At 47.6% G+C, this 142,723-nt stretch overlaps 3 protein-coding genes and 1 non-coding gene across 15 annotated transcripts in view; all 4 read right to left on the bottom strand.

Moving 5' to 3' along the window:
- The window catches only part of Igdcc3 (immunoglobulin superfamily DCC subclass member 3), a 43,297-nt gene extending 19,473 nt beyond the window's left edge, over nt 1–23,824 (bottom strand). For 2 of the 3 annotated variants that reach the window (XM_052712318.1, XM_052712328.1), the window contains exons 1-2: nt 23,710–23,824; nt 20,460–20,765 (exon numbers count right to left, since the gene is read on the bottom strand). In XM_052712318.1, the coding sequence (XP_052568278.1) occupies nt 20,460–20,765; nt 23,710–23,824 (421 nt within the window). Of the gene's footprint in view, nt 1–2,881; nt 3,025–20,459; nt 20,766–23,709 lie in introns of those variants that run through there. The other variant, XM_052712336.1, reaches the window with a different exon arrangement.
- Nucleotides 23,825–27,569: 3,745 nt separating this feature from the next.
- Igdcc4 (immunoglobulin superfamily DCC subclass member 4) lies at nt 27,570–65,471 on the bottom strand. Of its 6 annotated transcripts, none has more exons than XM_052712298.1 (20): nt 65,335–65,471; nt 52,784–53,137; nt 52,001–52,142; nt 46,098–46,234; nt 44,457–44,597; nt 43,679–43,834; nt 42,621–43,034; nt 42,022–42,186; nt 41,380–41,517; nt 39,756–39,929; nt 37,974–38,210; nt 37,787–37,888; nt 34,858–35,041; nt 34,151–34,278; nt 33,828–33,998; nt 33,571–33,708; nt 32,267–32,372; nt 31,542–31,770; nt 30,841–31,005; nt 27,570–30,386 (listed from the first exon to the last, which is right to left on the bottom strand). In XM_052712298.1, the coding sequence occupies exons 1-20, from the start codon at nt 65,381–65,383 to the stop codon at nt 29,970–29,972; spliced, it is 3,747 nt and encodes a 1,248-aa protein (XP_052568258.1). In that variant the 5' UTR covers nt 65,384–65,471; the 3' UTR covers nt 27,570–29,969. The 6 variants fall into 6 exon arrangements, with proteins under 6 accessions (XP_052568258.1, XP_052568225.1, XP_052568234.1 ...); XM_052712265.1 differs by having other exon boundaries at nt 65,299–65,341; XM_052712274.1 differs by having other exon boundaries at nt 39,756–39,926; nt 65,299–65,341.
- A 15,985-nt stretch (nt 65,472–81,456) lies between these two features.
- Dpp8 (dipeptidyl peptidase 8) lies at nt 81,457–135,263 on the bottom strand. 5 transcript variants are annotated; one of them, XM_052712162.1, is made up of 21 exons: nt 135,092–135,261; nt 132,615–132,748; nt 130,331–130,603; nt 127,037–127,149; nt 125,848–126,021; nt 123,324–123,492; nt 118,087–118,197; nt 115,421–115,549; nt 114,734–114,795; nt 111,742–111,842; nt 110,965–111,142; nt 109,282–109,441; nt 106,117–106,196; nt 102,183–102,335; nt 101,799–101,934; nt 99,232–99,377; nt 94,570–94,716; nt 93,250–93,402; nt 90,791–90,933; nt 89,868–89,979; nt 81,457–85,685 (listed from the first exon to the last, which is right to left on the bottom strand). In XM_052712162.1, exons 2-21 carry the CDS (start codon nt 132,628–132,630, stop codon nt 85,563–85,565), a joined length of 2,679 nt encoding a protein of 892 aa, XP_052568122.1. In that variant the 5' UTR covers nt 132,631–132,748; nt 135,092–135,261; the 3' UTR covers nt 81,457–85,562. The 5 variants fall into 5 exon arrangements, with proteins under 5 accessions (XP_052568122.1, XP_052568149.1, XP_052568130.1 ...); XM_052712189.1 differs by lacking the exon at nt 135,092–135,261 and adding an exon at nt 134,885–135,085; XM_052712170.1 differs by lacking the exon at nt 135,092–135,261 and adding an exon at nt 134,781–134,894.
- Trnaa-agc (transfer RNA alanine (anticodon AGC)) lies at nt 113,588–113,662 on the bottom strand. The gene has a single exon. It is a non-coding gene; the product is annotated as a tRNA-Ala (tRNA).
- Nucleotides 135,264–142,723: the final 7,460 nt, after the last annotated feature.

Here is a 142,723-nt window from a genome sequence, read left to right as displayed (position 1 = left end):
TGAGCATCTGCATTTATGCACACACATACACACAATTAAAAACTTTAAAAGGTTCTAGGACAACACTAGGCAATGTCCCCTCCCCATCCAGCAAAGAGCACTTCTGCATTGTATCTCAAAGCACACTGTTGTTTCCTGGAATCTCTGGTGCCTCAACACCAAACCTAACAGATGGAGACCTGTAGGCCCTCCACCCCAATAACCCTAGAACAAGCCATATCTATTTTCAGGAGGCAAGAGGTCCATAGCCCCGGGAGTTTCTTGGATAGAGTGGAACAGTGGTTGGAGGTCTCCTCACACCTTAGGAACCATTTACGGTGGGTTTCAAAAGTTTTCCCATGAAGTCACAGGAACCATCAGACCTACTCAGGTGGAGAGTCTCTTCTTCCTGTATACTTTATTAGTAGCCTCATCATGTGCCAGAAGGCCAGGTTATAAACAAAGGAGTCACTGACCCACCTCCTTCCCTCCCAAAGCTAACTGATCCCGACTTATCCTCTCTTTTCTTCCCTACTGCCTTGGCTTAGGGTCTCATCACTTGCAGCTGCTGCAGTAACAGCACACCCACCTCCACCCTTCTCTCTTTCGGTCTCCTGTCCCTCTTCCCAAACATCCCAAAGTCACGATGTTCTTCAAGCATGGTTTAGTGTCTCTCTGTTGCTGTTTATCAGGGGACTCTACTTAGATTGGCATTCATGGTCTTCTTTATTAGGGGCTTTCATCTCTCTATGGTCAAAAGACAGCAATTCTGTAATCACGTGATTTTTACTCGGTCATATGAGATAAGTGTCCTCCCCTGAATATATCATGGTTGTTTTGATTTTTTAAAAAGATTTATTAGTTTTATTTTATATGTATGAGTATTCTTTCTACATGAATAGGTGACCTCAGAGGCCAGAAGAGGGCACCAGATCCACTGGAACTGGAATTAAAGATGGTTATAAGATACAGAGAACCCAACCCAGGTCCTCTGTAAAAACAGCAAGTGCTCTTAAGCACTGAGCCATCTCCCTAGCAACCTGTGCCCCCCCACCCCCAGACATAGTCTCACGCCTGGCAGTGGTGGCGCACACCTTTAATCCCAGCACTCAGGAGGCAGAGGCAGGTGGATCTCTGTGAGTTCGAGGCCAGCCTGGTCTACAGAGTGAGATCCAGGACAGGCACCAAAACTACACAGAGAAACGCTGTCTGGAAAAAACAAACAAACAAACAAACAAACAAAAAAGACATGGTCTCTCCATGTAGACATATGTTTGAGGCTGGCCTCAAACTCAGAGATCCATCTGCCTGCCTCTGCCTCCTGAGTGCTGGAATTAAAGGTATAGACCCGAGCACCAGGGTATACCATGGAAGATTATGCTCACTTTTTTTTTCTTTCTGCTTCTCTCTTCATTTGGCCTGGAACTATTTTGTACCTTCCCTTGCAAACCCTTCCATCCTCCACCTCTCCCAAAAGAAACAGCATTGCCTACAGCTCCCACCCAGCCCTTATCAAACTGTATTAGTCAAGTGCCCACATATCTTTCTGCCTAGTCACCTGTGGCCTATGAGTTCCATGAGGAAGGAGAACAGACTAACTTGCCTTCCTATTTGTAGCCCTGAGAACAGACACAAAAAGATAATAAATAGTAAGTCCTCATAAAGTGTAGTCTACTCTGAATGGTCTAGGAAGTCAGTCGCTCCTATCCTCTTATTTTGAGACAGGGCCTCCTCTACGGCAGGCTGGCCTGCACCCTGATGTAGCGGAGATCAATCAACCTTGAATTTCTGATCCTTCTGCCTCCACCTCCCAGGTGCTGGGATTACAGATACGGGCTACGAGATGAGACCCTGTTTAGGAAGGACCGCCTTCATACATGCCAGACAGGCACTCTACCCACCGAGCTAAGTTCCCCATGTCGTCCTCATCTTGTCGTCCACTCAAGTCCACACCTGTGCACAGTGTCCTCTGCCTTACCCTCAGCTTCTTCAGTGAAAATTAAAAAGTTGGACAGACCGCGGTTCTCAAACTGGGTTATGGATTCCAATTCCAACAACCCAGAGTTCTGCCTAACAATGCAGACGGCAGTACCCCACTGTCAGATTCCTTGGTCTGGGGTGGATGAAGGGGACAAGAATCCGCTTCTACTAAAGCTCCAGGAGAGGACTCACATACTTAGCTAGTTGTGGCCACCTCTGGCCCTGTGCAGGTTCTTGAGAACAGCCACAAGGGCAGATTCTCAGCCCAGCCCCCCACCTCTTCCTAGAGGCCGGCTGGTCCTAGTATCCCGACTCCAGCGCCCTAGGCAAGGCAAGGCGCAGAGGGTAGCAGGCGGTGGGGGAGCCTTCAGAGCGCAGCCCCCGCGGGGCCCGGGTGGAGGCATTCGGGGGGCGGGCGGGCGAGGTCAGGGCCCGAGCCGGGGGCCCTGAGAGTCTCGCTCGCTCAGCGGCAGGAGTAAGTGGGACCATCTGCTCCACTCCTCGGAGGTCATTGCTTTGTGTCAAGCTCCCCATCCCCCTCGCTCCCCTCCTTCCTTTCTCCCCCTTTGCCCTTTGACTCCCGAGACTCAAAGGGAGAAAAGCACTTGAGGTCCTGATGAAAGTGGGAGTGTGATGGGGAGCGACACCAGCCGCCGCGGCCCCGCACAGCCGCGGCCCGGAATCTCCGCAGCCCCAGCGCAAGACGCGGCGCAAGGCGCGATGCCGGTGCGCGGTGCGGGCGCGGGCGGCGGGCGCTCCCGCAGGAGGCAGCCCGGGTTCCCACAGCCCGCCCGGCCCGCCGGGCCCCTTTGAAGTGGCCGCAGCTGCACACCCCGCCCCGCGGCTAATCCGGGCCGACGCGGGCGTCCTCGTCCCCCCCGCATAGCAATAGTGTCCGCGCTGAATGGCACTGGCTAATTACCTCGCTCGCACCACCGCGGGTGAATGAGAGAATCCGACATTGTGCGCGGCGAATGGAGAAAATAAGACAGCCATTGTCCTCGCACGCCAAACGAGGGTTTGATGTCGCTGGGGCGAGCAACGCACCATTTCCCGCCACCCCCTCCCTCCCCAGCGCTTCGAATTCCCCAGCTCGGCCTGGCCCCCTGCTCTGGTAAGGGGAAACTGAGGCAGCAGTTCCTGTCCCCCAAAGAGATGGTGGACTAGACGGGAGCAGCCTTCTCTCTCTTCAGCCAGCCTTCTCCATCCGCAGTCACCTCCTCTGCTCTCCCGCTTCCACGCTTGAGTCTGAAAGCCAGGCGAGGCCTGCATTCACCAGGTCCTAATTAGATTTCGTGAGAACACATGAAACCATTGGCAAGAGAGCCGGGGAAACGGTCCACTTTGGTGCCCACCTGTGGGTCACCAACTGTAAGCCACCGAAGAGTTCAGAGAATGGGCAGGATGACTCAGAAAAGCTTATAAGAAATAGAAAAAAAAAAAACGGCAGGGGGAAGTCTGCGAGGCCAGGAGGCAGATTTGAATCACTGAAGCGATGTTCTGAGGCCAACGCTGGGCTTCGATAGCAGGGTGATGGGCTGATAGGTACCAACACGGGCTCCAGCCACAGAAAGGTGAAAACAGACTGCTCATCAGAAACCAGTCAAGTCCGAGGCGTTTCTTCATCTATTAGGACAGTTAGCTCAGCCAGGAAATCAATCCGAACTAAAGGAAACTGATACAGATGGGCAAGGTGATGATGGTCCTGCTGTGTGAGATGCTTCCCGTTGCATCTGGCTGCCGTTTCTTCTTCACCACTACCAAAAAAGACAGGGGTCTTGGGGGTAACACGGACAGCACACCCTTCCATATTAGGAGTGTCTTCTCTCTGCCTTCTGTTCTGCCCAGGGTTAGAGGTGTGTGCCACCATGCCTGGTTTTAGTGAGCATCATCTTTTTGACACATACCAAAAAATTCTCCCTCCATCTGCAGGATTTTTCTAATGTCCGTGTCTCTACGACAAATTTGCAGCAGCCACAGCAACTCCTTACTTGGAGAAACCATCGACTTTGAGAAATAGCATTAAAGGATGGAGGACTAGGGATGGAGCTCAGATATCAGCACGCACACATAAAGCCCCAAGTTCGGTCCCCAGTACTGCATAACCCTAGCACCCAGGAGGCGTTCAAGGTTATCCTCTGCTACACAGTGAGTTACAGGCGAGCCTGGGCTACATGAGACCCTATCTCAGAAGAGAATGGAACAACACTGGAGGGAACGGATGAGCAGCCACCAACCCGTTCCTGGCTGCAGCGAACATGTTTAATGTTACCAAGTACTGGCTGTAATCACATGTGAAAAGCATGCTTTCAAAATGTAGCTCTTTGTTTTCCTTCCCCGATTCCGAAACAAGGTTTAGTGGAAACCCTGGTCCTAGGCCTAGATGGGATCACAATGTTTTCCTTCATAGCTCTAAGTAAATCTTTGTCCTAGACTTATTTCTTCTGCCTAAGGCTGTATTCCCATACACGGCCTTTTAAGCCGGCTTGGCTTCACAACACCTGCCGCTGTGAACTACTTACATCTGAAAGATCTGCCTAGTTAGTCAATTTAGAGAACACCAGAAGAAACAAAGAGATAAAAGCGGAGTTGCTGTGTATGGGGTAGAGGCAGGAGGTCTGGGGACCGCCCCCAGCCCAGAGCGACTCCCACCTCCCTCTTCTTCCGTCTCCGGTTCTTGAGCCCCTTCAGCAGAACCACAAGACTCTAAGAATGGTGTTTAATGTTTGTCCTTCTATAGAGAAAAAGGATTTATCCAAAGGGACGGCTATGAGTAGCAGATCAGAGATCATTTTTAATTTGATAGAGTCCGCTACCTTCACCCTGTGTGTGTACATGCGAATGCATGTGTACATGTGTTCCTGTGTGCACATGCATGTAGAGGCTACCTTCACCCTGTGTGTGTACATGCGAATGCATGTGCGTACATGTGTTCCTGTGTGCACATGCATGTAGAGGCTAGAGCCTGAATGTCCTCAATCATGCTTCATCTTATTTAAAAAAAATTTCTTTTTAGATTTTTATTTATGTGTGTGTGTGGACACACACATGTGCAGGCACACGTGCATGCACATGCTATTGGAGTCCAGAAGAGTGTGCCTGATCCCCTGGAGTTAGAGTTACAGGCTGTTGTGAGCCACCTGGCCACTGGAAGTGGGTGCTAGGACCTGAACTGGGGTCCCCTGGAAGAGCAGCGAGTGCCATCTCTCTAGACCCCACCGCCTTCATGTTTGAGGTAGGCTCCCTGGCTAGACTGAACAATTACCCAGAAAGCCCCAGGGGTCCTCCTGTCTCTGCCTACCCAGCACTGGGACTGCAGGCCTGTGGTGCTGTGTCAGACTTTTTAATATGGGTGCTAGGGATCAGAAGTCAGGTCCTTATGCTGTACAGCAACCACATCACCAAGCCATCCCTAGCCTACTACCTCTGTTTTGTAAGATTTAATGCTCAAACAGAAATGACCTGTGTGTGCACGTGCCTTTGTAGTTTGACTCTACACTTTTTTTTTTCCTTTGGTTTTTTGAGACAGGGTTTCTCTGTGTAGCTTTGCGCCTTTCCTGGAACTCGCTTTGGAGACCAGGCTGGCCTCGAACTCACAAAGATCCGCCTGGCTCTGCCTCCCGAGTGCTGGGATTAAAGGCGTGCGCCACCACCGCCCGGCTCTGACTCTACACTTTTAACCGAAGCCTTTCACCTCTTACTTTCTCAACCCAAATAAGTAACTGCTAAGAAAATACTCCACAGGTAAGAACTCTGAAAGACAATGGGAGTGTGGGCTTTCCTTCCCTTCACATTTCCACAGCAACATCCACCTGTGGGTGCTTCATGCCATTACGGTTGTAATGCTTTCAGGTGACAGGAAGGCAGGCATGTATATGCACAGCTCTTCCAAAGAGAAGGCACAGGGACCGGAGAAAAGGGAGACTTTTAACATAGAGTCTGGCCTGTTACCGCTTTTTGGGGTGAGGTCAGTAGTCTGGCACCCTGAAAGTGCCTCTTGCTTTCCCAGGAGATAGTCCCACCCTGAGGTGACAGTACCTCTCTTGGTGGGGAAGGCTGAGGTCTGAATTCACTAGGCCAAGCCCTTCTCACTGGACACTTGCTAATGATACCTGTGACCTTGGAGGGAAGGCCCTTCAGAGACCTGAACAGAACAGTGGTACGTGAGTGGGTGCTTGTTAAGACTCTCAGTGACTAGAATGAGGACTAAAGGGTGCAGTCAGAGGAAGAGAGTTGGATAGAACTCTTCTATCGTCTTTGAGCTAAAAGCAGCCAGACACAGCCACCATGGACTCTGGATGTAGAGACTGAGAAGGTCACTGAGGGTGGGCTAGGGGAAGCCACTCCTGGAGCCCTTGGAGATAAACTCAGTGTCTTCATTCACCCACCCCATCCTGTCTGTGGGGCTCCAGAGGGCAAGCTCATCACAGCAGGCATGGTTTCTATCTTCTCACACGGGACTCCCAATTCTATCCTCAGGTACCAGCTCCAGGCCATGCTCTGAGGCTGCAAGAAGGAAGGATCCTCTCTTCTGTCCTCTCCTGTGTCTGTTCTACAGACCAGAGGAAGAGCTGAGCCATACACACCTGTCCCAGAAGGACTGAGCCTTCTTAAGGCCCCCGAAGGGCAAAGCTGTTCCCACAACCCAGTGGATCCTCCTCAGAATGATGTGGTAAAAGCAGTAGCTTGGTGGTACGTGCTTGTAATTCAGCAGCTAGAATTGTCTCCAGAGCAACAGGGCTGTGGCTCGGTTGGTAGATCGATTGCCAGCACGCAGGAAGTCCTGGGCTTTATAACCCCAGCACTACATAAACCAGATATGGGGGCACGTGTCTATAACCCCAGCACTCTGGGATCAGAAGTCCATGGTTATCATTGGCTGCATAGTGAGTTCAAGGCCAGCCTGAACTCACTATGAGACCCGCTCTCAAAAAGTTAAAATAAAATAGTACATTCAATTAAAAAAAAAAGCATCATTTTTATCTCATAAAGTCTTGATGCCAGAAACATCACACCAGGTTGCTTGTTGTAGTATTAATTTTGGCACAGTTTGATGGGAAAATGATTGACTTAGGAAGCAAAGTCAGAGGCAAGGGAGGGGACAGGAATATCAAATAGGAACGATGCTGGGCTGTTCCTATATAATGCCATCACTGGTGATCTGAAGCAATAGGAACAGCATGTCCTAACGCAACCTGCAGGTGACACTACATTAGACAGGGCTTCTCCAGGGTGACAGAGGAGTGTGACATAATTATCAGGGATCTCAAGAAAATCAGGGTGAAGAGGATTGTTGCAGAAAGAGTGTGACATTCTATATAAGATGAGATGTAAGAGACATGATTAAAAAAATACCCCAAAAGGAAAGGGAAAAGGAAGCCAGAATTGAAGACGGCAGAAAAAGATCCAGGAGTTGTTGTTTATCACTGGGTTCCAATTCTCTAAGGTCCTATTCAACTCTGGCTCTGAAATTAAAACTCAAATCCCATTTGACCAATCAGCACACGGGAAAGAGCATCTGGTCCCTTGCTGGTCTCTTGCTGTCTTCTGCCACAGCTCTATATTCAGGACTTGGGACAAGGTTCTCAGTTTCCAGGGCAGTGGTATGAGAATCAGACAAGTCAGAGGGGTGGGAAGAGGAGAAGGCAGGGGCAGTGTGAGCCTGCAACGCCAGAGGAGCTGTGTCCTTCCCATTCCAGTCTGGGCAGAAGCCCCCTCCATGTTTAAGTCTGCTATCCTGTAGCCTCTGAGACCTTTGATTCTTCCCTCCCAATTTCAAATTGCAAACAAATTGTCTAGTCCTGCCCTGTGGTCAGAAATCCTTGGCCAAGCCCCTTGGGAAGAGCAGAATGGGGAGGCCAAGGCTTACAGCTCTTCCATTTTTTTTTTTTTTTCTCTGCGGTTCCAGATTCCCAAACTGAGTAGAGGGCAAGTTTTCAGAGTTAGCCAGGTAAAGATGTCCCTGTTCCAAATGACCACAGCGGACTCCAGGAGCAGGGACCCTGAGACACTGGCCCCTGGACATCCAGAGCCAAGAAAGTGAAGAAACACACCATGGCACAGCCTTGCACACTTGCACACTTGTACACAGGTCTGTGGCTGCAGAAGTGATGCGTCAGCAAGGGTCTAATAAACTACAGAGGTGGGAGCGGCATGGAGGGCAGCACGTGACCAGCAGAGTCACAAGTGCTGGGACAATGCAATTACAAGCAACTCTGAGTCCAAGTGACTTCAGGAGTACTGAGCAGAATCAGAAGTAACAGTGGCTGGGGAAGACTGGAGCCTTGAGCACCATGCCTGTCAGCTGAGTCCCAATAGATACAATCTGTTTCGGGGCCTCTCAGCCACATCTACCCCCTCACTAGTAAGGACTCCTGCTCTGTACCCCTCCAACAGATACCTTTCGCTCTTCCCTACTGGGCAGGCTGCTGCATTCTTCAACGAGGCCAAGAGGGCCAGGGGACCTCTGTAGAATAGCAGGAGGAGTTGTTCATCAGGCCTCCAGGAGAGACTATAACCTTGGGCAGAGGTGGGCAGGTAACTCCTGGAAGCATTGGGCCACCAAGCCGGGGGGGGGGGGGGGGGGGGGGGGGGGACACGGACGGGGGGGACGGGGACTGGAGTTACCGCCTTGGCCAGGGGACAACAGTACAAGGACAATCAGCAGCCATAGCTCCTTCCTCCGGGCTGATTATGGCTCCTTCCCTGACACCCTCCTTCCCCTCCCCCTCCTGCCAGGACCCCTGGGGAGAAGGAGCCATCACAAACCAAGCCAGTTCCTCTCCTGTGATTTGTTCTGAATTTTCAAACAAAGAGTAATTATGACAGATGTGGAGCAATCAGCATCATTATGCGTGAGGAACAAGGAAGTGAAAGGGAGCCTAGGGACCCCGTGGGGGGGGGGAGGGGAATTTGTCTTCCCTCCTCAGGAACAGGCAACTCCCACCTCTACCTCCCCGTAGCCCCAGCAAACCCCCCAACTTCCTTCCCTCATGCATTCCTCGCTCTGCCCCAAGCCTTCCTGGGAGTTCCTAGCAGGGGCTCCGGGTAGGGGGAGAGGAACCTCCTAGGCCAGGGTTCAAAGCTGGTCTCTTCCCCACCCCCATGTGGCGTGGGTATCTGTGTGCACTGTAACAGGCTAACCTGGGTTCGAATCTCAGCTTCCCCACTTCCTGGGTCCCTTGCGCAAGTTAATCAATCATTCTGGACCCCCATTTTCTCATCTGCAAAACAGCCCTGGAAATACTAGTGGGACTGCTGTGGGAATTAAGTCAGTGAGCCCAGAGAGAGTTTATCACAGAGCAGCCCCCCATGACCGTGACTACATCTTCTATTATTATTAGCCGGTTCACTCAAGTGCCGCCGACTCATGGCCAGTCCCCTGTGTCCAGTGTGCTTTGGGAACTCATTAAGTCCTCCGCAATCTGCCACGGGTGTGTCAGCAGCCCTCACCAGAACTCCAGCCACGGCAAAAACAAAATAAAGACATACTCGTCCCAGTGTGTCCTGGGGAGGGGCACAAGGGACCATCCCCACCCTCTCTCTGAAGTAGGGGGCAATAAGGTTCTTGGTGAAGGCCAGAATTCAGAGAGGTAACAAGCCAGGTTTCCGAAATATCTGACATGGAAGTGGCTGGGCCAAGGCCTGAAGAATGGGATGGAGCGATGGGGTTGGGGAGACCTAGGTACAGGCTGCTCTGGTTCAGGCAGGGTGAAGAGTTGGAAGACCAGGCAGAAGGACTGAGAGGTCCTTGGGCAGGTCTTGCCCTTGAGACCTCAGTTTTTTGTTTATAAAAGAAACGTTTTTTAAATTTCATGTGTCTGCATGTGCTTCTGTATGAATGTATGCCACACGTGTGCCGGTGGCCCACAGAGGCCGGAAGAGAGTATTGGATCCCCTGGAAGCAGGCTTACAGATGATGTGAGCAGCTGGATGTGGGTACTAGGAACCGAACTCAGGTCCTCTGCAAGAGCAGCAAATGCTCTTAACCTCTGAATCATCTTTCCAACCTTGAAGCCTCAGTTTTTAAGTCTATAAAACCAAGTGTGGTGGCACATGTCTGTAATCCTAGCACCAAGATTGCCTTGAGGTCAAGGTCAGCCTGGGCTACCTAGGAAGATGCTGTCTCAAAAAAAAATGTAGCTAGATTCACTTTCAAGTTTCTTCTGGTTTCTCTTGGAGACTGGGAAGGCCACAGGGGTCCCAGTGGGCTGAGCATTTTAGGGTGCTTTTCTGCAGCATGTGGTTTGGGGAAGAGCTACAACTTGGTTCTCTCTCATGGTGGTCTGCCCCTCATCGGCCCCTCCTCTCCGTTTAGGTGGTCTGGTCTCCATCTGCCCACCCCACGTCCCCAGGGCCTCTTGATAGGCTCCACTCCCTCGCATTCCAGTGGCCTTGGGGGCAGCAGTGAGACCAGAAAGTCCAGTTTCTGCCCATTATCAATGGCTAGCATCTCTTTGCAACCCAACACCAGCATTCCAGAGAGCAGCCCAGGGCTGCCCCAGCTCTCAGTCAGGGTCAGTGTCCAGCTAGGAGGCAGCAAAGAGTGTCTCAGATTCCTCCCAGTAAAGGCCAGCCGCTGGGGAGGCCCTTACTTGTGTGTGTGGGGGAGCCTGTGGAGCCCTTCTTTTGGGGTCCTCTTTGAACCTCCTTCTCGTTGGCTCTCTCCAGAGGCCATCTGCTCCCATAGCAGAGGGTTCCCCGGGAGCACAGCCGGTTAGAGAAGTCACTGTGGAGGAAGGCAGGAGAACCAGCAGACCAGTAAAGGGGGAAAGAAGGAAGGGGTGAGGAGAAGATAAGGAGAACAGAGGGGAAGAAACTGGTCCTGGGGTGGTTAAAGGCACACACACCAAAAGCTGCCTCGGAGGAAGGCAGAGGTGGGTGGAGTTTGGAAGTTCCGAGCAGCAGAAAGGAGACTGAAATGGTGGTGGGGATGGAAGGGTGCAAGTCTCCATATCAAACTCCGTGGCCTGAACCAGGCTGTACTATGCCTAGGTTCAATGCACCTGCCCCTCTATCCCTTCTGGCCTTTTCCCACCTTCTCTGCCTGGGACAGCAGGTCCAAGAGCCCCTCCTTGTGGAGTGCATAGACTTCATTCCCCTTCCTGCTCTTTGAGAGCAGCAAATATCAGCGTTTTAGCAAGTCTTGGGACAGGGCAGCAAGCTCCGAAATGAGGGAGAGGTTTGGGGGGAGGGGGAGTCAGCACATGTCATAGGTTCACTAGGATGGCAGGCAGACTTGGGGAGCCACGGAATGAATGACTGTGGAGCTATGGCCGTGTCCGCTGGCTCACAGTCGAAGACCTCACCCTCCGAGTGATGACGCATGGCTCACCTGCTTCCTTCTCACTTCAGTCCATTAGGACAGGAAACGATCAACCCTTTACGGGGCCTGCACAGGCTCTGTAGCCACAGCCAAGCTATGCTGCTCATACCAAGAGGGTGGAGAGATGAACCTAGACCTTCCCCCCCCCCCCCCCCCCGCACCCCCCGCCACCACACACACACTCACACACATGGCTACAGCTGGAGAAACTGAGGGTGTCATAGGTTAGCTGCACACAGGGCAGACGTTTTTTTTGATGGAATTACTCAGTACAGTGTAAACAAAGACAGGAGGGAGCTGTTTGGTTTGCCATTCTGGGTACCTTTCTGTTCCATTCACTTTTATTAAGGGAGTGTAAAATAACCGTCAAGCTACTGTGCGAAAGTCTCTCTTCAGGACACACACACACACACACACACACACACACACACGCACGCACGCACGCACGCACATGCACACCAGCCTGCAGGGTCTCTAGAGAGGAAAGAGAAAGGCCATACAAGTAAGCCAGGAGTGAAAAAGTCCTTTCTCCCTAGGGGTGGGAAGGGGGCAGAGGGTTAAGGGGGGCTGGGGGGCTGTTTCATTTGCAGGCTGCAAATGCCTCTCCTATTCACGGGCCCACATTCCCAGCCCAGGCGCCTGGCCACTGACAATGCGGGACAGGAACAGAGAAGATTTGCACATTGTGTTTAAGGGGCCAGCTGGCTGCCTGTGACAGTGGAGCCAAGGTGTGGGAACCAGAGGCACTCAACTTCCACACTCGAGTCCTGCGGGTGGGGGGTGAGGGGGGGCAGCCCAGAGCCCTGCTCAGAGCTGGAGGCCTCCCTCCCATCAGGCCAAAGTGCCTGGGGCTGCAGGACCCATCCAGCCAGAGAGGAAGGTTCAAGGCAGGAGATCCAAGACCCTACAGGGAGAATCAGGCAATCGAGTGTGAGTCACACCCCATCTGGTGGGGCAGACAGAGCTTCGGTTCTTCTGGAGAAGAGCAGACACCCATGATCCTGCCCCATGTGAACACAGTGTACTTTCAGGCCCATTCTCCACGCGCATGGGCTCTGTTCTTTGGAACTATGCTATCAGCCTATCAGTTTAAGAAGGGGGGGGTGTGGGGGGGGACGACACGTACTTTGGGCCCAGAAGGCCACATGTTCATTTAGTTTTTACTAAGCTCCTCAGGCAGGGGATGTGAGAAATACAAAAAAAAAAACCGAGAAGCCCTCCAGGAGCTTAAAATCTAGCTGAAGAGACAGATGGAGTGTGCAGCTATAAACCAGTTAGTTAACAATGCAAGCAGCCATCACCCAGGGGAAGGGCTCTAATCAGAATGCCACAGACCACAATCGTTCCCACCATAGAAGAAAAGGAAAGAATTGCAAGTTAGATGACTCGGGAGGAACTGGATATGGTAAGAAGGGCAAGAATGGACTGGGGAAAGTTCCAGCAAAGGCAGGTCTGTCCTGAGGACCTTACAGCAGAGACAGGCCTGGACCACACTCTCTAGTGACTTGTTTGTTCAGGCACACAGGACTCCTGGGTCCCAAAAGGGCCTTTCCACTTCCCTTCCCTTTCTATCAAAGCATCTCAAGAGTACCAAACAATGGTCCACATGTGGGCTTAAGAGACAGCGTGGTCAGTAAAGTGCTTGCCTTCCAAGCATGAGGACCTGAGTTCAGTCCCCAGAAACTGCTTGTAGAAAAACAAACAAACAAACAAACAAAAACCCAAAAAATGAGACATCAGTCCCAGCGCTAGGGAGGTGGATACAGGCAGATCCCTGGAGCTCCCTGGCCAATCAGTCAACCCTACTTTGAGAGCTCCAGGCTACGGAGAGACTCTGTCTTAATAAAACAAGGTGCACTGGGTGTGGTAGGCCATGCCTTTCATCTCAACAGTAGAGAAGCAGAGGCAGGTGGATCTCTATGAGTTCAAGTTCAGTCTGGTTTATACAGTGAGTTCCAGACCAGTCAGGGACACAGTGAGACTCTGTCTTAAAAAAGCAAAAAAAAAAAAAAAAAAAAAAAAAAAAAAAAACCCAAGGTGGATGCTACCTACAGAATGACACCCAAGACTGTCCTTTGGCTTTTACACTCAAATGCACACACACCCACACACCCACCCACACACCCACACACACACACACACACACACACACACACACACACACACACACACACGCACACGCAGGTGAGGCATGATTGGCAGGTTAAAAGGGGCTGACCCTCATCCATCTGTCACATCGTGATAGGGTGAACTTTCAGCAGGAAGTACGTCTATGTGTGGACCCTCACCCACCAGTTGATATTTTAGCTGCAGAGCCTGCTTCCTGCCCTGACAGCAACCAGATACATGTTTGAAAGGCAGCGAGGGACATTTCCTTGGATCTCCTCAGCTAGGTTGCCCTTCAAAGACAGTAGGAAGGCTTTGGTTCCACTAAGCCTGGACAATCAACTATCAGGTGACAGAGGCCCTCACAGTTAGTGGGCACAGTGCCAGGACCCACTTCCCCACCACCCATCACCTTACTCAGGGCCCTGTCCATACACCGAACCTCCCACCAAGTGGAGCCCCGGGAGCTTCTGCCCATACTTACTTCTCTTGGCCCCCACCAAACCTAGTTCCAGATCCACACAACCACCAATCGTGTGGAAAGGGGATCCAGAGCTGCCCCCCACCTGCTCTCTCTCACATACACTGAGAACAATTCAGCTCTCAGAAGCAGAAAACTAGAGCTGGCCTTCTCCCTCTTATGATATCCACTGCTTTACCTAGGAGTCTGATCTCTGACTTGGGGTTTGTTTTTTTGTTTGTTTTTGTTTCCTTTTTAAGACGGGGTCTCACTGTGTGTCCTTCCTAGGAACCACACCACATCTAAGACTGTAGTCACAGGTCGGAATAATAATAGTTCACATTGTTGATTCCTTTTTTTTTGGTTTTTCGAGACAGGGTTTCTCTGTGTAGTTTTGGTGCCTGTCCTGGATCTCGCTCTATAGACCAGGCTGGCCTCGAACTCACAGAGATCCACCTGGCTCTGCCTCCTAAGTGCTAGGATTAAAGGCGTGAGCCACCACCGCCCTGCTGTTGATTCCTTATCAATAGTCAAAAGCACTGCCTATGGCCTGTGCTGAACTGTTCGTGCACATAATCCTAGGAAATCTGGGGCTCCAAGAGGTTAAGTGACTTGCCCAAGGTCCCAGAGCCAGTGAGTAGTGGAGACTAAGGCCACCCAAGGCCACCCTGCTCAGGTCTGCTTGCTGTATCAGCCCACATCTGAACTCACTGTTAGGACCGCCCAGCCTGCTTGAAAAGCATCAGCTGGCATTAGTGGACAATGCCTACCACTACCCAGGATGCTTTTGAGCTTCTCCTAGATGTCAAGCCCTTTATTTCACTACCTCAGAAGTGTTCCCAGGGCTGGAGAGATGGCTCAGAGGTTAAGAGCACTGACTGCTCTTCCAGCGGTCCTGAGTTCAATTCCCAGCATCCACATGGTGGCTCACAACCATCTGTAATGAGATCTGGTGCCCTCTTCTGACCTGTAGTCATACATGCTGTATACAAAATAAATAAATAAATCTTTATGGGGTTTGGGATTTAGCTCAGTGGTACAGCGCTTGCCTAGCAAGTGCAAGGCCCTGGGTTCGGTCCTCAGCTCTGAGAAAAAAAAAAAAAAAGTGTTCCCAAAGCCAGACACACAGAGGGGGTTACAGCCTTTGCCCAGGTGGGGATACAGTAGCTCAAGAAGGTTAAGTAACATTTGCGCAGGGCTTCTGATCCATGTGTGGCAGAGCTGGTTCAAACCAACCCACAGTTTTCTCTGCCCCTGAAGCCTTTGTTCTACTTCAGTAGGCCACCCACAGTTTCCCAAACTATAGATTATGATGTGAGATTACGACGTGAGACTGGGTAGCCCCTCAGAGTCAGCTGTGGGTCACCTGCATTGCTGTTACCTGGATTCTCATTAGATGCAGAAATCAGGGCCTTGTTTAGATATTTAGATTCAAAATCATATCTTATCAAGATCCCCCCACCCTGGGGGGTTGTCAGGATGGGTTCAATTTGGGGAATCCTGCTCTTGACCATAGTGTGTTTCTCTTCCATTCCTCCAGGAGCCTGGGACCAAGAATCAAGAGGCAGGATGGAGAGCTTCTACCGGAGGGCAAAGAGCTAGGAATGGATCCCTTACTAATCTCTACCACCTGAGCATAGGCCATCCCCCCCTTTAAAATTTTTATTTTATGTGTTTGGGTGTTTTGCCTGCACGTATCTCTGTGCACCACCACATCTATGCCTGATGCCCAAGGAAGCCAGGAGAAAGCGTTAACCTCTCTGGGACTGGAGTTCCTGACAGTTGTAAGGTGCCATGTGAGTGCTGGGAACTGAACCTGGGCCCTCTGAAAGAGCTACAGGTGCTCTTAACCAAACCACTGAGCCATCTCTCCAGCCCTGAAATCATCCCTTTTTGAAGTAAACCAGGCACAAAAATCTCAGAACTCAGCAAGAAGGAGTCAATGAATGCATGTGTCCCCCCAGAGGGATAGCAGAGAGTGTCTGTGGTAGTTAGGCCGGGAAGGGTTACAACGGAGCATGGAGCTCCCAGACCCCTGGCCTGGTAGGTTTACATGGAGCTTTCTCTAGATGAATGCCAACAAGTGAGAAATCCCAGGCTGGGAGTGCAATCAGGCAGTTGGCTTCAGCTGGAGATCACCTTGAAAGGTGTTTGTCTGTGAACAAAACATGGGTTCCTGAGTGATTCCTGTTTGTCAGGGAGAGTTTAGGATGCCCTGGTCCTTGTGGACTCTCCTTCAAGGTAGGATGATATATACCTTGTGCCGTGGCCCAGGAGACTCGGCCAAGGGAACAGGATCTCCACATCAGCAAGTCTCGGTTTTCAACCCTCACACTATTGGCCTGGGAGACAGCAAGCCCGAGTCCAAGAATCCTGAGACCATGAATAGATCACAGAACCTGAGCTGCTGTATCCCAAACTCAAGTTCCGAGGATAAGCCAGCCTGCAGCACAGCCTACCTTGGGAAGAATTCGGTTCAAGGACAGCATCTGGAGTGGTCAGAGTGGCCTCTGGCCTAGAACTCTGATGTCCCAGCAGACCTGCCTGTGAGCAGTATGAGCATGCCACCCCCATGGGCTCACAGGAGAAGCAGGGCCCTACGGGCTCCTCACACCTTTTCATGAAGCCACCCTCCCATGTCTCACAACATCCGCAGAGCCTGTGGGCAAGGCCAGGGTGGCTACCCAAGGAGGGACCTGCGGCTGATAATCAGCTCTAAAGCTCCAGGGACATTAACCTGTGAAGTAAAAAGATGGAATCACTTACACAGTTGCTCGGGGCCAAAGCAAGTCCCCACCGGGCACAGCCTTAAGGAGGGGAGGGGAAGACTACCTCAGACTAACACTCAGAGACAACGCCCTTAGCTGTTCCTGGGACCCCAAGAATTAACCAGGCCAGCTCCACCCACAGCTCAATTCCTTACATTGCTAGAGTTGAAAGAAACCCTTCCAGCCTTAAAACACGGGGAGGTGCCTAATCTCACTGCAACTTGATAGGCCATGTTTGGTTGATCCAGCCGCACACCCGTGAGGACCTGGGTTCGAATCTCTAGAACCAATGTAAAAAGCTGGGCCTATAATCCCAGGGCTGGGGAGGTGGAAACAGCAGGAACCCCGGGACTTGCTGGCTAGTTGGTCCAGCTACATCAGTGAGCTCTGAGCTCAATGAGAAACACTATTTAAAAAGTAAGGTCGCCGGGCGGTGGTGGCGCACGCCTTTAATCCCAGCACTCGGGAGGCAGAGCCAGGCGGATCTCTGTGAGTTCGAGGCCAGCCTGGTCTCCAAAGCGAGTTCCAGGAAAGGCGCAAAGCTACACAGAGAAACCCTGTCTCGAAAAACCAAAAAAAAAAAAAAAAAAAAAAAAGTAAGGTCAATCGTGGTTAAGGAGGACACCTGACATCAACTTCTGTCCTCCATACATGTATGTACATCCCCTCATACATGCACACACATGAACATGTGCACACATACAATGAGACTGATAGAATGCTAACTTAGTATGTTCAAGTCCCTAGGTTTGACTCCCAGCATGAAAAAAAGAAAAGAAAAGAAAAATTCATCTACCATTTTTCCCCTTCACAGCTCTTTTCTCTTCTTCTGAAGTTTTACCTCCCAGGATCTTTTGCTGGACCCAACAGGCCTCTATCTCTCCTCACTAAAACTGGCCGTGGCATTGTGGAAGGACTCATGACCATAGCCCTTACCATCACTGCCACACAGAAGGCTGTGGTGGCCCCTCTGGGAAGCTGTGTCATGCTGGCTGTGAGGCTTCCCAGAACATCATCCCTGTACCCACTGGCACTGCCAAGGATGTGGGCAAGGTCACCCCAAGCTGAAGGGGATGCTCACTGGCATGGCCTTCCATGTTCCTACCCCTGGCATGTCTGTCGTGGATCTGACATGCCACATGGAGAAATCTGCAGTAACATCAAGAAGGTGGTGAAGCAGGCTTTGGAGGGCTCACTAAATGGCACCCTGGGCTACACTGAGGACCAGGCTGTCTCTTCAGTCTCTAACAGTAGCTGCCCACCCATCCTCCTCTGATGCTGGGGCTGGCATTGTTCTCAAGAACAACTCTGTAAAGCTCATTTCCTGTCATTCCGATGACAATGAATGCCGCTACAGCAACAGGGTGGTGGATGGCTTACGTGGCCTCCAAGGAATAAGCAGCCTTGGGCCATCTACCTGGAAAGAGCAGAGAGGAAGAGAGAGGCCCTCAGCTGCTGAGGAGTCCCTGTCCCAAGTCAGCCCTGAAACTCTGAGTACCTCCCCTCACAGTCTCCAGTCCAGATCCACAGAAGGGGAGGGGCTTAGGGAGCACTACTCTCTTGAACACCATCAATAAAGTTCACTGCACCTGCCAAAATAAATACAATAACATAAAACGGACCGTGGAGATAGGCAGTGTTGTCCTGGGAAGCTCCTCCCACCCTCATTCCTCCCATTCCCAGACTCCAGGTCTTCCTCCGGCTCCCAACCTCCACTCACACACCCGGCCATCTGCTCAGAGACTGTACCAGTCTCTCTTTGCCTGGTGAAGAGGGTCAGGGCCAGGGGTGGCTGAGCCAGAAGTGATTCCCATCTCAAAGTCCAGGGCTGCTTCCCAGCAAGCTCCATATGGGGGCCTGGATCAGCCTTCCTCAGAACAAAGGGGCATCTTCAGCCCAGCACGACGGCTCCTGCCTGGAACAATTCATCACTCACCAGCCCGCTCACAGGAACAGTGCAAATGTCCTCTGGGCCAGGAAGGAACTTGTCAGCGTTCACAGGGAAGGAGGCAGCATGCCATAGGAGTTAAGTGGGAGGGTACGGAGTTCAGGTTGCCAGGCTGCAGCCTGGCTCTTCTGCCTCCCAGAATGTCACCACTGAATCCCACCCTCCTCCAGGCCCAGATTTCTCATCTCTAAAAGGGGAACGTTAGCAAGTGTCTCCCTCAGGCATCAAGGTTCAATGGAATAAGTCACATAAAGCGTTTTGGGTGCTCAGCATGCAGCACGTACCAAATAAATGCTGGCTAGCACTGTTACCAAAGTCAAAGCAGCCTTTCCAGGGGACAGCTGCTCCCCAGAAGCACAGAGATTTAGGATGGAGAACACTGTTCACTGGCCTCTCAACTCTGCCATTTCTCAAGAGGACTGTCTTTTCTTCCTCCTTCCTTCCTTCCTTTTCTTCCTCTTCCTCCAATAAATCTCTCTTCCTCTCTCTCTGGTTCGAGACAGGATTTCTTTGTGTAACAGCCCTGGATGTCCTGGAACTCGCTCTGTAGACCAGGCTGGCCTTGAACTCAGTGATCCACCTGCCCTTGCCTCCCGAGTGCTGGGATTAAAGGCGTTTGCCACCAATGCCTGGCAATCTCTTCTCTTTTTTTTTTTTTTTTTTTTTTTTGGTTTTTCGAGACAGGGTTTCTCTGTGTAGCTTTGCGCCTTTTCCTGGAACTCGCTTTGGAGACCAGGCTGGCCTCAAACTCACAGAGATCCGCCTGGCTCTGCCTCCCGAGTGCTGGGATTAAAGGCGTGCGCCACCACCACCCGGCTCTCTCTTCTCTTTTTAACATCTATTGATTGAGTGATTTTGTGTGTGTGTGTGTGTGTGTGTGTGTGTGTGTGTGTGTGTGTGTGTGTGTAGGCTGGAGGTCAACCTCAGGTATCTTCCTCAGCAACATTGTCCACCACGTTTTTTTGAGACAAGGTCTCTCACTGGCACCTAGGGCTAGCCAATTCAACTGGGCTGGCTGGACAGTGAGCTTCAAGGATCTCCCTGTCTTCACTTCCCCGGCACTAATTACAGGCTGCTGCTACCACACTCAGCTTTTTACAGCGTTGTGGGGATCAAACTCAGGCCCCCACACTTGTGCAGCAAGTGCTTTTCCGACAATTTCCCCAGCACCACCGACCACAGGTTTTTGCTGTTGTTTTGTTTTTAAAGAGAATTATTGACAGGTTTGAGAACTCTATTACTGGCATAGTGAAGTCTTATCCTACTCAAAATTAACCTATAGTTATAAATTTCATGTTATTAAAATGTTGTTAAACTCTTTGAAAATCTAAGTACCCCCTTAAAATAAGACAAGTTTTTCTTTTCTTTTCTTTTTAAGATTTATTTATTATGTATACAGTGTTCTGTCTGCAGCCCAGAAGAGGGCAACAGATCCCACTAGAGATGGTTGTGAGCCACCATGTGGTTGCTGGGAATTGAACTCAGGACCTCTGGAAGAGCAGCCAGTGCTCTTAACCTCTGAGCCATCTCTCCAGCCCCAGGCAAGTTTTTCTATGTTTAAACACCAGAACATATTCAATGGACCAGGATGCTCACGGTATGACATACAGGTGAAAACCTTGATACCCTGAATGAAGACGTGGATGAGGCCCCACCTCCAGCCTTGAGTCTTTGGCTACAAGCTTGTCAGTTTACATTCCAGTCACTAAAAAGAGCACATGACATAACTGTGCCACACAAAGTCACCACTGTGCCACCTGTCCACTGACCCAAGCTAGAAAATGTGTTCTTCTGAGCTTCACAGAATGGGCCTCCTCCCCGGCTCCCGTGACATAGAGTGACCCTCGTCACCAGTCTGATCTACGCAAAGGGAAAAAAGGGACATCTACTTACTTGCGGCCTGGATACGAGCCTTCCGACTGACCAGCAGCCCAAAGCGGTTCTGCGCCACACATTCGTAGTCACCCTCGTCTGAAGGGCTTCCTCCCTGCTCCAGCCTGAAGTGGTGGATCAGCAAGGACCCATTGGCCAGGAGGGTGGAGTGGGTGCCCTCGGGCAGCTCTGCTCCATTCTTCCTCCAGGAGACCTGCACTGGAGGGGTTCCCTCCACTTTGCAGCCCAGCACTATGGGTTGTCCAGGGACCGCAACAGCATCATTTGGCTCCACAGCAAATGCCAGTTCAGCAGAGTGGCCCAGACCTGCATCGGGGAAGGAGAAATGGAAGGAAAGGAGAAGTTAACATGACATGTACCTACAGCCAGGAAGAACGCCATCCACGGAGATTTCAAGTTCGATGGTTCTCTGTACCCATCACATTCCTGTGCTGTGTCTTCAGCCTTGACAGGAATCCCTACTATACGCAGAACTCTTATGTGTTACAAAGTGCCATCCTGTGCAGTATTTTACTTGACTCCAACCACTGCAGAAAGGTGAATGCCATTTGTACCACTGCTTCTTTCACAGATAAGAAAACTGAGGCCTCAAGAAGTTAGGGGACCTGCCCAGGGCCTCACAGTTGGTCATTGCAAATCTGAGCCTTGGAAGGCTGGAGAGATGGCTCAGTGACTAAAAGCACTGGCTTCTCTTCCAGAGGGCTGAGGTTTGATTTCCTGCCCCCGCACGGGGACACAACAACCATCTGCATCCAGTCCTGGGGGTTTAATGCCCTCTTCTGGCCTCCATGTGAACCAGGCACAGAAGAGACAGACAGACATGCATGCAAGCAAAACACCAGCACACATAAAATACACCAAAATAAAAAAAAAATCAGAGTCTCAGCTAGGCACACGCCTTTAATCCCAGCACTCGGGAGGCAGAGGCAGGTGGGTCTCTGAATTCGAGGCTAGCCTGGTCTACAGAGTGAGTTCCAGGACAGCCAGAGCTACACAGAGAAACTCTGCCCCCCCCCAACCCCCCCATCCACCCAAAAAATCAGAGTCTGAAAAGCAAGACCGGTCGGTGCCAGCTCCCGGCTGCCACCCTTGCCGTCGCTCGGCACAGGCACTGAAACCTCACAGGCTTTCGGGATGTGACCTTAAAATTTTCAATGTATCCTGGCGACCCCTCGTCAACTATTTAAATGTGGTTTGTGACATGATTAACAAGAGAGCGCTGCGGAAAATTAAAATCACTAAAGCGAGGCCAAGGGCTGGGAATGCAGCTCAGCTGGTAGTGTGTTTGCCTAGCATACATAAAGTGTTGGGCCCCAGCACTAAAATCCAACACAGTTGTAATCCCAGCACTGGTGAGGTGGAGGCAGGTGGATCTATGAAGCAGGGACGCATTTTGGCCATCCACATACAAGGGTGACAAAGATGCTCCCTCACTGTGAATAAGAAAAAGAAAAAAAAAAAAAGCCTGGTGTGGTGGCACACACCTTTAGTCCCAACGCTCGGAAGGTAGAGGCCAGTGGATCTCTGCGTTCGAGGCCAGCCCGGTCTATAGAGTGAGTTAGGCGTTCCAGGTCAGTCAGGGCTACACAGAGAAACTCTGTCTTGAAAAACCAAACCAAACCTAAAAAGTAGAGTGAGATAGTAATAAACTGGGTTTCCATTTGCTGGCGAAACTATCAGAGACCTGGTCCAATGCCTGGTTGGGAGAAGCAGGTATGGGCCCAGTACCCAGTACTCAGGGTACAGGTTAGGCTGTGTGTGGCCTGTGCTCTCCCCCTTACCCAGGGCTCTGGGTGTTGGTCCTTTGGCCTTTGTTATAAGGAGAGATCAGAAATAGTAAACATCAATATAGATATCCTAAATTTAGCAGAAAGTATGTGTGTGTATAAAATCTTCACTCCCAGTTAACTTCACTGCTCCAGCAGGAAAAAATGAGTGTGTGTGTGTGTGTGTGTGTGTGTGTGTGTGTGTGTGTGTGTGTGTGTGTGTTGGTGCCCAGGAGTGAATCAGAGCCCGGGCAAAAGGAATATGCACTTATATCCCACGGGTGACAGCTAGTCTTTCAAGCAAGCAATTTACCAGATCGGCTATGACTTCACTCCAAGAGGAATGAGTCCTCCTTGTCTGCCAGCATAGAGCCCCCTGCTCACATTTCTAGGGCCTTGCGATCCTGGACCCGGGTTCTCCCTTACAGACTCAAGCCCTTCCCTAATGAGCGAGACCTAGTCTTGGGGGGAGGGGGGTCTAGGTATTGCCTCCACTCTAGGATAAGAACAGTTTAAGACGTTTGAAGCTCACACTCTTTCAAATCCCTCGCATCCTCCACACACCCTAAGTTTGAGCCGCCTCCGCCTCCAAGCCAGCCCCGCTGAAGCCACAGGGTATAAAGTTTCTCCTGGGTGAAGAGCAGTATTTTGCTTTTTGGTAAGGAAGGAAAGGAAAGAGAATAGTCTAAATGTGTGTCTGCGAAGGACTTGAGAAAGAGGAGGACCTAGATCCACATCCTTCTTGGGTGATGTGAATCTTTTACAGCCACCGAGGAAGTGACGGGTGGCCCCGCAAACCCAGGGCAGGGACTCCTAGAGAGCTCCCTCGGGGAAGGGCGGGGCCCTGGGCAGTGCGGCTGGCAGGCGCTTGCCCTGGGCGACATCATCTCTCCTCCAGCTCTCCGGGCTCTTGGTAGGGTCGCCCTCTCCGCCCACCGGGAATCTTTCTTTCCTCTTCCTCGTATACGTCTGGACCCGGTCCCACCTCCAAACACTGTTGGGTGTTGGGGAGTGGGGGGAATGATGCCTTCTCAGTCCCGTGCAGGCGCGCCCCCATCCCCGGACCCCGATCTGCCGCTTCCGGCTTCGGTTGCCTCTGGTTTCTGAGGGTCCTCCAGCCAGCCCAGCTCTGCGCACCCTAACTCGCTCTCCTCGGTTGGGACTCGTCCGCTCATTTTCCTCTGGCTGGTTTCCTTCAGCCCCCAACGCCAGCCTGTCTCCCCAACTCCCGCTTTGCCGCGCTCTCAGCTCCTCGGTCCAGAATTAGGGTCTAGCCCTGGACTTATCCCGAGTCCCCGAGGCCCAGGGAACCGACCCCCCACCCCTCTCCCGAGGTTCTGCCCCCCCGCAGTCCTTCCAACCACAGGTAGCCTTGCCAGAGTGGCTCTCCCTGTGCCCACAGCGCGCTGTCCCGCCTGGTCTCTCCAGCACGCGCTCCTAGCGCAGGTCCGCCCCTCTCTCCTGGGTTCTGATCCCCGGCTCACCCCGGCTTGGCGCGGGCAGCGGCAACAGTAGCAGCAGCGGCAGCAACGGCGGCAGGAGCCGGGGCCGGCGCAGCTCGGGCGGGCGGCGCGGGGACGCGGTGCGCGGCGCAGCCATGGGGCTCTCGGTCCGCTGGGCTCGGCGACGCGCGGCGCTACCCGGGGTGGGGGCCTCTCGCGGGCTCACAGCGCCCCGCGGGGCCGGCGCCGGGGCCGGGGCCGGGGCTCGGGCCGGGGCCGAGCCCGGGCGGCGGGAGGCTGGGGCCGCATGCTGGCCTTAGCGGGGAGCGGAGATCAGGGAGAGCACCGCTTGCGCCATCTTGCACCCACCGCGGCGATCTGTCAGCCGCGCCCGGGGTGCGCGCTCCGCTCTCCGCCCGCGCCCGCACCGCCCTCCTCCTCTGCCCGCCGCCCCCCTCCTCTCCCCTCCCCCAGCCCCCTCTCCCCGGAGGCCGGGTCTGGGGAACAAAAGAGCCGGCGAGCGCTTTAAGCTGCCGGACATTCCCGGCTGCGCGGCGGACGCGCCCCCTGCGCTTTGAACTGCAGCGGGAGTAGCCGGCGCCGACCCGGGCCGCAGCCTGGTATCCGCTCCTCGTGGCCGGTCCGGACTTTAGGATCTGGGAAAGTGAAGACTGAAGAGAGAGGGTCCGGGCTGCGGAAAAAAACACGCAAAGCTGAGGGGTTTGCTCTCCCCCACTTTCTCTGCGGGGCCCTCTTCCACAATGCTCAACTCTGTTTTAAAGACAATTCTCTTAAAATTGCTCAAAGTTGTTAGAAATTCGGTATTCCCTAGTTCCTGGTCCTTCTGTTCAAGGGATGGGTCGTGTCGCTACAAGACTGACTCTCTAGACTGAGGAATTGGGGCACCCCGGTAGATGACCTGGGAAGAGCAGCCCTAGCACGATAATAAGAGTCCCATAGAAACCCGAGACTCCACCCGGTTCTGCCGGCTGATCAGCCCAATCATTCTCACTGAGTAGGTCTGAAACCTGAAGACAGCAGTATCCCCCCTCAACTTTGTAGATCTTTAAAAGCAAAGGTCCAGCTAATGACCTGGTAACTGAGTAAGCACACTGGAAGTTAGAGTTGCCAGGATCATCTCAGTGCTGTATCTGATGTTTCACAGATGGGAAGGCAACTCTTAAGAGAGACATACGTATGTTACCCCACAGAGATCTTGAATCTTGGCCTTTCCCTGCTCTATACAACCACCCGGTGGGTCCAACTTAATGGGTGAGTTAATGAAAAATAAATCCTGGGGGCTAGAGACTTAAAGGTGGCAGTGTCTGCCTCACAAAGGTGCTCTGACAGGACAGGAATGGTAGAGCGTACCAAGTCTCTCTCACCTCTGATACAGCCCAGCCTGGCCTTGAATGCACTTTGTATCGGATGCCGACCGACCTTGGACTCTTTAATCCTCCTGCCTCCACATCCCAAGTGCTAGGATTATGAGTATGTGCCACAAGCTTTGGTACAGGAAAGTAAAGAAGTTCAGGCTTGGGGCTGATGAGCTGGTTCAGGAGGGAAAGGCACCAGTGGCCAAGCCTGACTGACCAGCCAAGTTCCATCCCCGGGACCTACATGATGGAAGGAGGAAAATGACACCCACAGCAAACTGTCCTCTGACAGCCAGCCACACTTGCTCCGTGGCACATGTACACACACACACACACACACACACACACACACACCACAATAAATAAATTAAATATATTAAAATTTTCTAGAGCCGGGCGGTGGTGGCGCACGCCTTTAATCCCAGCACTCGGGAGGCAGAGCCAGGCGGATCTCTGTGAGTTCGAGGCCAGCCTGGGCTACCAAGTGAGTTCCAGGAAAGGCGCAAAGCTACACAGAGAAACCCTGTCTCGAAAAACCAAAAAAAATAAAAATAAATAAAATTTTCTAATTTAAGAAAACGTTCAGAAGAGCCAGGCATAGTGGTGTAAATCTTTAATCCTAGCACTTGGGGGCCAGAGGCAGGTGGATCTGTATGAGTTTGAGGCCAGCCCCCCATAGCAAGTTCCCAGACAGCCAAAGCTACATAGTGAAAACCTGGCTCAAAAAAAAAAAAAAAAAAAAAAAAGAAAAAGAAAAAAAAAAAGAAAGAAAAGAAAAAACAACTAAACAAACAAACAAAAACCAAAAAACCTCACCGGGCAGTGGTGGTGCACACCTTTAATCCCAGCACTCAGGAGGCAGAGGCAGGTGGATCTCTGTGAGTTTGAGACCAGCCTGGTCTACACAGCGAGATCCAGGACAGGCACCAAAACTACACAGAGAAACTCTGTCTCGAAAAAGAATTAAAAAATTAAAAAACAACCCTCAAAACAGCAATAACAACAACATTAATTAATTAATTAATTATAAATAGATAGATAAATTAAAAACTCCTTCAGGTCTCTAGAAATCAGGTGCCTGTACACACACAGATCCGAATTAATATAAGCCAAAGTCTGGAGTCATGTGAGCAATGGAGAGATTCAAGAGCAGGGACCTGGGTCTGTCATTGCCACAAAAGGATTCATTGAGGAAGGGCCGGAGCGAGGCCTCTGCAGACAACAGGGAAGGTGGTTTTGAAGGAGGGGCCTCTTTGGGGCCTGAAGTCCCGGAATGCCCTCCTGCAGGCCTTGAATCATCAAGCACCCCTTCTTGGCATGTTCGGAACTCCAGAGAGGTCAAATTGCTGTCCTGAATTGCTGTCATTTTAAATTCATCTTGACAAGTGTTTAATTTTTCTTTATCACAACCCTTGGTCTGAGAGTGATATGCAAATAATGGCTATTCTGCTGCATGCAAAATGTGCAGTATCTCTCTGTGTGATCTGTCAATTAACTCTGAGCCTGGCCCACCAGCCACTTTGGGGGTGGTCCTGGGCATGACAGCCTCTGCTGGCTCATGGTTCCTTCCAGTGAAAAAGCACTTTGTAGGCTCCTTAAAGATTTCAGAGAAGGGCAGCTGTCAACTGTGATCCAGCGATGTGTGGAGTACGATCCGTGAGACTGTGTATACATGTGAGTTCGTGGATAGCAAGATATTTGTGAAGATGAGCATGCAGATGTGAGCCGAAGAGTGGACTGACAGCAGGCACATCCTAGGAGAGCAGTAGTGTGGCTCAACACATCTGTGGGCCCCAATGTATGTCAAAATTTCAAAAAGTTGGCAGGCGATCTGATACACTCTGCCAACCTCTCCCTGCAGGCAGGCATGTGGTGCACATGTAGACATGCAGGCAAACACTCATGACACATGCTAGGTGTGCTCATTCTCAACCACACGATGACATTTTCGGCCCCCTTGTCTTAATTTGAAGTTTGAAAAAAAAATAATCAGATTTGTATGTATGTGTCTATGAGAGTGTATGCTTGTGTGTGTGTGTGTGTGTGTGTGTGTGTGTGTGTGTGTGTGCGTGCGCGCGTGTGTTTCCTAAATGCCTACTGAGTGAGAAAAAGGCTCTAGTTTTTTTTCCCCCCTTGGGACCATCTTCCCTCTCAAAATTTACCATTTCCCGTCCTGGCAGGAAATAAACTTCCTAGACCAGCAAGACTGAGGAAACTCCAGTCATTCGGTTCTATAAAGAACATCCTGAGGCTAGGGGATGGCTCAGTGGTTGAGAGTGCTCACTGCTCTTGTAGAGGACCCTTGCTTGGTTCTCAGTACCCATATGGATGGCTCACAACTACTAGAAAGTCCAGTTCCAGAGGATCTGAAGCACTCTGGCCCCTGTGAGCACCTGCATACGTGTGGTCCACATAAAATTAAGCATGTGTATCCTGAGTGTGCATACACACACACACACACACACACACACACACACACACACACACACAATCTTTGAGGAAAAGTTTAGAAAAGAGAACAACATGTCTGGAAAATAGTTTATTAATTCATTATAGGGACAGATACATGATCAATGCCTTAGTGCAACACTAAAGACTATCATATTTGTAAGGAGGAAACAGGATGTTGGAAAATGCAATGAAATAATACAGCATAAACTAAGTATGAGTAAATAAGTGAGCATGTAAGTATTGAGTACACTTGTCATGCGTCAAGAAAAGGAAGATTTTTAAATGAGACTCAAAAGAATTTAAGGCATCCATGGCAAGCGACAAAGGGATTACTACCCTGTAAAAGGCCAATAGACTCCTTTCTAATAAAAGCTGCTGCTATGAAGACACAAACCGAACACTCCCCAGTTCCTCAGAACCCAAATCATACGCACTGCTCGTGAGTAACGGCTACTTTCTTATCAACTGTGAGTTATAGGCAGATACCAGATTTATTACTTATTTGCTTTTGAGAAACAATTTTCCACCCAACCTAATGGGTTATAAATTGTCTCATTTGCAGCTATTGAATTCAAACCAGAACCTCGGTGCCTGTTAAACAAGACCATGAGAAATGACTGTGGTGTGACGCCAAGAGCCGACTGCTGAAACGGCCACTTCATTCACGGCAAGGAAGAGAAAATCTAACCAGCAAAACAAAATGAGGCTTTTGACCTTCAGAGCAATGAAGAAGCAGCACAGTGGGGTTGGCCGTGGCCACTCTGAATGCTATAGAAGTAGTTCAAGTGACAATCCTGTTTTTAACGAGACACGAAACCACCATTAATAATCTTTAGTGTTATCATAGGCTGGCTGAAGAGGGAAGAGGAGGAGATGTAGGTGTCAAACGTGAGTGACACACGAGGGTAATAAACACAGATGCTTTCAGGGGCCGAGGAGGCTGCAACTCTGCTGAATGTATGTCAAAAACATAAAAAAAAAAAAAAAAAAAAAAAAAAAAAAAAAAAAAAAAAAGGGAAAGATACACTGGTTATTTCTAATTTGGCCCAGAAGCCAGAGTTAACACTTGATGTGCCAGCCAGTTAAAATAAAAAGACGCTCCGTGAGAGAGCCAAGATCCCACATTCTCCACTCCTGGAAGATGACTAGTAGATGGCCCGGCTCTCACAACACAGGAAGTACAAGTCGGGCTTGTCCCTGTGTGGTGAGATGACCTCAGGATTCAAACTTTAAGGAAAAAGAAAACAAAACGAACCAGCCACCCTTTTCCTGTGCACAGACCTCCCTTCTAGCATCTTGGAGGAAACTCTTCCCACTCTGCATCCAGTCAGGCTCAAGGGTCAGGGAGCTGAGCCACCGCTGCCCTGTGAACTCAATTCTCCTCACCCCCTCCAGCTTCAGCCAGACCGGGAGACTGCAGGGCAAAAGCGCACACCCGTTTTTCTGTGCACACGGGTGGCCTCTGGGTTTCAGTCCCTACCCCTTCTCGTGGCTTCCCTGGCGCAGCCTGGATTCATCACTTCCACAGAAAACCTACCCATCTCAATCCCACGGAGGAGGAGGAGGAGGAGGAGGCCAGGGCAGCCAGAAGCTCTTTTCCCAAATCTACCGGGAGTGGGTCATTTGCCCAGCAAGGGGGGTGGCAGGGGAGCCGTGGGGACCCAGGGGTCACACGATGGTCTGAAGCAGACATGAGGTAGTCATGTTGTTAGGGAAGGGTGCATAGGTTGAACCCAGGGACAAGACACACACGACACAATGACAAACATGGGCGACAGAGAGATGAGAGGCATCGCAGGGAAGAGAAGGCCCCCGGGAGAGGCGACACGAGGCAGATCACTAGAAGGGGTACAGAAGAGGGGACAGGGAGAGAAAGAAGATTTCCCAAACCAGGCACTTCCCATATTACAAAATTAGGTGCAGAGTTGCTCAGAGGAGAGGGGCGCTGAGCTGGGCTCACCCAGCCTTCTGGGCCGTAGGAGGCCGGCGGGGGGATGACGGCCATGCAGCTTGCAGGCTGCAACGCAGGCCTGCAGCATTGACTGGCACTACTCGGCTCAGCCCAGCTGACAGCAGAGGGGCTGGGGCTGTCTTCGTAGACACGGCATTGGAGACACTCTCAGAGTGTAATAAAAGGCTGGGTGGGCGACAAAGCCGCGATTCAAAGAGCCAGCACGGGTCACTGTTACACCGTCCTGCCACGGAGGATCATCTAGGCCACAGTGACTGCTACATAGGTCGAGGTTTCCCAGCTCAACCAGCACACACAGGTGGCTTCACATATGTCCATCACATGGAGCTCTGTCTCAAGTCCCTCCAGTATCACATATGTGGTGCAGAATATGGGGGAGTGAGTCAGGTTCTCCCCCATCCCAGCCAAAGGATCCTAAGAGGCTCCAAAAGGCTTGTTGGTATCTCCAGCACGCATATGTGTGGCCATGCATGTCATGTTCCTGAGCCATATCAGCCTTTTGCTCAGGGAAGCTGAGCAGAGGAGACAGGGGCCCTGGGGAGGCTTGGGCTGACTGCTAGAGGGCACAGGGCTTTGGCCTGGCAGCTTTTCCCAGGGACCTCCTCTAGAGTAGTGCTGGGCTGGAGCTCTGGGCAGGAGCAGGAGGCACTGGCTGCCTCTGGCAAGCAGGTGAGCCTCTCTGGCCCCGTGGTTGCCTCTTCGCACCCTTCCGGCTCCCTGCCTAGCCAGTCTGCTCCTTGAGACAGATCCACAGCCCCTGAGGTGGAGGGCAGAGCCTCTGTAGGCAGGGGTTCCTCAGGCTCCAGGTCTTGGAGGTGGAAGTCAGGACTTCCTTTGGATGCACCGAAGTCAGAGTGGACGATGACCTCAGCCTCCACCTGATTCCTGCAGGCTGGGGGCGGCTTCTTTCTCCCGTTGCTCTGGCAGAGCAGAGAACAAAAGGCCAGGTGAGCATCACTGAGAATGGTCATCAGAAAAATGGCCAACACATGTGGGGTGGAGAAAGGCTGACCCTCCTCCACTAGATAACACAACAAGGACTGTCCCACCTGAGATGGTCAGGCTCTGGCAAAGGCAGGAAATAGAGAATGTCACCTGTTGGCCTACATTCGGGCTTCCAGAAAGTACTAGATACAGGACCTCCATGAAGTGCAGGAAGGGACTGAATGTATGTGAGGGGTAAGGCTACCCTCGCTTACTCTGTAATTCTACTGTGGGCCACTTAGTTCCAGGTAAGAAGGAACTGTCCCCAAACTGGACTTCCTGTCACCTACTCCCGTTTGGAAACTACAAGGCCTCCTGAATACACTTCGGTCCCTGGGAAGGCACAGGGGGCCCTTCCCTCTTGCCTCCCCTTCCTCTCAGGACACGGACCTTTATGGCATCATACACCAGAGCCTGCAGCAAGAGGGTCTGTCCAGTTCCGGCTGGAGGCAGCAGAGCACGGGTCAGAGCAGGCCTAGGTCCGCTACCCTGAGGCAGCTCACAGCCTGCCCAGGAGCCTGTCCAGCTCAGCCCACCTGGCTGGGCCCAGGAGATCTGCAGAGAAGGAAGACGTCATATGCAGGGTCCAGGCCCGTAGACCCCTGCTATCTCCAGACAGGTTCCATGCTAGACCCCCTCCCCTAGGCAGGGGTGGGGACTGGGGTAGGGCGCATAGGAAGGGCAGTCATAACCCTAACAACACGTGATAGGCAAAGCCCGAGGCTGCCAAGCCTGGTGGACTCTTCCTCATCGCAGAGTAAAGGGGGACTGACTGTCTTCCTGGTCAGGGTGTGCCACCACTGCAGCTCCCAGAGAACCTGGCCTATGAGGTCTTACCTTATCCTGGGCCCCGCCCTACTTGGCCACCACCAAAGTGATCAGGGAAGTGAGGAGAGATCTGGGTGTTCTGAGTAAATACAGCTCTGGTGCCCTCCCAGGTGAGAACAAGGCTGGACATGGACAGAGGCTTCTCTGGCAGGCTCAGGGCCTGGTGTATGTCTCCCGGTCAGAAGTTGTGCTCGGTCGCCCCCTCGTGTTTAGTTTGGGAATGGGTCCATGTAGGCCTCCGTCCTACCGGGACTCGGTCTCACCTTTCTCTTGGAGTGGCCCCGGCAATCTGAAACGCTGCCACCCATAAGGCTGTGCACTTCAGCCTTCTCTTCCATATCCGAGGGTGGTGGGGACCAGTCTTGGGGGCGGGGGTGCACGAGGGACTCCAACTCATGGGCAGAAGGGAGATTGGGGGGCCCAAGCCGCGCTCTGGAGTACAGTGCTGGGTTCCCAGAGGTGGCTGTGGAGGAGAGCCCTGGGAGGGCTTCCCTGCAACAGGACAAAACGGTCAACAAGAGTGGATTGGGTTTCCTGGTATGGCATATGCAACCAGAAAGGTGTGCAGCCAGTGTAGTATTCCTCTACTGTCTGCCCAGCCTGACCCCTCAAACGGCACCCTTCCTGGTTTGGAGAGGTGGGGCGTCTCCATCCACACTTCTGGAAGCCCACAGGGTGGCTCTGCCTGCTTTTGCTGGGGTGGGGAGACTGGGGCTCCCCTAAGTTCACCCCACATTCTCATGAGAACGGTGCCTCAATTCTTCATTTCAGAATGCTAATAAATAAATAAATCATTGAGCCGTTTTTCGGCTGCTGAGGGTGGAACCCAGGGCCTCACACAGGCTGGGCCAATGTAGCACTGAACCCATCCCACTTCCAAAGCCCTCACTTTAATGGGGTTCCACGTGCAGCAGGGAAGTACAGACTCCCTTGTCCACTCTGCAGCCTTCCTGTAAACCCTCTTAGTCCTGATGGGTCCCCGGGTCACCTGTGGGAGCTCCGTCGTAGGCCGGCACACATGCAGGCCAGGAGGCAGAGAAGGCCCAGGCAGACGCCCACGATGATGCCGGTGACAGAGTGCACATCCAAGGAGTCTGGTGGGGAGGACACAGCAGTTCAAGGACAGAAGGACACAGCGCTAGTAAGTCCAGAACCCGGGGAGGGACTTCGGCTGGCCTCAGTCTCACCCTGTGGGATGCTCCCCCTCTTCTCGTTTGTTTTTGTTTTTGTTTTGTTTTGTTTTGTTTGAGATAAGGATTCTCTGTGTAGCCCTGGCTGTCCTGGAATGCCCTCTGTAGACCAGGCTGGCCTCGAACTCAGAGATCCACCTGCCTCTGCTTCCTGAGTGCTGGGATTAAAGCTGTGTGCCGCTGCCCCTGGCTTGGAAGCTCCCTCCCTTCCGACTGGACCTCACTGGGCCTCATACTAACTGAGCCCACCATGGCCTTCCCTGCTATACACCACTTGTGCTCCTCACAAAACGACTCTGCAGAAGCTTCAGTGAAGCCTTCTTCTACCTGCCAACAAGGGCTTTCATGGTGTCTGTGTGTCTAATCCAGAAGGGCTCTAGGTGTGGTGTGTACACATGTATCTGTGGTGTATGTATATCTTCATGTAGGGGAGGTGCACAAGTGTATGTACGTGTCCTGTGGAGGTCAGAGGTCCACATCAAATGATTTCCCCAACCACTCTCTGCCCCAGAGATCATCCAGACTCTGCTTCCTCAGCGTTGGGATGACAGTGTAAGTCGCCACATCCGGCTTTTACCCAGGTCCTGAGGCTTGGGTGGCAGCATTTTACCAACCGAGCGTCTCCTCAGCCCTACGTGTGTTTATTGCTCTGTTGGCCCCATCTTCGTGTCTGTGATAGTTTTCAACGAGGGGTCCTGGGCTCTCATTTTTATCTTAATTGAACCCTGTGAGTGTCTGTCCAGCCTGCCGTCCACTTCCCCTTTACAGAGCTCACGAGCTCACCAAGCCAATCATCTAAGCAAAGCAAGCTCCGCAAGAAGCCATCTCTCTGATGTCCTCTGACCTTCACACCTGTCACAGACAGACAGACAGACAGACACACACACACACACACACACACACACACACACACACTATAAAATAATAAATAAAAGAACCTCTCAAAGCTAAGACAGCCCCTCTACCAAGCTGCCACTGCCCCCCACCCCCACCCCCAAGGGCCCCAAAGTCAAGAGAGTGCAGTTTCCAGAAGGTAGGACCTTGGGAGCCAATCCAGGGTTCTTGGGGCCCCAGGTTGCCCCAAAGGCCTCCTCCCTGGTACCTGAGAATGTCTCCTGGAGAGTGATCACATCCTGCAAACGGGAGAAGGGCCCAGGCCCCACCTCTGTTCGGGCCCCCATCTTGAAGAAGTACCGAGTGTCACTCTCCAGGCCATGTACCTCTGCACTGAAGATGTTTCCTGTGTGGAAAGTGGAGAGCAGAGTGGCAGGTAGAAGGGGTGAGCACCCCACTCCGGAAGCCCCCTGAACATTCTCATGACTAACTTGGTCACCTGAAAGGGTGGAATGGCACCCTTACCCTCTGTGGTGAGCAGCGTCCACTGGTGCTCGGGCTGGGTGTGGTTGTTGCTGTAGAGAATTAGATACTCCACGATCTCACCATTGGGCTCCGTGGGGGGGCACCAGTGTAGCCGAACTGTGGATGGCGTCAGGGGGCTCAGGCGCAGGTCAGAGGGGGGTGTTGAAGGCCCTGCAGTGCAGGTAAGGAGTGAAGGGTCAGAGACACAGCCCCAGCTAAGGGCGGCTGGAAGTTAGGAGATGAGGGCACAGTCTCCCCTTCTTCCTCCTTCACTGGACCCAGCCAATGGTGGCGCATGTCGGGAGAGGGCGGTGGATACTCACGGTCAGGCAGGGTGGAGCGCTCTACTACGGAACCAAAAGGCCCATCCATATCCACACCATGGGACTGTATCGCAAACTCATACTTGGTGAATGGCTTCAGCCCGCCAATGAGGATGTCTTCTCCGGAGCTTCCGGGGGAACGGATAGGGCTAGTGCCCTCAGACAGGCAGGCTTCAAGCCAGGCAGAACCCCAGATGCAAGCCCCTGTCTCCAGCCTGTCCTACCCCTTGGAGGGAGCTGCTCCTTAGGACCTCTAACTTCCCCTCCCCCCTGACACCCAGGTAACCCACAGAGAGACTGGATATATGCTACTCCGGGTCTAACCTCCAAACCAGACCCTCCTGGCCTCCAGGAAGCCTTCCTGAATTAATCTAAGTTATTCTGCACCTGGGGGACCAATCACTTCTGCGGCATCTTGTCTTGTCTTGGTTTATATCTCTGTTGCCTTTCACAGGATATTTTAGCGATTGAACTAGCAGTTCTCCGAGCTATCTTCTGCATGATGGGAGGGCGGCGCCCCAGCAGACTGTCACTCTCACTGAAGGGTGACCACAGGCTCTGCCATTAGGGGATGGGACCAGACAACTCTCCTCCCTTCTCACTGTTACACCCTGGTCCTGTGTGGATCCTGTGTGTGCCCCTGCCACAGCTGAGCCCTGGAGTCTCTCCTACCACTCCTCCTGATGCCTCCCTCCCCTCGCTGATACCTGGTATAGTAGGTGACCAGGGAGGCATTCCTGAGCCCCCAAGGACCAAAGCGCACGGTGTAGTTGACAATCTTGACGGTGGTAAAGTCCGGCTTCTTCCACCGAAGCCAAATGGAGGTGGAGCTGTTTGACTCTGCGTGGACGTGGGCAGGAGGCAGGGGTGGCCCCCTCTGGATAGGCAGGTCTAGAAGGGAAAATCAGAGTGTGGGGAGAGGGGGCGGACTCTCATAGTCCCAATAGGCTTTATTTGGTATTTTTTCCCCCTCTTATTTTTGAGACAGGGTCTCGTTATGTAGTAACCCAGGCTGGCCTCTAACTCCACCCCTCCACCCTCCACACACACACACACACACACACACACACACACACACACACACACACACCCTGCCTTTGCCTCTCTCGTGCAGGCGCTATAGCTGCCTGCTACCATGACTGGTACTGGCCCTCTCTTTTTCGATCCTGCGAGTTGGGTGGCATGATTCCCAAGAACGAAGTGATTTTTGCTAAGGACACACATAGAGCAACTATGACTCATCACTGCAGAGGAGTTGACAAAGAAAGCATGCCATGACTCTGGAGCCAGGCTTGGCTGACATTCCATTTCTGCCACTTTACTAACTGTGTGATGTTAGAGAAGCTGCTTAACCTCTCTGTGCCTCCATAGCCTATGCTTCTAGGGATCTGATGTCAGTACCTATGTCTTGAGGTTCTCTTTTTCTTTAAATTTATTTATTTAAAGTTTTATTTTTATTAGTGTGTATGTGTGTGTGTCACATATGTGTGGGTGCCTGCAGCCAGAAGAGGGTATCAGAGCCCCTGGAGCTGGAGTCACAGGAGGTTGTGAGACATCTGACGTGGGTGCTGGGAACCAAACTCAGGTGCTGTGGAAATGCAGTAAATAGTCCTAACCACTGAGCCATCTCAGTCACACGTGTGTTTGTTATGTGGAAGAGAGGGGCAAGTGTACTGCTATGTGCCTGTGGAGGTCAGAAGACAACTTGGGGGAGCCTGGAGACCAGACTCAGGCCGTCTGGCTCACAGCAAGCCCTTCAACTGCTGAAACACCTCACTGGCCTCTCACGCGGGCTCTTTTGAGGTGAGATTAGTTAATACTTAGAATGCGGCTAGGAAACTGTCTGGTGTAGTGTGTACTATTTGGTGACTAATGTTTATTAGATAAGTAAAAAATAAAATAAACTCCAAGAGAGCAGATACCTTATTCGTATTGTTTAACACTAAATTTCCAGAACAGAGCTGGCATGTGGTAGATACTTAGTAAAATATTCGCCGAATGGAAAAAAAAATGAACTATTTAGAATTAGAACCCAGGTTTCTCTGCTCCTGACTGTCAGGAAGCAGGACCACCGGGCAGCACAACGCAGTGGATACCCTTGCTTGAGAGCCAGGGCTCTGGGTCCTGGTTAGTCAAGGCTTTGTGGCCTCAGATGAGTCCCTTTGCTTCTTGGACCCTGGTGACACCGTAACAGGATGTGTCACCTATGAAGTTCACTCTCAAGAATTGTGGGATTAGCCTGGTGTATGTGTGTGTGTGTGTGGGTGGGTGGGTGGTGGGCATGCGTTTAACCCCAGCACTTGGGAGGCAAACATAGGTGGATCTGAGTTCGAGGCCAGCCTGGTCTACAGAGTAGGTTCCAAGACAATCAGGGTTACACAGAGAAACCCTGTCTCAAAAAACAAAAAACAAAAACCAAACCAAACCAAAACAAAAAAGAACTGTGAAATTGCTGGGCATAGTGGCGCACACCTTTAGTCACAGCACTAGGGAGGCAGAGGCAGGTGGGTTTCTGTGAGTTCAAGGCCAGCTTGGTCTATAGAGTTTCAGGACAGTCAGAGCTACATAGTGTGACCCTGCCTTGAGAAAACAAAACAAACAACAACAACAAGCCCAAACCGGACACCCTCCCAACACTGAGCACGAGATGGTTCAGTGGGTAAAGGCACCTATTATCAAACCTGAGGCCTTGAATTTGACCCCCAGGACCCACATGCTGGAAGAGAATCAGATTCCTCTCACCCCCACAAGCACACCCACAGACAGGCACACAAAATAAATAAAATGTAATAAAAATTTTTAAACATTTAAGATAACATTCAAATAAACCTCAAAATGTTTTTTTTTTTTTTTTTGGTTTTTCGAGACAGGGTTTCTCTGTGTAGCTTTGCGCCTTTCCTGGATCTCGCGCTGTAGACCAGGCTGGCCTCGAACTCACAGAGATCCGCCTGCCTCTACCTCCCGAGTGCTGGGATTAAAGGCGTGCGCCACCACCGCCCGGCCTCAAAATGTTTTTAAGTAAGCTTATGGTTTGTGCTGAGCAGAGTGCTAGACAAAAGTGGTCCACAGGCACACACGCAGGCAAAACACCCACACACGTAAAATTAATTTATTTTTAGGTAAACCATAAAGCTATTCTCCCAGCGTAAGAATTATGAGATAGGGGGCTAGTGAGATGGCTCAGCAGTTACGAGCACTGACTGCTCTTCCAGAGGTCCTGAGTGAGTTCAATTCCCAGGGCATACGGATGCATAACCATCTATAAGGGTATCTAATGCCCTCTTCTGGAACAAAGAGATACATGCAGATAGAGTACTCATCTACATAAAATAAATAAATAAATCTTTAAAAAAAAAGGATTATGGGATAATCTGACAGATCATGTGGTATAGGTGGATGGGTTTGAAAAAATCTAAAGGTTGAAGGTTGGAGCCAGGAATCTCGCATCAAGTACAGGGTTTCCTAAACCCTTTCAAACTCTCCCCGTTTGCTCTGCTTAGCTGAGGAATGAGGGGGCCTGTCTGACAGCATGAGGACCCCTGCCCAGGAGGGTGGGCTGGAGTGGGTGTGGCATGCACACTGCCTGCTGGCTGATCAGGGCAAGAGGCTCTCAGACCCCTCCTGCCGCCCGCTCACCTGGTGTGGGTGCCTTCTCAGTCTTGCCTTTCCATACAGCTGCGTAGCCATCCTCGTGTTTGTTGAAAGCTACGAGCTTCACCTCGTACAGCCTGCCAGGGACTGGGGAAGAAAGACTGCGGGGGTCACTCTCCCTGCACCCGGCTTCCCCGGCTCACACGACCCTCCCAAGCCCAGGCCTACTCACCTAGCTGGGTCAGTTCATACTGCTTTACTTTCTTCTTGAGGCGCACGGGCCCCACGTCCCAAGCCTGGTCTCCACGGCCCCCTGCGGGGCGATCACCCGCTGTCTCTTCCTCTGCCCCCACCTCGCGCCAGTAGAGTTTGTATCCGGAAATCTGGGTGGGGTGAGGGGGCGGCTGCCACGACACCACCAGGGATTCCATCTTTGCCCTCACCTTCAATTCTGCAGGGGCAAAGGGAACTGGGGGAAGAGGAAGATGATGGGGACATGGGGAAGAGAAGGAGTGAGGAGGTCAGGGACCCGAGCGGGTGCAGGGCAGGGGCGGGGCCCAGCATGGAGAGTTGTGCCCGGGCTTTCCCTACTGCTCCACTCTGCCACCTCCCGGTGGTCTTGAGCACTGCATGCTAGCTCTGAGGGCGCGTCTGTCCGACATGCACAAAAGAGACAGCAGGGGGCGCCTCTGCGGAAGGCCCAATGTCGGGGAACAGAGGGGCTTCGGCTAGTCTCTTGAAGGAATAGATACAGACAAGGTAAGGAAGGAGGTCTGGAACCATCAGACGGAGGAGTCCTTCTCGGAGTCCAAGAACAGAAGGCTGGCTATGTGTAAGAACTGTTTCAAACACCTTGTATACGTATTTTTAAATTTTTGGTTTTTTGTTTGTTTGTTTGGTTGGTTGGTTTTTCAAGACAGGGTTTCTCTGTGTAGCTTTGCGCCTTTCCTGGATCTCGCTGGCCTCGAACTCACAAAGATCCACCTGCCTCTCGTATTATAAAACTTTTAAGTATTATTTATTTATGTGTGTGTGCACGCGGAGGTCAGAGGACAAGTTGGGGACTCATTTCGTTCCTTCCACCATATAGGTTCTGTGGAGACAATGGCAGTCTGACTCCCAGAAAAAGGAGCAAGCCGCTTTACTAGCTGGGCCATCTTGGCAACCCTTGTATATTTATTTTTACTTCATTCTTAAAACTCTGTAATCCAGTTTTTTAAAAAGGCTCTTACCTATATCTTACAGATAGAAACTGAGCTCAGAAAGTCAAGTAATTTGCCAGATGTCTGAAAATGGTGGCCGACTTTGTAGACATTTAATCACTCTACCACTGGGCCTCTAGGCAGAACCAGCTACTATTTAATAGGTTCCCTCCTTTCTCTCTCTCTCTCTCTCTCTCTCTCTCTCTCTCTCTCTCTCTCTCTCTCTCTCTCCCTCCCCCTCCCTCCCTCCCTCCCTCCCTCCCTCCCTCCCTCCCTCCCTTCCTTCCTTCCTTCCTTCCTTCCTCCCTTCCTTCCAGAGTTTCATGCATCCCAGGCTGGTCCCAAACTCTCTATGTAGTTGAGGCAGATCTCGAACTTCTGGTCCTTGTGCTGGGATCACAGGCATGTGCCACCATGCTGGGTTTATGCAATGCTGAGCATCGAACCTAGGGCTTTGTGCATGCTAGGCAAGCACTCTACCCAGCGAGCCCTATCCTCAACCCACAGAGTTCCTGTTCTGTGCCAACCACTTTATGTATAAATGTATTACAATCCTGCTGTCACCCCTTATGGTAGTGATGAAGCTTTAGAGATGTGACTTGTTGAAGGTCACAAAGTGAACAGAGATATCTGAACCCAGCCCTTCACTCCTTCACTCCTACACCCAGGCTTCCCTGATGTATCAAGTGTGTGTGCAGGGTGGTGGTGGAGGGGCGGGTGGCAATAACAGGTCTGTGCTGGGCATGGCCTGGGGTTCCGAGGCCACAGACCACGCCATGCCCACTGTGCAGTCTGCCCCTGCAGCTCCATACCATGACTCTGGTTGTGCACACCAGGTGTCCTGTGCTGCATCCACTGGGAAGGAACTCCATAGCCGGCCCCAGTGCCAGCTGAAATCCGGACTCGGTACACCTTGTTCGGCTGAAGTGAGTTTAACGTAAGTTGTGTCTCATTTCCGGGCACCTCAGTGGAGAAAACCTGATCTTCTGGGACAAAAGAGATGGACTGCTGGGTGTCCTTCATCTGGAGACCATGATCTCTAAACTGACTCTTCCACTTCAGGTCCCCAAGGTCCTCTGGGCACTGACCCCTCAGCATGGAGGCAGGCTCCATGCCTCCAGGATGACCCAGGGGCCTCTAGCTCCAGCAGCTGAAGACCATTAGTATTGGTTCAGCATGGGAAGATCAAGGCATGTTCTTCTCCACCCTGTGCACTGTCAAAATAACCAGTCCACACCCCTTGTACAGTCTCGAGGACTAGCTGGGCAGCAGTGGTGCACGCCTTTAATCCCAGCACTCGGGAGGCAGAGCCAGGAGGATCTCTGTGAGTTCGAGGCCAGCCTGGTCTACAGAGTGAGATCCAGGACAGGCACCAAAACTACACAGAGAAACCCTGTCTCAAAAAAAACAAAAACAAAAATAAACAGTCCTGAGGACTAACTAAGGACACTCAACAGCACCTAATGTCAGGAGCCCTGGCTGCTGCCTCAGGTCAGCCTCTCTGTCTCTCTTGCTTTACTCCGACCCTAGCCACTTTCTTTTCTGCACGCTCTGTTCCTTTTAGAACCACACCACCTCCCCTAGACCACCACCATCCCCCCAGCAGGACCATCCCGTGCCCCACGTGCACACCCGTAGCATCCCATCTCTGGTGCTTAAACTTGAAGGGTTCCAAGGATCACCTAGGTGAATTGCTTGCTTCACAGAAAGGAAACTGAGTCAGAGGCTCCATTAACTATACACATGGTACCTCCTTACCTTGCTCGAGCTACTGGCTCTCTTTGCCTTCCCTTTTCCTCCAGTGGCCCCAGAACTCTGTGTGTGTGTGTGTGTGTGTGTGTGTGTGTGTGTGTGTGTGTGTGTATGTGTGTGTGTGTATGTGTGTGTGTGTGTATGTGTGTGTATGTGTGTGTGTGTATGTGTGTGTGTGTATGTGTGTGTGTGTATGTGTGTGTGTGTGTGTGTATGTGTGTGTGTGTGTGTGTATGTGTGTGTGTGTGTGTGTGTGTGTGTGTGTGTGTGTGTCTGTCTGTCTGTCTGTCTGTCTGTCCGTCCAGGAGTGTGAGTGTTCACATGTGTGCAGGTCATGTCAGATGACAACCTCTGCTGTAATGTCTGTGGTATTGTCCACCTTTTGCAGCAGGGTCTCTCAGTGGCCTGGAACTCACCAGTTTAGCCCAGTGAGTACAAGGGATCCTCTGTCTCCATCTCCCCTGCACTGGGATTACAAGCAGGCACCACCACCATGCCAGGCTGGGATTGAACTCAGGTCCTTGGACTTGCAGAAGCACTTTATGCCTCCAGCTGTCTCTCTAGCCTCCCATTGTTCTTTTCCAGAGCTTTCCCACGCCCCTGCTGGGACCCCCACAGACCCCCGCATCTGGTGGAGAACCCCCTTTCCCACTGCCGGCTCCCTGCTGTCCCAGCCCCACTCACCTTCCTTTCCCAAACCGTACTCTATCTTGTACTTCACCACCTGTCCGTTGCTCAGGCCGGAGGGCAGGGGCAGCCATGCCACCCTGATGTCTGAGGGGTTGGGGCTGGACAGGGCGAGCTGGGGCGCTGCGCTGGGGACTGAGACAGAAGAATATTGGCATGAGCTCCGCTCCACCGATGGGGAAGACGAGGTCAGAAGCAATCAGAGACTTGCCCGGGTCACACAGCAAGTCAGAAGCAGGCCCAGGCCCAGGATCTGAGGGAGGGAAGGGAGCCTCTCAGGAGAGCCCCAGCTGGAGGATGAGGAGACACCCTTCCTACCCCAACGCTAGCGGACAGTGTGGGCCAGAGGCTTTTCTATCCAATGGCTGGGTGATACATGGGTGTAAGGAAGGAGGCCTGTATGATATGGGGGCTCACAAGAGATGTGCTCAAGTCCCAGCTGTCCTACTGACCTTGGGCAAGTCACTTTCACCTTCTGATCCTCAGTTTCCCCATTTTACACTGGGATGAAGAAACCCTGCCCACTCCTTTCCAGGGCACACAAGACATCACAAGGCCAGGCAGAGGTCCTTGGGGGTACACTGTCTCTGGGTGGGGATGTCTCTGGGTCCCAGGTCACTGCAGGTTCAGAGGTCCTACCATCATCCAGTGTATGCACCAGGGCTGGGCTGGAGGTGCGGCTGGCCCCTAGCTGGGAATAGGCCACCACGTAGAACTCATAATCCGTGTTGGGTTCCAGGTCCCGAACCTGCAGCTCTGTGGTGTCATTGTTCACTGCAAACTGGTACTCCACGTTGTCCACTCCTGAGATGGTGGCACAGGGGATACAGGGACTGTCACAGCCCACTCCAGGTCTGACCAGCTGGAGTTGGTCTGGGGATCCGACTGGCCTTTGTATAGCTAAATTGTCGAAGACAGTCTAGGCTGATGAGTATAAATGCCCTTGCCAGCTAGTCTACCCATTATATTAATTCTAGAACGGGTCAGGAAGTTCCTCATGCAGTCTAATTGAAGTGGTTACTACTGCAGTTAGTTAGCTGGGGTGGAAGATGGCGCCATTAACCCTGTAAAGACAAGCATCCTCTCAGGGGGAAAAGTGTGTGCACGCTCTGAACTCTACGACTAGACTGAAGGTCCCATCCCTTCACCCCACCCACAGAGGTCCCCACCAGGCAATCCTTCAGTCATCTAACCCGTGGTTGCCCTAAGTGGGGCCACTTGGTCTTGCATAGACATACCCCTTGCCTTTTGGTAGTGAAGGGAGAAGCCGATGATTTGCTCGCTGTGCAGTTGTGGCCGCTCCCAGGCCACCAGCACAGCGGAGCTGCTCAGCGGCGTGGCCGTGACCCGAGTGGGGGCGCTGGGCAGCCCCTCGCGCACCACCACCGCCAGGGGCGCGGCCGCACACGCGGTTCCCGCGCTGTTCTCCGCTACGCACTGGTAGTAGCCGGCGTCCTGCAGGCCGATCTGCGTGATGACCAAGCTGCCGCCACCGCCCTGCACCTTGACGCGCCCGTTGGGTCGCAGCGGCGCCCCGTCGTGCAGCCAGCGTAGCGCGGGTCGTGGCTCGCCCGACGCGCGGCACACGAAACGCGCGGTGCTGGCCCGCGTCCTCGACAGAGCCTCTGGCGCTTGCGAGATAGCAGGAGCCCCTGGGGTCAAGAGGGAGACTCTGACAAGAGGTTGGTTGGTCCCTCCCCAAGTGTCCCAACACCAGACCCCCAGCCTCTCCCTGAGGTTCTCTCCCCTAGTCGCCTGGGCCAAGTTCGGGTCCAGCCGCCTGCCCACTTGCCCTGGCCTCTCCTGGGCTAGCCCTCCTCTCTTCCAGCACCCGGGATCCAGCTCACACTCCTGCTACTTACAGCCTTCCAAGTGATGGGATTACAGGCAAGTGCTACCACGTCCAGATTCTGGCTCCTAGGCTTCATACCATCCAGACCTTTCCACTATCTCCTCCCATAACCTCACCCCACTCCAGCTCGCCCACTCTCTCACTCACCCAAGCCTAGCCTCACACACCCCTCTCTATCCCTGTCTCAACTCTTTCCACTCTATCCTCCAGCTAGGGTCTAGTTTTTTTTGTTTGTTTGTTTGTTTTTTCGAGACAGGGTTTCTCTGTGTAGCTTTGCGCCTTTCCTGGAACTCACTTTGTAGACCAGGCTGGCCTCGAACTCACAGAGATCCGCCTGGCTCTGCCTCCCGAGCGCCAGGATTAAAGGCGTGCGCCACCACCGCCCGGCTCCCTCCTCCCTCTGACACCCACCCGTCCCTAGTGTCCCACAGCTCCAGCCCTCACCCAGCACTCGGAGCTCAGCTGCAGCGGTGGCAAAGTCGCGGGTGTGGGGCTTGTTGGCCCGACAGACATAAACCCCAGAGTGCCGGGGCTGCGCGCTGGCGATGAGTAGATTGGTCCGGCCCATAACGATGACATCCGTGGAGATAGGCTTCCCGTCTGGGGACAGAGAAGGAGCAGGCTGGAGGGGGACGCTGGAGCTGTCCCTCCATGCCCTCTCCAGCTAAGGGGATCCCTCTACACCCCACCCCCACCCCCGCAAAGCAGCATCACAGTGGCTGGGTTGAATTCCAGGTCCTCTGATCCTAGCTGCGTAACTCTGATCCCTAGGTAGATGGGAGATGAGAGACAGGAGCTGGACAGACTATGGTTAGATAGCCTCTGGTGGGTGGGGGCAGACATTTAATACAATCTTTCTTTTTGCTGCTTTTATTTATTTATTTATTTTCAGACAGGGTTTCTCTGTGTAACCCTGGCTATCCTGGAACTCACTCTGTAGACCTGGCTGGCCTTGAACTCAGAGATCTGCCTGCCTCTGTGTTGGGAATTAAAGGCCTGAGCCACCACCGTTAGGCTTTAATACAGCCTCTTTACACTTTATTACTGCATGAATGTGTGTACATGTGGGGCCTGCTCGAATGTGCTTACGGAGGTGGAGGGCAACTTTGTGGAGTCAGTTCTCTCCTTCCATCTTTAAGTAGCTCCTGACTTGGAGCCTGTGAGATACTGTACCATCTTGCCCACACCCCTAGTCTCCTCCTCCTCTTCCCTCCCCACTCACCTTGTCGGACCCAGGACACAAAAGGCGTGGGGTCAGCGGAGGCCATACACTCCATCACTACACTCTGTCCAGACACTACCGTGGTGTTCTCTGGGGCTGCCACAATGACTACATCCTGGCCCCTGGTAGCCTCCAAGGACCCTGGAGAGACAATAGGAGGGCGGGGTCTGTCTGTCACCTGCTGCTCCTGTAATAGCTGAGGCACCAGAGTAGGGGGCATCAGGATTCCTTCTGTCAGAAGAGGAAAGCAGCTACCAAGTTCAACAGAGCTGGCCTGTGCCTCAGGGCTCTTTCTCTTGGAGCCAGAAGAATGCTCTCGACACAAATGGGCCCTCCTTCCAGTGACTGGGCAGATCACACCCATATCACACACCACATTTCCCTCCTAACATCCCACCCGGCCTCTTCCTTGGACCCAGCACTCAGTTCTAGATCTATATAGGCAGATCGATATAACCTATAAGGCGTTGTGTGAGTTAGGCAGATCCCTTTCCCAAAGTGCCTGGGGGTCCTAAGTGCAAAGCAAGGGGTGGGCTCCACTTTTTAGCCAGGAAGCTTTGCGCTGTTTTCTGTCGGATACTCTCTCCGCGCCGCAGAATGGTGAACACCTTGTTTGTCCAGCAGGGGGAGGCAGAGACCCAGTGCAGAAGAGAGCAAAGCTCTCCCTGAGCCATGGCCCAGAGAAGCCCAGGGGCAAGAGGATGGGCCCAGCGAAGCGGAGGAGGGATAGCGCAAGTGAGCGACCTTGGGGGAGGCTTGAAGTGAGATCTGTTGAGCAGCTGCTGAGTGCTCACACTTTGCATTCCCATCTAACCCCTCTGAGCGGGACATTTGATCGCCAGACCAGGGCCACACAGATGGGCCAGGAAACTCAGGATTCAAAACAGGTCTTCGTGACCCCAAAACCAGTGCCCTTGACAGTGGATCTTATCCCGCCAGGAGCTTTTCAAAGAAAGGCAGAAAAAGGACGTACGAAACGGCTCAACAGCTAAAGATGCTTGCTGCCAAGCCTGAAGACACAAGTCGGATCCCAGGGACCCACTTAGTGGAAGGAGACAACTGACTTCCACAAATTGTTTTCTGTTCATGAGTGTCATGGACGTGCGCACAAACACACAAAAATAAATGTAAAAACATGATGATGAAGAAGAAGGAGGAGGAGGAGGAGGAGAAGAGGAAGAAAAAGAAGAAGAAGAAGAAGAAGAAGAAGAAGAAGAAGAAGAAGAAGAAGAAGAAGAAGAAGAAGAAGAAGAAGAAGACGGCAGAAAAGGACCAGCGCACAGGTAGCAAGGGGCCAGACTGGCAGTATATGAAACGGAAAGGTGGGGCATGCCTCCCACCTACCCAGAGCCCTTAGGGCACCCCGAGGGGCAGAAGGGACCAGAGGCTGTGGGGCATTGGCACCCCTCTTTTGATACCTTGCTTGCTCACCAGTTCCTGCCCAATTCTAGGAAACATAGATACCCCATAAGAAGGAAGGACCCTCCACCGGAAGTTGGAATCGTGGGTTCCAAAGCCCAGTTCTATCCTCATGTAGAACTACTACCCAGTCATTTGTCTGAAGATCTGGCCTGGTCCCTTCCATTTTCAAGATGGTTGTTCCCAGAAATCTCCAGGTGTCCTGTCTGCCTGTCCACTTACCTCTGAGGGCCACACTGAGTGAAGCCTCGTGACTGAAGCGTCGGCGGGCTGAATTGGTGGCCACGCAGCGGTAGGAGCCCATGTCACTGTCCTGGACATCCAGGATCTGGAGGACGCCGTTGGGGAGAGTGATGAGCCTTGAGAAGGAGCAGAGGGAGCCTGTGAGGTGGGGAAGGGGATACAGGAGGTGGCCCACAGTGACAGAAATGTGAATTGAGACTATAAAATCTAAACTCATCCAACAGACTGGCAAAGACCAAAAGATCTGGTGACAGCTTAGGCGGGTGAGGAAATTGAGGAAGGTGCCGTTGTCTTGCAGCTGTCACCTAATCCACCCTCTATCCTGGGCAAGCTCACACAGTTCAACATCTGTGTGATTTGAGGTTTGGATCGAGCCCTGGCCCTTCTTGGACTCTCACAGTGAGTCTCAGACATGCGCAGCAAACACATGTCAATGTTTACTGCAGCCTTTCCACAAATCCAGAAGCTGGAAACTGGTGGGTCTGGCCTGAACTCACAGGTTTGGGGACTTCCTGAAATGGAACGCTGCAGGTCCAGGAGCCATCCGCCCAGAGTGCTTTGGTGCCACAGGATAACATGAGTGGAGACTAAAAATGTTTACAAGTTTGTATATGTACTGGATGTCCCTATAAAAGGAGGCTCTCTGGGGAGGGGACCTGGGAGCCTGGAAGCTGGGGGGGGGTATAAGGAACTTGTTTTTTATTATGCACACATACCCCCCCTTCTTTTTAAACATTTATTTATTTATTATGTATACAGTGTTCTGTCTGCATGTATGCCTGCAGGCCAGAAGAGGGCACCAGATCTCATTACAGATGGCTGTGAGCCACCATGTGGTTGCTGGGAATTGAACCCAGGACCTCTGGAAGAACAGCCAGTGCTCTTAACCTCTGAGCCATCTCTCTGGTCGCCTGCACAATACCCTTTTAACAGCTTGTTTTTTTTTTTTTTTTTTTTTTTTTTTTTTTTTTTAAAGATTTAGCTATTTATTATAAGCGCCAGATCTCATTACAGATGGTTGAGAGCCACCCTGTGGTTGCTGGGAGTTGAACTCAGGACCTCTGGAAGAACAGTCAGTGCTCTTAACCACTGAGCCATCTCTCCAGCCCCAGCTTGGATTTTTTTTTTTTTTAAACTTCTTTTTCCTTCTGAGGATTTTTTAAACCATGTATGTGTAGGTATGTGCATGTGTTAGTGCAAGTGTCTGCAGAGACCAGCAGAGGGCTGGAATTACAGATGGAGCTGGAATTACAGCAGGCAGTTTGTGAGCAGCCTGATATGGATGCTGGAAACTAAACCCAGGTCCTCTGGAGGAGCAGTACACACTTGGAACGTCTGAGCCATCTCCCTGCACCTCCCAACACCCACCTCTTACCCATGTTTCCTTTTCCTCTCCCTAAAAAACAAAACAAAACAAAAACAAAACCTTATTCCCTTATCTCATTTGACCCTCAAAAGGATCCCAAGAGACAGAGGAGAATCATAACCTCCTTTTTATGGTAACAAAACTGAATCTCAGAGTAGGGTGTTAACCTAATGCCTTCAAGCTGGAGCAGTTAAAACCTGAAACAAGGGTCGTGGGATGTGGCTCAGTTCGTAGTATTTATCTAGGGTGCACCAGGCCCCAGCTCCCATCTTCAGCATTGTATAAACCAGTAATGCTCCATGCTTGCAATCACAGCCCCAGGGAGGTGGAGGCAGGAGGACCAGATCAAGGTCATCCTGCGCTACATAGTGAGTTTGAGGCCAGCTTAGATGATGTGTCACCATGCTACAAAACATCTCGAACCCAGGTGTCCTGGCCCTCAATGGTATGTTCAGCCCACTGCTCATAGCTAGGGATGCCTGTGGGAGGGAATGGGCGTGGTTTCCAGTAGGTCCCATCCAGCAATCTACACAGCAGTCCAGAGGGCCAGGAGGGATGAGGGCATTGTGACCTGACCTCCTGGGTAGAGGGTTGAGGAGGCCAGGAGACCTCACTTGAGAAATTTGGGGCAGGAAGGTTGGGATGGTGGGCACTGAGTATGCTCAAGCAAGCAGGAGGTGATGAGGTCTTCTCCAGGATCAGCTCCAGGTGGTGAAAATCTTAGGCGTACAGACTGGGTAGAGCTGGAGGGGGTCAGGGCAGTTGTGTGGTAGAGGAAGATTCTTTGCTCCTGGAGAAGCAGGGGCCAAGAAAACCTAAACATCAGAGAGGTGGAGTGGCCCAGGGGCTGAAGAAGGGTCTGGGGAGATGTTCTAGAAACCTTAGGTGCTTAGAAACCTGCAGTGGCAGAATGATGCCTTTCCTCATCCCCCAGGTGAACCTTTGTCCCCCACATAAGCTCCGACCTCAGCCCCAGATCCACTCACACATGTGCTAAGGTAGAGAAGTGGGGGCAGTGAAGCAGGAGGGGATGCTGGGAAACATCTGGGCCAGGACCCAACCCACTGCCACGAGGAGGAATCAGGCCCCTCAGGCCAGACTCTACCTAACATGCTGCCTTCTGAAACTTTTCCTCTCCCTCCTCCTCCAGCCAGACAGGGCCTCAGCTAATTGCCTCCACTCTCTAACCCTAAGGGTCTCTGGTCTTGCCAGGAAAACGGTGCACCAAGTACCAAGTGCAAATCCATTCCTTAACTTAACTTGGCGTGCGTGAGCAGACAGGCTCCTTCCTTGGGCACAGAGCTGGAGCTGCGGCCAGAGGCAAGGTGGGACCCTGCCTGCTCAGGGCTGTCTAAACCTTGTCTGTTTTTGTTACAGTGTGGTTTTGGAAGCTCTGATTTTGGAGAGATGTCCGAGATGTATTGGTTAGTAGGGGAGAAGTCACAAAAATATTGCTTAGGAAGAAATTCTGGTTTTGGAAAAGAGATAAATGATAGGTTGGAATGCATGAAGAAAAAGCCGAGACTGGCCAAGCTTGTGTAGTGCATGGGGCTTCCTCTGTGAGGGGGGGTTATTGGGGACTCTTATTTGTTGACCTCTACACAATAAATAATTATTTGAGATAGGTTATCACAGGCTGCTGTGGAACTCATTCCATACAGCTGAGGGTGAGTCTGAACTTCTGATCCTCCTGCCACAACCTTCCGAACGCTGGGATAGGACATTTTCAAATGTGAAACTTGAAAGGATGTGCCTTTCCGCATTTTGTAATGGCGGGCGGGCTTCAACACAGAAGCATCAGTGCCACAGGGTGACAGAACCAGGTCTAACGTGTGTGACTGTGGCAACTGCCAGGACGTGTCACTTTTCTCATCTGGAAAAGGGGTCCACTGACTCCCGTCCTGCATGCTTCACACCCCTGACCCGACTCTTCCCATGAGCTCACATTCCCTAAGGGACATAAACACTGTAACTTACAAGCTCCAAACACATGTATTCAGATATGAACCTCACATGTATTTCAAAGGACTTGGATGGAATGCTCAAAATGTTAGTAACTGTGTTTAGTGGTAGGTGACTTCCCTTCTCATTCTATAAAGTTGTGTATTTTGGCATGAATCTTAACATAAATTCATTTTTTTAGTCTCATTCATGACTGGCTCCCGTGGAAGAAAAAGTATCCCACCTTATTAGAAATTAGTGTAGGTGGGGTTGGGGTGTAGTTCAGCTGGTAGAGTAGAGTAGTTATGCACAAAACCCTGGATAACACAGTGTTGGTAGCATGCATAAAACCCTGGGTTCTATCCTTGGTACCTCATGAAGAGGCCATGGTGGCTCATGCCTGCAATCCCAGCACTGGGCAAGTAGAAGGAGGGTTAGGAGTTCAAGGCCAGCCTAGGCTACATAAGACTCTGCCTTGAAACACACAAACAAATAGTAAAAACCGGGGAACTGCCTTGGGGTTTAGCCGTTATTATTAGTCAGAAAATAGGTGCCTGTCCCCTGGCGGAACATACCTGTTCTGCAAGGGCTCACAGCCTACCATCTCCTATAGCCACCGGGCTGAGTTTATGACTATCATATTTGTATAGCTGGGCACATGCAAAAGTACACACCTTGGCCACAATCAAGTTACTGTTTTAGACATGTCTTTATTCCCTGACACAATGTGCTGGGGCATGTGAGCCTGGGCTATTTATAGAGCAGGATCAATTTTCAGAGGACTTGGTGGCAAGCGCTGCTGGAGCCCGGAGCTGGCAGCCTCACCTCGTGGGTGAGGCCTGTAGCTTCACCGGATGACGCCTGAATTAGATGCTGGGAGGGGAAATCTGATCCCCACTGTTTTGCTGAGGCCAGCCTGGTCTACATAGCGAGGTCTAGACAAGCCTGGGATACACAGGGAGACCCTGTTTCAAGCAAAACAGAAACCTAACAATGAGAGAAAAACAAAAATTAATAAATGACACCAAATATGGTGGCACAGGCCTGTAACTCCAGGACTGTGGAAACTGAGGCAGGAAGGTCATAAGTCTGAAGCCAGCCTAGGCTACTTAGCAAGACCCTATGTCAGAAAAAAGAAAAAAATAATTGAACAAAAAAAGATTAACAGCAGTTGGGCAATGAGATAATTTTTCTTTCTTTTTTATTTCTATGAACTTTAAAAATGTATCTTTGGGCTGGAGAGATGGCTCAGCCGTTAAAGGCAAGGCTCACAACCAAAAATATAAAAATGTATCTCTGGGCTGGGAATGTAGCTCAATTGCTAAGAATACTTGCTTACCATGACCAAAGTCCTGGGTTCTATCCCCAATATCACATAAACTGTTATTCCAGAACTCAGCAGACAGGAAGATCAGAAGTTCAGGGTCATCTTTGGCTAATGTTGAGTTTGAGGCCAGCCTGAACTACAATGAGACCTTGTCTTAAAAAAAAAAAAAAAACTTTAAAAATTGACATGCTATAAAAACCACATTTTGGGCAATCACAACTTAACTGAATGTCCTTCCCATTTCATTTCACAGATACAGGTAGAATGGAGCTGAATGGGAAGCAGTGTGTTAAGGAGGGTTAGAGGTCAAGCTATATTAGGTCCACAGGGATCTATCTGCTGACTTCATCTGACCACAGGGATCCTGTGATTTTTCTACACCTTCCACTCCCACCACTCGGGCAAAAGTCAGCAAGGCTGAGGGCAGCCCAACATCAAGAAGTGAGTTGGGGATGGTGCTTGGGAGTGATGTGGAAGCCGGTGTTTCTGAGCCTGGGGATCCCACTTCCATACAGCAGAGGAGAAAGATGCAGCTGACGGACAGATGCAGGAGAGGGCTGTGAACGCCTGGGAGAGACGTTTGGAGCCACAAGACTTGAAGGACCGAGACTTGAAACCAACCCAGAGGCCACAGAGACAGCGAGTCTCTGGGTTCTGGCCTGTGTACCTGGACTTGCCAGGAGGCTACAGCAGGGAAAAAGCCCTGCCTGTGCTCTGCTTTGCTTCCAAACTGGAACTTTCCCTGGATTGTTCCACTAAGCCACTATCTTTATAGGAAGAGAGGAGAATGAAACAAGACAGACCCTGTGGCCTGCTGCTCAGATGCCTGCACCTCACAGGGTCCAGTGGGGACAGGAAGGGCACTTAGGAGTCCAGGGAGGGACTGCAGAGGAACCTCGGAAAGGGCGAGCTGAGCAGAAGCCGGTCTTGTGCCAGTGGTTCCCGGTGTGGTCGGAAATAGATCACAGCCGCTCTCTGGCTCTTAGTGCCCTCAATAAAGCAAGTGGTGGACTACGAGGGCTTGGAAGGGCTCTAGACTGTCCTCTGGTTCTGTGCACCTCAGCCTGGTGGGTGGCTTTTCTTCCAGAGAGGAAACCTTCTAACTGGGCTAGAAGTCAGGCTAGCAGTTGGCTCTTGGGTGAGTTTAGGTGAATAGAGACACCTCGGCTCTAAGAATCCTGGTTCTAAACATATTCTTAGAACCCTCTGCCCTGAACACTGGGACAGACTCCCTTTTGGGACACTCACCGGGGCTCCTCAGGCACTGTCACCTGGTCCTTTTCCCAAGTAATGATGGGGGCTGGCAGCCCCTCAGTGTGACATTCAAAGCGTGCTGTGCCATTCTCCTCCACCGTCTGGGACTCTGGGTGCAGAGAGAAGTCTTCGAGTGCTGAGGACGAGCACAGTGAAGAGAGAGAGTGAGAGCATGAAGGAGTGAACACAGTACGCCGTGACACAGAACACGGAGTCATGGAAACACAGAGCCAAGCAAATCCAGAACAAGGGAGACGCAGTTGGGGAGCAGAGAGAGGTGGCCAAGGGATATGAAACGATTACTGGTGCTGAGTGAATTCCAAGGCCCTCCTGCCCAACATCACCATCATGGTCACACTCTAGGACAGGTACATTTCTTGGTAGCCCATGCTCTAGAGAGCCCTAAGGGGTCAATGCCAGGAGGACAGAGGTTGGTTATACTCCTGTGCAGGGTGCTGTGCAGGTAGGGGACATGAAGAGACAGCTTTGGGGCCCTGACCCCTTCTTGGCAGACAAGCCAACCCTGTACACTAGTAACTCAAAGGTCAGGGAAAGGACGGTAAGGGACGGTGAGGGGGTGAAGACACAGTTGAAGGACACAGGACAGGAAGGGCAGATAAGGGACCCACTGAGCAGGACAGGACAGGAGGGAGGGAACCTGGGTTGGGTTCCTGCTTCTGGTACAGGTAAGTAAGTAACTGTAGTTCCTCTCCGCTCCCCCCATCCCTTCCCTTTGGTCTCCAAATCTCAACCCTCACCCCAGATGCAAGCACTTACTGGCAAGCTTGACCACAGCAACCTGGCTGGCCACTACTCCCAGTGGGCCATGGGCCAGACAGGAATAGCTGCCCTCAATGACCTTCCATGTCCTAAAAGCTGTGTCATCAGCACCGTCTTCTGGTTCTAGAGCTGAGGACAGCCACAGGGAGCCGTTGGGTAGCAGGTGCAGGCGGTCATGCTCCAGCACAGTGTCCCCATCCTTGCTCCATGTCACCCTGGTCGGTGGTCCAGCAGCAGTAGTCCCCAAACTACAGTCCAACACTGCAGCCTGCTTGGGACCCAGAACCACTTGCAGTGGCCCCACATCACAGCTCAGCTTGACAGTTGTCTCCTGGGGCAACAGCAGCTCCCCTGTGTGGAGGAAGAGGCACCAGAGCTGTGGGTGTGTGGCCTCCCGTCACTGGCTCACCACCCAGTGCCAATCACTTATGGAAAGACCCTGTAACTATCTGAGCCAGTTCTCCCTTTGCCAGAAGCTCCTTCCTTCTTGGGTCCCATCTACCCACAGTTTGACTTCTGCACCCACCAAAGAATCCAGCTCACAGCAGCCCATCACAACAGCCACAAAGTAAATTCGACCCAAGTGTTTGCTTTCCATCCAATAAGTGACTAATATTTTGTCCAGTCAGCAAAAGAGATGGAGCGCTCTGCATGCTAGTGCATGGAGGAACCCTGGAAACTTCATGCCAAGTGAAAGACCCCAGTCACCAGATGCCACAAACTTTGTGATCTCACTTCCATGAAATGTCCATGGACAGAAAGTAGATTAATGGTTACCAAGAATTTTGAGCAGAGAGGAATGGGGAGTGAGTGCTAAGGAGCATGAGGTTTCTTTTGGATGAAGATGTTCTAGAATTAGACAGTGGTCAAGGAACACAACTTTATTAGTACATTAAAAGCCACAGGGTGTAGGGTGCAGTGCAGGGGATATATATAGCTCAGTCGGTAGACTGCTTGCATAGCATGCACGAGGCCTGGGTTTGACCCCCAGTGCTCTATGTTGGGTGGGTGGTGCACACCTACAATCCCAACATTCTGGGGATGGAGGCAAGAGGATCAATAGTTCAGGACCATCCTCATCTTCAGCTATGTAGCAATTTGGATGCCAGCCTGGGTTATATGAAACTTTGTCTCAAAAAAGCATGCTTGTACGTGGGTGGTAAATTCTACGTAAATTGTATCTTGGTTTAAAAACTACATAGCAATTCTTTCCTTTCAGGGTTGTCATGAACGCCCACGGGGAGGATTTGCAGAAGATGCACCGCTGCCTGGCACTGTGTGGCGGCTCAGTGGTTTTATTCTCTCTGGAATCCAATGGGTCATCTCCACCACTATTACCCAACTGAATACACACCGCAAGCTAGAAAAAATGCTGTAGTGGAAAACTCTGAGAAGCGTACTATGAGTGCAAAGCAAGTAGGAGCGTGTGTGCGTGTGCGTGTGCGTGTGAGTGTGTGTGTATACATGCTGCTGCCTGTAGACCCTAACACTGTCTCTGCCACAAAAGGATGAGAAGGATAATAGAATGCCCACTATCCCAAATCGAGACAAAATGGAGGGAAATATTTCTTATCATAATTAATGCTTCATCAGAACTTGCCCATCATTATCCTAAAGCAATGGTTCCCCATGTGAGTCCTTTATCACAGCTAGACTGCTGTCCCCTGTCCCGTAAAAACTCAGGATCCCAAGGTCTCCTCTTAGTCTCTGGCCTGACTCCCACTGTAAGGCAGAATGGCACATCTGAAAGCAGACCAAGGATGGAGGTGACATCCTCATCCTGAGGCAAGTCTGGCATGACAGAGCCACACAAAGCAGGAAGACTAGGCAATCAGGAAGATGCATGCCTTGAGCAAAGCACTTCTCCCGGGTCTCAGTTTATTTACTGATACAGAGATATCGGTTCCAGAGCAAACACAGCACCATCCACGTACACTCCACACTGTTCCATCTGTGTTCCCCAACATACACGTTCCTCTGTCTGCCACCCTGGTCAACACCTAGACTCCTCTGTGTCCCCATATTCATATTTCCTCCCCACAGCATTCAAAGAGGAATAAGGTAGTCCAGGGGCTGGGCGGTGGTGGAGCACACATTTAATCCCAGCACTCAGGAGGCAGAGGCAGGCGGATCTCTGTGAGTTCGAGGACAGCCTGGTCTACAGAGGGAGTTCCAGGACAGCCAGAGCTGGAAGGATGGCTCAGTGGTTAAGAATACTAGCTATTTGTTCAGAGCACTAGGATTCAGGCTCAGCACCCCATCAGCTCACAACCATCTGTAACTCCAGTTCCAAAGGCTCCAATCCCCTCTTCAGCTCTCTGCAAGCAGCAGGCAAGACACAGGGCATATATGCAGGCAAAATGCCTATACGCACAAAATTAATAATAATAATAACAATAATACAAAGGGGGAAAAGAAAGTCCTAACTGGCTGAGGCAAGGGGATGAGGTAGAAATGTGTAGGATGGAGGGTCAAAGAGAACCGGCCCTCACACTCCGTCAGCCAGGCTCTGACAGGACCACTGCCCTCACACTCCCTCAGCCAGGCTCTGACAGGACCACTGCCCTCACACTCCCTCAGCCAGGCTCTGACAGGACCACTGCCCTCACATTCCCTCAGCCAGGCTCTGACAGGACCACTGCCCTCACACTCCCTCAGCCAGGCTCTGCTGAACAGGTCTGGCTGCAAGGCTGGCCTGAGTGATATAGCAAGTGCCAGGGGAGAAAGCAGTCTCACTCTAGGCAGACAATCGAGGTTCCAGAGGCTGGGGAGATGGCCCAGTTGGGAAAGTGCTTTCCACACAGTTGTGAGGCTCAGAATTTGGATCCCTGGCACTCACATCTGGAATCCCAGTGCTGGGGAGGTGGAGACAGGGGGATCCCTGGAACCAGTTTAGCCAATGAGCTCCAAGTTCATTGAGAGACCCTGTCCCCAAAAGATAACGTGAGGACTGGATAGATGGTTCAGCCATTAAGGCTATTTGTTACTCTTCACAGAGGACCAGGGTTCAATTCCCAGCACCCACATGGTGGCTCACAACCATTTGTAACTCCAGTTCTAAGGGATCTGAGGTCCATGCACCTGAACACACACACACACAAGCAGAACACTCATACACATCAAATGAAAAAAAAATCTAAATTTTTATTTATTTATTTTTCACTATGAAATTGCGTTAATGGTGGTATTTGTACAAGTGATGCCAGGACATGGCTAGCCGACAGGCTGTGAGTGAGTAAAGGGTTCACCTTGCTCCCACACATTAGCTGCTGAGACAGACTCTCCCTCCTCCTCAGATGTAGCATCCCGGTACTGCTGCTATTCAGGACACCTGGTGGTTCACGTTGCTGTTATCCTCAGTGAACCCCATCTCATCCATGCCCTCATTTAAAAAAAAACAACGATGACCTCTGACCTCTGCATGCACACTTACACATGAACGTGTCCATACATCCCTCTCTCTCCCCTCTCTCTCTCTCCCTCTCCCTCTCCCTCTCCCTCTCCCTCTCTCTCTCTCTCTCTCTCTCTCTCTCTCTCTCTCTCTCTCTCTCTCTCTCTCTCTCACACACACACACACACACACACACACACACACACACACACAGATCAAGGTCCCAGTCTTGCTGCTTCCCCTGCCAGCTGTGACAGCCAGCCTGGTGTCCTCTCTTGGACTCAGTTTCCACATATTTTAAATGCAGATGCTACTGAGCCTGTGAGAATCAACCAAGCGCTGCCTGTCAGGGGTTCAGCTCAGAGTGTGACGGACATCGCTCACGAAGTAGCGGGGCTCATTCTCTTTTGGTGGGATGCTGGGGGATAGAACCCACGGCTTTGTGAGGTTAGGCAAAAGCTCACCGCACAGCTGCACCCGAAGGCCCAGAGGCGCATTCTTTAAGACCCTGAGCACACGGCAAGGAGCTACACAAACGCTCTTTGCCGCCCTTAACATCCAGCCCTTTCTCCTCTTCTAAAGCCCCAGATTCCATGATTCAAATTCAGAGTTGTGGAAGGCAAGTGTGGGCTCTCAGCCCAGCGGCTTCAAGTGCTCTAGTCCAGAGGCAGAGCTGTAGGCTTGGGTTTCAGAGGAGAAAAAGCCCCACATAACACGAATCCTCGAGCCCTCTGGCAGCCTCCCCACCCCCTAAAGCATGTCCGGGGCTTGAAAATCCCCTGCCGTGCTGAACAAACAGTGTGAACAGTTGGGCCCGAGCAGCTGCTGGGTATGTCAGCAGCCTGGGCTCTGGCGGGCAGGACAGCCGCCAGAGGGGCTGGTGGCTGGCAGGGGGGCCCCAGGAGCTCCAGCTCCCTTCCTGAATATTCATGGATCAGCAGATGTCTAGCTCCACTACCTCCGAGCAGCCCAGCAAGGCGGAAACAGGGAAACCCACGGGGCTGAAGACACAGAGAGAACAGGGGTCCGCCTCACGGAGCAGCAGGACTGTGCCACAGCCCTAGGGGACCCATGTCAGCGGCGACTTCCACGGATGAGGAAACTAGGGACCAGAGACCGGGGTGCAGTGGGGAGATCCGAGCAAACGGTCCTTCAACTTTCGGGAGATGAACCCCCAACTTGTGGAGACAGATGCTCCTGAAAAAGAGGGTTTCCAGGGAACCCTGCCCAGATGCCAGCCCCCCTCCAGGAGACTTCTCTGCCTTCCTCTAGGGAAGTTTTTCAAATGCCATTTGCAAGTTTCTTAAACATTTTTCGTTTCTATTAGAGGTGAAACAAGCCTTGTGTTTCACCCCCTGGTCTCCTCCTCCAGCACTCCATCTAGGTCCCGTCGTTTCTTGCACAATCTCGGGTTTAGCTCCTTTTCGGTCTCAGTCTCCCAGCCCTAATCAGGGAAATCTCCAAACTCAAACATTTGCATCAGACTTCTTGGCCTAGGGAAGTAGCTCAGGCCTAGCATGCTGGAGGCCCTGGGTTTGATCCCTAGCTCTGGATAATTAGGGCTTAGTGGTACACCTGAAATATCAGCACTGGGGAGGTGGAGGCAGGGGTATCAGAAGTTCAAGAGCAGGCTAGGAATATAGCTCAGCGATAAGAGTGCTTGCCAGCACGTCTGAGCCCCTAAATTAAATTCTTAACACTATACACAAAAAGTTTAAGGTCATCGAAATGGCATAGGGAGTTCAAGTCCAGCCTGGGCTACATAATACCCTGTTTCAAGAAACCAAACCAGAGGCAGGCAGATCTCTGTGAGTGTGAGACCAGCCTGGTCTACAGAGCAAGTTCCAGGACAACCAGGGATACACAAAGAAACCCTGTCTTGAAAAACAAACCAACCAACCAACCAAACAAACAAACAAGACAGAGGTGGCGCACACCTTTGATCCCAGCACTTGGGAGGCAGAGGCAGGCGGATCTGCGTGAGTTCAAGTCCAGCCTGGTCTTCAGAGGGAGTTCTAGGACAGCCAGGGGTATTACACAGAGAAACGCCGTCTTGAAAAACCAAAAGAAAAAAAAAAAAATGTATGCTTCCTCTACCACCAAGCCTGTAATAGTGATGACTGAAAGTGGGTAGATCTTACGTGTCCAAGGGATCTTGCTCCCCCATCCTACTACATGGCCGACTCCCAAAGTCCTTCGTACAAGCACTTCCCTATCTTCTCGAGCACACTGCAGGTAGCAGGAGACCTTGTTCATCACCAGTCTTCTGCCTACAGGGGTTTTCCGTCAATCCTCATCAGTCTTTCTGTGAGGCCCTATCAGAGACACAGAACTTCTGTTTTTGGAATCTCCCAGCCATTTTCAATCTTATTTTTTTCTTTTCTTTTGGAAACAGGGTCTTTCAACATAGCCCTGTCTGTCCTGGAACTCATATGTAAACCATACTGGACTCAAACTCACAGAGATACCCCTACCTCTGCCACCCGAGTGTTAGGACTGAGTCACTGGGCCTGACCCTCAATCTTATTTTTCTTGTTTTAAAATTTTATTTATTTTTATTTCCTGTTTTTGCCTGTATATATGTCTGTATGAGGGTGTCAGATCCCCAGGAACTGGAGTTACAGACAGTTGTGAGCTGCTATGTGGGTGCTGGGGATTGAACCTAGGTCCTCTGGAAGAACAGCCAGTGCTCTTAACCACTGAGCCATCTCCCTAGCCCCTCAATCTTATTTTTCAAACACGTTTTGCTTCTCTCTCTCTCTCTCTCTCTCTCTCTCTCTCTCTCTCTCTCTCTCTCTCTCTCTCTCTCTCTGACATGGTCTCACTCTGTAGCCCAGGCTGGCCTCAGACCCACAGAGATCCCCTGCCTACGCCTCCCTAGTTCTGGGATTAAAGGTGTGCACCACCACCGCCCGGCCCTGCCTCTGCTTCTTATACAAGTTTGTGCCACCATGCTGGGCTCTGAGAAATTTTTTGCCTACTTACGAGGATAAATTAAATTTTATCAGACCAATGAGAACCTAGTCAGAAAGGCAATTTGCTATAGAGTTCCAGGGTCCGATTGGAGCTATTTGGTGAGGTCATCAGGAGCCTGAGTTGGGTTCCATTCTCCAGGGAACATTCAGGAAGGATAGGGCACGTAGGTGGGGGAGGAGGAAAAAAGGCCAATAACTTGCCACAAACATCAGCGCTTCCTCACAGTTCTCCACCGATTTACAGCTTGTTTTCAGTTGAAGGCCGCTCTTCTTTCCCAAGAGACACAAGTCATTTTCTTTCAGAGCCTTGGCCACCTTCCTCACCACATACTAAGTCCCTCCCTCCAACAGCTGGAAGAAGGGTCTGAATGGGTGCCAAGGACACGAGGAAGGCCTCAGCCCTCCCTCTAAGTACAATCCAGAGAGGGAGGCTCAGTGTCATCTAAGGTGACAGCAAAGCCACATTCAACATGGCCCTGCCTCCCTCTGGTCCCCCCGATATCCGGGCCCACCAGGCCATACACAACAAGCCACTGCCAAGCCTCTGGAAGCGTCTTGTGGGTCCCCTTGCTGCTTCTTCCTAGAAAGGCTTTGAACCCTCCACTTCTTCCTGCCTCTAAGAACCTGGGTGCCTGGATTGCTGCAGTTACCACTCCGGACTGTTTTTTTTTTGAGACCCCTGTCACGGGTAGCTCAAGCTGTTCTTGAACTCCATACACAGCTGAGAATGATCCCTTTACCTCTACCTCCCAAGTGCTGGGATTACAGGCTGGGCCATAGGGCCACCTGCATGCTGGGCAGAGCACTCTACCAACTGAGCCACATCCTTGGCCCTGTTCTCGGCTTGTCTTTAACAATCTCTCAGGATTATATCATAGTCGCCCTTCAGGCTTTAGCAGCTAAACAGTGTCCTGTGTAGATACTCAATACATACTCCTCAAATGGCTGTGTAGACAGGCAGACCTTCTCATACAATATCATAGAATCCCTTATGCCTTTCCAAGCCTCGGCTTTGTTTTCTGTGAAAACATAGTAACTCCCTTCAGAGCTAGGGACAACGTGAATAACACGGACAGAAACTGCCTGGCATATTTCGTGGCCTCTACTAGACGCCCAATAAAATGCTTTAAAACCACCTAGACCGGGGGCTGGGGGTGTGCTCAGTTGGTAGAATGCTTACCTAGCATGCATGAAACCCTGGGTTTAGTTCCCAGCACTGTATAAACTGCATGTGGTGGTGAACCCCTGTAATCCCAACACTCAGAGGGTAGAGGCAGAAAAATCAGAAGTTCAAAGCTATATAGTAAGTTCAAGGCCAGCCTGGGCTACATTGGACCTGTCTGAAACAAGCAAACAAAAACCACACAGAAACAGAATGGCAAATTCACAGTAAAACTTGGTCTAAACATCATTAGGGCGGGGAGCCCTTTATCTTGCTGGTTCTACTATACAGCTCATATGCTGTATAAGTATTTCTTCTGAGGCCACCGTGTCTCCACATACGTTCTGCTGATGGGTGCCAGTCCTCAAAACTACATAACAAGGTCATGTAAAGTAAGAGGACCCCTATCAAGTGATCAGGAGTCCTGACCTGCACCTGGGAGAAAGCTTCTTGGCCCCAGGCTTCCTTGACCCCAGTGACCCCATGGTCCCTCTACATTTACTACCAGGAATCCTACAGCTGGCCTGGCCCGGAAGAGAGAATGCCGGACTCTAGGATATCCTTTCTGGTTTTCCTCCCCTGAACCCCACTTTCCATCTCCTTGACTTCTCCATAGAGTCCCTTATTCTCCCCCCGCCCTCCTTGGAGGCCCAGGCCTATCTGGCAGCCACATGTGTTCTGCATCTGGAATTCCAAGTCTGGTTGCGATACCTCAGAGACATTGGAGTGAACAGGAGGTGGGTGAAAGGATTCCATATCCTTGGACCAACCAGAGAGAAGACTCAGGTCTAAAGCTTCTAGATTCTCTATGGAAGGAGTGCAGAGAGGGTGAGCTTGTTATGTATGCGCCAAACCCCGGGGAAGAGTGACCCGGCCTTACAAAGAGGAGCAGGAGACTGGTCTGGCCCCAGATCACTTCCTATTTGAATAACTTCAGGAAGCCACTCAGGTTTCCAATCTGTAAAATGGGCTCACAATAAATCCTTTCTATTACTTTCTCTTTTTCAACGGGAGTAAGTTGAGTCACTATGTAGCCCAGGCTGATATTGAACTCACAGCAATCCTCCTGCCTCGGTCTCTCAAGCACTGGGGTTACAGATAGGCACCACAATGCCTAGCTTCCTGTGTTTCTTTGAGTGCTGACATTACAGGATGCTCTGATCATGAGATTTCCTAGCTTGAAGGAGATACGGTCAGGAAAATAATCACATATAAATACGTGGTTAACGAGGCCATGAAAATACTCAAATGCTCACCTGAAGGTCTAGGTAAATTCCCTGCAAAAGTCAAGCCGGGCGGTGGTGGCGCACGCCTTTAATCCCAGCACTCGGGAGGCAGAGCCAGGCGGATCTCTGTGAGTTCGAGGCCAGCCTGGGCTACCAAGTGAGTCCCAGGAAAGGCGCAAAACTACACAGAGAAACCCTGTCTCGAAAAACAAAAAAACAAAAACAAAAACAAAAAAAATTCCCTGCAAAAGTCACTATCAAAAGAAGCTTCACATCTTAAATCCCAGCACTGAAGAAGCAGAGGCAGGCGGATCTCTGTGAGTTCCAGGCCAACCTGGTCTACAGAGCCAGTTCCAGGACAGCCAGGGCTACAACCCTGTCTCAAAACAAACAACCCAAAAGTTACTAGTGTTGGCCTCTAGGATGGGCCTGAGTCTCAAGGTTGAGGAAGGAATGGCAGGAGGGCTTTCCAGGTGAGGGAAAGGCTGTTATGTTCTCAGAGCTCTCGGGGTTCCCCAAGCCCCAAACTCTAACTTGAGTGGAAGGGGGAGCCCCACTCCTTCATATGATAAAAGAGCTCATCTTCCTACCACTGCCCTCAGATGGAAATCTCATTCCTACGAACTCACAGACTAGGCAGATGATGCCCTGTCCTAACCCAGCCTCTGCCCTTTATTCTGGTCCATGCTGACTTTGCTGGGAAGATATGTCTGACCTTCTTCTCCTCCACTACTAATAGACCATATCTATAGGGGCTGGAGTGAGGGCTCAGTGGTTAAAAGCACTGGCTACTCTTCCAGAGGACCTGGGTTCAGTTCCCAGCACCCACACGGTGACTCACAACAATCTGTAGGTCCAATTCCGAGGGATCTGACACCGTCATCTGGCTTCCACAGGCACTGGGCACACACGTGGTGCACAGACATTTTTGCAGGCAAAACACCATACACATAATAAAACCGAAAACAAAGAAAAAAACCCACTGATCTATGCTCACACCCCTCTGATTCCATTTCCTTGATATCTCTAGAATTCCGTCACTCAGGCCATGCTAGCCACTATTCCACAGCCACCACAGCCAGCGCTCCGTCTCCTGTATCACCACCTCCTCCCCAGGAGCGCTTCTCGCCTAGCCCTGCACCATCCATTCTCCACACCGGCTGCAGTGAGTTGATGCAAAGCTGGTCTGAAAACTTGCCCACAGCGGGGCAGGAGGGTCACGGCTCAGAAGCCTTGGTGGAACTCACTCACTCCTTAGCCTCCTCTCTTAATACACTAGTGGCCTACCCCTCCCCCACCTGCCCAACTCCCACCCCCGTACTCTAACCGCCAGCCAGATTTAGCTTGAAGCAATGATGTGAACTAAGTCGCCTCCCATTATTGGCACCCCCTGCTTCATCTGGAAGACTCCTCCCTCTGCAGGGCTGGCTCTTCCTCTCTCCATCATTCTCTTCAGAACCTTTCCTGGTCTTCCCAGTATGGCTCGGGAGCCTCTCTTCCGCAATACCCTTTCCAGTCCTGGCCTCCGACCCCGACCCTAAGACTGACAGCCTGGGGCTAGGGTCTTATTTGCAACATTCTGGGCATCAGGCACACGTTGAAGAGTGTGCTATAAAGAGTGCTCAACAAATACTGTGAAAGAATGGATGACCTCCACTCTGTAGGGGTGTCTGCAGACTGCAGAGGTTTACACACTCAAAGGAGGTTAAGCCAGGGCAAGAATAGTAGTTGCTGTAAGCCATTCAGGTGGCAGCCAGGAAGAATCCCAATACACGCTCCTCTCTGTCTGTGCACTGGGGAGCAGGGAGAGGCCAGTCTCCCGACTCTCTCCGGTGCCCCGGCCCGAGGCCTCAGAAGTATTTAAAAAAGCTGGAGTGCGGTTGCCAGCCAGGATCCCGCGTTGCGGGAGCTTTGGGAAGAACAGGAGGAGGAGGGGAGGCGCAACTATTCCTTAATCCTCTGGGCTCCACGAAGACAGACACCTCTCTGACATTTCCCCCGCGCCGCATTCACCTGACAACTCCCGGGCCCCCAGCTTCTGCGGCCCAGCCCCACGCACCCAGCGGCCACCGGCTTGCAGCGGGGTCTACAGTCTCGGAGGGAAAGGGGCGTGTCTTGCCGGGCGAGCTAGGGTCCGAGCGGTTCCCAGCACTCTCCCACCCGCTGTTTTCCTGGAGATGGGCCTGGGGTTGGCCCGGCGGAGGCTCCTTCCCCCCCCCCCCCGCCCCACTCCCGCCGCCCTCCCTGCCTCCCTCCCACGTGGCCTGGCCCAGTCTCTCTGGAAAGCCGCAGCAGCTGGAGAAAAATCCCCCTCCCCACCCCCACTGCCAAGTCCCTCCCCGACTCGCCCCGGACACATCCTCAACTCCCCCCTCGGCAGGGAAGGCAAGAAGTAATCGAACAAAGCGGGCAGCCCATCCCCCTCGCGGCCCTACCACCTAACCTCCCCTGGGCCGCCCCGCAAACGCACACCCCACTCAGAGTCCAAGGGCCCGGGGGTGTCAGAAGCAGCCCTGGCACACACACTTGGACACTCCGTTACCCCCTCCCAGCCCTCTCTCCGGTGTGTACAATTGTGACCCTTACCCCTGACCCTAGCCCACACTAGGACCGGGGGACTGGAGGGGGCCTTGCTGACCTCGTCCACGCTTCCCCGGTCCGCCCTTTGGGGTGGGGCAGGAGTGACACGCGTCCCATCCAGAGACCGAGTGTTGGGTCCGTTCACTAAAGCAACTGGTTTCTTGCCCTTCCCCCAACCCCCTCCGAACCCCGGGTTTGGGTCCACAACACCCCCACATTCCCCTACCGCCCCAGCGGGCCCCAGGGGCCACACCCACTGGGCAAAGTTGAGTGTGGTTTTTCTCACCGCCGCCCCCACCACGATCAAGGACACTCCCCAAAAGCCAAGGCCAAATATTAGCTCAGCCCCATCCAGTTACACACGCACCCGACACAAATGGAGGTGTAAGAGCACACTCCCGCCCCGCCTGCTCTCTCAGGCACACTCGCGACCGCGAGACGCGTGCGAGCAGGGCAGAAGCAGCATGCCCCGCTTAGAGCTACCGGCGCCGCAGCCACCCGCGCGCTGGCGATGCCACCCGGCGCCTTAGGCACGCGCTGTGGACACATTCTCCCGCAGGACACCCCCCACCCCGACACACAAACCTGCACACCTCACACGCACAAGGTCCACGCGCAGGGGGACACGCACGGACACAGCAAGGACACACACACCCCCTGCGGGCAAGTCCCCGCAGCCCCCCGGCGGCAAACATCGCGCGCGCCGGGGACGCCCACTCGCGACTGCGGCCACCCGGGCCCTTACCGCGCGCGGACAGCAGGCAGAAGGTCAGCGCCAGGAGCCCGCGGCCCGTGTCCGCCCGCGCCATAGGGCCGGGCTCGGGCCGCCGCCGCCGCCGCCGCCGCGTCCGGGCGCCTGGGCCGCCGCCGGGGGAGGGCGCGCCGGGCGTCAGTGGCTCCGGGAGGCGCGGCGCCGCGGGCGGGGGCGCGGCCTCCGGGGCCCGGGCCCGAGCGGGGGCCGGCGCGGGGGCCGGGGCCGCGGCCAGCTCGCCCGCCCCTCCATCGCCATCTTGGGCGAGCGGCCCACGCGGGGGCGCCCCGCCAGTGTGGCCACCCTACCCTACAGGGGACCCCCCGCGCCTGGGCACCACCGGGCTGCTCCTGCGCCCCACTCTGCACGCGGCGCCTTCTGCTCTCCCTCCTGATCGCCTCCCGCTTCTTTCTGTTCATCTTTTCACCTGAGCCTCTGGATCTTGTCCTTGTCATGACCCTACCTCGGGGTCTCCTCCATCTCTGTTCCAGGCTCAGTGGAGGCCAATTCATTGAGCCCTGTGTTTATCCACCTCACGTCTTGACCTGAATCCTGCTTGGCTTCTCCACAGGCTGTACCAACAGACCCACTGAGGACACCACAGTCCCTTGTCCCCTCTACAGCTCTGACATCCCAAGCTGAGGGATTCTCCTGGCTTCCTTCCTTCCTCCTCAGTTGCCAAGCCGGTCTGTACCGTGTTCGCCTCTGTGAGGGACAATGAAGACTTGCTTGCTCCCATTTTACACACCTGCACACTGGGAATACTGGGACTTGGGAGGGGGGCTTTCTAAGGACAGGAGGCTTAGAGCAGCAGGTGCAGGGCCTGCCCGTGGTGTTGGGTCCGCTGTACCTTTTTATTCCGATTGTGTGGTTCTCATTTTCAGGACTGCCCCCTCTCCATGTCACTTGCCTCAGTGTCTAAAGCTGGGAAATCAATTGCCAGGTTGGGGCTGGGGAGAGTATGGCACACAAAATGGCTATTTGAAGTGCCACATTTGAGACTGGAGAGATGGCTCACTGGCTAGCGTGCTTATTGCATTTGCAGGGGACCTAGGTCTGGGTTCCAGCACCCACTCAGGCAGCTCCCATCAGTCTGTAACTCGCGCTCCCGGCGGCCTCTGTGGTAGCTGCACCTACAAGCAGGCACACAGTTACATACAACTTAAAATAATAAAAACGAGTCCTAAAAAAAACAAGACCGGCCGGGCGGTGGTGGCGCACGCCTTTAATCCCAGCACTCGGGAGGCAGAGCCAGGTGGATCTCTGTGAGTTCGAGGCCAGCCTGGTCTCCAAAGCGAGTTCCAGGAAAGGCGCAAAGCTACACAGAGAAACCCTGTCTCGAAAAACCAAAAAAAAAAAAAAAAAAAAAAAACAAGACCAAAAACCTATGTGTCGTAGTGGCTCATGCCTTTAATCCCAGCACTCCGGAGGCAAAGGCAGGTGAATTTCTTTGGAGGCCAGCTTGGTCTACAAAGTGAGTTCCAGGACAGCCAGGACTGTTATACAGAGAAACCCTGTCTTGAAAAAGCAAAACAACAAACGAACAAACAAAACCCCCACCACATTTGAGGCTGGAGAGATGATAGCTCAGTGGTTAAAGTGCTTACTGCGCTCACAGAGGACCTGGGTTCTGGTCCCAGCACTCACACGGCAGCTCACAACCATCTGTAACTCCAATTCCAATGGATCTGATGCCCTCTTCTGGTCTCTGTGGCAGCTGCCACACACATGGTCATGCAAATACACACACATGCAAATAAATTTTTTTAAAAAGGAAAATACGGCCGGGCAGTGGTGGCGCATGCCTTTAATGCCAGCACTCGGGAGGCAGAGCCAGGCGGATCTCTGTGAGTTCGAGGCCAGCCTGGGCTACCAAGTGAGTCCCAGGAAAGGCGCAAAGCTACACAGAGAAACCCTGTCTCGAAAAAACCAAAAAAAAAAAAAAAAGGAAAATACATTCTTCCATTTCTTTTTTGTTTTGTTTTGTTTTGTTGTTTTTTTTCGAGACAGGGTTTCTCTGTGTTGTTTTGGTGCCTTTCCTGGAACTCACTTGGTAGCCCAGGCTGGCCTCGAACTCACAGAGATCAGCCTGGCTCTGCCTCCCGAGTGCTGGGATTAAAGGCATGCGCCACCACGGCCCGGCACCATTCCTTATATTTGTTGGTGTTCCCGTGACTTAGAACTATTTAGTCTCTGGCTCATGTGTTGTCAGCCCTTACTATGACTGTACTTTTGGGGAGTACTTTTGGATTGTACTTTTAGGGAGAGGTTAAGACTGTACCCTCAAACCCCTTATGTAGTCAAAGATGACCTTGAACCTATGATCCTCTTGCCTCCACCTCTAGAATGCTGGGATAACAGGTATGCTCCACCATGCCCCGTTGATGAGTGCTAGAAACCCAGGGCTTCCCGAATGTTAAGCAAATGCTCAGTCAACTGCTATGTCTGTACTTTACAGACCGAATGGAAGCTGGCCTTGTCCCATTTCCTGCTCAGCCTCATTTTATTCCAGAGTCATCATTAGCGTTTGACTTGGTGGATGCCCCTTCCTTGAAACTGAGTGATCTCTTGGTCCTCAAGGCTTTGATAGGCTCTCATCTTCACACTAGGGATGCTGAGTGGTTGCCTCCAGCCTGAACCATCCCCCTAGATGTGCATGTCCAGCTATCTGTTCAGTAGTTCACATCCTGATCTTCCCTTCCAGGCTTCGCTGTCTCCGTTCCTAGCACCAACATCCTTCCTGTAGCTCAGGTCTCATTATGTGTGGGTGTGTGATTTGTGTGGCGGTCAGGCATGATGGCCACAGCACAACCTAGAGGTCAGAGGACAGCTTTGGGGAATTCCCCTTCATCTTTTACATGGGTTCTAGGAATTGACCTCAGGCTGCCAGACTTGCACACCAGGCACCCTTACCTGCTGAGCCGCCTCCATGGCCTTGCAGCTCAGCAAGTCTAAATGGTATCTCACATCACCTTTGATCCTTCTCCACCTGGTTTTTCATCCTCCTCACCTCTCCCCTGGATTGTTGATGTGACCTCCTCACCACCTCGATGTTGACCTTTCTTTTCAGTGCTGTGGTCCATACAGCAGCCAATGAGCTCCTGTCAAGACAAGATCATGTCACAGCCCTGCTCAAATCTCACCAGTGGCTTCCATCTCGGAGAGAAAGAACAAAGTCCTGTCTCCAACTCTCCTTTGAAACTATTTTGTTTGCTTACCCCCTCCCCAGTGACACTAAATTCCACCTCAAGACCTTTGCCCAGGACTGGGGACAGAACACATACACAAGGCCCTAAATTCAGTCCTCATCATTGAGAAGAAGAAGAGGAGGAAGCAGTGAGGAGAAGACGGAGGGAGAGGAGGGGAGGAGGAGAGGGGAGATGATGACAAACTTTTGTCTAGCCAACACAAGTCGAGGTCTACTTTTCCATACTACATATTGTCAAGAAGTCTTCCAGGAGCCGGTGTTGGGGGTTATTCGATCACACTGTGAAACTCGGGTTTGCATTTGCATTGATTAAATAAAATTAACCTTGAGTCAGGAGGCTGCATTAGCAACTTGTTGACAGAATGTAATCATAGAACATTAGAGGGCATCCGGGAGAGATAGACACAGGAAGTAGTAGGGAGGGTTTGGAGGGGCGCAGCCTTTTCTGGTTTAGCAGAGTAGAAGCAAGGACAGAAGGTCAGCTACTTGCAACCCAGTCTCTCTGAGCTAGCAGGTTTTCACCCCAGCCTTTGAATCTTGAGTCTTAGTTAGAAATAGAATGATAGAGATTTAGTTAAAGCTACCGTTAGCAGCAGTGACAGAGCCAGCGCATGTAGGAACAGAATTCCCGCCAGAATGCAGCCTGAGTGGCCAGGCTGCTGCTAGGGAAGCAGGCTGGTAACTATGGAGTTACAGTTGCTAGCTGATAGCAGTAGATTAAGGCACAGCCATTAAAACAACAAACAGGGGGGTGTAGCTCCATTATTGGAGAGCTTGCCTAGCATGCATGAAAACCTGGGTTCAGTCCCTAGTAGTGCATGTTCAAACATACCTCTAATCCCAGCACTGGAGAAGCAGAGGCAAAAAGATCTGTGCAGCTTTGGAGCCTGTCCTGGAACTTGCTCTGTAGACCAGGCTGGCCTCGAACTCACAGAGATCTGCCTGCCTCTGCCTCTCAAGTGCTGGGATTAAAGGTGTGCTTGGGCTAGTGAGCACACTTATAATGCTCTGTGGTGTCCGTTTAGATTGGAATCGGGAGTTGGCACACCCTGGCAGACTTGGTGAAACAGGGCGGGCTTCCTAGAAAAATCTAGGTGAGTAGAACCCAGGAAGTGTGAACTGGGCAGTGCATCCAGAGCAGGCAATGAGACCAACAGAGAGGCTGGGGCTGGATGGGAGGGAGGCCCTGCATCTTTCCCAAACAGTTGAAGAATTAGCTGTGGAATGAAACAAGCCATCACAGTGTAAAGAGGTAAATTCCAAAAGCCACCAAAAGGTTGTTAACTTTTCTCTATTCCAATCTCAGCATTGGGGGTGCAGCTCAGGCAAGGAGTGTGTGTTTAGAACATGCAGACCACAGCATCCAAAAGTAAAGAGGGAAAATACAAATGCATTCGTCCACAGACTCAACCTAATGCACTTTATACAGTTCCTCATGTTGTGGTGTCCCCAACCATAAAATTGTTTCTACTTCATAACTGTAATTTTGCTACTGCTATGAATTGTAGTGTACATATCTGTGTTTCACTGATGAATGATGCCACCATGCATCATTTTATCTATTCATCTCCATTTTATCTATTTATTCTTTTAAATACTGAAAAAAATTCTCTGGTTACTACAATTCATTTTCTTTAACAGTCTAGGAAGCTTGTAGCCATTGGCTGTTCCTGTGGAATTTCACCTGCGACTGGAAATTCAGGAGCCCTGGGGGAGCTGTCTGCGTGGTGACCTTGTAGATAAAGTCCTTGTGTATTTTAGATGCTAGAGTGAGGGGATCGCTCTAAAATTAGCCTCTTTGCTTTGGTTTCAGTCAACTGGGCCCCTCAGCACAGCCTTTATGGCTCCTGATGTTAGTGCCTGTTTTCTTTTCCAGCAAATTTATGGCCATCAGCGGTTGACACAGCTCAGGGCCTTCACCGCTACACCGGTCTCCTCTTCTCCATCCATTACATTCTTCGAAACTTCTACTTGGATCCCACAGGAATTTGAATGGCTTCCTGGAGTGGGATGCTGACAGCCTGTTAGCTACCTGCATCTGTAGGCAGCAGGTAGTGTTCTCTCCCAGTTTTAGTCTTTAATCAATAAAACAAAACATTCTCTTCTTTTCAAATGGTCTCACAGAAAGCTTCCAAGTATGTGAGGAATGTTCTAGAGGCCAGTGAAGCTCACTACTGTGGAAAGAGGGAGTAAAGGCTCAGAGAAGTTAGCTCATTTGCTTATGGTCGGTCACACAGTAGTTGCTGAATCAGAGGCACAGAAGGTCACCTCTCAAGATCAAAGCTCACCTTCCTCAGTGCTCACTCCTGCTCTGCCTTTTAGGGGCTCACCCAGCATCAGGTTACCTCTCTTTGCACTGGCACTTTTTTTTCCCCCCAAGATATGATTTCTCTGTTTAATTCTGGCTGTCCTGGATCTCACTTCGTAGACCAGGCTGGCCTCGAACTCAGAGATCCACCTGCCTCTGCCTCCCGAGTGCTGGGATAAAGGTGTGCACCACCACGACCTGGCCACACTGGCACTTTTTGTTTACACATCTGTCCCCACTACTAGACTGAGAGCCCTTTGAGAGGAAAAGAAAATCTGATTCTTTTGACAATGTCCAGATCCTTGGATCCATCGGCATGAGTCAATGGGATCAGGATTAGCATTCCAGTTCTGCATTGTGACCTTGGGAAAGGCCTACAACTTCTCTGGGCTTCAGTTTCATTTTCTGGAAAAAAACGAAAACTGGGAGTTTGTGCCTAACCAATATCCTTATCATACAGCAAAGATCCAGTTGAACACGGGGCAATGGCTCCGTGGAGAGAGTGCTTGCCATGAAAGCATGAGAAGCGGAGCCAGAGCCCGCAGGATGGGAAGCCGAGTATCCATGCTGCTGGCCAGCCAGCTAACCTGGCAAGCACTTTGGTGAACAATAAGAGACTGTCTCAAACGAGGTAGACAGTGTGACTGACTCCTGAGTTTGTCCTCTGACCTTCACAGGTCCGCCATGGCACCTTCTGGGAACTCAACATACACACGTCAGCAGTTTGTATCACCTGCATCACCTGCTCGCTGGTGAAATGTGTCATTCCTACCAAAGGCCTTACAGTTAGAGAAGCTTGATTCAGAGCAATGCGCCATACTGGAAGATCAGCTTGTGGGTCAGGAAGGTGAGGAGTAGCTGGGGCTGAGCAGAGTCCTGTCACCAAGATGGAAGCTTCTGGAACGCTGTCTTGCTCATGGCCCAGAACCCGCCACTCTCTCAAGATCCCAGAGGCTGAGTCACAGTCTTTCCCCCACCCAGCATCTGTCATCTCCCAGTGGCTGGCTGTGCCTTGCATCCAGGTCCTGGATAGCAGAAGGCTCCCACTGGCAGCTGTGAAGGGGTGGGGTCAGACCAATGGCAGACAGCCAACTTCAGCTTCACAAATCACCGCCAAGCACCACCTCCTGCACTCCAGTTTGGCCTCACAGCCGCTCAGAGAGTAAGTCTGGAAAACCCATGTTAAGTCCGGAACGCCCCAGTGAGGCAAGAAGAGGGGTCGCTCAGAATCACAGCTGCTGGGCGTGAGCCTAGCACTGCCAGATTCCAAGTTGTCTTCTGTTTCCCATGCTCCCGCTCTCCCCGGGCAAGAAAACTCATCTCCAAGACCTATCCAAAGCCTGCTTTTTGTACTAAGCAGGAACTCAAGCTCAGAAGGAACTCAAATTTCAAGCAAATATTACACTCCGTGATTTTTTTTTGTTTTTGTTTTTTCGAAACAGGGTTTCTCTGTGTAGCTTTGCGCCTTTCCTGGGACTCACTTGGTAGTCCAGGCTGGCCTCGAACTCACAGAGATCCGCCTGGCTCTGCCTCCCGAGTGCTGGGATTAAAGGCGTGCGCCACCACCGCCCAGCCTCACTTCAGTGATTTTAAGATATACCTTCCTCACAAGGTCCTTTCAACGCTGGGGATTGAATCTTGGGCTTTGTACGTCAGGCAAGCTCTCTATCACTGAGGCACATCCATAAACTATGTTCATAGGTTAAAAACAAAACAAAACAAACAAACAAACAAACAAACAAACAAAAAAACCAGCCGGGCAGTGGTGGCACATGCCTTTAATCCCAGCACTTAGGGGCAGAGCCAGGTGGATCTTTGTGAGTTTGAGGCCAGTCTGGTCTACAGAGACAGAGATACAGGACAGACACCAAAACTACACAGAGAAACCTTGTTTCAAAAAACAAAACAAAACAAAAACAATTAAGGACCTGTAATATGGTTTGTTGGGTAAAGGGCCTTCTTCCCAAGCCAGAGGACCTGAGTTTGATCCCATTATACACACGGTAGAAGGAGAAAACTTATTCCTGCAAGTTGTCCTCTGACCCCCCACATGCACGCCATGGAATGTGTGTGCAGATACACATGCTCAAAAAAAATCAATCAATAAATAAATGTAAAAAAGAATAGTTAATATAAATTGGGCATGGTGATGCATGAGATGGCTTAGCAGTTCAGAGACCTGTTGCTCTTCCAGAGAACCTGGGTTCAATTCCCAGCACCCACATAGTGATTTACAACCATCTCTAACTTGGATCCCAGGGGATCCAGTGCTGCCTTCTGACCTCCAAGGGCACAATGAGTACAAATGATGCTGTTGTGGATTATTAGTTCAAGAAATGTTACATTCTTTCATGCTGTAGAATATTTGTTTTATGATGCAAAGATGTGTTGCATTTGTTTAACTCTGTAAAGCTATGTTACTTTGCCTGTTTAAAACACCTGATGGTCTAATAAAGACGTGAACGGCCAATAGCGAGGCAGGAGAGAGAAATAGGCGGGGCTGCCAGGCAGAGAGAATAGATAGGAAGAGAAGAGAGCAGAGGAGGAATGAGAAAAGGAGAAGGAGAGAGGATGCCAGGGGCAGCCACCCAGCCACCCAGCCACCCAACCAGCTACGGAGTAGGAAGTAAAGAAAGGTATATAGAATAGAGAAAGGTAAAATCCCAGAGGCAAAAGGTAGATGGGATAATTTAAGCTAAGAAAAGCTGGTTAGAAATTAGCCAAGTTAAGGTGGGGCATTTATAAGAAAGACTAAGTCTCTGTGCATTTATTTGGGAGCTGGGTGGAGGGCTCTTAAAGAGCAAAGAGTAAAAAAATCCCAATTACACGATGCACAGATATACATACAGGCAAATCACTCATACACATAAAATAAAAAAAAATAAATACATCTAAAAAAAAAAAGCCATTCTGGGCCGGGCGGTGGTGGTGCACGCCTTTAATCCCAGCACTTGGGAGGCAGAGCCAGGCGGATCTCTGTGAGTTCGAGGCCAGCCTGGTCTCCAGAGCGAGTTCCAGGAATAGGCGCAAAGCTACACAGAGAAACCCTGTCTTGAAAAACAAAACAAAACAAAAAAGTAAATAAATAAATAAAAAATAAAAAAAGCCATTCTGGCCGGGCGGCCCACCTTATATTTTGAGACAGGGTCCCTTAGTGAACTGCCTGGCTTCTTATGTGGGTGGTGGGGATTTGAACTCAGGTCTTCATGATCACACAGCAGGTACTTTACCTATCAAGCCATCTCTCCAGCTCAGTTTTTGGCTTTTTCATTTACCATGTTTTCCCCAGTCATCCATGAATGAAAGCCCAGCTACTCGGGATGGAGGAGGGCTGGAGACCCGGAACCCTCATTGTCTGTGGTCCACCCAGATGCCTTCACTTTGGCATTGGATCTGCTGATATGGCTTGGTAGAACACTGGGAGGCAGGTGGAGTTCAAGGCCAGCATGGTCTACAAAGCAAGTTCCAGGACAGCCAGCACTACATAGAGAAACCTTGTCTTGAAAAACAAACACACAAACAAAAACAAAAAAAGAAAAAAGATTTATTTACTTTTATGTTTTATGGGTACGATTTTTGCCTGCATGTATTTCTGTGCAGTATGTACATGCCTAGTGTCTGTGGAGGCCAGAAGAGTGTGTTGGAACCCCTGGAACCCAGTTAGAGACAATTGTGAGCTGCCATGTGGGTGCTTTAACCCAGATCCTCTGGAAGAGCAGCCAGTGCTCTTAACCACTGACCCACATCACCAGCCCTACAGATACACTTTCATGCCTCTCCTTCTCTCTCCCCTTCCCCCCTCCCCCTCTCCTGGCATGGTTAAGGTGAAATCACTTCCCAGCATGTTTCAGCTCCTCCGTGAAGCAGTAGATTGACCTCTTTTGAAGAATGTGCGAACATCTTCAACCGGTCCACCTCAGAGGCTCTTTACTCTGGCTATACTTTAAGATCACTTGGGGAATTTATAGAAATTAAACGATGGCAGGACCCTCCTCTTTGTTTTGATGTAATCGATCCCAGGAAGAACTCAGACATTCATGTTTTTTAAAAGCTCCCCAGGCAACCGTAACATCAAGCAGGCTGAGGAAAGTACTCCTCTTGGCTTAAAGTCTCAGTGGGACATAATGAGAAAGGATTCCAGTGCTCTGTTCTGTTCTGTTGATCTCAGTGTCTGTTCTCCTACTAACCCCATGCTATTCTGGTTACTATAGCTATGCTCTGTTGAGATCAGATACTATAATGCCTTCAGCTTTGTTCTTTTTTTTTCAACTACTTTGTGTGTGTGTGTGTGTGTGTGTGTGTGTGTGTGTGTGTGTGTGTGTGCTTGAGGAGGCCAGAGGTCAACCTCGGGTTGTGTTGTATGCACATACGGGATGTGGGTGTGCATACCTATGTGTATTCACACAGAGGTCAGAGTAAAACTTGGGGTGTCTTTCTCTACCATTCTTTGTCTCATTGATTGCAGAATCTCATTGTTTCAGCTAGGCTGGCCAGCCAGAGAGCTCTCAGGATCTGCCTGTTTCTACTCCTCATTCTGGGATTATAAGTGTGCATTGCCATGCCCAGCTTTTTACGTGGGTCCTAGGGACTTGAACTCAGGTCCTCATGCTCTACAAGTGCTCTTAGCCACTAAGTCATCTCAGTGGTTTTAGAGACAAGATCTTTTGTTGGCTCACCAAGCAGGCTATGCTGGCTTCCATTGAGCCCCAGAAACTCACCTGGTTCTGCCTCCCTGGTGCTGGGGTTACAAGTGTTGTACCACTATGCTGGATTGTTCACATGGGTTCTGGGGAGTTTATGCAGGTCCTCATGCTTGCATAGCAAGGTCTATTGGATTGTATCAATTACTTTTCAGCAGCTTTTTGTTGTTTTGAGGCAGGGTTTCTCTACACAGCCCTGGTTGTCTTGGAGCTCACTCTATAGACCAGGCTGGCCTTGAACTCACAGAGATCCACCTGCCTCTGCCTCCTGAGTGCTGGGATCAAAGGCGTGCGCCACCACCATCCAGATCAACAGCTTTTGAGATGACTGTGTATATTTTTTCCTAGTGCTAGAGACTGAACCTCTTACCACTGAACTGTCTTTCATAGGGAACTGATTTTTTTATTCTTCATCCTGTTAGACAATTTGCATTTGTTGAGTCATCCTTGCAACCCTTGGATAAATTTAGCTTGATCATAGTAAAGGATCTTTCTGTGTGCTATGGGGCTCAAGTTGCTGAATTTTATTGCTTTTGTACATACTTTGCATCTGTCTTCCTTAGGATATTGGTCCAGAGTTTTCTTTTCCTGTTGTTAATAGAGATCCCAGAAATAAATGCATATATCTGCAGCCAGCTGGTGACAGAGACATAAAGAACAACAATAGAGAAAGGACAGCATTTTCAATAAAGAAAGAAAATCAAATGTATCAAATACTCAGTACAAAAACCAACTCAAAATGATCAAAGTTCTAAATGTAAGACCTAAAACTGTGAAACTACTAAAATAAAACACAGGAACCATTGTTCAAGGCTTTGATATAGAGCTGGGCATAGTGACACATGCATGCCTGTAATCCTAGCACTTGGGAGACTGAGACAGGAGGACTATGAGTTGGAAGCCAGTCTGGGCTACACAGTGAGATCCCGTTTCAAAACTAAGCAAAAGAAAACAAACAAACAAACAAAAGCCCCAAAACCCAGGGGCTGAAGAGATGGCTCAGTGGTTAAGAGCACTGGCTGCTCTTCCAGAGGACCTGGGTTCAATTCCCAGCACTCACATGGCAGCTCACAACTGTCTGTAACTCCAGTCCCAGGAGATCCAACACCCTCACACACACAGATGCAAAACACCAATGCACATTAAAAAAAAAAATTCAAAACTCACAACTTCCTTTCTAAAAATAGAAACCAGGGCTAGAGACATGGCTCAGCAGTTAACAGAACTTAGTCCTCTTGCAGAGGACCAGAGTTCAGTTCCCAGCACCCATTCAGTGGCTAACCACCACTGGAATGCCAATGCCAGGAGATCTGACACTCTCTTCTAAACTCCCTGGGCACTAGGCACACACATAGAGCACAGGTGTGTGCACACATCCCATCCGTACGTGTACACACACACACACACACACACACACACACACACACACACACACCCCACAGGCAAAACACTCATATTAGTACTTTTCTATTGCTATGATAAAATACCATGACCAAAGCAACTTATAGATGAGTTTATTTGGGGCTTATAGTTCCAGAGTCCATCACCATCACAGGCAGGAGTATGGCAGCAGGAACGCTGACATGGTGGCTAGAGCAGCAGCTGAGAGCTCGTGTCTCCATCCACAGGCAGGAGGCAGACAGAGTGCACTCAAAGAGCACCTGGGGTTCGAAACCTCAAAGTCCACCCCCGGTGACATATTTCCTCCACAAGGTCACACCTCCTAAACCTACCCAAACAATGTCACCAACTGGGGACAAAGTACTCAGATGCCTAAGAATATGGGGGACATCTCATTCAAACCATTCATATATATTAAAAAAAATTACAAAACCCAAACAAATAAACAAACAAAAAAGAAATGGCTAATAAATTCATGAAAAGCACTCAGTATAATTAGCTACCAGGGAAAGGCAAAACTATACCATCACCTTAGTCTAATAGATATCATCAAAACAAAACAGAACAGTGCTGATGGCTATGTGCAGAAGAAATGCCAGAATGTAGCCTGGGGCTGAACACTACCAACTGAACCCAGCCCCAGCCCTCCCCTTTACTTTTTATTAACTTCACTGTGTGTGTGTGTGTGTGTGTGTGTGTGTGTGTGCGCGCCACGGTTCGTGTATGGCGGTCCGAGGACAACCTTTAGGCGACAGCTCTCTCCTTCCACCACGTTAGTCCCCAGTCTGAACTCAGGCCACCTGGCTTGGAGGCAAGCACCTTTACCTGCTGAACCATCTCGGTGGCCCATGTGTTTATTACCTGGAAAATTCTGGTAGTAAATATCTAGCAAGTGATTCCTACTTGTCTGACTCCACAGGAGCCTGAGAAGGCAGCTAGCGTAGGAGTGCTAGCTCCAGGGTCTGTAATCCAACTAGAGAGAGAAAGGCAGTAGGAAGAGCGTGGCATAAAATGAAGTACTGACTCGAGTTAACATCACTGGATCCTCCAAGGCTGCAGCAGGCACTTTCTGGGCAGGGCCTGTTGAGGAAGGGTTTATCATGGTCATCTCACACCGAGGACGGCAGAGGGTCAGGATATTGTAGAACCATGTCCAAACACCTCAAACCAGCAGGGAGCATAGGTGTACTGGGCTGGAACGCTAATGTGGGTGCCATTTTGCTTCTCCACCTCTCTTGGGCGGCAATCCCAAACCCCATACAGGCAAGAGTTCTGATGGAGACCCATGCTGACTCAAAGTGGAAAGCCTCAAGTGCCTCCACAGGTGCTGAGGAGAGGGGAAATGAAGCTAGGTCAGATGACACAATTCTTCCCGAGCCCCCTCCCACTGCCTGCGACAAAGTCTTGCTATACTGCCCAAGCTTCCTCAAAACCTTGTGCTCCGTCGGCCTCCTACATTGGCCTCCCGAGTGGGACCGTGGTGCATACCGTCATACCCGTCGGATCTTCGTAAACTTGTGTTGTTGCTGATGTGGAGACAGGTCTTGTTGTGTCTGGTCTCCAATTTGTGACCTAACTGCCTCTGTCTCCCCAGTGTTGGGGATAAAGGTATGCACCATCATGCCCTGCTCAGATGTTACATTTACTTATTTATTTATTTATAGACAGGGTTTCTCTGTGTAACCACCTTGGCCGTCTTGGAATTCTCTCCATAGACCAGGCTGGCCTTGAACTCAGAGAGATCTGCCTGCCTCTGCCTCCCAGGGTGCTGGGATCAAAGGTGTGCGCCACCACGCCCATCTGGGTATATTTTTTAATTATGTGTTTATGTGTGGGTTTGTCCATGTGAATGGAGGTACCTGAGGAGTAAAGGAGAGGGTGTTGCATCCCCTGGAGCTGAAGTTACAGCTGAAGTCAGCTGCGTGATGTGGGTTCTGTCAGAGCAGTATATACTCTGTATATACACCACTGAGTCAGCTCTCCAGCCCCACCCCCTCTTTTCTTTTGAAGTGCAAGAGTTTGGGCTTTGGGTATAGCAGACAAGCACTTTATCACTGAATCCCATTCCCAGGCCTCACTGAGAGCCCTGTCCTTTGCTTTGTTTTTGTTAGACAGGGTCTTACTATGTAGTCTGGCTGGCCTTGTGGTAATCCTCCTGCTTCAGCCTGCTGAGTGCTGTGATTACAGGTATACTACAGTCCCCACCCTCACCAACCTGACGAGTCTTGAACATGAAGTGCACCATGGGTTGGCTTGGGAAGTGGGGCAGTGCTGGGGGTTAAGCAAGAGAGTAAATTAGCTTACCTCTCAGAATGGTGGGTCCTATAGGAATGTCTGTGGGTGGGTGGTACAGCTGGTTCTGAGAGCCAGCTCCTTCAGCTTTTTCATGGCCTAACACAGGCCTGCCATGTGACTGCTGAGAAATATTTGCTGAATCAAAGTTCAGACACGCTTCCTTAAAGTTGCCTGAGGTTCTTTTCTTCACCCCCATCAGGCTAATGGGAGAGCTGCTGTAGGTATCCAGCATGAGACAAGACCTACCATGGGGCAGGAGCTGGTGGAAGGGATAAGGAGGAATGGGCTGGACTGAAGAGACAATTAATTCAAAGCAGTTAACTGGCAAGGCCAACATCACAGAGCATTAGACTGAATTGTACACGGTAACAGTCCTATGCAAGTGTAGGGATATTTATGACCATGTGCTCCTTAACTAAGCCGACATAGACAACACACTTCATAGAAGAGCCACGTGGTTTCAAGAAAGGACTGCACCCAACCTGAGTAGATTGTTAAACAAGACCACCTCACCAGGCCACTTCTCCAAGGAGGTGTGTGTGTGTTCCTGGCACTTGCTTGGGTCCGCTAAGTTGGTTGTTTCCCTAACTTCTCTCTCAAGAACTCAAGTCTTGAAGACAGTTTAGAGATGGCATGCTTCAGGAAGAAGCAATCAGCAACCTTGACAATCCCAGTGCCTATGTCATGGCTGAAATCTGTATTTCCCAGGGCAGCTTGTTTTCTGAATGGCAAAGTCAGGACATCAGATCTGTGGATGGCCAGACTGATGAGCACTTAAATCCCAGCAATTCCTGAAACCACAGGAGCCCCCAAATGGAGCCACACTCTGATTAGAAGATTCTCACACTGCTGCTGCTTTAATTATGCCCGCTGTATGCACTGAGTGGGTGGGGTCAGGCCAGACACGAGTGGAAAGGGTTTCCAGGCCAGTTATTTGCTCCAGTGACTGTGGAAGTTGTGGCCACTTGATGCCTGTAATACCTCCACCCCAGCATACAGGCTGGTGGGAAGCTACTTTCTGATCAGAAGTCAGTCTAGGCTGACTTAAGGACTAGGTAGTTTCTGTCATGGCACCACAAATAGAATATGTGCACATTCAGACCCAAATCCTGGTAGTGGGGCCAGGGAGGCAGCTCAGTTAAAAGCACATGTCACGAAGTCTAGTGACTGGAGTCTGATCCCCAGAATCCACATGTTGAAGACTCAGAACATGTCCAGAAGTTGCTCTCTGCACCCACATGCACACCCACACAATAGACAAATAAATGTAATAAGAGTAATAATAAATTTTCTTTAGGGCTGGGCTGGGCCTGGCCGGTGACTTCTGGCTACAATCTCAATAGATAATTCTGGTGTGTCTCAGTTTACTCTAGTGTCATATCTTTTTTTTTTTTTTTCCCCAAAACAGTATAGTCCTAACTGGCCTGGAATTCACTATGTAGATCAGGCTGGCCTCAAATTCACAGAAACTTGCCTGTCTCTGTCTCCCGAGTCTGGGATTAAAAGCGTTAATCCCCACACTCAGCCTATAATTTTGTGTGTGTGAGAGTGACATGGTGAAAAGGTTAGGAACTACTAATTACACAGTTACTTTACTTTTACATTTCAGTTTACGTGCATTATATGTATGAGTGTTTTGCCTGGATTTATGTGAACCATGTATGTGATCTGTGCTAGAGGTGGTACGAAGAGGACTCTAGATGCCCTGGAACTGAAGTTACAAATGGTTATTAACTGCTATGTGAGTGTTAGGATTTGAACCCAGGTCTCCTGGAAGAGCAGCAAGTGCTCTTAACTTCTGAGTCATCTCTCTAACCCCAAACTACCTTATTTAGAGATCATTTTTATCCCTAATTTTCATATACAGAAGACCCTAATATAGTCACGGTTGGTTTATCCTGTTTGTTCATGTGATGTTTTAAACATAACTACAGAGAGCCACAGAATCCAGACAAACTCTGTGTTCTGGAACATCGACAAACTCAACTTGCTGTTAAAAATCAGAATTGTTGGCTTAGGGATATAGCCCAGAGGCTGAATACTTGCCTAGCATGCCAGAGGCCCTGTTTGTACCAAAACTGGGAAAATAAGGATGGTAAAACCTTCAGAATGGTCAAAGATAAAAACCCTGCACAGGGCTGGGAAGACGGCTCAGCAGGTAAAGGTGCTTGCTGCCAAGTCTGAAGACCCGAGTTCAGTCCCTGGCACCCACATGGTGGAAGGAGAGAACTGACTCCTACAAGCCATTCTGACCTCCACACTCATACCATGGCACAAATTAAGTGTAACTTAAAAATGAAAGCACCACACTAAACTCTCTCAGGACGTTCAGAACCTGCAGAAACCCCTATCAATTGCTAGTGATATAAAGAAGCCCCCAGTTGTTCAGGGGGTATCTGTTAGTTCCTGGCTCCGAGCACCCTCTGCCCTGGCATCTGGGCTGAGGGCTTCTGGGAAGCTCGGGCAGGTACTGAGCAGCGCTCTGCACACCTCCCACTCAGTACAGATGGTCAGTGTTTGTACTAGAACTCCCCCACAATCGTGCACCTCCACCCCAGCATCTCCCTTCTGTGCAGCACATGCCCTTGTGTGTCTGCACTCCACAGGTGTGAGTCATCAAAGCGAAGGCTGCAGAGGTGGGGAAGAGGACAGGGGAAGGAACACTGACGTCAGTTCATTGCAGCAGCAACTTTATTGCAACCAAGAACCTGTAATAAAATGCAGCGAGACTAATGCTTCACATCACACGATTAAAAGCCATGGGGCTGAAAATGAGGAGACCCATATGCTTACTGGAGAGAGACATGCAGATCATGTACAGGTCAGCGCTGAAACAGCAGGCACTTTATGCGCTAAAATTAAAGACCCTCCCCATTCCAATTGTGCTGAAAACATAGATTTGTATTAGGATTACTTAAAACCAAACATGCAAACACAGCTTCTGTGTCTGCAAGGGACTTCCAGAACAACTGTCTAGAGCTGAGCACCTTCCTTGCACTAAAGGTAGGAGGGCAGACAGGCGAGGAGGGGTGGGGCTGGGAAGGGAGCAGTTGGGGATGTTTCCAGTTCCCTTCCATCTGCTGGGAGAGGACACTCTCACATTACATAGTTTAGACCAGGCTGAGGCTCTTGTAGCTGTAAGATGGGCTCCTGGGCCTATGCAAGCACTCTGTGTCCCTATCTCCCAAGGCACCAAGGAAGGAATTTAGTGTAATTATTTCAGTTAACTTTGGGATGTCACACATTCATCAGAAGTACTGCTTCATTAATAAGCATGCTTAGCACTGAGTAAGACAGGTAAAATTAACCATTTTTTGTGGTTTCCTTTAAAATGTTTTATAGGAATATATTAATAAACACTTCTTTTAAAAACCTGCCTTTCTTAAATATTACACAACTACCATGAGGCAGGCCACGGATGGAGCCTGGTTCTGAGTACTAACCAACTGTGGGGTCTCAGGTGTGTTTTTCTCTCTAGAACAGTCTTTTCCCCCAGCAAACAAGAACACTGGGTTATGTTAAAGATTTGTTCCAGTTGGAAAACTTATGATTCTGTAACAGTGTTGGCTCTGACTGGAATCATCCCACCTGCAAGAGAACCATGTGGTAAAGGCAGGAAACACCTGAACAAAAACATACACCCCCTCTCCCACCCTCCTCTGTGGCTCATGGCTTTAAAGGGCCAGATGTGCATCACGAAGCATCTTCCTGTGTGAGGCTTTGGGAGAGTCAGGAATGGGAAAAGCCATTATCCCTCCAATAAAGAGTTACTTGCTCCTGCTTCTGCAAGAAGAGGTCAACAGTTATCACAGACGAGCAGTTTTCCTGACTACTGTTTTGGCTTCGTAACAATCATCCAATGTAAAAGTCACACATTCTCTGACTCCAACCCTGTTCTTTACAGACCAGTTTCTTAAAGCAGTCTACAGTGCCCTGACTAGAAGCACCCAGGAAGCTTGCTGCGCTAGAAATGCATGTTCCTGATCTCCACCCAAACTGATGGAGCCCATGCCTCTGCAAGAGGTTCAAGACTTCATTTCTCGAGCTCAGGGTCCTGGATGAACCTGAGTCCTGATGCTCTGGATGCTGAGGAGGAGCTCCACCTGCTGCTCTGGATGCTGAGGAGCTCCACCTGCTGCTCTGGATGCTGAGGAGCTCCACCTGCTGCTCTGGATGCTGAGGAGGAGCTCCACCTGCTGCTCTGGATGCTGAGGAGCTCCACCTGCCACTCTGGATGCCAAGGAGCTCCACCTGCTGCTCTGGATGCTGAGGAGCTCCACCTGCTGCTCGAGCACACTTGTCACCAAGTGAAAACCCACTTAGATGTGTAACAAGTGCTTCCCGGAGCCCATCAAACCCCTAGTTTCACCGACTCTTGCTTCTCATCGACACCCACAGTCAGAAGACAGCGTTAGAGTGACTTCTGATTGCTCCATCTAACCGACGGCTCTCACACCGGTGTAGACAAGCAAACCCAGTCAGTCACGCCACCTTTGTGCAAGGGAGCAAAGCACGTTCCTCCTTAGAGAAGCAGGATGACATTTAAATGACACAGTTATAAATGCATTCCTGTGACAGCAGCAGAGAAGGCAAGAAGAATCTGGGATAAGTGAGGTCTCCTCAGGCTTGTTTGCATAAAATAAGAGATGTCTTGTTACGAAGCAAACTGAAGGGTGAGAGATTTCAAAAGGGTAGCTGAGAGCTACTTTATGTCACTCCTACTTAGAATGTAAGAAGCAGCCCTTGGAGGCTAGCTGGTCCAGCAAATACCACCCTCAACAGTCAAGACAGATACTTAAGTCTTGAGGGAAATACTTTGTAGGGGAAGGAAAGTTACCCAAAGCAGTTTAATTTAACTTTGAAAAATATAAACAAATTTTGGCACGAGAAAATGTCATAAGCAAGAAAATCAAAATAGACAATAAGAAAAAAATGTGGACTCTATCATACAACATAAATACACAGCCAGCAGATACCAGCCCTCCCTTTCCGAGGACAGAAGCCCATGGTCACCTGTCATTCCCAGGCTTCCTGAGCCGCCCACCTCTGATCCGACTGCTATCATCCTCACTAATGCAGATTGCTCTTGGGAAGGGACCTGCTGTGGCAGGCAGAAAGAAACACAGCAAGTTTTCTTGGAGTGATTTTTAAATTATTGTAACTTCCTAAACACTGGAGTTTGTGATTAAAAAGGGTCAAACCCACAGGTGCCTGGCTCCAATGGGACCCATCTAATACTGGAAGGCCCTGAAGGGCAGACACCAATCAGCACTTGAAACTAGTGTGCTCCTAAACCAGGAGAATATTATGGCCGAGTAAAAAATCTGTCAGCTAGGCTTTCAGCACTGAGAGCGCCATGGTTTGTCAGGGGTTAGCTTACAGCAAAGAAGTGGTCTGGAAACTTTTTATTTTAAGCTAGCCATATCTAAATTACATTCAAATAAAAAGGTTAGCTGGGTTGTAGTGGCGCACACCTTTAATCCCAGCACTCAAGAGGCAGAGGCAGGTGGATCTCTGAGCCTGATCTACTGAGTGAATTTCAGGATAGCCATGGCTACACAAAGAAATCCTCTCTTGAAAAACCAAAATACAAACAAACAAAAAAGTTAAAATTTAGATGTGTAAGGTTTCTAAAGTGGAAAGGAAAAATAACAAAAGCTGGAATTGTAAAAGTACCCCTCTGAATGTCACCCCTGTACTACAGCTGTGCCGCAAAGCCTACCTTCCTGGTTGTGGTTCCCAGCCACTCAGGGAGTTGACACTGACCCAGCTCTTCTCAGGAGTATTTCTGCTGAACTATTTCTGCTCAGTTCTTAAGCAGGGATTTGCTGCCTCCTGTCTCTGTCATTCCCTGCACCAGGGTCTCCCCATTCCCACCGTAACCCTTCTACCTCCTGGAAACTCTGGACCACTTTAGTAAAGGAAAGGTCAAATGAAAATGGGCAGCATTACATTTTCAGAATACAAATGAATGTATACACTTTCTGTTCCTAAAAGGAGAAAGAAACTTGCCTGCTAATTTTCAAGCTCTCAAATAATTTGATTGAAAATTTTTTGCCTGTAATTGCCAAGATCGTGAGACTTGTGATTAGACTCACGCTACACAGTCCCTTGTCTTTGTGTGAAAGGAAACCCCACTCCATCATATCAAAGAAAGGGGAGAATTATTTATACTAGATGCTGTTTAAATTGGTTAAAAACTTGTCAGAGCCCAAGTAAGTATCTTTAGGAGGTCACTAAGTTATCCTTGAAAAATCATTAATGACTGGGAAAGTCATAAGCTTAATAGTAATTAGTTCATGACATGCTGGATACACCCCAAGTGACGAAGCATAAGCTACTCGATTAGACGGAAGTGCTATCGAATCCATAACTAGTCAGAGATCCTGGAATTGAACCAAACCAATCACTACTATCATCATATTTTTAACAAACTCAGAAGTATACTATAAAATCCACTAATGAAGTCCAGGAGGCTTAAACTGCTAGTGAAAGTGAAAATAGGCTAGTGTGAATATGTGGCGCTGGTGCCTTGCTTCTTTCAGTATCCTCATGGTACTGCTGAATCTCTTGGAAATACGTCACTCAGTTCTGTGTGCATGGTTAAGGTATTAGATTACTATCCATTAACTGCAGATTTCTGCATGGCACCAAATTTACTTTCAGAAGTAGGTCTTACATGGCAGGTACCAAAGTACGCTCATCCACTCTGGCTTCTGTACTGACTAACCCTCCTTGTTTGGTTAGACAGTGCACACCGCATTCTACACAAGTCAGAGTTAGATCACTTTCAGAGCAGCAATACGAGATCCAAGGTTCTCCTGCAGGTAGTGCAGCAGGTGCAGTTCATAATGTTCTCCGGACTCAGGGACTCTGATGCTGTGCCTCTCCTGAGGGTAGATCTTCACAACAAAGAGCAGAGGCGAGAAGAGAAAGTTTAGTGATGCTCCTCTTTCCAAAACTTTCTGGACATAGTCATTTATTTATATATTGTTTTTTAAGACTGGATTTCATGTAGCCCAGGCTGAACTAAAACTTACCATGTAGCCAAGGATAACCTCAAACTCTGGATCCTCCTGTCTCTGGGGCCCACATGCCAGGACACTTTCCAGAGATTTCTAACTAGATTGTCAATATGGAACATGGTCTCTCTGTGGTATTACATTAACACATATCATCCCAAGGCTCTTCTTATGAGTCTTTATACACCTACCCAATAAGGCTTCAGGAGGATTCTTTAGTGGTTCATTGCATGAGTGTGCCTGAGTCCTTGGAAACCATTTCAAATGCCATACAAGGTCTAAACTATCTTCAACCCAGCATATGGGAGGTGGAGGAAGGAGGATCATGAAATTAAGGCCTACCTGGCCCTACATAATGAAATCTTGTCCCAAAAAACAAATCAAACAACACAAAAAACTATGTTAAAAAAAATCTGTAGACACCATTGGCCTTGATGTGCTCATTCACTGATTTACTGTGCTGCTCTACCAACACAAAATTAATAAATTCAAGTGGTGGTGTCCTAGCAGGGCATGAGGTGAGGCATTATATTATCCTGGGAGCTACAGTAATCTCTATCACACAGATGTAGTTAAAAAGAAACATGCCATTTTCATTTAAGTGGTAGTAAAAAAAAATCAGAATTTTATAAACTAGAACCCTGGTGTAGACATCTTTTTAACCCTTAAACTACATGTTATTATTATTATTATTATTATTATTATTATTTTTTCCGATTTTTCAAGACAGGGTTTCTCTGTGTAGTTTTGGTGCCTGTCCTGGATCTTGCTCTGTAGACAAGGCTGGCCTCGAACTCACAGAGATCCGCCTGCCTCTGCTTCCTGGGTGCTGGGATTAAAGGCATGTGCCACCACTGCCTGGCACTACATGTTTTAACCAGCAGCTCACTCCACTTCAGTTGCATACTATTAAAGCATGGGACTATAAAAATATGGACATGGGGCTCGTGCCTTTAATTCTAGCACTTGGAAGGCAGAAGCTGGTGGATCTCAGCGAGTTCAAAGCCAACTGAGTCTACATAACGAGTTCCAGGTCAGCCAGGGATACAGGGTGAGACCATATCTCAAAAAAACCCAACCAACTAAATAACCAACTCCCCACAAAAACAATGAAAACAAAAATATGATACAATAAAGAGCCAACATCTGAGAGATGCTAACACGGTATTTCCAGGTATCAATTTAAAGGTAAAAAGAACCATATGATGTACTAGGTCAAGAGCCAATGGATTAATTTATATATTTCAGATTTATTTTATGTGTATGAATGTTTTGTCTGGGTGCATGTATGTGCACCATGTGTATGCCTGGTGCTTGAGATCAGAGGGCAGCATAAGACCACCTACCTAGAGCCGTGGTTCTCAATCTTCCTAATGCTGTGACCCTTTGATACAGTTCCTCATGTTGTGGTGACCCCAGTCATAAGATTATTTTTGTTATTACATCATAAACTATAATTTTGCTACTGTTATGAAATGTAATATAAATATCTGATATACAGACTATCTGATATTTGAGCCCCAAAGGGGTCATGATGCACATGTTGAGAACTGTTACCCTAGAACTAGAGTTACAGATGGTGGTGAGCCATCGTGCAGATGCTGAGAATAGCACCCAGGTCCTCTGGAAGAGCAACGAGTGCTCTAAACCCTGAGCCACATCTTTTTTTAAAATTTATTTATTTGTTTATTTTATGTATTTGAGTGATCTCTCTTCACGCACATCAGAAGAGGGCACCAGATCTCATTACAGATGGTTGTGAGCCACCATGTGGTTGCTGGGAATTGAACTCAGGACCTCTGGAAGAGCAGCCAGTGCTCTTAACTACTGAGCCATCTCTCCAGCGCCCCCTGAGCCATATCTTTAGCCCAAAGTGCACTATATTTTAATGTGACAGAGCATGAAAATTTTATAAACATGGCTTTAGCTTTCCACAAAAGCTAGCTTGAGGACTAACTCATTTCTCTCATTTCTTTTTTTGTTTTTTGTTTTTGTGAGACAGGGTTTCTCTGTTTAACAGTCCTGGCTGTCCTGGAACTATCTTGTAGACCCGGCTGGCCTTGAACTTATAGAGATCCACCTGCCTCTGCCTCCCAAGTGCTGGGATAAAGGTGTGCGACACCACCTGGTCTCTCCCACTTCTTAACATATACTTAGTGAGGCCAAATTTTTCTTCATATACTTAAATTTAAAATCTCTCTCTCTCTCTCTCTCTCTCTCTCTCTCTCTCTCTTTCTCTCTCTCTCTGTGTGTCTGTGCCATGTGTATGGAGCCCCATGGAGGCCAGAAGAGGGTGTCAGATCCCTTGCAGTTGGAGTTATAGGCACTCGTGAGCTGTCGCATATGGATTCTAGGAAGTGAACTAAGGTCCTTTCTTTTCAAGAGCAGCGAGAGCTCCTAACCACTGAGCCATCTGTCTAGTCTCTTTTCATATACTTTAGTCAAACAACATAACACATCAGACTGAATGAAGAAATGTGCCTTCTTCAAGGGAGTATTAACAAAAATAAAATACCAGCATTTTTCTCAGTAAGTTGTTTTGGAATTATTTTTCCCTTAAGATAAATGTGATTTGTGTTAACATACAGTAATTTACTATTATTCCTTTAAAATAAATGTTTCTTTAAGTTATAATTCTCTATGAGATCTTTTTTTTTTTTTTTTTTTTTTTTTTTTTAAGTAACGGTCTCACTACGGATCGGCCTCTTTCTGGAACTGCTATCTACCCAGATGAGCTACCAGCTCCTGATTCTCCTGCTTTAGCCTGCATGTGCTACCACGTTCACCCCCACCACACACATAACCTACATAAACAAGGCTTTGTGGTATGTAAAGGACTTCGGAGATCAAAAGGCTTGAAAACTGCTACTATAGACAAATATCTCACAGTTTAACTGGATAGAAATGTCAACTGAAACATCGAAAGAAAAGGAAAGGTTATACTTTCTCATGAACATATAATCTTAAGGAACAAGAAGGACCAAGAGTCGCACGCTCGCGCACACACATTTGTTCTGGGGGGAATGTATTTCATGTAGCCTAGCCTCTAATTTGCTATGTAGCGTTGTGCTCTTGATCCTCTTGCCTCTGCCTCCCAAGTGTTGGGACTAATGGTGTGCGCCACCACCACCCGGCCTCTCAAAAATCTTATTTATTTGTTTATTTATTTCGCATAAGGAAGCTATGAAGGAGGGTAACCCATTAACATTTATTCACATGACACTGTAAAAGAAAAGAACAGTAAATGATCTCATAATCAGGTCTAAAAAAAAGATTTATTTATCTTTTATGTGCGCTTGTGTGTGTGCATGTGTGTGTGTGTGTGTGTGTGTGTGTGTGTCTAAGTGTATGGATATGCACCACTTGCATGTAAGAGTTCACGGAGACCAGTAGAGGGTGGTGGGTCTCCTGGAGCTGCAGTTATAGGCAGTTGCTAGGTGCCCGAGGTAAGTATCACCCGCCTCTGCAGCTCCACAATCAAGTCTTTGAACCCCTCTTTTTTTTTTTTTTTCAGAGCGTTTAATTTATTTATTTAGGTTTTTCAAGACAGAGTTTCTCTTTGAACAGTCTTGGTTGTCCTGGAACTCATTCTATATGGCCTTGAACTCACAGAGATCCACTTGCCTCTGCCTCCTGAGTGTTGGGATTAGTTTTATTATTTTTTTAAATTTCTTTTCTTTCTTTCTTTGGTTTCTCGAGACAGGGTTTCTTTGTGTCTGTACCCCTCTTAAAACAAGGAGATCATGTAGTATTTCCTCACCCATTAAGAGGGAGAACAGAAGCAAAGGAAGACAGTGAGGGGTCCAGCAGCCATTTCCAGGACCACAGGCTGAACAAACATAGACATATAAGCCATGTGATTGGATAGGTCCGTGTTTCAGTCAGCCTTCAGTAGAATCTTAATTTTTATCCACTAAAGATTGGTAACTATACCGATTACTTTGGTGTTCTTGGGCAGAGTGTAGACACAGCTGAAAACAGACTGTCCTCATTTTGTTAGGTTTCAGAGTAATCTTTCACTATCTGCCACCACACTGAATTTAAAAATGTGGAACAACTCACCTGTAAGTCATACGGCTTTCCAGCCCTCACTAAAAAACTCAGCAATATACTGGTGTGTGCAAAATGAACGTTCTCATCCAAGAACCCGTGTAAGAGGAGTAAGCGATTTGGTCTGGAGGAATACAAATATTGAAGGATTAGGCAAGACAGAAGAAGAGCATTAGGGTTGACCACTTAGCTCCTTTAAACTAACGACAGTTAACGTTACTGTACTGTTAGGATGAGGACTCATTAGTTTCAATATTAAATCTGTAATATAGTAACCAGATGCCACGTGTACTGAAGAATGAACAGAAAAGCATGTTCAGCTTCTTATTAATACTTACTGCATGTTCCTAGAACACGTTTGTGAAAACACTGTCGCTGACACAGACTTCCTTCCACTTTGACACAATTACGGACTTAAATTCTTTCAGTGTAAGCAACCGCTTCAAATATTATTTATAAAGATAAATAAATAATCACAAATACATATTAAAACCTAATCCTAATCCCAATCAGTATCTAAACTTTAATTTGCCTCCGAGTGACACCCTTCTGCTCTAGCGGTTTAGCAGCTAGTGGTGGAACACGAAGTGTCTACGCAATGGTTTGGACTCAATCCCCAGTACTGAGGAAGCAGAAAAAGGAACTTTCTAGTATTTATAAAACATTAGCTTTAGTTTTAATTTTCAGTAGTTTTTATCATCCTTCTTAAAGTTTTTAAAACACCATTTAAGCCGGGCGGTGGTGGCGCACGCCTTTAATCCCAGCACTCGGGAGGCAGAGCCAGGTGGATCTCTGTGAGTTCGAGGCCAGCCTGGGCTACCAAGTGAGTCCCAGGAAAGGCACAAAGCTACACAGAGAGAAACCCTGTCTCGAAAAACCAAAAAAAAAAACCACCATTTAAAATTGAGAGGCTTCATTTTCAAGCGTGAACTTACTCTGAGGGGAACTTCTCCGCTTGCATGGCCACAGATCCTAAGTAATAGCCCTGTTCATTCTGGTCAGGGTGACCCATGTAACGTTCTGTGTATCCTGTATCATAGAAGATCCACAGAGTGACTGGGGCCCCAGCAATAGCAACCTGCATATGACAATATGGACAGTCAGCTGTGTCCCAGAAAAGAGTGCTAGCAGAGAGAACTTACAACAGCAAATGTATAAGCTAAAATTATCCTTGCAAGGTTTCAGTCCCTGCTACTGGGCACACATCTCAGGACATGCAGAAACCTGAAATCGGGTGCCAAGGTCATAAATCTGATACTCTGTGAGTCAATCAGCTTCTTGTCTCACAGGCACAACCAGCATCAACCTCTAAACCTGGGACAGCTGAAATACAAACTGTGAGTCTCTTTTATTCAAAGCAGATCTGAAGGAGTGTGTGAAGACCTCTGGGCAAACCACCCCACTGGAAACAGGTGTGACAACTGCCAACGTCACAGAGAAAAAGCACCTACTGCTTCACATTGGTAGCTTTCTTTTTTCTGTCTTTTTCTTTCGCAATACAGAATTTAAACAACAATTGGACTATACTCAAGTAAAACTTGCCACATTTAAGGCTCCTATGTAGTTTTATATTCAGATATTCTAATTAACTTTCTTTGTTTTAAAGATAGTGTTTCCTTATGTAGCCCAGGCTGGCCTCAAGCTGGCAATCCTTCTGTTTCTCTGTCCCAGGTCCCAGGACTACAGGTGTGTATGACTATGCTTGACTATTTTGTTCCTAAAGATTACTTCTCATCATAAACAGGGCACAGTGGTGCACGCCTGTAATCCCAGCACTCAGAAGGGAGAGGCAAGAGGGTCAGAAGTTCAAGATCTTCTTCAGCTACACAAGAAGAGCCAGCTTGTCTCTAAACAATCCCTCAAAACAAAAGATAAACTTCTCATTGTAAAATAAAATCATGTTACGGACATAAAAATCACTGCTCTTTAGCAGAGCATGGTGCACACCTTTAGTCCCAGCACTCGGGAGGCAGAAGAGGGTGGATCTCTGTGAGTTTGAGGCCAGCCTGGTCTACAGAGTTCCAGGACAGTCAGGGTTGTTACACAGAGAAACCTTGTCTTAAAAAAAAAAAACAAAGCAAAAAAAAAAAAAAAAAAGTACTGCTGCTCTTTATTCACATCTTTGCTAACTTTTTTTCCTTGCTTACACTTAGCTGCCTGTGTGTATGGTCACTCATCTGAGGTCAGAGTTTCTTCTTCCGCTGAGTCAGGGCACTGAACTCAGTCCATCAGGCTTGGCGGGTACTTTACCTGAGCCACCTCATGAGACCCTTTCTTCCTTTTTTTTTTTTTTTTTTAAATTTTTATTTTTATTTTATTTTTATTTTATTCTTCTTTTTCTAACATTAAATAACATTTTTCTTTATCTTGTGTGTGCACAAGAATGTGTGAATTTGTGTGGGTGCACATGTGCCATGGCATGGCTGTAGAGGTCAGAGGACAACTTTTAGGAGGTCCTCTCTTTCCACCATTTGAGTCCTGGGATTCAAACTCAGGTTTGGCAGCAGCCTTACCTGCAGACATCTCATCTATCCACTCATCCCTATTTTCTTAGTGACTATCATCTTTATATATTTTCTTTAGTATAATGTTCTAAGAATTTGAAGAATTATAAGCATGTAAATATTCAGTTCACCCAGTGAGCTGGGTCTGTAGCTTGGTGGTAGAGCATGTGCTTCAGCATACAAGAGGTCCTAGGTTCAAACCCCACTATTAAAAAAAAAAAAAAAAGAAAGAAAGAAATTAAAAAAAATTTTCAGTTCATTCAACGTGATTACTTTTAAGTGCTGAAGACCCAGTCCAGGCCCTGTATTGGACACAGATCTATTGAGGTCTTACATGTGTTTAGCACTGCAGCTGTTGAGAATATACCAGGCATAGGGCAAAGGTGTAGTTTAGTAATTAAACAAGTAACTATAATCCAGGAAGTAAGTATATGTGTGGGTTTTATGGGGTTTTTTTGGGGTTTTTTTTTTGTTGTTGTTTTTTGGTTTTTTCTTTTTGGTTTTCCGAGACAGGGTTTCTCTGTGTAGTTTTGGTGCCTGCCCTGGATCTTGCTCTGTAGACCAGGCTGGCCTTGAACTCACAGAGATCCACCTGGCTCTGCCTCCCGAGTGCTGGGATTAAAGGCATGTGCCACCACCGCCCGCTTATGTGTGTTTTACTAATCATAACTATCCATCTGTGGCATATAGAAGTAGTTATAAACTGGTGACCAACCTGACAACGGTTTTAAGAGCTATGTTAAAGCTAGAGATACAGTTCCCATGTGTAAAACATAAACCCAGCATTCTACATATTGACGATACCTGGCCCGTCAGAAAAATCATTTCTATCTTCAATTAACAGAGAATTCTGCCTAATTACAAAAACAAATAGAAGAGTAGCCACATACCCTGAAGATATCCGATCTCTGCATTAATGCCATCAGGGAGAGGTAGCCTCCATAGGACCAGCCGTGGATGCCCACACGATCCAAGTCAATGAAGTCATACTGAGACGCCAGGTACTGGAGGCCCTCCACTTGGTCATCAATTTCTATTTGACCCTGTCAAAAATGGGGGCATAGCTCACTGGTTCTGACCAATACTAGTCTTAAAGAATTCTTTTAAAGCTGCTTCATGTTTTCACTAAGAATTCCTGGAGGGTTTCTTTTTTCAGATTAGAGTTGGTTAACAACCGATATTCTATTTTCCCTCAAGAAATTAAAAAAGAAAAACAAAAATGCCTTTATAGGTTAAGGGCCTGCTGCTTCTGCCGCTACCTTGTCGGGAGTTTAGTTTCAACACAGTCTTCAAGTCCTTTCCTGTCACTGCCCATGCTGTCCCTGGCTGCAGGGTGCCTCCATTTGTTCTGTCGTCTGCTAAGAGGCCAGCAACTTCCTTGTAACAAGCCTTCCTCTACCCAAAGATGGAAATCCAGCCCTTTGAGAGACTGATTAATTTTACCTCTCCTTTTAGCAGTTAATGCAGTAAAGCAAAGGGCATTCACTACCCAAATGGAAGGCCCGAACTTCCTTTCTCCCAGCATGACACTTCTAAAAAAGCTTTGGATGTCCTAATTCCTACCAGTACCACCCGAGGTATCACTGGGCCTGCCAGTGCACACAGTCTCACTTCACTGAGCCAAACCAAAAAATAAACAACAACAAAAACTTACATGAGAAAACAACATAAGGTCAAAGAACTGGCTGTGGGAGACCATCCCATGTCTTACTCAGCATGTCCAACACACTGGCAGCCACAGGGACTGCCTTACTGTGCAAAAGGAACATCGGACTGTCATCATTTCCCAAAGCAGCAGGAAGGACCTGGGGCATCTCTAAAAGGTAGCAATTAAAGCTTCCTGCAGAGAGAAAGAGGCTTGTCACAAGGAAGGAACTACCCAGTCGGTTTCCCTCTTCACAGAGGACAGAACCAATCTTAGTGATTCCTCAGTAGCATGTGGGACTCTGCCAACTAAACGGGGCTGCCTTGTGGCTGGGGAGAGAGTACTAACTGGAAAGGGCATTCTTCTGCAGAAGTGGCTGTGCCTCAGCTCCTGGGAAGTATATACAGGTCGACAGGAGCGAGTCTAATGTAAACCAAACTACGTTTCTTCCCGCTGCTCTGTTCTAACACATTCTCTCTCACTGTCACTCAGAGCCTCCCCCAACTTGAATAAAGTGTAAGAAAATGAAAACACCTGGAAAAGAGAATGTTCTCTGCTCACCCACCATTTTATATTTAAAGGCGCCTTCAAATTTCAGCCCTCGGTGACAAGATCCCCTGTTGTCTATCACCACAACCACGTATCCCAGGGAGGCCAGGGTGTTCAGGCGGAAATACTTGACTCCTTTAAATCGATTGTTCACCAGCTGCACCTGGAAAAGAAACACAGCTTCAGCGACATCACATGGCAGCACACAAACCATGAGATGGAAGGAAAGGCACTGCAAAAGCCAGAAAGCTGAGTGTACTTACTATTATTCTGCCTTTAAACTGTAAGCGTAAAGATACACATTTTAAATTTCCTCAAGTCTTTGCGTGTTTATGCTGCCCCATGCTTAGTTTCTCTCTCAAGCCTTCACAGCAAACACCACACAACTGCAGACTTCATTCTAGCTCAGATAATTAGGATTACCCCACAGAGAAAGCTGCTGCACCACCACTGCCTGGCAAGATGTAGCGTTTTAATGAACACTGTCATCAGCCCAGTTATCTTTTTCCTGTTAGACAAATTAGTGTGAAAGTATCATAATTTTTAAATTACTTTATCACCCTAGACACTACACTTCAAAGTGTCCAAGAACATAAATGCATCTTGGTGGCTGTGGTGATATATTGTGTACCCTAATAAAATTTGCCCGAAGATCAGAGATCAGAAAAAGCCACTAGATTAAACACAGAGGCCAGGCAGTGGTGGCACACACCTTTAATCCTAGCACTCGGGAGGCAGAGATCCGTCTGGATCTCTGTGAGTTCAAAGCCACCCTGGACTACAGGAGATTGATTCAGTCTAGGAGAGAAACAGAGCCAGGCAGTGGTGGCACAGACCTTTAATCCCAGTACTTGGGAAGCACACACACTTTTTTAATGGCTAGGTGGAGAAAGGTATATAAGGCGTGAAGAGACAGGAACTGAAGCCTTTTCAGCTGAGGAGGCTCATTTGGCTAGAGGTCTATCAGCTGAGGCTTTTTCAGGCTGAGAAGTCCTAGAGGTAAGAGGTGGCTTGTTCCTTTGTCTCTCTGATCTTTTAGCATTTACACCAGTATCTGGTACCAGGATTTTTTATTAAATGGCCATTTAACATTCGAAGCTATAGGTGCTTTATTAGAAATGGAGTTGTATCTAGTGAAAAGATGATTCAGTCACACCTGGCATGTTCATGTTGCCGTCAGCTCAGGGCACTCATGAAACGGTGGTCCCATGGGCTCATGATGGAGCTGAGATCCTCCTGTCATCTAATGCCTGCGAGGTCAGGGACACCGTGCATTACTCCTGTGTTTGGGGTAATATTAGTGTAAACAAGCTACTGCCCTGCCAATGTTATGAAAGACAGCACATGTAATTATGGACCAAACAATGGCTGCTAAGAGATAACTAGGTCACTGGAGTATGTGTTTGTGTATGTGAGTATTTGGCCAATGTAGGGACTGAATCTAGGGCCCTGCACATGGTAAGCAATCACCACTGAGCTACATCCTTAGGTCCCTTTTTACTTTTATTTTCAAAGAGAGTATAACTAAGTTGCCACAGCTGGATTTGAACTCACTTAGTAAGTGAGTCAGATTTTGAACTTTCAATCCTCATGACTCTGCCTCCATCTCCCTCAAAGCTGGCATTACAGGTATGAACTACCAGGCCCAGTTTATACTATATTTTAATCATTGTTTGAAGTGTCTTCCTGCAAATGATAATGAAAAGAGTTTAGGGCCAGGTGGTGGTGGTGCATACCTTTAATCCAAGCACTTGGGAAGCAGAGGCAGGTGAATCTCTGTGAGTTCAAAGCCAGCCTTGTCTACCCAGGACAGCCAGGGTGACACAGAGAAACCCTGTCTTGAAAAACAGAACAAAACAAACAAATAAATAAAGATTTTAGGGTTATTTGTGTAGCTCAGTAATGGAATGAATAATTAGTATGCAAAGTCCTGGGCTCAGTGCCCAGGGTCACACACAAAACAAGATTCACATATAAAAACAATGTAGTTCCACTGAAGCAGCCTTACACATCTCCACACTTGCTTCATGTCAGCGCTGCAAGAAGTAGTCCCACCAATGTGCCTGCTAGGTCTGTGTAAGCATGTACTTTATGATGTCTACACAACGATGAAATAGCCTAGAGACATTTCCCAGAAAGTTTCTGGGCTATAAAGCAACATGAGACTGTAATCAACAGTGCTGGACACTAAGATAGATATTGAAAAGAGGTTCTGATAAAAATGAGAGGGAGCCAAGCATGGTGGTGCATGCTTTTAATCCCAGCACTTGGGAAGCAGAGGCAGGCAAAGTCTCTGAGTTTGAGGCCATCCTGATCTATAAATCGAGTTCCAGGCTGGCCAGAACTACACATTGAGACTCTATGTCAAAAAAAGAGAAAAAAAAGGTGTGTTGGGGCGGGGGGGGGGGGGGGGGGGGGGGGGGGGGGGGGGGGGGGACGACTGGAGAAATGGCTCAGTGAGTAAAAAATGTGCTGTGCAAGACTGGTTTGATTTCTGGAACCCATTAAAGGTAAGGGAAAACTGCACCAAGTTGTTCTCCGACCTCCACATGCACTGTGGCAACCCCCTACAGATCATGCATGCACACATATAAATACAAAATAATGAGAGAGGGGTGGGGAGGCCAGGTGCATTGAGGTCTGTAGTCTCAGCTACTGAAGAGGCTGAGGCAAGAAGACTACTTGAGCCAAGGAGTTCTGGCCAGCCTGGGTAATAAAGCGAGACCTCCTCTCACAAACAAACAAACAAACACAAAGTGTATCTCATAAACATACACAATTATTACATGAATTTAAAGACAAACTCTTTACTAAAGCACCTGTGCCATTTCCTTGCCCACCATACTACGTGGAGCATCTGCTCTCACCAAGGTATTGAGCTGGAGCTCCCTGGTAACTGAGGAGTCTGTGTATTCCCTCCTACACACAGTTGCTGCCATGTATCTGCTGTGCAATAATCCTTCTGCACACTGTGAATATGTCTTACTCTCATTGGTTAATAAAAAGCTGACAGACCGGTAGCTGGGCAGGAAGTTAGGCGAGAAAGTCAACCCAGAATGATGGGAAGGAGAAGGGCAGAGACGGGAGATGCTATCCAGCCGCAGAGGAAGCAAGACATGGAGAAAATGAGGTAACAAGCCACAGGTGGCAAAGCACGGATAAGAAATATGGGTTAATTTAAATGTAAGAGCTAGCTAGTAATAAGCCTGAGCCATTGCCACACAATTATAATATAAGCCTCTGAGTGATTATTTGGAAGTGGCTGGGGGATGGGGCTGAACCGAGGAAAGTCTGTTTATATGTTCTGTATTCTGTGAACTGTCCATTCAGTTATTAGCACACATAAGCAGAACTAACTAGACTTGGAGTTATTAATAACAATAGAAAAGAGAACATGAAGTTGTGAAGGAGACAGGGCAGGAGTACTAGCACAGACGGAAAGAAGTGGTTAGCAGTAGCTGGACACGCATAAAATGCATCGCATAAATGTACTGGTTTTTTAAGACAGGGTTTCTCTGTGTAGGCCTGGCTCTCTTGGAACTCACTCTGTAGACCAGGCTGGCCTTGAACTCAGATCTGCCAGCCTCTGTCTCCTGAGTGCTGGGATTAAAGATGTGCACCACCATTGCCTGGCTCTATGTGTGGGGATTTTATTTTTGTTTTTCCCTGAAACAGGGTTTCTCTGTGTAGCTTTAGAGCCTGTCCTGGAACTCACTCTGTAGACCAGGCTGTCTGGAAGCCAGTGTGGCAGCTGTCGAAGTGACGTTAGGCATCGAGAGCACAGACAGGGCAGGGTGGGCTCTTGCTCCCTCCCTTTCTCACACCACTTAACCATGCTCAGCTCTTTCCAGCATTTTAATTGAAAAACTAGCAAATCAGACTTCATAAAAATTAAAACCTTTAGCCAGGCAGATCTCTGTGAGTCTGAGGCCAGCCTGGTCTACAGAGTGAGATCCAGGCACCAAAACTACACAGAGAAACCTTGTCTCGAAAAACCAAAAAAAAAAAAAAAAAAGCCTATACATACAACAACAAAAAGCCGGTGGTGGTGGTGGTGGTGGCTTCCTGCTCTTACTCTTACCTTCAGGCAGAAACAGTGCTATTTCCAAAATGTAAATGAGGTCTGACTGTTGCCTGGCTCCTTCCTACTTCTATCATTATCCTTCACCAAAAAAATTTAAAAGCCACCCCCACTTTGGCACTGGGGGTTGAACCTAACCATGCCAGGCCCGTGTTCTACCACTGAGCTGAGCCCTAGCCTAAGATGGCCTCTGTGGCCTTTCTGACCTTAGATTATGTGGGCCTTGGGAGATCAGAGTCTGCTACTCCCCTGCCACTGTAAGCTAAACCCCATCCTGCACCAACAGTATCAAGGAGTTCTTACTCCAGGACCTTGTTTATTTATTGTTCCTTCTGCCTGAGAAGAAGGCTTACCAGGACTAATTTCTTCTCAATATGTATAACACAGGACCTCTGCAACTACTCTGGGAATGAATAAACACAAATGTAAAGTTCCTGAAGACTTGACACTCCCTTCTGAACGCTTCAGGTATCAGGCATGCACATGATGCACAGATCAATGTGCAGACAAAAATATTCATACATATAAAATAGAAATCACCTAAAACATATATGTATGTACGTATGTGTGTATATTTACATGAATTTATATACTCACCTGGGGACCACCATATATGAAGAGCACAGTGGGGTACTTCTTTCCAGGTTGTAGGTCATGAGGCTTATACAACATCCCATACAGTGTAAATCCAGTGGTACTTTCAAAAGAAAAAATTTCTGGAGGGGTATAGTCGGGAAGAGGACCTGTGGGTAACAACAGAGCCTGTAAAGGAGTTCTCAGAGGCACCCTGCAATCTGAACTCAAAGAAGAAAGCATCAAAACTCAGCTCTCCTCCCCCAACAACTATCCCTCTCTCAGGTTATCAGTTTGTAATAAACAGACATTTTAAAATAAAACCAACGAATATCAAACTGTCTTTTTCAGATTCAGACACACTGAATTTTGAGTAACCTTTGGCACCTAGGAGGTGTTTACATGCAGAGCTAAACAAATATCTAGTGCTAAGTTCAGTCTTCACTTATTGGTGGTTAAGGCACACACCTGATCAGCAATAGGCACATATTTCAATAAGTTGCAGGTAGAGAACAAGAACCTTGTATTTAACTTAGTCAATGTAGCCTACTCATAGCAGGTGTTCAACACACACTTGTTTCTGATCAAGCCAACCAGAACCTAGAAACAAGAAAGTAATCTCCAGACTCTGGCTCACCAAAGCTCTATCAAACGACCCTCAGTGCTATGCACAGTGCTGTTACCATCAAGCAGAGATTATTACCATATGGCCAACTGTGCTCCTCAACTTTAAAATATGCACAAACACTTTGGTCTTTACTAGTTTAAGTTTTTTAAAAAAATTTACTTTTTGTTTGTTCGTTTGTTTTGTTTTGTTTTTAGACAGGGTCTTGCTACATAGCCCTGGCTGTCCAGGAACTTCATTTGTGGATCAGTTTGGCCTTGAACTCAAAGAGATCCGCCTGCTTCAGTCTCCTGAGCGCTAAGATTAAGCTTACTATTATTATTTGTGTGTGTTGTATATGATGTGTGTGTGTGTGGGGGGTGCAGATGCGAGTGTTCAGGTTCCGATGCCTGTGCACTTAGGTGACATCCAAAGAAAGGCATCAGGTGTCCTCCTTCATCCATTTCCACCTTATGGCCTGGAAACACTCCCTGCATCAGAAGCTTGCACTTCCGTGAGGCTGACCGGCTAGCAAGCTCCTGGGATCTACCTATGTCCTCTCCAGTGCTGAGTTGCAGGCACAGTTATACCTGGCTTTTATGGTGCTGATGATCTGAATAGGACTTCACGGTAGGACAGCAAGCACTCTTACCCACTAAGCCATCTCCCCAACCCCACATTAATGCTTTAATCTCTTAGTCAAGAGCAAATGAATGAAAATCAATTTGAAGATAAGTGATTTAAAGACATATAAAAAGGTCTATTCCTGACATTGGAGGGCTGGAAAGGTGGTTCACTAGGTAAAAGCACTTGCTGCTCTTCCAGAGGACCCGAGGTCAGTTCCCAGCACCCACACCAGGCACCACAACTGCCTGGAACTCCAGCTCCAAGGGAGCCAAAGCCCTCTTCTAGCCTCTATGGCACACATACCCACATACTTGTGGCACACTGGCACACACACACACAAATAAAAATTTAAAAAGATGGTGATAGGTGATCTTGTCAGTTGTGAAAATGAACCTCTGGGCATGTCTGTGAGGGATTTTTCAGATTCAGTTAATTGAGGAAGATCCACTCTAAATGGGGATGGTATTTTTTAGGCTGGGGTCCCTAACAGAATAAAAAGGGAAAAGCAAGTTGAATGTGACAGTCACCTTAAGCTCCTGCCACCATGCCTTCATTTTAGACTGTGAGTCAAAATCAACCTTTCCTCAGCTGCTTTTCTCAGGTAGTCAGCCATAGCAACGTATAAAGTAACTAATACAGAAAGTAGGGCGGTGGTGGTGCACGCCTTTAATCCCAGCACTCGGGAGGCAGAGGCAGGCGGATCTCTGTGAGTTCGAGGCCAGCCTGGGCTACAGAGTGAGTTCCAGGACAGGCACCAAAACTACACAGAGAAACCCTGTCTCCAAAAAAAAAAAAAAAAAAAAAATGTGAAAAGAACAGAAAGCGAGGTTTGAAAAGTAAGTCACACGGCATTTCTTGCCTGAAATACCAGCACCCAGAGGCCAAGGCAGGAGGATTGTTGAGTTCAAGGCTAGTCTGGGTTCACAGTCAAGTCAAGCCTGGGCTACAGAATGAGAGCCTGTCTTTCTCCAGCAGTGCTCTTGGCTCTCACAGTGAGCAAGTATGCTGGCTACTATTAAGACGGTTCCTGCAAAGACTTTGAAACCCACAGAAAGCAGCCAACGAGTCATTCCCTAAAGGGTCATTCTCGATGTTCAAAGGGCCTTCCTAAGTTTAGAATACATTATCTTAATCTGCTTTTCCAAAAGGCTTTCTAGACATGCTCCTGCTTGGAGGAAAAGAAACCCAGCTCATTCAGCAGTTTACAGAGTAGGAAGTGAGGTCCACCTGAAGCTCAGCAGCTCAGGGACAGGGAGGGCTGAGCAATGGGAAGACAGCCCAAGAGACATGGTCACAGGACATCAGCACAGTGCACTCTGGTACCAATCTTAGTTAAGCCTAGGTTCAGGGGAAAGAGTACCTGCGGAATCCAAAATGGTGGCCCAAAATTCCTTTGTTTTCCGAACTGGGTCATCTTCAGGACTTGAGAGTTTGTAGAGGGACACGCAGTGCGGATTCTTCTGGTTGCTGTACTTACTTATAAAGAAGTCACAGTGCTAGAGAAAAGAGAGACAACAACAATTTTCCACAGGAAAGCCAAGGAAAGCCACCCATGCTTGTACACGCCAACGCTGGGGCAGGAAGACACTGGGGCTTTTGGCAGCGATGCAGACACACGATGCTCGGCCTAGACAAGGCTTCTATGGGCCAGTGTCCCCAATTGTCACTTTACTCAAAGGGAATGAGTGGTATGCGAACACAGGGCTTTTCTATGACAGGACCCCTCCCAACGGGGACACAGCACCTGGCTGAGGCAGCAGGAGTGTGAGTAGCCTCGGTCCGTCAGCCTCACCGCGTCACCAGGGTTCGCATAGCTGGTCACATACAGGTGATGCTCCAGAGGAGAGTCTTTGGTGCCTTCAAAGTACACCAGCCTTCTGACCTCGTCAACCCAGACCTGCAAAGTCAGGGCACAAGTCAGTACCAGCAGGATGCTGACGAGGCTAGCAAGACACAGACAGCCCCCATTTCACACAGAATCACCCTACTCCTCTGACTTGGGCTTCTTTTGTCTTTACTGTCTTTACTTTGCTCCAGATGGCAATGTGAGTTGGTTTGGCTTATGGCTAAAAATAGATCTTGTCCAGAAGATAAAAGGCTGAATTACACACGATTGGGATAATATTCTGATCAGACTGCATTGTGTACTTCTCTTATAATAACAGAATTATTTCCTTATAGTAATAATGCCTCAGAGGGAAATACCTACATCGTACCTCATTTGCCCACTGGAAAGAGATTTACTTTATTTCTCTCTGTAGCCAGTGCAGTGGTAGCTTAGTTCTTTTTTAGATCTTTCATACAAATTTGCAAAAGTGTTTTATCTATCAGGTTGAGAGAAAACTGGAATCAACCAGCTTCAGCAACAGTGTAGTTTATAAATAAGCAAGGGTAAGATTTATTTTAAGCATTGATACTGGATCCAATCCAGTGTCCCCAGCCCTAGATAAGATCTTTTAAGTTACTATCTAGAACTGAATTCACTCAATATTCTTGTCAAATTATAGTAATCTAAATAAACGGTGTTCTTTCATTGTTACTTTAAAATATTATACAAGCCTACTGAAAATGTATTAGAATTCAAAATGTTTTATAGAGATAAAAGATAGATTGTAAAAGTATTATAAATTTCTCTCTCTCTCTCTCTCTCTCACACACACACACACACACACACACCCCTACACACACACCTTTCATTATTAACTTTTTAAAGTAGATTCATCCATTCCTAAATGAAAACAGTTGCTCTGGGAAACAAACATTCAAGAATCCCCACAGGCATATGTTATCTCTCCAGTCAAGCTGGTTTTACCACAGAAGCAGCAGGAACTCAGGCCTTTCTACACTGTCTTCACCCCCATTGGTAAGGCTCTTTTCTTTGTTTCATGTAAGATGCTGAACAGGGATGCTGAACAGATTGTTGGTTCCTACCACCAGTTTCTGAGGAGGACTGGATAGAATGGAACCTGCATTTCTAGAATGGTCCCAAGTGATTTGCATGTTCCATCCTTGGTCTGGGACCACACTCTGAGTATCACCCTCAAAACTAAGAGTTACATGAGCTTGAGCCTGAAAGCTTTACTCCATTGTTGCTGTAGAAGTCTGAGTGGAACAGAGTGACTTGTAAAAGCCGAGGAGAAAAAGGCAACATAAAGATAAAAAGCAAAGCAAAAATGCAGAAAATAGAGGAAGAATCTGAGAGGAACAAACACATCACAAAAATTAGCATGACTCGAAAAACTAATGCCCACGGGGGTGAACAGGAGAGTCATTTAGGTTGCCCAAGTAAGGGTACTTCTGCTCATGCCATTTTGGGGTTTATGTCAGTATCATCTGGTAGCTCTTAACTCCAACCACTACAATTACAAAAAATTTCTTTTGTTTTGTGTATATGTCTGCCTGCACGTGTGCATGCATGTGTGCCACAGCATGCATGTGGGAAACAGAGGAACACATGAGGAGTCACATCTCTCTTTCTACTGTGTGGGTTCTAGGAATGCAACTCTGGCTGTGGGACTTGGCAGTAAGTGACTTTACCTGCTGAGACATCTCGATGGCTCAGGAAACAACCTGAGCATGATTTTTGTTATTTGAACCTACAATTCCATCATGAGATTTCTTTCCTCAGGTACCAGCAGTAGCATCTCAGACCCAGCCAGAGGTGAAATAGACAGTAACCAGATGGCTATATGAGGCCCTAGTGAACTCAGACTTAAAAGGTTGCCTACAGTAAGACTTTATTTTAATGTGTAATTTCAGAGATTCTAGTCTGCAGTCATTTGGGCCTGTGCTGAGGGAGCACATCGTGGTGGGAGTGTCTTACCAAATAAACAAAAAAATGTGGGACCAGAATCTGTGTGTGTGTGTGCGTGTGTGTGTGTGTGTGTGTGTGTGCGTGCGTGCGTGCGTGCGTGTGTGTGTGCGTGCGTGCGTGCGTGCGTGCGTGCGTGTGTGTGTGTGTGTGTGTGTTCATGTGCATGCTCACATACGTTCAGGTGTGTGTTCACAAGTGTAAGCATGTATGCTCACTGTGTGTGTACATTCAGTTAGAGGTGGGTGTTAGGCAGGCCTGGAGAACCCATCTGAGGGCCTGGGCTTGCACAGCAATCACTTCACTAAACTGAGCCAGCTCCTCAGTTTCTCAGCTCCTTGATCTTTCTTTCATTGCCTTAACCACCACAGAGGCCATCATGATTTCTAAAGATGTCAGGACAGGTACTACTCCCCTAAGTTTGATGAAAGCACACTCAGGCCACCACTAAATCCTATGGCGCCTGTCCTGGAACTCACTTGGTAGCCCAGTCTGGCCTCAAACTCACAGAGATCCGCCTGGCTCTGCCTCCCGAGTGCTGGGATTAATGGCGTGTGCCACCACCGTCTGGCTAAGGCCTGCCTGCTTTACAGAGTAAAAGCTCAAGGCCAACCTAGGCAACATGGCAACAAAGACCCAGTCACAAAATAAAAATACCAAAGTAGCTGGGATGTGGCTTAACACTAGGGCACTCGCCCAGCACTTCAGGCTGAGTTCAATCCATAGCATTGACCAAAACCTCACAATCAAAGGCTCTCAGTGAATTGTTACAGAAAGGCACATGCTTGGAGCAAAGCTCTTCCCCATTAACCTACGCTCAAAATGTTTAAATATGTGAGATAAGATTAAAAACAGGTAAATGAAAGAAATTTCTACCACAAGAATGCTAAATATAATTTCTAATGTAAAAACATGAACAGTCTACCATGCCTAAAAAATAATTTTCAGGTTATATGCTAACTCACAACTTTTTAAAGCCCTAAATATACAAATTATTTCCTTACTAAATGGCAATAATATATTTGAAAATGGTGATCTTGGGGTGGAGTGACGGCCCAGTGGTTAAGGGCATTGGCTACTCTTCCATAAGACTTTGGTTTCAATTCTTAGCAGTCACACGGGCTCACAACTGTCTATAACTCCAGTTCTAGGGGATCTGACACCCTCTTCTAGCTTCCCTGGGCACTAGGCATGCATGTGGTGCATAGACATACATGCAGGCAAAACATTCATACACACACACACACACAAAATACAATAAAATCATTGAAAATGGCAGTCTTTAGTAACTGGAATGTATCTGATCCTACAGTCATAAAATAGGTAGCTTTATAATTTAAAATAAGATTTTCTAAAAATTTATTTTAATTTTTTAAAGACAGGGTATTAAGATATAGCTCTGGCCGGGCGGTGGTGGCGCACGCCTTTAATCCCAGCACTCGGGAGGCAGAGCCAGGCGGATCTCTGTGAGTTCGAGGCCAGCCTGGTCTCCAAAGCGAGTTCCAGGAAAGGCGCAAAGCTACACAGAGAAACCCTGTCTCGAAAAACCAAAAAAAAAAAAAAAAAAAAAAAAAGATATAGCTCTGGCTGGCCTAAAACTTGTTAGGTAGACCAGGCTGGCCTTAACTTCACAGAGATCCACCTCTCTGCCTCCCAAGTGCTGGAAGTAAAGGTATGTATTACCACACCCTGATTAAAGTAAGATTCTTCCTTTGTAACAACTTGTATTCTTCTAGGCCCTAACTTAATACTGTAAAACACTGGAGTCCTACATACTTATATACATACATATATTATATCACTCATTTTTTCCTGCACTGTATACACAAAGCAGAGGCTGACCAAACTTATCAATAAAGAGACATACATTAGATCCATGCCGGCCAAGAACTTCCCATTCACCACTGGTAATTGCTATTTCTTCTTTGATAGGACACTTGAAATCACCTGAAGATGAATACAATCAAAATTCAGTACTTTATTCCAGATAATAAGCAAATGAAACAATGTAGAAAAGTTTTCTAAACCTTTTTTTCCAAAAAGCTGCAATAAAACAAAAACAAAAACATCAATGTTAGGTTTGAAGTGATGAAAATGTTTTGGAACTAGATAAAGACAATGGTTGATAATATTGTATTAAATGGTATTGGGTTATTTTAAATGGTTACTAAAAATTACAGCTAAAATATCCAACTAGGTTTGGTGACTCATGCCTAAAATCCCAGCACTCAGGAGGCAGAGGCAGGTGGATCTCTGTGAGTTTGAGGCCAGCCTGGTCTACAGAGCAAGTTCCAGGACAGCCAGGACTGTTACATAAAGAAACCCTGTCTTGAAAAACAAAACAAAACAAAAAACAAACAAAAAAGAGTTTCACGTTATAGCTCTAAAAGAGAGATAAGGAGAAAGAAAAATAATTACAAAGTAAAAACAAAACAAACAAACAAACTGATATGGAGCAATTTAAAAAAAGAAAAGGGAAGAAATAGGGCCAAGCAGCATCGGCAAACAGGTGCTGACAGGGACAGCCCTCTTCTGAGGCTGATGTGAATGGAGTAATAACAGATCTAAAATCCCTTACTGACTCAAAGTACTGTTTTAGTTCCTTGCTCTCAGCTATGAGTGAACTTACTCCTGAGCAACAAAGGTACTAGTAAGGCAATCTAAAGTTCAGGGCTAAGCTAAGCTGAAGCTCACAGAAAGAAATTCTCTGTTTTGGATATATATGACCTGTCTTTAAAGAAAATGCATAGTCCTAATAGTATTTACTTAATTGGTTTCAAGTTGTAGCTCACTGCTCTCCAAATCCCAGTATTAAAAGACCATTCAGAAAAACCGAAGAATCCAAAGGACTTGAATAGGTATTTCTCTCAACAAGATATACAAATGGCCAATATGTATATGGAAAGTACTTAATATTCCTCATCATTAGGGAACCTGTGTCAAAACATAATGAGATGCTTCTTCAAGCTGGGCTTGGTGGCACACGTGTGATGTCAGCTACTCAGTCATCTCCTCATCCCATTTCAAAATAAAACCCAAAAAGCGCTAGGGATGTAACTCAGTGACAGTCTTAGGTTCAATCTCTAAAACTGTATGTATGAGTTCAACAGAGAAAGAACACAAATGGAAGATACCTCTTTACATCTATTAGGGTCACTATTAAAAAAATAAACCCACAGTTGGGCTCAGTGACACACACCTTTAATCCCAGCACTCGGGAGGCAGAGCCAAGCGGATCTCTGTGAGTTCGAGGCCAGCCTGGGCTACCAAGTGAGTTCCAGGAAAGGCACAAAGCTACACAGAGAAACCCTGTCTCAAAAAACCAAACCAAAACCAAACAAAAACAAACAAACAAAAAACCAACCAGAAAACAATCCAGGGGCTAGAGAGATGGCTCAGCAGTTAAGAACACTTGTTCTTGCAGAGGACCCAGGTTTGGTTTCCAGAACCTACATGGTGGCTCATAACCCTCTGTAACTCCAGTTCTGGATATCTAACCCCCTCTTCTGACTTCTATAGACACCAGGCAGGCATGTGGTACACAAACATACATGCAGGCAAAACATTCATACATATAGGAATAAAATAAATAAACCTACCCCCCAAATACAAATGAACAAACAAACGGAACCAGAGAGAAATGAAAACCCCTGCACATTATTATTAGGAATATAAAAACTGTAGCCCTTCCTACCGGTTTGCAAATGATGAAAAATTAAATAGAATACGTGAGTCATGCATTGCACTTCTGGTAGCTATATACCTAAAAGCCAGGAGAGGAACACACATAGTCACAGCAGTGTCATTCCACCAAAAGAACGGAAGCAACCCAGGTATCCACCAAGAAACACTGTATAGGGGCTGGAGAGATGGCTCAGTGGTTAAGAGAACTGGCTGCTCTTCCAGGGATCCTGAGTTCAAGTCCCAGCAACTACATGGAGGCTCATAACCATCTATAGTGAGATTTGATGCCCTCTTCCGGCATAAATGGAATATAGTCTTAGAAGATTTATTTTTACTGTATGTGTATGTGTGAATGCCTGCTTCTATGTATCCACATGCATGTCTCATGTCCCTGGAAGAAAGAAAGCACTTCTGGAGCTGGAAATTAGGGGTGGTTGTGAGCTGTCATGTGGGTGCTGTAAACAGAAATTGGGCTCTCCACAAGAGCAGCAAGTGCTCTTAACCACTGAGCTATCTCTCTAGCATCCCTATATAAACAATAGTTTGCAAAGTTTTTAAAACCTAGTGTGGTGGTACAAGCTTTCAATCCTACCACTTGGGAGGCAGAGGCAGGCAGATCTCTGTGAGTCTAAGGACAGCTTTGTTTGCATAATGAGTTCTAGGTCAGCCAGAGCCATAGTGAGAAGTCTCCAAAAAAAAAAAAAAGTCAGCAGCAGTGGCGCATGCCTTTAATCCCAGCACTCAGGAGGCAAGAGCCAGGCAGATCTCTGTGAGTTTGAGGCCAGCCTGGTCTACAGAGCGAGATCTGGAACAGGCACCAAAAACTACACAGAGAAACCAAAAAAAAAGTTATTTAAATATAAAAATAATGCTGGCTCATTTTTTTTTGTACATGTGCTGATGAAGCGAGCACATGTGGACTCATTTTAAATAAATTAAAAATTGTAATCAAGGCAAAAGTGTCATAAAAATAGGTATTCCAATCACTCAGAGATTATCCACTTACTTATTATTATACTTATTAATAACTTATGTATTCATTGAGAATCTGCTCTGCTTTGCACATGCATAGACTTGTATTTCAGTTAATATATTCATTAAGTTTACTGAGGCAAGTCCTGATGTTAAAAAGAATATAACAAAGACAATATGGCTGTGAGATGGCTCAGTGGGAAAGGTCCCTGACATCAGGTCTGATGCTGAGTTTGATCCCTGGAACTCACACAGTGGAAGGACAGAAGAGAGTCCCACAAGCTGTCCTCTACTTGCACATGCTTGCTCTGAGATGAATTATGCAAAACAAATAAAATATAAAAAGATTAACTATATAATAGGTAAGACTTCTTACTTGGGGCAGGCAGTCCACCGCTGGATCTTTTATATTTGCTCTCCTTTAAAATGGTTACAATTTTATATAGATGACGGAAACCTGTTTTGCATTCAGAGGCAAAAATAAACTCTATTTCATCTTCATGAGTTTGAGGAAAAACATGAAAGATATCGTGGATCTGCAAAATAAACAGCTTAGTTTATTATAGGCATTAATAAATATACCACGCCGGGCGGTGGTGGCACACGCCTTTAATCCCAGCACTCGGGAGGCAGAGCCAGGCGGATCTCTGTGAGTTCGAGGCCAGCCTGGACTACCAAGTGAGTTCCAGGAAAGGCGCAAAGCTACACAGAGAAACCCTGTCTCGAAAAACCAAAAAAAAAAAAAAAAAAAAAAAAAAAAAAAATATACCACATAGGTAACCAAATGAGAGAAGAAAGGATTACTTGAAACATAGACAGTGGTTAGTGCTCGCAATATGGAACACTTACAATAATAGTTTTGCCTGGGCTTTTTACATTTATTTTACTTTAGACAAAGATTTCACACACTGAGAAGTAAACGTTTCCAAATGGAAGAAAGCAAAAGAACAACTTGGCCAAGGCTGCTGCTTCCCAGCTCTGGAATCTCTGAGGCACATAAAGCTGATGCAATGGTATAAATCTTATACACAAGCCAGGGGGAACAACATGCTGTACTTTGTTTTCCAAAGAGAAGGATTCTAACAGCTGAAGGAAAACAGATGTTCATCTGTTTTGGGTGAATCACGGGAAGCCTACTTTCAACTACAGAGACAGAGAAACATTTTTATTTTATATCTAATTTTTATGCTAAATGGAAAACACAAAACTCAATTAAAAACTAGCATATTTGGTATAGTTTGCTAACTTAAAAGGGAGTTTCTAGACACAACTCTTGAAAGTCCTCTCAGAAGCACAGAGGTTGGAGCTGAGGCTGTGGGCTCTCTATCCGGTGTGTGCACAGCCATACACGGCCAATCTGCAGTTACAGTGAGCTGTCACTTCGATGCTATCTACTTTCTGCTGTAGACTGCTCCATTCTGGAACCACCATTCAACTCGAAATAGTCACAGTTCCTTTGAATTTAAGGATGCATTTTGTTATGCTGCTATAGAACTTCATCTGTGGTGATATACTGTGTATCAAATACAGCCTGCCTGAGGATCAGAGGACAGAGCCAGCCACTAGATTAGACATAGAGGTCAGGCAGTGGTGGCACACACCTTTAATCCTAGCACTCGGGAGGCAGAGATCCGTCTGGATCTCTGTGAGTTCAAAGCCACCCTAGATTACATGAGATTGATTCAGTCTAGGAGAGAAACAGAGCCAGGCAGTGGTGGCACACACCTTTAATCCTAGTATTTGGGAGTCACACGCCTTTAATCCCAGCACTAGGAAGGTTGAGATAGGAAATGATATGGCTGGGTGGAGAAAGGTATGTAAGGCAGGAGGAGACAGGATCTCTGAGGCCTTTTCAGGCTGAGGAGTCCTAGAGGCAAGACGTGGCAGTGGCTTGTTCCTTTGTCTCTCTGATCTTTTAGCATTTACCCCAATATCTGGTACTGGGTTTTGTTTGTTTGTTTGTTTGTTTTTATAAGACCATTTAAAATTCATGTTACATTCATCTGCCTGAGTATCCTGAGAAAATACACAGCCAAGTTTAAGAAAGAGAAATGCATACATTTATCCAGATGTCTGTTGTTTCTTCATAAATGATCAGTGGTGTCACAGAGTCAGGCACTGACTCTATGAGTCTCTGTCTGTCCATGGCATCATCTTCTACTGGGATGAATAACTCAGGAGAGATCAGAACTATCTGTAGGTGAGTCTGGGAACGATCTAGTAGGATGGACCAGGCGCTGTTCAAAGGAATGAGAAGAAATCAGGAATGAAGCAAGCTCTTGGAAAATGAATAACCATTTGTTCTCTCCCTTGGTACCTATCATTTTTATTTTATATGTTTATTTTAGTTTTTCTAGACAGGGTTTCTCTGTGTAGCCTTGGCTGTCCTGGAACTCGCTCTGTAGATCAGGCTGGCCTCAAATTCAGAGATCCACCTGTTTCTGCCTCCCCAGTGCTGGGAATAAAGGTGTGTGCCACCACCACCTGTCTTATTTTTCTTTTTAAAGACAGTGTTTCACTATGTGTCCCTTGGCTGGCCTAGAACTCACCATGGAGATCAGGCTGATTTGAACTCACAGAGATCTATCTGCCTCTGCTTGCTGAGAGCTAGGATTAAAGGTGTGAGACACCACACCCAACAATTATTCCTATAACCGAAATACAATACACGTATGTTTATGGGACTGCAAATCTGCATGTTCAGAGTTCAGAAAAAACGCCTGAATGGAAATAACAGGGTGCTGATTTACTTGGAAAGCCAAGCCTGCAGCACAGACATTCTAAAGCTCTGGGTCCTAAATTTAGTTGGAAGAAGGTGACAATTTAACATACGCACTATTTTCCCTCTGGAGTCCATCCAGCTCTGGCAATATATTCGACTCCTTCAAACAGAATCTCAAAAGGTTGAACCAGCTCTTTATCTATGACATCTATAATCTAGTAAAGAGAAAAGGGAATAGTTATAGAAGACAGAGAAAATAACATGCTCACTAGTTTACATCTTTTCAGACATGGGTACAAGGGTGGAAGTAAAGCCAGCGGTCAGTCAGGGGTTTCCTGTGTTGGTGCTCTCTACACGCACAGGAAATGTAAATCGAACCATAATGCACCACGACTTCTGCATGGATGACTGTGACAACCATGGACAACAGCAAGTGTTAGGACGGTGTGGAGAAACCGGAAACCTCACACACTGCTGGTGGGAATATGATTTTCAAAGCAGTCTGGCAGCTCCACAAAAGATTAAATAGAGCATTGTCCCATGACCCAACCATTGTCCCAGGTGTGCCCCAGAGAAACAAAACCATAAACCCTCGCACACACTCGCGCACACACATGCGTACACATATTCCTAGCAGTCTCTCACCAACCCCTCCTTTTTGCTTTCTCTCAAAAGACACAGCCCCACTATAAAGTCCAAGCTGGCCTCAAACTTGTGATTCTCCTGCCTCAGCCTCCTGCATATAGACAGTGCTGGGACAGCAGGCACGTGTCACTGTCTGGCTTCATGACAGCTTTCCTTTTTGGGGTTTTGTTTTGTTTTAGAAACAGGGTTTCTCTGTGTAACAGCTCTGGCTGTCCTGGAACTTGCTTTGTAGACCAGGCTGGCCTCGAACTCACAGAGATCTGCCTGTGTCTGCCTCCCGAGTGCTGAGAGTAAAGGTATGCCCCACCACACCTGGCTTTGACAGCTTTCCTTTTAAGAGCAAAAAAAAAAAAAAAAAAAAATGGTAACAACCCAAATACCCATCAACGGATGAGTAGGTAAATAAAATATGGTATACCACACAAAGAAATAATACTCAGCAATAAAAAGAAATACAGGAGGCTGGGGAGATGGCTCAGTTGGTGCAGTACTTGCCTGACAAGCATGAAGACCTGAGTTTGGATCTCCAGTACCCACGTAACTGCAGGCACAGCAGCACTGTGCTGTTTCAGCACTGGGGAGGCAGAAACAGGAGGAACCCTGTAGCTTGCTGGCTGGCCAGCCAGTCTAGCCAATCAGTGAGTTCCAGGTGCAGTGAGAGACCATTCAAAAATTAAAATGGAGGCTGGGCAGATGGCTCAGTTAAGAAGAGCACTGGCTGCTCTTCCAGAGGATCCAGGTTCAATCCCCAGCACTCATGTGGCACTCATCATTGAAGCTCCTGGGCATCCAATGCCCTTTTCTAGGCATCAGGCACACATGTGGCATGCAGACAAACATACAAGCAAAATACCCATACACATAAAAGTAAAGTGGAGACTGATGAAGGAAAACACTTGACGCTGACCTTTGGCTCCCATGCATATGCATTTACTGTCCCCACCCCAGTGCATACACAAAAAGAACAAGAAATGAAGCACATAGGCTGGAGATACAGCTCAGTAGTAGAATGATAGCAAGATTGGAGCCCTGAGTTAGACCTCTCTGCAACACACACACACATATGCAAATAGATAGACCTTGAAAACATTAAACGAAGAAGCCAGACAACATATTGTATGATTTCATTCGTACAAATGCCCCAAACAGGCAAGTCTGAAGTGGCTGTTTAGAACTAGGGGATTATAGATAAGGGGTGACGTATTTCTCTTTGAAGTAATGATAATGCTCTAAAATGGACTCAGGTGGCCTGATTCTGTGGTTACATGAAGTCACTGAATTTTAAGCTTTTTTTTATTTTTATTTTTATTTTTTTTTTTGGAGCTGAGGATTGAACTCAGGGCCTCGTGCTTGCTAGGCAAGCGCTCTACCACTGAGCTAAATCCCCAAACCCGAATTTTAAGCTTTAATGAATGAACTGTATTGTATGTAAATGATATCTCAGTAAAGCTATGTTTTTAAAAAAGTCTAAAACTGGGCATAGTGGTATATACCTTTAATCCCAGCTGTCCACTTGGGAGGCAGAGGTAGGCTGATCTCTGTGAGTTCGAGGCCAGCTTGGACTACACAGTGAGTTCCAGGACAGCCAGGGCTACACAGAGAAACCCTGTCTCAAAAAACCAAGCCCCTCCCTTCCTCAAAAAAAAAAAGATTTATTTTTAGGCATGTGTACGTGTGTATCTATATGTGGGTATGTGCACATGAATGCAGGTACCCATAGAAATCAGAAGAGGACATTAGATCCTCTGGAGATGGGGTTATAGATAATAGCAAGCCTCCTGACCTGGGTGCCCGGAATAGAATTTGGGTCTTCCACAAGTACAGTATATGCTCTTAACTGCTGAGCCATCTCTCCAGGCCCTGCCCCCAACATCTGCATTTTAACTAATCTTGTGAGCATGTCCAAATGGAAAGCAGCAGTACAGGAGAAATATGGGTTATTCAATCCACCATAGATGTGGTGTACACCCAACACAGAAGGTAAACCACTGTTTTATATTGATTGAATAATTAATAAAGACAGAGCAAAAACTATTTGCAAGGAGCAAAAATATGTTTGTGTGGTGCATGCATATGTGTAGAGGCCAGATGACTTATGTTTCTCCTCAGAATTTTTTTTTGAGACACAATCTCTCATTGGTCTGGAGTTCAATAAGCAGGCTAAGCTGTCTGGCTGGAGAGCCCCAGGGATCTGTCTGTCTCCATTGCTCGGTGCTGGGATTACAAGTACATACTACAACGGCCAGCTTTTTTTATATGGATTCTGGGAATTTAACACAGGTTCTTATATATCCCTCCCCACAGGCTTAATATGAGTGCTTTCAAGGAAGAAAATTAGGTCAACCTATAAATCATGAACCACAAATGTCTTAGCAAGTTCAACAAGTTAACCAATAAAAATGTGCACCAAAGAGCCTCTGAGACCGGCTAGCCTGAACAGTGTTCAGCGCCTCACACTTACCCCCCCTTCAGCATCAACAAGTATCTCTGACATCTTGAAAGTGACCTTTGGGTTTGCTGTGCCTTTAGAAAGAAACATAAATGAACAATAATGTCTAGAGTTACTCCAACCAACTTCTTCAGATCAGTGTCCTTCAGATTTTAGTTGTTAGGAACATTGTATATAGCCAGGGCTTTACTGTGCAGGTTAGAAGTTATCTCAAATTCCTATGAGCAGCAAACAGGAAAGAGGCTAAAACTAGAAAGAGTCAGTATGAAAACAAAGAGAAGCTGCCTACTATTTCTGCAATTGAAATGTTGTAAACAGCAAAATGGACAAACAAAACAAAACAAAACAAAAAAACCCCCACCTTCTTATTAAGAATAAAACCACTTAAAAGTCTTTGACAGGAAGGGATACCTTCTTGCTGATTTCCTAGTATTGTAGGCAAACCCACCTCCATGTTCAAAAGCTATACTTAATGAACAAACAATCTTTACAAAGGCTGCTCATGATCAAACTGACTATACATCTGAATGACTGCAGATTTTGTTTCTGTTTTTGAGACAAGATCTCATCTTGTACCCCAGCTGGCCTGGAACACCTAACAACCCTCCTACTGCCACAGGCTTCCAAGACTGGGACTACAAGCATGAGCCACCACACCTAGAGGAGGGAATGAATAAATAGAACAGTGGAATACAGTACCTGTTTTAGGATAACGGAAGGAATCTGCCCTTCTGGTTTCCAACATAGGGGATGTAACATGAATAATTTCCACCTCAGATTCATCATTTTCTTCATAGAGAATTCTAAGAATTTTACCACCACTAGGAGCTTAAAAGGAATTTAGGTATTGGAAATTTAGAATAATTATTACAGAATACTCATCATTCACTATTTCCTCTAAAACTAGTTTTTTTTACTAAAGTAAATAATTTATGCATAAGATAGACTACTATTATGAATTAGTGGTGATAGTGACTGAATTTAGGTCCTTGAACACGACAGGCTAGTACTCTCCCACTGGGCTGTACTCTAGGCTATGCTGCCCTCAAAACAAAAACTTTTAACAACATTTATTTACTCACTCTGTGTGTGTGTATGTGTGTATGTGTTTGAGTATGTATATGCAGGGCAGGCCTTATTAGTGGTTTATAGATAAAAGTCTGAAGAATTTTTTTTTTTTTTTTTTTTTTTTTAGTTTTTCAAGACGGAATACTTTTTTAATGGAACATAAAAATATTTATTTAAAAGTCATATTTGAGATTTGGACATAACATCTTCTAGAAAATGTTATAAATTTAATTAAATAGTTCCTTCTTAAGGTGGGATACATGTGGAAGTCAGAGGACACGTTTTGCAGTCAGTTCTCTCTTCCCACCATGTGGGCCCCAGGGAACTGAAGTCAGGTCACTGAGTGGCAGCAGCCTTTACCTGCTGAGCCAACTTGCTGGACCCTGGGCTTCCTCTTCACATGAAAACCTCCCCATCTTTACAACTGCAGGGTGACTTCCAAGTCCTTCTACTAAGACCTAAAGTTTACCCTTTGGGAGGGGAAAAATATGTGCGTGTGTTTAAATATATACATACTTATATTCCTACATACAAGAGAAACATTTTGAAGAATTTTGACATAATAAAACATAATATTTCCTATAAAATGCTAAGAGTTTAGTTGTACTGAATGGTTTATGTCAAAATCATCTTCTGTATAATTATGGGAAAATGTCTACATTTTAAAATAAAAGTCCAAATCTAACACATGGATTAAAATACATATTTTCCATTGTCCTCTAAAGAAATGTTCAGGTGCAGGGTGGTGGTGGCACGTGCCTTTAATCCCAGCACTTGGGAGGCAGAGGCAGGTGGATCTTTGTAAGATCAAGGCCAGCCTGGTCTACAGAGCAAGTTCCAGGACAGCCAGGGCTACACAGAGAAATCATATCTTGAAAAACCAAAAAGAGGCCGGGCGGTGGTGGCGCACGCCTTTAATCCCAGCACTCGGGAGGCAGAGCCAGGCGGATCTCTGTGAGTTCGAGGCCAGCCTGGACTACCAAGTGAGTTCCAGGAAAGGCGCAAAGCTACACAGAGAAACCCTGTCTCGAAAAACCAAAAAAAAAAAAAAAAAAAAAAAAAAAAGAAAAACCAAAAAGAAATGTTCAGCCTGCTAGCTGTATTGTAAACCAATAGTGATGTCATAAGACCTATTGATGGGTCCTAACCAGCACGTAAGAACACTTGCTGCTCTTCTAGAGGTCCTAGCTGGGTCCCCAGCACCCATACAGCAGCTCACAACCAACTGTAACTCCACGTCCTCAGATCTGATACCTTCTGGCCATTGCAGGCCCATGCATACACGTGGGATATACCTGGCACACACACTTATATACCTGCAGGCAAACATTCACACACACAAAATTAAGAGTAAATAAATTTTAAAGAATAAAAAAGGAAAGAAATTATTAAAGTACATAACACCTAAGAAATACTGCTTCATAATTTTTTCCAATTTTGTCTATAAAATATATATATACTTTATATTAGGCCACACGATTGTGAGCAAATTTCTCACTGGACTGTGGTTAGACAAGAGTGTGGGCCACTGCTTTAAGTGTCTCAAGTTACTCATTTGCACATACTCATCTGTTCAGGCAGCTGCTACTCAAGCACATATTTTTTTTTTTTTAAAGATGTATTTATTTATTATGTATACAGTATTCTGCCTTCATGTATGCCTGCACTCCAGAAGAGGGCACCAGATCCCATTACAGATGGTTATGAGCTACCATGTGGTTGTTGGGAATTGAACTCATGACCTCGGGAAGAACAGCCAGTGCTCTTAACCTCTGAGCCATCTCTCCAGCTGCTATCAATCACATATGTTTTGTTTTGTTTGGTTTGGTTTGGTTTTTTTTTTTTTTTTTTTTTTTTTTTGGTTTTTCGAGACAGGGTTTCTCTGTGTAGCTTTGCGCCTCTCCTGGAACTCACTTGGTAGCCCAGGCTGGCCTCGAACTCACAGAGATCCGCCTGGCTCTGCCTCCCGAGTGCTGGGATTAAAGGCGTGCACCACCACACCCGGCCTCAATCACATATGTTTAAAAGCAAGTCATTAGTGTGGATCTTGTCATAATGCTGCTTTCCAGCTGAAAAACTGGCAAGCAGCACCTGAGGTACTGAGGCAGACTGTAATTGTCTCTACTAGAATCAAAGTGGAGGATAAGGCCTATATTTTCTAAATAGCTACAAGTGCAGCCTAATCTTCATCACTTTTCATTTACTGTCCCAGCTTTATGCTCTGTACACTCAGCCAATCGACAGTCAAAACCTTATACTTAAAGTAACCTGTAACACACTACTTTGAACTCGCTTACTTCTTTCAGCTTGTGGACACCACCAGTAGCCAGAATATCTATCAAATTCTTCTTGAAGAACAAAGGTAGCAACTCCAGCTGATCTGGGATCCTCTTCCATGTTGGCTAGCTCTGAACAAACAAAAAAGGCAAAATTATCCCCCAAACTCTTTTTAATTTAATTTTATTTTTTACAATAGGACAAAGCAAAATGATTCTGTCACTCCTAAAGAAAGGTAGTTGATTGTAGTGGTCAACTGTGGAGCCAAACAGATCGAATTCCAATCTGGGCCTCACCAATTACCTATTGCATGACCTTGGGCAATTAGTCGCACTCTACTGTGGCATGTCAATGGTAGAGCTTGGAATATGCTTGGCTTTTGTACCCTTAGCACCAATAACCACCTAAACAAATCACAAAGTCATTATTATGTAAGATTTTTGTATCATGGTAAAATGTTTACAGTGTAATTTGAACGTGGCTTGTTTTTGAGAATCATCAATGCTTTGACACTTGCCAGTACTTAGTCCTGTCTGCTAAGTAATAGTCCATTGATAATATGGATTTTTTGTTTTGGGGGTGTTGTTGTGGGGTGGTTTGAGTAAAAATGGTCCCCACAGGCTCATATGTTTGTTTGAATGCTTGGTCCCCAGTTAGTGGAACTGTCTGGAAGGATGAGGGGGTGTGGTCTTATTGGAGAAGGAGTGTCACTGGGGTTGGGCTTGAAGGTTTCAAAAGCCCATGCCAGGCCCAGTCTCTCTCTGCTTGCCTGCCCCCACACTCCCTGCCATGTTAACCATGGACTAACCCTCTGTAACTATAAGCAAGTTCCTAAATTAAGTGCTTCCTTTTCTAAGTTGCCTTGGTCATGGTGTCTCCTCACCATGTTGTTGTTGTAGAACAGTAACTAAAACAGACAGAGTCTTGCTATGTGACAGGCCGAGGCTGGCCTAGAATTCACTATGCAGACCAAGCTAGCCTTCATCTCAGAGACTGGCCTGCCTCTACCTCCTGAGGTGTAGGCCCATGTGGAGTGATGTTGTGGATTTTTCATCCATTCTGCTGACAAGTGGGCTGACATGTTACTGTGAATACAGATGATGCGAACATTTATTCTTGCACAATAATTTCCATGGACATGTGCTTTCATTTCTTTGGAGTGAATATCTTGGAGTGGAGTGGCTCTTGGAGTAGAGTGGCTGGTTAGTGGAGTGTGTTTTACCTTGTGGGGATGCATTTCTATTATTTTACACTCTTACCAACAGTAGGCATTCTCAATCTTTCTCACTTTTGCTTGTTTACTTGGTGAGCAGTGATATATCATTATGATTTTATTTTCTTTCTTTTTTTTGTTTTTTGAGACAGGGTTTCTCTGTGTGGCTTTGCACCTTTCCTGGATCTCGCTCTGTAGACCAGGCTGGCCTCGAACTCACAGAAATCAACTTGGCTCTGCCTCCCAAGTGCTGGGATAAGGGCATGCGCCACCACTGCCCGGCTTTATTTTCTTTTGTTAGAGACAGGGTCTTGCTATGCTGCTCAGGCTAGTCTTAAACTCCAAGCAATCCTCCTACTTTAGTCTCCTATGTGCTTGGACTATAGGCATACACTACTGTGCCCAGCACAGGTAAGATTTAATTTTATTTTCTTTCTTTTTCTTTATTTTATAATTTTTTTCAAGACTGGGTTTCTCTGTGTAGCCCTGGCTGTCCTTGAACTCACTCTACAGACCAGGCTGGCCTTGATCTGCCTACCTCTGTCTCCCAAGTGCTGGGATTAAAGGTATGTGCCATTATACACGGCTTTAGTTTACCATTTTTGATCATTTGTATTCTACAGTGTGAGACGAATGTACAATAAGAACCTTATCCAAAAACCAAGTCAAGTATTTGGAATTCTGAGACTCTTCACACAGTGCACATCTATGATGTATTATGTATCAGCAGCAGCAGCACAGCCAGGTAAACTGTAATCTAATCCCAGCATCCCAGAAGCAAACTGAAGGCAGGCATGCTGAGCGGGACAAATGTTATAAATACTCTCAAGCCAGTTCAGGTCAGGTTCTGCCACCAAATGAGTTTCAGCACCAAGCTAATGACAACAATGTGTCCAGAGCTTTCTGAAACAAGGAATTAGTACAAGAGTCAAGAGGAGTGCTTGAATCCTTCAATTACTGTAAACTACATCTCCAACTTGCTCTCTCTTCTGTTCTCCTTTAGATGTGAGGACAGGTAGCACTGGTTTGTATCCCTGCTACTTACTACAAGTTACTTATTAACTGGATAACTGGTATTGCCTTGTCTTTCCAGCAGAGGGTAACTGGGGGCAGGAACCAGTACTTCTAAATTCCTCCATCACACTGAGCAGAGATAAACACACACACACCCTGACAGATCACTCCCTTTCTAGGCTTTCATCACAACACACTGGCTGGCATGTCCCTTCCTCCATCCCTTTCTATCTAAACAGACAATTCACAGCCCTTGTGATGTTTCAGTCACAATTCTAAACACTGCATAAAAATTAACTTATTAAGGCCTTCTGAAAATCCTGTGGTTATACCAAGTTGATTCATATTTTTACATATGTAGAAACCAAGTGGTACATTAATTAATTTGATGAGGTCAGAATTAATGAATGGTAGATAACACTCAGATAGCCTGGTTCTGTATTATTCTGTATTCTCTGCCTGGGCTCTTATACTAGAAATAATAAATTTACCACATACCTACATGAATAGTAAAGAGAAGAGTAAAAACTATAACATCCTCTAGAATTCCAGCACATTCTACTTTAAATTCTGCCAATCGTTACAAATTCTCTGTGGGAAACAATTTTACAAAAGAAAGCAAGCCAGGCACAGTGGTACACATCTTTAATACCAGCAAACTTGGGAGGCAGAAGCAGGCAGATCTCTAGAATTCAAGGCCAGCCTGGTCCACACGATGACTTGTGAGACAACTAGGGCTACAAAGAGAAAAAGAGAGTCTGTCTCAAAAAAAGACTTTAAAATGCCTATTTGTGACATTTTTTTTCTTTTTTTTTTTTTTTTTTTTTTGGTTTTTCGAGACAGGGTTTCTCTGTATGGCTTTGGTGCCTGTCCTGGATCTCACTCTGTAGCCCAGGCTGGCCTAGAACTCACAGAGATCCGCCTGGCTCTGCCTCCCGAGTGCTGGGATTAAAGGTGTGCGCCCCCACCGCCGGGCTCTCGTAGCAGTTTTTATGGGAGCTTTGCAGTCCCAGTCTCGAATACACAAGTGGTAGGAAGTGTTCAGGGTTTGCTGACAGGATGAAAAGGGCTTCAATTCTCAACACACCTGTGATTCCAGTGATGGCAGCTGCCAAGCTTTGGTGTCATGCATCCAAATCCTTACGTCCAGTACAGCTATAACCACCAGCTCGACTGCTGAAGACTCCTCCATTCACATACACACACACACACACACACACACACACACACACACACACACACCCCGCCGCCTCCCCAGTACTGGACAACTGAGCACTTCTAGCTCCTCACAAAGGCCACAGCACCTTTCAGAGTAAGACCTTTCTCACACAGTTCCCTTTCTGGAACACTTTGCTAACATAGAGACATCACTGAAGGTCAGTTACGTTGATCTGGGAGGTCTTCCCCAACCACGGCTTCTCTTGGTGCTTGCTCTAGAGCCCTCCACGTCTGATCTCCTCTGTATTGCCGTTATTGTTTATTTAGCTGCTTGATGGCCTGCAGCACCTTATTCAATCCGTACCCTTGCCACAGTTCTCCTTTAGAATCACTTAAAGATTCGTTCCCTTAAGATCCTGTCCAAATACCACAAGCTGCAAATGCTTAAGTCTCTTTCCATAAAACAACACAGTGTTTCCACAGAACGCAAGTGCCCTCAGGTAGACTTTAATGATATTACTTACTTACACTGGAGACAATGTAAACAGTTATTACACTACATTGCTTAGGGAACGACCAATAATAATATCACAAAATGTCTGCATGTGAACATTACAAACACAGCTATCACAGGCCTAACTGCACATAATATATGAATGAGGTGCACAGCAAATGACCCAGCAGTGCCAGAGATGGTGAGGATGGAGACGATGGCAGGGAGCTACAGGAAGGCCTTCATTCCCATACATCACTTCTTCCTTATGAACTCAGTCCAACAATCTATGACAAACTCAAGTCTACCTTTTGAAACTTTTTGGTTTTGTTTTTTTGAGACAGTTTTTCTGTGTAGCCCTGGCTGTCCTGGAACTCACTCTGTAGACCAGGCTGGCCTCAAACTCAGAGACCCACCTGCCTCTGCCTCCTGAGTGCTGGGATTAAAGGCACCACTGTGCCTGGCTGTTGTTTTCTGAGACAGCACTGAACCTGTATTCCTATTGCCTCAGACCCCGTTTGCCACTCAACAAAGCCTACTTAAATACTTCCACAATGCCCATGGTTCTTCTACATTCTGATTTTTCCAATTAGAACAGTAGCTAAATAGACTCTCCAAAATGGGGAGACTGTTTTTCAGGCAGTTTCTGATAATGTGTAACTGGTTTTTCTGTTTGTATCGTCAAGCAAGTCTAATTTTTTTTTTTGGTTTTTTTGAGACAAGGTTTCTCTGTGTAGCTTTGGAATCTTCCCTGGAACTCACTTTGTAGACCAGGCTGGCCTTGAACTCACAGAGATCCACCTGCCTCTGCCTCCTGAGTGCTGGGATTAAAGGCGTGCGCCACCACCGCCCGCCAAGTCTAATTTTCTTAATTAAAATTTCACTTAATGAGAAAGGCTTGGGGAACTGGTAGCAGTCCTAGGCTAAAAGAATAAGCATAGCAGAGATGCACTGTGGTACTTGAAAATGGCTGAGAAGAGAGTGGCATTATCTAAGGGATATGAACCATGTATTCTCTGTCCTTCTCCTTACCTTTCAATTTTTAAATACCTGAACTTAAAAATAAAGATCACGGAGCTAGCAAGATGTCTTGGTGGTTAGGGGCACTGGCTGTTCTTCCAGAGGACCTGAGTTCAATTCCCAGCACTCACATGGCAGCTCACAGCTGTCTATAGCTACAGTTCCAGGGGACCCAACACCCTAACACAGACATGAATGCAGACAAAACACTATGCACATAAAATTTAAAAAAAAATTAAATAAAATCTTAAAAAAAGATAAAGATCACCGAGTTTGCTTTAATTTCAAAATGGAAGTAAAATGAAAATCAGCTTTCCACATATGTATCAGCAAAGCCAGGCTGAAGATCTCTGTCTTACCATTGTGCACATAGGTGATCCTCCGTTCTTCCCTGGTTACGAGGTTTGATATCCAGATATCGTTGCTGTGAATGAAAGCTATCCAGTCTGGATCAGCAGGGCATAATTTGGGATCCATCCGTATATTGGGACAACTAGTTTCCACTAAATTGGGCCGTAAAGGTTGTTGCTAGAAAAGTAAACAACATTTTAAGGTAAGCTAACAGGTTGACAAATAGAAATTTGTTTTTTTGGTTTTTTTTTTGGTTTTTTCGAGACAGGGTTTCTCTGTCTAGCTTTGCGCCTTTCCTGGAACTCGCTTTGGAGACCAGGCTGGCCTCGAACTCACAGAGATCCACCTGGCTCTGCCTCCCAAGTGCTGGGATTAAAGGCGTGCGCCACCACCGCCCGGCGACAAATAGAAATTTGTTTTCCATATTTTTTTCCTGTAAGACAGATGGCATTTCTAACTAAAATGTCCATTACAGCTGCATCCCAGGAAAAATATACTTTCAATTGGCTTCACTTACTAAGAACTCTTTTTTAGATGATGAATGGAAGAGCTAAGGGTGACAGATAATAAACACTGTATTACACACCAAGACAATGTAACAGTATTTCATGAAGTTTGCTGCTCAGCTTCTTTAATGGAGTAATTATTATCTGTTGAACTTTTTAAATTTTTGTTTTTGTTTTTGTTTTGTTTTTCAAGACAGGGTTTCCCTGTGTAGCCTTGGCTGTCCTGAAACTCACTCTGTAGACCAGGCTGGGCTCAAACTCTGAGTTCCGTCTGCCTCCCCGAGTGCTGAAACTAAAAGTGTGCTTTACCACCTCCACCCTGCTTGAACCTTTTTTTTTTTTTTTTTGAGACAGAGTCACTATAGCCCTTGGCTAGTCTGGAACTCACTAAGTAGACCAGGCTGACCTTGAACTCACAGAGATCCACCTGCTTCTGCCTCCTGAGTGCTGGGATTAAGGGGATGTGCCACTATGCCTAGCTTGTTGAATATTTCCTTTCTTTCTTTCTTTTTTCTTTCTTTTTTTTTTTTTTTTTGGTTTCCCGAGATAGGGTTTCTCTGTGTAGTTTTGATGTCTGTCCTGGATCTCACTCTGTAGATCAGGCTGGCCTCAAACTCACAGAGATCCACTTGGCTCTGCCTCCTGAGTGCTGGGATTAAAGGCATGCCCCACCACCGCCCAGCTCTTGTTGAATACAATTTTGAACAAATCATTAAACATTTAAAAATTAATTTTACCAATACAAGTAAGTTTGCTCATTAAAAAAAAAAATGTAATGAGGCATGCGTGGCAAGATGGCTCAGCAGGTAAAGAACTCCTGCTGCTAAGACCAACAACCTGAGTTCAATCCCTGGGTCCTACATGGTGGAAAAAGAGAACAGAGTACTACAAGTTGTCCTCTGACCTATACACATACCCTGTGGCATGCATGCATACACACTAAATAAATAAATAAATGGAAAATTAACTTTTTGAAAAGTTTTATTTTCATTTATGTTTATGGGTGTGTTGTCTGCACACATGTCTGTGTACCAAACATGTGTCTGGTGCTGGAAGAGGCCAGAAATGAGCATTATATCCCCTGAAACTAGGGTTACACACAACTGTGAGCTGTCATGTGGGTTCTGGGAATTGAACTTGGGCCCTCTAAAAGAACATCTGGTGCTCTTAAATCACTAAGCCATCTCTCTAGCCCTTCCCAAAAATTTTAATGTAATGATAGCTAACACCAATATAGTTCTACCAAAAGAATAGCTCCAATAGTTCATAAAGAACTACTTAGAATAAAACCAAATATAAATTCATTTATTAAAATAATTAGCTTAATATTAAAATTTATTAAAATACTTAGAGAAACCAAAAAATAAAACACCTTGTGATAGTATCTTTCAAAATCTCCCTCAGCACTTAAAGAAAATGGTAATTAATGCTATTTTCTGTATCTCCCAACATAGAAAAGATTTTGAGCATTTTAAAACTTGTATCTTGGGGCTGAAGAGCATACACTGAGGACCCTTGTTCAATTCCCAGAATGCACGTCAGACAGCTCACAACTGCCTGCAACTCCAGCCCAGGGAACCTACAACTCTAGCCTCTGAGAGCACCTGCACTCACATACCTCTCCCCCAGACAGTAACCTGAGAAATAAAACAAAAGTTTAAAAAATTGTATCTTTTATGTCATTGGGAAAACTACCAGCCTTTTTAATTTTTTTTTTTTTTTTGCCGGGCGGTGGTGGCGCACGCCTTTAATCCCAGCACTCGGGAGGCAGAGGCAGGCGAATCTCTCTGAGTTCGAGGCCAGCCTGGGCTACAGAGTGAGTTCCAGGTAAGGCGCAAAGCTACACAGAGAAACCCTGTCTCGAAAAACCAAAAAAAAAAAAAAAAAAAAAATTAAAAATTAGTATTAATTTCTTAGCTGGTGATTAAACTGACTCTTTTGGTTTACTTGCTAATTTCCTTTCTGATTTGGGTACAAATTCTCTTTAGGACCCTAAAACAGTTAACACACAGTAACTGCAACTTACCGTAAATCCATGTGGGCCTCCATCTTTGATATGGTAAATTCCACTACCAGCTTGAAACAAGAACGTTCCACTTCCGGGGTGATAATCGTAAGCTGCGATTCCCACGGTTCCAATGCGCTTTCTTTCTCTGAGGAGCTCTTCCTCTCGAGAATACATCCCATAGTCTAGTGTCGCCTAAGACAAAAGGAAAGTCATCCATCCCAGTCCTCTGAGAACTGGTCGTCGCAACTCGCTGGAACTCTAGCATCCCTCCAGTGCTTAAGTCTGTGCCCTGAATGACCCAGAAGTTACCAGCTACTCTAAGCAGATTAATTTCAGAAACTCTCCTGAAATTTTGAGTGAAGAACCATTTAATCACTATTGCATACATTAGAAAACAAGAATAAAATCCATCATCTTAGTAGTCAAGGCCCCCAACAGTCTAAGCATAATTCAGTAGTTTTGCATACAGTTAGTTGTAGAGCAGGGATCTCTCCAGCTACTTTGGTAGGGACTGAACATAGCAGCCAGCATACTCTAGGCAAGCCAAGAGAATAGACTGTTGTGAGTGTGTGTGGTGGGGTACTGGCTAGCCTCAAACTCTTGATCTTCTGACCTTTCTACCTCCATACCTCCCAAGTACTGGGATTACAGGCGTGTACCAAGTTTCAGAAGGCAGAGATGAGAGGATTACCAGAAGTTTGAGGCCAACCTGGTTTATATAGGGAGCTTTAAGGCCAGCCAGGGATATACAGCGAGACCTTGTCTCAAAAAACAAACAAAATAGGGCTGGAGAGATGGCTCAGTGTTTAAGAACTTTTGTTGTTCTTCCAGGACCTGAGTTTGATTCCCAATACCCATATCAGATGGCTCACACTATCTGTAACTCCAGTTCCAAGGGTCCAACGCCATCTTCTGCCACCTATGGTACCAATCATGCACATGGTACAGACATACATACAGGCAAGCATTCATTCCCCAAAACTAAAAGGAATCTAAAATGTTTAAAATAAATGAAACAAAACACCAAAAACTTGAATTGTAATATCCTATGGTTTTAGATACAGAGAACTGGTTAATTTAAAGTTCACACATGTAAAAGTAATGAAATATTTTAATTCTTTTTCATTCAAGGCCTAGAAAAATTTTTGCCCTGAAATAAATGAAGAAATATATACTAAATCATAGAAAGAAGAATATTTGTTCCAACCTGAAAAAGGTCCAAAAGAGGCTTCCAAGAAAGCATTAAGACTGCTGCTCTGTTGATGGTTTTAGGGATTTCAGAATAAAATAGTGTATTTTCTCTGTTCTCACCAGACATGGCTACAAGGGGGGAAAAACAAACCCACAACGTATTACCATTTTGTAATACTGTCCTCATTACAACAACAGTCACAAATACATAACATCTTCTATACATTACAATGTTTTCCATTCCACAGGAACCAAAATAATGTTATTAAGTAGGGTGTGCACATGTTTTATGCCTTGGAAATTTTCTTGAATATAAGCAATGTTTCAAGCTGGGCATGGCAGCAAACATCTGCAGTCCCAGAGCTCAGGAGGTAGAGGCCGGAGAATCTGGAGTTTGAGGCCAGCCTGGGCTAAGTGAAACCTTGTCTCAAAAACACTAAGTAAGGAAAAGAACAACCAGCTCACAAAGGTTCTATGGTGTCAGGGCACACGTCTACAGTCTCAGCTCTCACGAATGCAGGACTGTGAGAGGCCAGTTTGCGCAGATGGACAGTCAAAAAACTAGGCAAGAGGTAAACATAAAAACATACTTCCCGCCGGGCGGTGGTGGCGCATGCCTTTAATCCCAGCACTCGGGAGGCAGAGCCAGGCGGATCTCTGTGAGTTCAAGGCCACACAGAGAAACCCTGTCTCGAAAAACCAAAAAAAAAAAAAAAAAAAAAAAAACCATACTTCCCAAAGTGTCACAAAAAAATGCTTCGCGCTGATATTAAACTTTTTTTAAGATTTTTATATGTGTGTGTATGAGCATGTGGGCACACACTCATGCATGCGTGTATGCATAAATGTGTACCATATGTGTGAAGGTGCTCAACAATCTCTGGAGCTTATAGGAGGGTGTGAGGCACCTGATGATGTGGGTACTATGAACTGAACCTGGGTTCTACAGAAAAGCAGCAAGTACTCCTAACCTTACTTAAGTCAGATAACTGAGTCATTGCTCCAGCCTTGATATTCATATCTTAGTTCATCTAAAGACAAAACTTATCAAAGCATATAAGACAACATAAGAATTATTTTGCTGTTAGTTTTGGTAAATAATAGATGAGATTTCCAGATTAGAAAATTTCTTTCTTAACTTTATTTTCTTAATTATCTAAATTGTACTTAGAAACAAAAAAAAATTCAACTTAATTCCAGTTTTTTTTCCATTATAAAGTGATTGTACAATATCTTTGGAGTATCAAATAAAAGTATAGTAGCTGGGTGGTAGTAGCTCACACCTTTAATCCCAGCACTTGGGAGGCAGAAGCAGGCAGATCTCCGAGTTTGAGGCCAGCCTGGTCTACAGAATGAGTTCCAGGACAGCCAGGGCTACACAGAGAAAGAGAAAAACAAAAAAGATCCACAATTGGGCTGGTGTGGTAGCACATGCCTTTAATCCTCGCACTTGGGAGGAGGAGGAAGAAACAGGCAGATCTCTTCACCTTCAGTTCAAGGCCAGCCAGGTGAGACCTGGCCTGGTCTCACAAGGTCTGCATAGTGAGACCCTGATTTAAAAAAAAAAAAAAAGTATCATAACTGGTATGGTGGTGTTTCACTGTGATTTCAGTATGTGGGAGGTGGAGGCAGGAGGGTCAGGAGTTCAAGGCCAGCATCTGTTACACAGTGAGTTAGAGATCTTATAGAGACAATGTTTATGGAAATATAAACTCTACAGCCTCTTTATAGGAGACATTCAGCAGTATCAATAAAAATTCAGAATATACACTTGGTTCAAGCAATTCCACTTTCAGGAATGACTAATACAATGACAGTTACTGCCTCGACTTTTCGTTAAAAGTAGATGATCAGCCCCGTTCTCTCTCTCTCTCTCTCTCTCTCTCTCTCTCTCTCTCTCTCTCTCTCTCACACACACACACACACACACACACACACACAGTGGGGGATTCATTATGAGGGGCCTGGTGAAGTTCAATGTATCTAGTATATGATTATATACTAGAATATTCTGAAAGTTAAAAAGAACCAATCTTCAATCATGCTGTGGACTCCCTAGAAAATGTCTCACACACACGTAATGCTAATGAATGGCTGAAACTTAATGGGCAGCAACTCGGAAGGAGGGGACTTCTTTTGAGGCAGGGACCTGTTATTTGTAGCCCAGGCTGCCTTTGAACTTGTGAACCTCCTGCGGAAGTCTCTTCTGTGTGCTGACATTAGAGTGTACCACCACATCCAGTGGGAACCTATTTTTAAAATAGAAAAGTAATTTAGGAGAGGTCATCCAGATGACTCAGGAGGGAAAGGCACCTGCTGCCAAGCCAGACGATTTGAGTTCCATTGTTTTGAGAGCCTCATGGTAGAAGGACAGAACTAACTCCCACAGGAGTCCTCAACGTCCACATGAGGGCTGTGGTATGTACATGCACATGTGTGCACGCACACACACAAATAAATTTAATTAAATTTTTTAAAAAGAAAGAGAATTAGGAGCTGGACATAATGACACACATCTGTAATTACAACATACAGGAGGCAAAATGGGGGGAGGGAGTGAATGCTCAAAGAGGCTATTGTGTAACTCAGTGGTGGGATGTGTTCTTAACATGCACAGTGCCTTGAGTTCAATCTCCAGCACAAAAAAAGGAAAACCATTAAAACAGTGGACTACTATATTTAATTTAGACAGATCTTTTTTTTTTTTTTTGGTTTTTCGAGACAGGGTTTCTCTGTGTAGCTTTGTGCCTTTCCTGGGACTCACTTGGTAGTCCAGGCTGGCCTCGAACTCACAGAGATCCGCCTGGCTCTGCCTCCCGAGTGCTGGGATTAAAGGCGTGCGTCACCACCGCCCGGCTTTTTTTTTTTTTTTTTTTTTGTAATTTAGACAGATCTTAAACATGGGATAAATGGACTCGGGAAGAAGAGACCGAGGCTTGGTTTAAAATGATGAAAGCTGCAGCTGCTAAGGATGGAAACATGCTAAAGGGTCGACAGTTTGTCCTCATTTGACCATTCTCAAGGAAAGGCATTTCAAACTAGCTTTAGGAAGAATCAATTCTTGGCTTAAATTTGACTTGGTCAAAAAGATCATGGTCAACTATCTGCTGCCTGTAAGTAAAAATATAGCTAATGAGATGAATCAAAATTAATATATCCACTGAACAGAAGTTCTTCAAATTAAAAGTGATTTTTTTTCCTTTAAAGGAAACGAGCCTCATATTTGCTTACTACTGAAATTGAGTCTGAATTATAGTTAGTCCTGACTTGAGAAAATGCCTCCTCTCTGAAAGTGCAACTTCATACTCACCAAGATAATAGACCCTGTCTGAGTGAGGACCATCTGGATCCGTCCTCTTCACAAACATAAAATCATGAGGTGCCTTAGCCATCATGTAGCCATGATATTTTCTGGTATCAGCAAGCAGCTTTTTTAGTTGACTCCAAGAATATCGTTCGACATAAAACGGCTCCAGTTTAGGTCGATCCTGTGATTCAATAGTTCCCTCCTCACACTCTGCAGTTTCAAATATCTCAACACCCAGCTGTTCTGTTTCCATTGCTGCTGCCATGTTGCATTTTCCTGGGAAAACACAATACAAGAAGCCATTCACAGGGGTGTCTTCTGTTACATTATCACAATGACAGGGCCAAAACCCCAAACAAACAAGTAAGTAAGTAACAAGCCTTTCAACACAGCTGCAATGAAACCTAATAAGAAAAGCAATAGTGGTGTCCCCCACCCCCACCTCTGTGCTCAGTTCCAAAAAGATTTTTTAAAAATTGAGGTCATGTCAATTTCACAGTGACTATAAATCCCTCCAGGAACTTTTTATAAAAGGCTCTCCTTTGAGTATCTCTTGCCAAAATTCCTTTTCCTTTCCCACACTGGAAGGAAACAGGCCATGTGCCAGTTGGCTGCTACATTCCACCCCAGAGCATGTCAATACCGAAGCTATGTGCCAAGGGAGGTAAGTGTTTTTGCATTTTAAAAAGTAACACTTCTAACAAATGCTGATTGCTGTTTCTAAAGTGTAACAAATTAGAATAGTAACAACATTGCTACAAACAATGAACTTATAACTAGGGAAGTAACCTAAGGAAATACAGTGTTTTCTCTTGCAGGGAAGGACTCCAAACAACTAAACACTTACAGACTGATACATTCTGAACCTTTTGCTCTTCTCTAGACAGTATCAAGTATTTAATGTTTTACTGATGATTGCAAGACTAGCCTTCCTGATTATGTAACTTTTATCCTGTTCAAAAAAGAAAAATATACTACCTTTAAGTGGCTTTAATTAGTTGAAGCAGTTAATGAAGAAGACATATGGCGTTCACATCAGCATTTTATAAGTCCGAACCCAATTTACCAGTTCAACACTATAATTATTTAAGAGCTTTGAGAACTGATTGTACTTATTTTACAAACCCAGAAGATAACACTTTCCACCTTGATCTTTTCTGATATTTAAACTAACATGAGCAGAGTATCAGAGAAAACTAACCACAACAAAAAAGCTGTCATAGAACCATGTAGAGATGTAGCTCAGTGGTGAGTTCAATCCCAGTTCCACAAAAGAAAGCAAACTACTTAGGTAACTGCGTTTCACATAATCATTAACTACTTCAACAATCAATACATGGCTGTGTATTTAAGACGATGTCGTTCTTTTAAAGCTCAGCTTTGCAGGTTAACATCAATTCACACTAAGAAGTTACCTTCCCTCTAGCAAGTTACCGGAAGTTGTGGGCTGTGAGTCAGTCCATCTAATTTGTATTACTGGTATGCAAAAGTACTGAACTGTGCACATGGGACATGGTACCGTTTTCCTTGTCACAGTGCATGATACTGTCACTTCTAATAGAACAATGACAAAGCAGAGTAGTCCAAATACTGTTATATCAGATAACTCTCATCATTGGGTAGCCAAGGCTCCACTAATGAAAATCCAGCAGAGAACTGAGCTTTTAGATCCACCGGGACTCAGAGTATCAAGTGGCAGTGGTGGCTGTTGACCAACCTGAAGCTAGTGGAGGCCTATTTTCAATCAAGAGTATGTCAAAGGACCTAGTTTTCTGATGGAGCAAGGAACTAAAATTAAAAGAATCTACACTAATCTGACTCAGTTCTCTCATGTGTGAAATCCCATCTCCACTCCATCCCTTACAAGTACAAGGCCGAGGAACAGAGCAGCTCAGTACAGACTTCCAGAGCCTTATTGCTCAGCTGGAGTCATTACCAACTTTAGAATCTTTCTTTGTAAAAACTTACATCAGCCCCTATTTAAAAACTGGAAATTTCTGAATGGACTGTGCTATTTGTCTCCACATATATACACACTGTATAGTTCAAATGACATTCTGCCACTCTGTTCACAGCAAATATTTATTCTGTCCTTTCTACAATAGACATTGTGCAATTTGCACAAATGTGTAACTAATTTCCAGAATTCCCTGACACTATATACAAATACATTCTCAAAACACGTGGCCTAAATTTTCTCAAACAGGGTCCAATCCATTCCCAGCACAGTGCATGTATTTCACTGCCCCACCAACCTCTTCACCTGTGGGTCTTCCCTGGTGCCTACCTGGTTGTATTTTCATCTGCTCAGATCTCTACTTTCAAAGAGATCATTTTCACCTGGCCCAACTTTAAACACAGATCTCTCCGTTCATCCTGATCTCTTCTCACAGGAATCTTTCCTTTTCTCACCATCCAATCCTGCTTCCAGATAAGAGATTGATCATTAAAATAGACCATATATGGCCAAAAAGTAAGCCCAAAAATCCCCAAATGATATTTAACTGATAATTTCCTTTTAGTGTAATATGTAATGCCTGAATTATTTTGGGTCTCCAATTTATCAAAACCATGTTTGTGTGTATGAATATACAGATATATATATAATACTTTTTTTTTTTGGATAGGTCTTTCAAATCCCAGGCAGGTCTTGAATTCTCAGTCCTCTTGCTTCAGCCTCCTGAGTGCTGAATTTATAGACCTTTGCTAACAAGCCCAGCCCTAAAATTACTTTTTCCAGAAATGCACGGCTCAAATTGAGAAGTTAAGTCCTAACAATAATGTAAATCTTGATGCCCAGACACATTAAAGGGAAAATTATAGGAGGGCTTGAAAAACTGCTTCAGTGGGCTGGAGATGGCTGGAGCCGTCAGGAGCAAGCAATGCTGGTGCAGAGGCCCCAACTTCGGTCCCTGCACCCACTTCCGGCTGTTCACAACCACCTCAGACCAGTTCTAAGGGGGACTCCAACACCTCTGGTTTCTACAGGAACTGCACTCACATGTACATACCCTCACACACACACAATTGGAAATAATGATAAATTGAAAATAGATGTGAGGTGCCAAGTTGTAAAGCCTTGAGAGTGGCAGATATCATTTATTTCTAGGGCCAGGGAATTGCTTAAAAGATAAAAGCACTTGCGGCAGAAGCCTGAGGATCCCCTGAAAGCCAGGAAAGCGTTGGCGAATCTGTAAACCCAGCATCCCTAATGTGGTAAGGAAGGAATAGATAGAATGGGCCCAGGTTGGAGGGTCAGCTAGCCTGGAGTATGCAGCAATTGAGACTCTGTCTGAACAAAGTGTAGTGTGGGAGGACTGACTCCCAAAAGTTATCCTCCGACTTCCACACGATCCCCAAGACGTGTGTGTGTGTGTGTGTGTGTGTGTGTGTGTGTGTGTGTGTGTGTAGAGCCGCAAGCACACACACATACACAAAGATATTTATTTCTATGCGCCTATGTTCCTTTTATATGATGTCATATTGAGTTGGTGACAGAATAAATTCAGTACAGTAAAAAAATGTGCATTATAGGCTTTTTTTTTCGTTTTTCTTTTGCAGAAAGGGAACTTGAATTTAATCATCTAAATTGTGTTCATTTGTCACGGTCTCACTCTGTAGCCAAGACTGGCCTTGAACTCAACATCCTCTTGCCTCACCTTCCCAAATGCTGGGGTTACACCTATGTACCACCATACTCAGCTAGAATTCTTGACAAGGTAGATGCCCTATTCATTTTAAGGGCATCCCATTTTGGCCTTCTTTTTCAAGTGAGATGGGTAGCTTTTCTGGAAAAATAATCACTAAGCTGGTTGATAATCTAGCTTAGAATTGTGTGTGATTACATCTTATTTGTTAATAGTTTGGACTCCAAGCTCCCCATTCCACATAGGTGATGGAAAGGTTTGAAAAGCTATGTGGCAAGAGGAGGGTAAAAAATAATGCCAGATAGCAGCAACAGACTGAGTCAAGAAACCGTCTCAAAGTGCAAAGCCTCTCACTCCAAGATTGGTATGTTGGGTTAAAAGAGCTTTGGGAGTCTTGGGGTGTGGTCCCCTGAAATGGCATCCCATAGTTTTTACGGTAAGGGCCAATCAGTCGCCTAAACTCTGCACACCTCACTGGAGCCGAGCTACTTCACTCTTCGGCGTCTACAACTGAGAAAGTTTATCGGAGGCAAAGAGCTTGAAAGCTATGAATGAGGAAGGAGGAGGGGTGTGGTAGGGAATGTGGCAAGGAAGGACAGCAAGAACACCAAGGCTTAGTATAAAGAGGATGAGCAAGCTGGACAGGAAGGGCAAGGACCCTGCTGCGAATGGATGGGTGGAACAGAATGGCAGCGAGACAGTGAGCGCGGAGGAATGGATCTAGAGTGAAGCAGGAGGGAGGAAGGAACACCGGCTGGGGAAAGGCAGCGGGGTCCGGAGGCGAATCCCATCCGCCACTGGCGGACCTCAGGCGAACCCCTTCGCCTTGGCAGACTTCCGTTTCCTCCTCCGTAAGCCCGGACCGTCCCCGGCATCCCAACCCGAGCCAGGCTCTATCAAGATAACGGACGTGCGAGTCCGAGCGGGCAGCAGCCAGCAGCCAGCGTTCAGGGGCGCCTAGCGAACGTTGGCGGCCTCGCAATCCGAGTCTGCGCTTCCTCTTCCGGCTAGCGGGGCCCAGCCACCCGCTCTGCCCCACGGGAGCGGCCCGAGGGCGGCCGGCCGGAGCACCGCGGCCTCGCGGGCGCAGGGGAGGGAGAGCGGGCGGATACTGCACCTTCCCCCGGGCCCGCCCGAACCGTCCCGACGCGCTATGGAGCGGGCCTACGCCGCTTCATGCCGCGCCGCCTCCGCTCCCGTCTGGGCCACAGCAGCTTCCTCGGCGGCGGCACCGGCGGTACCCAGGCGGCGGACGAAGGGGCTTAAAGGCGGCGGCGACCGAGACGGCGGCAGAGGCCTCGGCACTTCCGGTTCCTGGAGCCCCGCCCTCCGACGGGGGAAGGCTAGCGGCCGGACCAAGAAGGAGGACTCTCGCCACTGCGCGCGACCGGGCCCCACAGCGCCACCGAGCGGCCGGAGGAGGCGCGTCAAGTAGATTGCTCGACCAGAAGAAAAACCCAGAAAAGGTGAAGGCAGGAAGGAATCAGCAAGTATTCACCCCATCATACCGTCAACATATCTACATTGCCAACTCAAAGTAGATAACTCCCTGTTTACAGGCTGGTGAGGTGGCTTAGCAAGTACAGGCACTTGTCACCAAGCCCGGAGACGAGTTCAATCTCTGGGACCCACAAGGTTTCCGAAGGAGAAAACCGGCTCCCTCTGGCTGTCATCCAACCTCTACATAGAGCTCTCTCTCTCTCTCTCTCTCTCTCTCTCTCTCTCTCTCTCTCTCTCTCTCTCTCTCTCTCTCTCTCTCTCTCTCTCTCTCTCTCTCTCTCTCTCTCTCTCTCTCTCTCTCTCTCTCTCTCTCTCTCTCTCTCTCTCTCTCTGTTTCTGTGTCTGCCTCTCTGCCTCTCTGTGTGTCTGTGACTGTCTGTCTGCTGTCTGTCTATCTGACTCTCTCTCTCTCTCTCTCTCTCTCTCTCTCTCTCTCTCTCTCTCTCTCTCTCTCTCTCACACACACACACACACACACACACACACACACACACACACACACACACACACTAAAGCAGAAAGCCAAAAGGTAAAAATTCCTGCCTTTTTGAGATGACAGAGACAGAGAGGCTACGGCTTTGGAGACAACAGCATTTCACAGTTATGATGGGAAAAAAACTGAATTTGGATAGAGAAATTTGTCTTTTAATGTAAAAGATTTCAGTAGGCCATCCAGTCTTTTTTTGGGCCAGGGTCCACTCTGTAAAACAGGTAACAACATGTCACTTAGTTGCAATGAAAGAGAACAATGTCTATGATATTGATACATTAGAAATGGAGAAATAAGCCGGGCGGTGGTGGCGCACGCCTTTAATCCCAGCACTCGGGAGGCAGAGCCAGGCAGATCTCTGTGAGTTCGAGGCCAGCCTGGGCTACCAAGTGAGTTCCAGGAAAGGCGCAAAGCTACACAGAGAAACCCTGTCTCGAAAAACCAAAAAAAAAAAAAAAAAAAAATGGAGAAATAAGGCCCAAGGGTGGCTGTTATAGTCGGAGGCAGGTCCCTTGACCCACAATTTCTTTCCCAATCTACATCATACCTTAGCTAAGGGTAAGGATAGCTGGGAAAGTAGGAGGAGGAGACCAGATCAGTGGAGAAGCTGAGCCCCCCCCCATTCTGTTACTATTGTGTGTGGGAGTTGAGTGTCGTTGGGACTATTGTAATGGCACTAATGACCCAAGGCACCATGTCCCACTGCACAGTGTGTGCTGACCCACCTTAAGGCTGAATGAGTTCTTAGTGTTGAGTTTTTTGATGGTGAGCTCCCTGAAAGGGTGGACAGAGGTTTTCTCTAAGCATCCCTTAGGAAATTTCTGACCTGAGAACAGGTTTGAAGACTTTAAACTCACGCCCAACTCATTATCAGAATACCTGGAGCTGTCTTGTGCTTCCTCCACACTCATGGAGTCTCCGCTATGTGCTGACACTATTCTAAAACCTGGGCCACAAAGAGTGAGGAAAAAAGGACAAATTTCCTGACTTTTGTGCAGTTAGAAGACAGGCCTGGTAGTACAGGCTAGTAATCCCAGTACTCAGAAAGTTGAGGCAGGAGGATTGTAAGTTCAAGACCTGTCTGGGCGACTTAACTCCGAGTTTTCGGTTTATTTTCTCTCTTCTCTACCGCAGTTTAGAGGAACAAACGCTCACTTGGCTACGAAAGGAACTCAGTGGTAGAATGTGTGCTTAGCAGCAGGTGTGGTGGCTTGAACCTGTAGCTCAGCTCCTGGGAAACCAGACAGGAGGACTGCTCTGAGTATGAAGTTACACTGAGAGGGGGCCAGCCTGGTGTATATAGAAAGGCCTGCAGCAGAGTGAGACCCTGTGATCTCAAACAGTGAGAGGGGGCCAGCCTGGTGTATACAGAAAAGCCTGCTGCAGAGAGAGACCCTGTCTCAAGCCTGCCCTCCCACCAAAGGTGCTTAGGCTTGTAGACAACCCTCAGATTCTGATGAGGCCGTAGGGCATTGTCTTCAGTACAGCATCTTGGCACCATCACCCACACCCACACAGCTACAGAGCAAAGGGCCCAGCCAGAGCTTATCTGGGTCTTAGTAGAGAGGGTAGGAGGTTTGTGAGGTGGAGGAGTTCCTGGCAGTTTCCCCTGCTCACAAGATACTTCTCTCCCTGCAGTTTCCTCTGGCCTATGTGGCTTGCTTTCTCCCTTGCCAAGAGCATAACAACTGTTTAGTGCAGTCTAGATCTGGCTGTTCAGGGATGAGGTGTCCCATAGCCCACATCTCCTTTTTGTCCCAGCACTGTCTGTACCAGTGTTCAGGGCAAGAACCCTGAGAGACACCGGGCATGGTGGCCCACACCTTTAGTCCCAGCATTCAGGAGGCAGAAGCGGGTAGATCTAGGTGAGGCCAGCCTGCTCTACAAACTGAGTTCCAGGACAGCCAGGGCCACACAGAGAAACCCTTTCTCAAAAAACCAAAAAAGAAAAGAACAGAATAGAACCCCAAGAAGCTGCCCGAAACCTTTGTGCACCCTTCATCTGAACATGTGAGTGAGAGGCCAAGTCTAAAAGTCTTTCATTGTATATCTACTAGCCAAGCAAGTTAGGCCTTGCCAAGTCTTGTTATGTGTGTTGACAAAGCTTAGCTGGCTTTATGTTATTGTGTGTTGACAAAGCTTAGCTGGCTTTATGCTGCCCTGAAATCTTGGCACTGATCAGGAAAAGACATGTTACCTAGAACATGAAGATCCCACATGAATGAGAGCACAGCAGGGAATGGGGGCTGAAGAGATAGCTCAGCAGTTATGAACACTTGATGCTTTTTCAGGGGAACTGGGTTGGGTTTCTAGCATCCACACAAATGGCTCCTGTAACTCTAGTTCCAGGGGATCTGATGCCCTCTTCCGGCCTCCGTGGGTACCAGGGACTCACATAGTGCATATACATACATGCAGATAAACTCATACACATAAAAATAAAAATAAATAAATCTTCTAAAAAATCTTTAAAGATAGCACAACAGGGCTGGTACAGTCCACCCCTGTGCAGACTGAAGTAAACCATCACCTAGAGGGCAAGTATGAGTGGTCAGATTTGAGAGCTCTTCCTGTGGGATCCGGAGTACATCCTGGAGTCAGTGCCTGTTTGAGGTGTTGGGTCTGTCATTCTGGGCCTCTTCTGGTGACCAAGATTAGGGAACCAGACTCCTGTAGTAAGGCGTGCCTGGCTTTACATCCAGGCTCTTCTCCCTATAACAGTGATGTCAACCCTGTCTCGGTTTTCTCTCCCTCAGATGTAAAATGAGAACAGTAACACCGTTCAGATGGACATCACTGGGTGAAATAATACACTGAGAGGATTAGAAATGCTTATGCACAATGGGCATTCCATGTGTCTTCTGCTTTATTAATGAGAGCGATGTGAGTGATACAGTAAAAGCCTTTCCTCTGAGAAGATGGAAAGCACAAAGCCAGTCCTGGGGCCTGAACCATCCTCCTTAGACAAGACCCTTCTGGACTGCCAGTGGCCATGTCAGAGGAGCAGCAGGTGGCAACTGACTTCAGGGCGTCAGCCCACCAGGAGGAAAATCCCTGATGGGTGAATCTCAGATAGGCAAGGCCCGGAGACCACAGACCCCAGAGTGCCATTTGCTTCTGCTGTGCCTTCACATGTTTGCCCCTGCCATCTTCCTCTGGTATCTGGCATGGTGTGAATGGGTGTGGGGAGATCCACACAGCCTGTGATGCAGTGTGTTTATCTCATGGAAACATCCCGTTCTACTGGGCATTTTTACCTGTGGATTACTATGAAGATGATTTCTTCTTAAGCTGTACCGTCTAATTGATAATAATAATGTTAAATAGAATTTTGATGATTAAAAATCTAAACAAGGAAGTGTCACACTGCTACAACACATGAGTTTCTATTGAGGAGCCTTATAGACTGTGGCTTAGGTTAATGATTAAGAAAAACAATTGAGGGCTGGAGAGATGGCTCAGAGGTTGGGAGCACTGACTGCTCGTCCAAAGGTCCTGAGTTCAATTCCCAGCAACCACATGGTGGTTCACAACCATCTGTAATGAGATCTGATACCCTCTTCTGACCTGCAGTCATACATGCTGTATAAGTAATAAATAAATAAATCTTAAAAATAAACAAAAAAAAAAACAATTGAGTCCCAGTTAGCCCAGCTAGCTTAAATTCTTTTTTTTTTTTTTTTTTTGGTTTTTCGAGACAGGGTTTCTCTGTGTAGCTTTGCGCCTTTCCTGGAACTCGCTTTGGAGACTAGGCTGGCCTCGAACTCACAGAGATCCGCCTGGCTCTGCCTCCCGAGTGCTGGGATTAAAGGCGTGCGCCACCACCGCCCGGCTAGCTTAAATTCTTTTAACCAATGTTGGGAGATGTGTTCACAGGTGTGTTCACAGATTTCGGAGTGCATCACAGCTGAAACAAAGCTCTGAAAATAACTTAGACTAAGATTTTTTTGTCAAATAGCTTTGACGTGAAAAATGCAAGAAGACAATCTAAAGTTTTAGAAAGGCACACAGTTGAGTGAGGAACTCTTTAAGGTCAGGGAACAAGAACAGAGCAGCCCAGTTATCATTGGCTGACTCGCCTTTCTTGCTAGGATTGGTTGATGACCAAAGGTGATGATTAATTCCTTATACCCATTTCTGCCCTCAATCTCCTGATGTAAAAAACTATTGATGGGTGGGTATGCACCCTAAAGATTTAAAGTAAAGCTGACTGATTCTTTTTCATATATAAAAGTTTAGGTTTATAATTCCTTTAAGATTCCTTATAAGATTACCTTTCAAGATAAGTAATAAAGTAATTGGCCTTTTCTTTGTAGCTACAAAATGCAGCCTGCCAGTAAAAGACCTGACTGAGAAGAATATCTTGCTTTCCTACACGGTTAATCTATAATAAATGGCTTGAGTTCGAATGTATGTGGGTTCTTGGGATAGTTTGTTTTTCACCTGTAACACGTAAAATGTTTAATCATTTAAGGGATATGGAAAACATGCTGGGTTTTTTTTTTTTTTTTACTGTTTTGTATCCATTGTAATCATTCACTTAAAAACAGAATGTAACCACATTGTAATTTTTATATTGCCTGAAAGATTTTGCTAGGGTATATAAGCTGAAGGAAAAAGAATAAAGATAGAGTTAAAATGGGCTAGAAGGAAAACATCAAAAATGAGAGAAGGAGGGGCTGGAGAGATGGCTCAGAGGTTAAGAGCACTGACTGCTCTTCCAGAGGTCCTGAGTTCAATTCCCAGCAACCACATGGTGGCTCACAACCACTTGTAATGAGATCTGGTGCCCTCTTCTGGCCTGCAGTCATACATGCTGTATACATAATAAATAAATAAATCTTTTAAAAAAAAAAAAAAAAAAAAAATGAGAGAAGGAAATCACCAGGAAAATAAAGAATAGAGAATGCAAAAGAAGAATAATGAAAGGTCTGAAGGAAACCATCAAGAGTGTGTGAATGTCCTTTTTCCCCAACCCCCTCAGATAAAAAAAAATCTAGTATGCGGCGACTCCGTGGCTTCTGTTTGAGTTCTGCACTGCTGGGGCTGACCTCCCCCCCCTTCCTCCCCCCTTCCTCCCCCACCCCGCCCAGGCAGCCATACTGGATTTTGTACGTGTGTGTGTGTGTGTGTGTGTGTGTGTGTGTGCGCGCACACATTCTATCTCCTATTTTATATATATATATATATATATATATATATATTCTATCTACATCTATCTGCTTATCTTCTATTTCATTCATCTACTACCTGCCTACCTACTGTCTATAATCTACCTATTGAACTATCATCTATTTAAAACCCAAACTCACAGGATCAAGGAATTTGAAATGATTTAAGAGATTCTTTTTTTTTTTTTTTTTTTTTGGTCAAATGCGCAGTTCTTTTTTTTTTTTTTTTTTTTACCCAAAACGGGGGCCAGGGCCCTACAGGTCCCCCTTTTACTAGAAAATGAGCTTCTGACTTAGGTTGCATGGGAAGTCAGCAGGTCACCTTACCCATCATGGAGACGCCTACCCAGGTGAGATTCTTATACTTACTTCTTCTTTTCTGTTTTGCTTTATTTTGGCTCTGAGGATTGAATGAGAGGCTTCACATTGCCTGACAAGCATGCTATCATCAAGCCATATCTCCAGCCCTATACTTCCTTCTTTATTCCCAGAGAAGGAGAGTGATCTCCGCCCAATGTCAGAAAGCTACTTAGTGGCAGGTTTCAGGTAGAACTCCCAAAATTAACCAACAAGGTGCGATGATCTCAGGAGCTGGGGAGTTAAGTTGGTTGGTTAAGTGGTTACCATGCAAGTCTAGTGTGTTGAATTTGATCCCAAGCACCTACATAAAAAAGCCAAGCTTTGGCGGCACATGCGTGTAGTCCCAGCACTGGGAGACAGAGATAGGAGGATCCCTTGGGCTCCCTCTCCAGACAGGCTAGCTGAGTTAGCAAGCTTCAGGTTCACCAGGAGATTCTGTCTCAAAATTAATTAACTAGTTAATTAATTTGGTGGAGAGGAATTGAGGAAGATGCCCAACGTCTACCTCTGGCTTTCACATACACACATATACATGTGCATGCACACTAAGCACACACATGTTGTATACACAGTCACATGAACACACACATACTATACTGATCTCTTCCTAGATGTAGAACTTGACCAAGGCCAATGCAATATAAAACCTCGGGAACTGAGAGGCATGCCATCAGGCCTGCATGCACTCTCTCCAGCAACAAGCATCACTCTCCCAATTTGACGACAGTCTAAACACAACTTCCAGACATAATTAAAAGACATAACAGTAATCCTGCTAATCTGCCTTTTGTTTTGTATTTACATTTTACATGTGGGCAGAGAAACATTTTCAAGCCACATGTATTTAATTTTCTTAGTTTTTTTTTTTTTTTTTTTTTTTGTTTTTTTTTTAGCTCAACTCAACCTGGACTTACATAACTCACTCATGTAGCAACAGAAAGCATATATTTGGTTAATCATAGGTAAATCGTGTGTCGTGTACATTATATTGGTAAATTGTCACCTGCTCTTTGCGCTCCCTGAGCGGCTGGCTCTAGAAGCGGGGTTGCCTCTTTCCCATTTCAGAGCCAAACAGGTTTCTCTTCAAGTGTCCTCCAAAGTTGCTTGTCTGGGGATGGGTCGGCCTCTCTGCCCCCGTTCGCAGTGTGTTGGCTCTTGGGATGTTCTGTCCTTCCAGATATTTTGTCTTACACGTGAAGTTGAACCCACTAAAGGGAGGATTTGGCAT

The sequence above is a fragment of the Peromyscus californicus genome, unplaced genomic scaffold, assembly GCF_007827085.1.
Source record: "Peromyscus californicus insignis strain IS unplaced genomic scaffold, ASM782708v3 Scaffold_11__1_contigs__length_118956290, whole genome shotgun sequence".
NCBI classification, from domain to species: domain Eukaryota; kingdom Metazoa; phylum Chordata; class Mammalia; order Rodentia; family Cricetidae; genus Peromyscus; species Peromyscus californicus.
This window is presented reverse-complemented; position numbering and strand designations above follow the sequence as displayed.

Bases quoted from the DNA above. Each gene is read 5' to 3' on its own strand.
- Igdcc4 (XM_052712282.1), bottom strand. From the start codon at position 64,929: ATGGCGCGGGCGGACACGGGCCGCGGGCTCCTGGCGCTGACCTTCTGC. The intron at 34,279-34,857 runs GTATCAGCGAGG...TTCCCCCGGAAG, and splicing joins CTGGTCACCTACTATACCAG to CTCCGGAGAAGACATCCTCA. The intron at 33,999-34,150 runs GTGAGTATCCAC...CCTGCACTGCAG, and splicing joins GCGCTCCACCCTGCCTGACC to GGCCTTCAACACCCCCCTCT.
- Dpp8 (XM_052712162.1), bottom strand. The intron at 123,493-125,847 runs GTAAGTTGCAGT...TTACTTTTCTAG, and splicing joins GAGGCCCACATGGATTTACG to CAACAACCTTTACGGCCCAA. The intron at 114,796-115,420 runs GTACTGTATTCC...TTCTTTCTAAAG, and splicing joins CTTCCGTTATCCTAAAACAG to GCACAGCAAACCCAAAGGTC.